This window comes from Macaca mulatta, chromosome X (assembly GCF_049350105.2).
Source record: "Macaca mulatta isolate MMU2019108-1 chromosome X, T2T-MMU8v2.0, whole genome shotgun sequence".
NCBI classification, from domain to species: Eukaryota; Metazoa; Chordata; class Mammalia; order Primates; family Cercopithecidae; genus Macaca; species Macaca mulatta.
This window is the reverse complement of record NC_133426.1, coordinates 114,259,994-114,404,172: the sequence shown is the minus strand read 5'-3', so window position 1 is coordinate 114,404,172 and position 144,179 is coordinate 114,259,994. Positions and strand designations below refer to the sequence as shown.

General features: G+C 45.4%; 2 protein-coding genes across 4 annotated transcripts in view; both read right to left on the bottom strand.

Moving 5' to 3' along the window:
* Window positions 1–6,281, bottom strand: part of PRPS1 (phosphoribosyl pyrophosphate synthetase 1) — a 22,799-nt gene extending 16,518 nt beyond the window's left edge. The window contains exon 1 of one of the 3 annotated variants that reach the window (XM_028841751.2): window positions 6,021–6,281. Coding sequence is in view for 1 of the 3 variants with exons in the window: in NM_001260582.1 (NP_001247511.1) it covers window positions 6,021–6,142 (122 nt within the window). In the remaining 2 variants the exon portion in view is untranslated. 3 annotated transcript variants of the gene reach the window in all.
* A 21,487-nt stretch (window positions 6,282–27,768) lies between these two features.
* FRMPD3 (FERM and PDZ domain containing 3) lies at window positions 27,769–107,693 on the bottom strand. The gene is made up of 14 exons (XM_015127964.3): window positions 107,512–107,693; window positions 103,667–103,769; window positions 100,331–100,376; window positions 88,076–88,180; window positions 83,770–83,877; window positions 81,010–81,141; window positions 79,433–79,552; window positions 73,272–73,408; window positions 72,812–72,938; window positions 70,150–70,239; window positions 68,286–68,465; window positions 56,778–56,922; window positions 34,610–35,431; window positions 27,769–32,390 (listed from the first exon to the last, which is right to left on the bottom strand). Exons 1-14 carry the CDS (start codon window positions 107,657–107,659, stop codon window positions 29,302–29,304), a joined length of 5,352 nt encoding a protein of 1,783 aa, XP_014983450.2. The 5' UTR covers window positions 107,660–107,693; the 3' UTR covers window positions 27,769–29,301.
* Window positions 107,694–144,179: the final 36,486 nt, after the last annotated feature.

The following is a 144,179-nucleotide window of genomic DNA, read 5'->3' as shown; positions in this document are numbered from 1 at the left end:
ACATTCTTAGACCACAGCGGCTTATCTCCCTTTACAAATGCCTCAACTATCAGTCAATATAAAAAATACCCACAAAATTGCTATATTGTGCATGATGTTACTCGATATCACTATTTAGAGGTCTCACCCATAAAATTCTTAGGATTTTGTGCCTGGAAATTTCTAAATAACTTTATGAAAATAAAAACCACATAATCCATTGCATATGCCTTTAACCCTCTGGCTGTCAGGAAGCCAAGGGATACAATTTAAAAAAAGTAACACTAGGAGGGGCAGGGTAGCTCATGCCTGTAATTCCAGCACTTTGGGAGGCGGAGACGGGCAGATCACCTGAGGTCAGGAGATCGAGACCATCCTGGTTAACACGACCATCCTGGTTAACACGGTGAAACCCCGTCTCTACTTAAAAAAAAAAAAAAAAAAAAAAAAAAATTTGCCGGGCGTGGTGGCGGGCACCTGTAGTCTCAGCTACTTGGGAGGCTGAGGCAGGAGAATGGCGTGAACCCAAGAGGCAGGGCTTGCAGTGAGCCAAGATCGCGCCACTGCACTCCAGCCTGGGAGACGCTCCAGACTCCGTCTCAAATAAATAAATAAATAAATAAAATAAAAAGTAACACTAAACTTTAGTAATTGTTTTATGCCAAATTGCTGCCACAATTACTGTAGTCCATGGTTCTGTAAGGCTTCTGATACCTACCTTAACAAACAGTTTGTACTTGTGATTATCAAACATACTTCAAATCCTTTCTTGAAAGCAGGTGAGATATTATTTAAAAATTAAATTATCACTGCTAATTAAAACATCAAAGGGCATCTAATATATAGCTTTAGTAGAGATTATTATTTTATTTATTTATTGATTTTTTTGAGACGGAATCTCACTCTGTCACCCAGGCTGGAGTGCAATGGTGTGATCTCTGCTCACTGCAACCTCTGCCTCCCGGGTTCAAGCGATTCTCCTGCCTCAGTCTCCCAAGTAGCTGGGACTACAGGTGTGTGCCACCACACCCGGCTAAGTTTTGTATTTTTAGTAGAGACAGGGTTTCGCCACATTGGCCAGGCTGGTCTCAAACTCCTGACCTCAGGTGATCCGCCTGCCTCGGCCTACCAAAGTGCTGGAATTGCAGGTGTGAGCCGCCGCACCCAGACAAGGTGATTATTTTTAAAATATACATATTCTAACATCACATAAGGCTTGAATAATATTTTTTTATAAATCACCTATCAAACAAAAAATATAAAATAAATAAAAATCACTTATCAGCTCACCACCCAACACAATCGCTAGTACCATTTTTGTTATTATATCACTTAATAATCAACCAACAGCTCAGCTATTTCTCAAAGCCAAACTTTTTAAAATTAAAAGCTACCTTCCGCATAGAAGGATACTTGTTATAAGGCATGTATCTAATAACTTGAAAAGGTTATTTAACTGTTTAAAAAATGTGGTGCTTTTGAAAAGATCTTACAAAAACAAAACAAAAATAGAGAAGCTTAGAAAGAAAATACATAAATAAAATAAGGTGGTGCAAGTAAACTACGTGATACTGCCTTGTTTTACTGTGTATAATTCTAATTTCACTTATTAAGACCAATCTTTCCCTATAGTAGCACTATAACATACAGACTTTGTTTGACAAAGTCTTAAAGAGTCCATGAATTGCACTCCGATTATACAGCTTGGTTCAAGAAGTCCTCTAAAAATCTTAACCTTATTCTTATGGTTTCTTGTAAGTTATGGCAGTGATTGAGAAGAACACTTGTGCCTAAAACCTGTTTGGTCCTAACATAATCTATTAAGTGGAAAACCCTAGTTCAGCAATTTAGAGAGTAATACTCCTTGTTCTCTCCCTCTAGTTAATGGAGTGTTCTCCAAATGGCTTTGGGCCAATCATTCTCTCAGCTGTTTTGGTGAGGCCAGAAGACTGGCTATGTCTGTCCAATAAGTGAGAAAACTAGCTTCTCTTTTCCCTTTCCTTTAAGGTCAGGCATAAGTGTATCCAATTGACATGGAATGTCAAGAAACACCCAAAGTGAATCTACAAGGTGGATAGTATTCTTAAGAAAATCTGAAGAATTTAGATTATGGAGATACTGGCAAGTGCAAAATACATGGGATGAACTAACCACAACCAGAAAATACAGCTCTCAGGAAAACCCCAGGCAACCAAAGTTCAAGTCTTCCTCCTCTCAGCTAGTACAGAATAACCAAATAAACCAAAGTTATTTACAAATATTGAAGAAAATAGAGTCAAAATTTTAGAATATCTAAAAGTTTTTTTTAAAGCCAGGTGAGAGATCTTGTCAGCAACAATTTAAAAGAACAATAATACCCAGAGCTGGGCAAGTTACTCTGCATCTTACTGTAGTTCCCTTCTCTGTAAAATAGGGATAGTAAGAGTTATTCCTCATAACAGTTTTAAGGGGATTAAACACAATGTATACTAAATGCTTAGCAGGGAAACTAGCACATGTTAGGCATTCACTATACATTAAATATTATGGCTGGGTGCGGTAGCTCATGCCTATAATCCCAGCACTTTGGGAGGCCGAGGTAGGGGAATCACCTGAGGTCAGGAGTTTGAAACCAGCCTGGCCAACATGGTGAAACCCCGTCTCTACTAAAACTACAAAATATTAGCCGGGTGTGGTGGCGCATGCCTGTAATTCCAGCTATTCAGGAGGCTGAGGCAGAAGAACTGCTTGAACCTGAGTGGCAGAGGTTGCAGTGAGCTGAGATCGCACCACTGCACTCCTGGTCAACAAGAGTGAAACTCATCTCAAAAAATAAATACATAAATATTGTTAATATTGTATTATTGCTGACGAGACACATTGGTTCAACTTTTCTGGGGAGTAATCTGGCAATAGGTATCAAAAGCCTGAAAAATGGTATCTACCCTTTAACCTAATAATTACCTTCCTAGGGATTTATTTTAAGGAAATAATCAGAAATGGTCAAAGATTTATGTTCATGGATTTTCATATAAAAGCATTAGATCAAAAACTAGAAATGTCCAGTAAGAATTTGGTTATATAAGCTGGGTGCGGTGGCTCACGCCTGTAATCCCAGCACTTTGGGAGGCCGAGGCGGGCGGATCACGAGGTCAGGAGTTCAAGACCAGCCTGGCCAATATAGTGAAACCCTGTTTCTACTAAAAATACGAAAAATTAGACGGGCATGGTGGCAGGTGCCTGTAATCCCAGGTACTCGTTGGGGCTGAGGCAGGAGAACTGCTTGAACCTGGGAGGCAGAGGTTGCAGTGACCCCCGAGATCACGCCATTGCACTCCAGCCCGGGTGACAGTGCGAGACTCCGTCTCAAAAAAAAAAAAAAAGAATTTGGTTATATAAAACTATGGCATAATCATAAGGTAAGACTATATAGCTATTTAAAATAACATAAACTAGCCCACCTCAGTGGTACGTGCCTCTATTCTCAACTACTTGAGAGGCAGAGGCAGGCAGATCACTTGAGCCTGGGAGTTTGCGCATGCAGTGTGCTATGATTGTGCCTATGAGTAGCTATTGGACTCCAGCCTGGGCAACATAGTGAGACCTCATCTCTAAAAAATAAATTAAAATATTTAATAATAAAAAAAAGAAAATCATATATACTAAGTATTAAAGGGAGAAACTGTTCAAAATATATTAAGTGAAGAGAGCTATAAATGTATTAAACATTCTTGAAAAAGTGTATCTTACACAAATATCTGGGGAGTCAGAAATGATAATGTGACATTTATGTCAGGTGGTGAAATTAAGAGGCATATCTTCTCCCTTCTGTGTTCTACATTTTCCACATTTTCTGCAATACCATCACCACCCCTTCTTGTCAACATTTATTGTTATACTTATGTTTTGGACAAGATCCTAAGAACTTTACTCCTAGCTCATTCAATCCTCATAATAACTGTATGGGTAGGTACTACTTTACAGATTACTGGGGCAAAGAAAGGTTAAGGATTCAGATCCAAGTTTTCTGATTTCAGCACTTTTAACACCCACCCCCTCTGTGTGTGTGTGTGTGTGTTTCCTAAATAACCGGACAGCCAAGGATGATCCTTATGTTAGAAGAAAAGCTACTCTGCTCAAGAAAGCATCAACTAAGAGTCACCTGGGGGAGCAGTTATAGGAAGCAGTTACCATTTCTTCAGTGTAGGAAAAACAAAGATGGGGGGAACTCCATAAAAAAAAAAATTGTGATTATGTTCAATGAAGATTTCAGAATATCTAGGAACCAAGAAGTTAATGATAAAGCCAAAAACAAGGAAATCTAACCGGTCAGCAATTATCCATGTTGGACTTAATAGAAATCAATCAGTCAAAAACTAAGTTGTCCTCCCCCTCTCCTCTCCCAATATATCTTCAGGTTCTGGGGCACTGCATTATGCAGAGGGCAGAAGGATTAACACAAGGAGAAAATAAAGCTTTCAAGCCTTCACATTTTTCCTAGACACATAGGAAAAGGATTAAATATCCACAGGGGCCAAAGAAAACCTCTAAATGAAAAACATTATTGTCCCCTAACTATATTGCCAATCACAAAGTCTAGTCCTGTTTTGTATTCTTTATTAAGGCCCATGAGCCATAATGGTTTGGAAAAATCTAAAGACAGCAGTTTGTAAGCCTCTGTTGACTAAGGTATTGCCTGGTTACAGATGGCAATGTTTACACTATCATTTGCATCACAATCAGTAGCACAATAATTCGGGAAGAAGCTGTCCATTATCGATGACATTACTTTATCAGCTGGGTCTAAAAGAGATAAGGGGAGTTACACTTGGAAATCAGTACAAAGAAAGCAAAAAAGTCAGCAAAAGCATTTAGGAAAAAAATATTCGAAATATTCTTATCCGATTATTAGGTGAAAACTTTCCCCTTAACAGATCTGTAAGATTGTGGGCAGAGCCCTGATTTAATCGATAGGGTAACAACAAAATACAAATTATACCTATCAGAAACTAAAGATCCCACACTTAGGTGGAGGGGGCACTGAAATAATCAGGTAACCAAGTTATCTCTAAAACAGTCCCATGGTGCCGGTAGAGGGTGTAAGTCAGGGAAGGAAGCAAGTTTTACTGGCAAGGCAATGGAAAAAATGCAAGATGCAATGCACTGTCCAATCCTGGTCTTCCACTACATTAGCTGTCCTCAATTATCTTTAACATTCAGGTATAAAATTGCTTCCTAAATTCCCTACACAGAGCTTAAGAAGTAGCCAAGTTCAGGATGGACTCGGTTACTGAAAAATACGCTTTTGCATTATCTGTACCACTAGCTGCACTGGGGAAGGTCAAAGATTCCAGAATTGAGGTTTCCAAGATTTTCTGGATGGCTCAAGCTGAGATGCTGGCTATCAAGGATGCAGAGTCAACGCATCACTTTAACCAATCAAGTATATTTATGGCTCCGATTACTCAGGTGGATGATTCATAAGATGAGAAAAGCCAACGCTTGCTGATCTAAGGGAAGTCGTAATAATTTTGGCGCCTGCAGTACATAATGTCAGTTTCTCTCAACACCAAGCCGAACAGACCAACACCATTTCGAATTAAAAAGCTGCTTCTTGGACTCTAGGAGAAGAAAGACCAGGAGAGCTCAGTACGCAGGTAGGCTCTCTAAATGCAAGCTAGTCCAAGAGCTGAAGCAACCCTGTCCAGCCTGGGTGGCTCAACAGCAAAGCCAAGCCACGTGTCCCTACCGCCCTGCCTAAGCGTCGATCCCCTCTCGTCGCTCTATGCAGCCACTATCTATTGGGTCCCCCAGCCCTTGCCCTCAAATGCAGAAGCTTCGCCTCACGCTCCATCTTTTGACTCCACCCCACGGCATGGTAAGAATGAACGTGACCCTCGCGCGAGAGGTAAAATAACGGAAACAGCCCGTGGGGTACGCTAGTCACAGAGCTGCACCCTCTCCCTCCTCCCCCAGTCTGAGTTCAAGCGGCGACCCCATCCCTCCTGTCCTCCGCCGCCTGTGCAGGTGAGGTCTAGTAGGGGTCCCAACTTGGTCCTTACCAGGTCTCCTGGTTGCTGAATTTCTTCGTCACCACCTTACCTAGCTCCAGGCCCAGGCGGTCAGCAATTTTCTGAGATAAATCCTGGTGGGAGCTGCCGCTGAAGATTTTGATATTCGGCATCCTGGCCAACTACCCCAAGCACTCCGCTAAGCGATCACGGATGCTGCAGAGACGGGAACCGAAGTCGGCCAGAGACTCAATACTAAACGCTTTGCGTTGCTACTCCGCCATCTTACATTCCCGCCCGGCGCGCGGCTCTAAATTACCCAGAGCGGCGGAGGTGGGGTCAGCAGCGAAGTCCACACCCAGCTGGCAACGATTAGCTAAGAGGGAGCGAAGGGCGGGGTTTGGTCCTCACTGTAGCTCTGCCTCCTTCTGATTCTCTCAGGTATTGGCTGAAGAGCATGAACGGGGACGAGTCTAACCCATAGCCCGGCCCCTTGTAGCTAGGCGGTCGGGCACAGGAGACGTTGGACTAGGGGTGGAGGGATGCTCGTGACGTCTGGGGCCAGATCGTTCCCGCTAGCGGGAAATCAATCATGCCTGCTTCTTTATTTCCCCTCCCTCAGCTCAGGAAAGTAAGTCTGGCTCTGGTTTAGAGTTTCCTTTAAGAAAATCTGTTTATCAGGATGACAGCCACGAGTTTGCATGTTTCTGAACACATTTTTTATCTCTTTATAAGGATAGGGCTGAATTAAAACGTTTTTACATCACAGACGTGCATGCAAAGAGTTTGCTTGCCCATTGTAATTGCAGTGTCGCCTTTGCCTGCAAGACAGTTTCCAAGGGGGAAGTGACTGAAGGCATGCCACCTGAATCATCCAAGAGACACTGCAAGAGAAAGTTGTTTTGTTTCTAGTGCTGGAACCAAGTATGTTGAGACAAGTGAAGGAGGATGGATTTTCCAAACTATCTGGACAATAAAGATCTAACTTTTATAGCCCTTGGAAAGGAAATACAGTGTTCTATGGGACTTCAGATAAAGAGCCCTGAAGGGACTGAAAAAAACCTGGGTTTTAGTCCTGTCTGCCTCATGTAAGCCTCAATGTCATCATCTACATGTTGCTAATGTGGACTTTTACACCATGTTTTATTATTTTTATAGTGATACTTGTTAATTGGACCTAAGTGAGCCTTTATTCTTGCACCACGTTTCCATTAAGCATATTTCAAGCATGGGTTAGGAGAAGATAAAAATCATACAATTCTGGAATCAAAAGTGACCATTGTGCTCAAAACTACCAAATGTAAAAATAGAAGGGACCTCAGAGATCATATAGTCATTTTACATATGATAAAACTGAGATGGAGGTGGGAGAGGGATTTATCTAAGTGGCAAAGGCAGAAAATACTCAAAGCAGCATCCTATCTTTGTCTTACCGCTATTTTCAGCAGTGTCCATGGAGGACTTCTCCTGACCTTTTGTTGCACGTTTACAAGCTCAGAAATTTAATGTAAGCCCATGTATGTAGGAATACTCAGAGAACGAAGTAAACTGCAAGGTAGAATATTAGTAGTCTTCCATCATAGGCCATTCATCAAATATTTACTGAGTGTTCTATTGCATACAAGGCAGTGTGCTAGGCATTGAGGGGACTACAAAGTATTTGCCCCAAGGGATTCGTTCATTCAATAAACATTTAGTGAACATTCTTTATGTGCTAGGCCCTGTTTATTAGCACAAGAATACAGTAGTAAACAATTAAAAATACCCTGCTCTCATGGAGTTTACGTTCTCAAGCAATAAACATGTAAATAAGCAAAATACGTAGTATGTCAAATGGCAGTAAGTGCTGTGGAAAAAAAATCAGGCAAGGAAGGTGCGATAATGTGCCAGAGTGTAGAGGAGAGGAGTACAATTTTAAGTAGGGTGGTCAGAGAAGACCTGTCTGGGAAGGTAACATTCAGGCAAAGACCTGAAGGAGGAAAAAAAAAACAAAGAATGAGCCATGCTGATATCTCGATAAGCAAAGAGAACACCAAAGGCAAATACCCTAAGGCAGATGTATCTCGCTTGTTTGAGGAATACCAATGCGGGACCAGTGTTGTGTGGTGGAGGTGGAATGTGTCTATAAAAGGAGGAAGGTGAGGTCAGTGAGATAAGAGTGACTGGAGGCCAGCACGGCATGGTGGCTCATGCCTGTAATCCCAGCACTTGGGGGCGCTGAGGCGGGCGGATCACTTGAGCTCAGGAGTTCAAGACCGGCCTGGGCAACGTGGCGAAACCTCGTCTCTACAAAAAATACAAAAATTAGCCAGGCATGGTCATGGGCACCTGTAGTCCCACTGAGGCAAGAGAATCACTTGAATTTGGGAGGCGGAGGTTGCTGCAGTGAGTGGAGATCATACCACTGCACTCCAGCCTGGGCGACAAAGTGAGATTCTGTCTAAACAAAACAAAACAGTGACTGGGGGACTCAGGTGGGCACGATGGCTCATGCCTGTAAAACTCAGTACTTTGGGAGGCCGAGGCAGGCAGATCGCTTGAGCTAAGGATTTGCAGACCAGTCTGGGCAACATGGCAAAACCTTGTCTTTACAAAAAATACAAAAATTAGCCGGGCATGGTGGCAAGCACCTGTAGTCCCAGCTTCTGGGGAGTATGAGGTGAGAGGATCACTTGAGCCTGGGAGGCAGAGATTGCAGTAAGCCGAGATTGCGCCACTGCCTTCCAGCCTAGGCAACGGAGAGAGACCCTGTCTCAAAAAAAAAAAAGTGATTGTGGGGAGAGTGCTGATCATGCAGAACCTTATAGGTTATTTTAGGGCTTTTTGCTTTTACTGAATAAGAATTTTTAGCAAAGAGTGACATGATCTAACTTCCCTTTTAAAAAGATCACCCCAGCTACTGAGAACAGAGTGTAGGAGGCAAGATAGGAAGCAGGAAGACCGATTAGGAGTTAACTTCCAAAGAAAGTTGGTAAGACATTTATACAAACAATTACAAAGCACAGACAGTGTAATACACTACCATAGAGAAGCCTGTGCTTGGATAACGTGGAGGCTGCTGTAACAAGGAGACTCTAAAATATAGCGGCTTTAGTAAGACAAATTATTTCTCTCTTGCATAACAGGTTGGCTGGTCTAAGCCAGTGGGATGATTCTGCTCCATGCTAGGTCATGGACACATCCACATTCTAGCTCAGAGAAGAGGTCTAGGCAAGGGATTTCCTTTTAAGCAAGTGAGATGAAATTTGTCCATCCCACTTTGTCACATCCCTTTGGCAAGAGCTCAGTCACAATTCGCACCTAACTGCAAGAAAGACTAGGAAATGTTTTGTTAGGTGGCCCCGTTCCCAGAAAGAAGAGAAAGTGAATTTTGGGTATGCAACTAGAAGTCTCCTATAAGTCCCAAATAAAATGCTGTGCAGGTCCAGAGGTAGAAGATATCACCTCTGCATGGAGTATCCTGGGAAATATTTTTGGAGGTAGAGCACACGAACTAGGCTTTGATTGATGAGTAGGGTTTTGACAGGCAATGATTGGGAGGAGGTGGCTCTTCCAGGCAGGAAGAAAAGATGAGGAAGCAGAGAGAGGTTTTGAAGAAGAGAAAATAGTTTAGTTTTGCTGGAATATCAAGTACCATATTGGGACTTCATTCAGCAAGCAATAGGAAGCCATTGACTGTTCTGGAGTAAGAGCATGACACGATCATAACTGTGCTTTAGGTAAACTTTTCTGTGTAGGGCGAAGAATAGGGAAGAGATTGGAGGCAGGCAAACCAGATTGGGAGAGCAAGTTAGTAATGTCATTAACTATGCCAGTAGCTGTAGGGTTTAAGAAGAGGAATGGTAAAGACATTGTGAATCTCAACCTTTTAGAGATTATGGACCGCTTTGAGAATTTTATGACCACTATAGATCCTCTCTCCAGACACAAGTATTCCTCACTTTATTGCACTTTACTTTATTGTGCTTTGCAGATACTGCATTTTTTACAACTTGAAGGTTTATGGCAACCCTCTATTGAGCAAGTCTATTGATGCCATTTTTCCAAGAGCATGTGCTCATTTTGTGATTCTTTGTCACATTTTGGTAATTTTTGCAATATTTCAAGCTTTATTATTATTATTATTTTATATCTGTTATGGTGATCTATGATCAGTGGTCTTTGATGCTACTATTGTGATTGTTTTGGGATGCCATGAACCATGCCTATGTAAGACAGGGAACTTAATTGATAAATGTTGTGTGTGTTCTATGTTCTGACTGTTCCGCTGACCAGCCATTCCTCCATTTCCCTTTCTCTCCTCATGCCTTCTTATTCTCCGAGGGACAACACTATTGAAAGTAGGCTAATTAATAACCCTGCTGTGCCCTCTAAGTGTTCAAGTAAAAGAAAGTGTTGCACGTCTCTCACTTTAAATCAAAAGCTAAAAATGATTAAGCTGAGTGAGGAAGACATGTCAAAAGCTGAGACAGGCTGAAAGCTAGGTCTCTTGTGCTAGTTAACCAAGTTGTGAATGCAAAGGAAAAGTTCTTGAAGGAAATGAATAGTGCTACTCCAGTGAACACATGAATGATAAAGCAAAACAGCTCTACTGACAATATGGAGAAAGTTTGAGTGGTCTGAATAGATCAACCCAGCCACAAAATTCTCTTAAGGCAAAGCCTAACCCAGAGCAAGGCCCTAACTCCCTTCATTTCTGCGAAGGCTGGGAGACATGAAGAAGCTGCAGAAGAAAAGTATGAAGTTAGCAGAGGTTGGTTTACGAGGTTTAAGGAAAGAAGCCATCTCTGTAACATAAACGTGCAAGGTGAAGCAGCAAGTGCTGATGTAGGAGCTGCAGCAAGTTACCCAGAACATCTAGTTAAGATTATTGATAAAGATGGCTATACTAAACAACAGATTTTCAGTGTAGATGGTAAAAGCCTTCTATTCAAAGAAAATGCCATCTAAGACTTTCACAACTAGAGAGGTCAATACCTGGCTTCAAAGCTCCAAAGGACAGATTGACTCTCTTGTTAGAAGCTAATGCAGCCATTGACTGCATCGGTCAATGCTCATGTATCATTCTGAAAATTCTAAGGCCCTAAATAATTAGGCTACATTCTACTCTGCCTGTGCTCTATAAATGGAACAACAAAACCTGGATGATAGTGCATCTGTTTATAGCATGGTTTACTGAATATTTTAAGCCCGTTGTTGAGACCTACAGCTAAAAAAAGAGAGATTCCTTTCAAAATATACTGTTCATTGTCAATGCACCTGGTCAGCCAAGAGCTCTGATGGAGATGTACAAGGAGATTAAAACTATTTTCATGCTTGCCAACACAACAACCATTCTGAAGCTTATGGATCAAGGAGTCATTTTGACTTTCAAATCTTATTTTTTAAGAAATATGTTTTGTAAGGCTGCCATAGATAGTGATTTCTCTGATGAATCTGGGCTAAGTAAATTGCAAATCTTCTGGAAAGGATTCACCATTTTATTTCATTTTATTTTTTGTGATTGAAAACAACAACTATTGTATTTATTCACAATTCTGCAGTCAGGAATTTGGGCAGGGCTCAGCTGGAATATTCTTATGCTTCATATGGTGTCAGTTGGGATATCTTATAAGGTTGCAGTCAGGGTCAGCTTCACAGGCATGCAACCTATGTAGTTGCGGAGAGCCCCACACTCAGAGGGACCTTGCAGTTAGTTTAATGCTCTGCTGTTGCCATCTTAAAATTCTAAATAACTTTTGAACAATGGATCTTGCATTTCTGTTTTGCACTGGGCTCCACAAATTATGTAGCTGGTGTTGGTTATAATCAGATGGTGACTGGGGCTGGACTATCCAGGATAGCTTCATTCACAAATCTAGGGTCTTAGTAGTGTTGACTGGGAGGCTGGGACCTCTTTGTCTCTCTCTCTACATGACTAGCTTGGGCTTCCCCACATGGCAACTGGATCAAAATATTCATAAGCCTTCCATGTTATCAGTTTTTTTCTTGTTGTCACCTCCTCCTTTTTCCAGGGTACATGCTGCTGCTGGATTAACCCCATAGAAAGTTTCAGTTCATAGAGGGACACCAGATTCACCACTTTAGATACCATTAACATTCATGATTCATGGGAGGAGGCCAAAATATTAACAGGAGTTTGGAGGAAGTTGATTCCAGCTCTCCCAGATGGCTTTAAGGAGTTCAAGACTTTAGTGGAGGAAGTAACTGCAGATGTGGTGGAAATAGCAAGAGAACTAGAATTAGAAGTGGAAACCGAAGATGTGACTAAATTGCTGCAATCCCATGATAAAATTTGAATGGATGAGCAGTCATCTCTCTCTCTTTTTTTTTCCTTTGCTTACGGATGAGCAAACAAAGTGGTTTCTTGAAATGGAATCTATTTCTGGTGAAGATGCTGTGGGCATTGTTGAAATGACAACAAAAGCTTTAGAACATTACATAAACAGTGGCAGGGTTTGAGAGGATTGCATCCAACTTTGAAAGAAGTTCTGCTGTGGCTAAAATGTTATCAAACAGCATTTTATGCTACAGATAAATCTTCTGTGAAAGGAAGTCAATCAGTGTGGCAAATTTCATTGTTGTCTTTTTAAGAAAATTTTTATAGCCAATTCACCCTTTAGCAACAGCCACCCTAATCAGTCAGCAGCCCTCAATGTTGAGGCAAGATCCTCCACCAGCAAAAAAGATTACTACTTGCTAAAGGCTTAGATGATCATTAGCATTTTTTAGCAATGAAGTTTTTTTGTTTGTTTTTGTTTTTGTTTTTGTTTTTTTTTGAGACAGAGCCTCACTCTGTCACCCAGGCTGGAGTGCAGTGGTATGATCTTGGCTCACTGCAACTTCCGCCTCCTGGGTTCAAGCGATTGTCATGCCTCAGCCACTTGAGTAGCTGGGATTACAGGCGTGCACCACCACTATTGGCTAATTTTTGTATTTTTAGTACAGACAGGGTTTTGCCATGTTGACCAGGCTGGTCTCAAATTCCTGGCCTCAAGTGATCTGCCCACCTCGGCTTCCCAAAATGCCAGGATTACAGGCATGAGCCACCGTGCCCAGCCTACCATAAAGTATTTTTTAATTCAGGTAGTGATATGGTTTGGATATATGTTTCCTCAAAATGACAAGTTAAAATGTAATCCCCAGTTGGAAACGGTTCTGGTGAGAGATGTTTGGGTCATGGAGGTGGATCCCTCGTGAATGGCTTAGTGCTGTACTTCAATAGTGATTGAGTTCTGTATTCTGAGTTCATGGGAGATCTGGTTGTTTTAGAGTGTGGCACTTTTCCCTTTTGTTCCCTTGCTTCTGCTCTTGCCATGTGACATGCTGGCTCCCTGTCACCTTCTGCCATGATTGGAAGCTTCCTGAGGTCCTCACCAGGAGCAGATGCCAGCACCACATTTCCTATAAAGCCTACAGAGCTGTGAACCAGTTAAACCTCTTTTTCTTTTCTTTTTTTTTTTTTTTGAGACGGAGTCTTGCTCTGTAGCCCGGGCTGGAGTGCAGTGGCCGGATCTCAGCTCACTGCAAGCTCCGCCTCCCGGGTTTACGCCATTCTCCTGCCTCAGCCTCCGGAGTAGCTGGGACTACAGGCGCCCGCCACCTCGCCCGGCTAGTTTTTTTTTTTTTTTGTATTTTTAGTAGAGACGGGGTTTCACTGTGTTAGACAGGATGGTCTCGATCTCCTGACCTCGTGATCCGCCCGTCTCGGCCTCCCAAAGTGCTGGGATTACAGGCTTGAGCCACCGCGCCCGGCCACCTCTTTTTCTTTATAAATTACCCAGACTCGGGTATTTCTTTATAGTAACACAAAAAAACAGCCTAATATAGGCATGTACTTGTTATTTTAGACATAATGCTATTGCACACTTAACAGACTACAATGTAGTGTAAACGTAATTTCTATATGCACTGGGAAATAAAAAAAATTCATGTGATTTGCTTTATTGCAATGTTTGATTTACTGTGGTGGTCTGAAACTGAGCCCACAATATTTTCAAGGTATGCCTGTAAATTATCATAGAAGCTTGGACTCATTAGTTTAAAACTAAACACAGGCCAGATGCAGTGGCTCACTCCTGTAATGCCAGCACTTTGGGAGGCCAAGGTGGGCGGATCACAAGGTCAGAAGTTCGAGAACAGCCTGGCCAACACGGTGAAACCCTGTCTCTACAAAAAATACACAAATTAGCCGGGCATGGTGGCAGGCACCTGTAATCCTAGCTATTCGGGAGGCTGAGGCAGGAAAATTGCTGAAATCTGGGAGGCAGATGTTCCAGTGAGCTGAGATTGCACCACTGTACTCCAGCCTGGGTGATAGAACAAGACTTCGTCTGAGTGATGGGGCGGGTGGGGAACTAAACATTCCATTAGGGCAAAAACTAAGTGCTGTGATCTGATTGGCTATCTGTGGAATGTAAACGTATGTGGAAAGAATGTTATCTTTGCTCCTTATTTCTCTCTAGAAAGATAAGCACAATCAGGGTATGTGGGCAAGGAATTACTCTTTGAGAGATTATTTATTTACTTATTTTTATTTTTGAGATGGAGTTTGGCTCTTGTCGCCCAGGCTGGAGTGTAGTGGTGCGATCTCAGCTCACTGCAACCTCAGTCCGCCTCCCAGGTTCAAGTGATTCTCCTGCCTCAGTCTCCTGAGTAGCTGAAATTACAGGCACCCATCACCATGCCCAGCTAATTTTTTGTAGTTTTAGTAGAGACGGGGTTTCACCATGTTGATCAGGCTGGTCTTGAACTCCTGACCTCAAGTGATCCACCCGCCTCAGCCTCCCAAAGTGCTGGGATTACAGACGTGAGCCACCTCGCACAGTAAGAGATTTAATTTAAATCTCTTTGAGGAGATTTGAATTAAAATACTTTAGAAAAAAAAATGTCCTCAGCCAGGCGTGGTGGCTCATGCCTGTAATCCCAGCACTTTGGGAGGCTGAGGCAGGTGGATCACCAGAGGTTAGGAGTTCGAGACCAGCCTTGCCAACATGGTGAAACCCCGTCTCTACCAAAAAAATAAATAAATAAATACAAAATTAGCCGGGTGTGGTGGTGCATGCCTGTAATCCCAGCTACTTGGGAGGCTGAGGCAGTAGAATTGCTTGAACCTGGGAGGTGGAGGTTGTAGTGAGCTGAGACTGCACCACTGCACTCCAGCCTGGGCAACAAGAGCTAAACTCCATCTCAAAAAAAGAAAAAGAAGGCCAGGCGTGGTGGCTCACACCTGTAATCCCAGCACTTTGGGAGGCCAGGCGATCTTCTGACAAGGTCAGGAGATCGACACCATCCTGGCTAACATGGTGAAACCCCGTCTCTACTAAAAATACAAAAAAAAAAAAAAAATTAGCCAGGCGTGGTGGTGGGCGCCTGTAGTCCTAGCTACTCGGGAGACTGAGTTATGAGAGTGGCATGAACCTGGGAGGTGGAGCTTGCAGTGAGCCGAGATCACGCCACTGCACTTCAGGCTGGGCCGCAGAGTGAGACTCCGTCTCAAAAAACAAAACAAACAAACAAACAAAAAAAAAAACAAAAAAAAAAAAAGAAAGAAAAAAATCTACTCAAACTTTTAGGGATGGATGAACATGGACAAATTAGACCATCAGAATAGGGACAATGTATGTGTCAGGTAGGCATTAAGTTCATAAGAGATTTTTAAAAACTGGCAGAATTATATGTAAATCATGGCGAGTTCTGTAAATCTGATATACTGTCATTCAAAAGAAATGTGCTGAGTACCTATATACCAGGGCCTCTGGAGGGTGTGCCTACAGAGAATTAACAGTACACTATCCTTTCCCTTGAGTGGAGCAGACAAGACAGATACTTACAGAAATAAGGTTAATAATGGGGGCATGAGAAACATGATCATATTGAAAGAATCTGGGAAGGGTCTTGCAGAAAATGGGTGAGGTAAGACCAAAGATATTAACCTGAGGATACAGAGCAGGGAGAAGAGCTTTAACAAAGGCCATGGGCAGGTGAATATATGTGTGGGGTGAGGCAAGGAAGGGTGTGTTCAGAGCTCAGGCAAGAAAGGCAGCTAGAAGCCTGTGATGGTCAGATTTTTTTTTGTTTTTAAAGACAGGGGCTTGCTATGTTGCCCAGGCTGGTCTCAAACTCCTGGGCTCAAGTGATCCTCCTGCTTCAACCTCCCAAGTAACTGGGACTACAGTCATGTGCTGTTGCACCAGCTGATGGTGAATTTTATGTGTCAACTTGAGTAGACTGTGGTCACAGTTATTGAATCAAACACTGATTTACGTGTTGCTGTAAAGGTATTTTATAAATGTGATTAGCATTCATAATGGGTCGACTTTAAGTACAGAGATTTTCCTAGTTAGTCTGGGTGAGCCTGATCCAATCAATTAAAAAGCCTTAAGAGTGGAGCTGAGGTTTCTGTAAGGAAAAAGAAATTCCATGTGTGGACTGCAGCTTCAGCTACTGTCCCGAATTCCAGCCTGCCCCTCCTGATGGCCTGCCACACGGATTTCAGACTAGCCTAGCCAGCCCCCACCATGATGTAAGCCAAATCCTTACAATAAATTTCTTAATATATGTCTTGTACTGGTTCTCCTTCTCTCTCTCTCTCTTTTTTTTTTTCTTTTTTGAGATGGATTTTCGCTCGCTCTTGTTGCCCAGGCTGGAATGCAATGGCATGGTCTCACCTCACTGCAACCTCTGCCTCCCAGGTTCAAGCAATTCTCCTGCTTCAGCCTCCCAAGTAGCTGGGATTACAGGCATGTGCCACCACGCCTGGCTAATTTTGTATTTTAAGTAGAGACGGGGCTTCACCTTGTTGGTCAGGCTGGTCTCAAACTCCTGACCTCAGGTGATCCACCCACCTCGGCCTCCCAAAGTGCTGGGATTACAGGTGTGAGCCACTGCGCCCAGCCTGGTTGTCTTTCTCTGGTTGACCCTGACTGATATAAAACCAGACTGTGGAGGGCTTTGAATGCCAGTTTGAGAATACTGAATGCAGTCCAGATGAGGGGAGCTCTGAACTCTGACCTAGAAGGAAAGGGAAGGGAAGAGCATTGATAATTCTAGAAAATGCTGAGGGCTGCCCTCTTCCCCATATTTCATATTTCCAACCAACTCCGAAGCTCAGGGCCTCTGGGAAAATTATGTAAACACCCTTCTCAGTGGAAGGGCTCCCACCCTCTCCCCACCTCGTGGGATGTTTTGGTCTGGCTGGCTATACCTCCCTTTGAGATCCCAGGCATTATAGGAGAGTCTAAATTCATCCACTTGTTCCAATCAGTCATTTCTTCTGCAGGCATTTCTTTTTGTTGCTGTGTATTTTTTTGCTGGGACATGATAATTTTTATTTATTTATTTATTTATTTATTTATTTATTTATTTATTTAACAAGGTCTCACTCTGGTGCCCAGGCTAGAGTGCAGGGGCGCCATCTCAGCTCACTGCAACCTGTGCTCAAGCAATCCTCCCACCTCAGCGTCCGAAGTGGCTGGACTACACGTGTGCACCACCACACCCAGGTAAAATTTTTTGTATTTTTTTGTAGAGACGGAGTCTCACCATGTTGCCCAAGGCTGGTCTCAAACTCCTGGCCTCAAGTGATCTGCCCACCTCAGCCTCCCAAAGTGTTAGGATTACAGTTGTGAGCCACCGCACCCAACATTCTGCAGGCATTTCATTCTTTCTTTCTTTCTTTCTTTTTTTTTTGAGACGGAGTCTCGCTCTATCGCCCAGGCTGGAGTGCAGTGGCACGATCTCAGCTCACTGCAAGCTCTGCCTCCCAGGCTCACAGCGTTCTCCTGCCTCAGCCTCCCGAGTAGCTGGGACTATAGGCTCCTGCCACCATGCCCGGCTAATTTTTTTTGTATTTTTAGTAGAGACGGGGTTTCACCATGTTAGCCAGGATGGTCTTGATCTCCTGACCTTGTGATCTGCCCGCCTCAGCCTCTCAAAGTGCTGGGATTACAGGTGTGAGCCACCGTGCCCAGCCTTTTGCAGGCATTTCTTGGGCAGCAACTGTGGACAAAGTACTGTATAGCGCTCAGCTTCCAGATTACAGAAATGAATAAAATATGACCCTTACCTCTAAGAAGCTTTACAAACAGACTTGTCGAGCACTAACTTTAACAGCAGACAGAGAGAAAGAAGCCCCCTCCTCTCCTCCCTGAAGGACCAGATCATCCTTTTCTGAGCCTGCCACTTTGATCCCCAGCACAGTGGGCTTCTTGCAGCCCAGTGGAAGATTTGACTAGCTGGGCTTCCTTTTCATCTTCAAGCAACCTGGCCCACTCCTGGGTATTAGCATTTCTTTCAGGGTATTTTCTCTTTTCTTTCTCCTATGTCGGCTCCAGTTTTTCCCTCTTGAAGCTAGTGTGACCTACTCTCATTGCTCATATTCCCTCCTTGGCCTTGTCAGCCAACCCCCAATTCAATGCCAACTGGTGGCAGGTGGGTGTTTCACTTTTGTAAGCATGCCAGAGAGCTTTCAAAGGCCACCACAAAGTCTATCACAGATGTAGAGACTGCCCATGCTGTAGCCCATCCTGGCCTCACTACCTCTCAGGAGTTGGTCCTTCTATTGGGGCACAGACTCCCAACCTTTTTTTTTTTTTTTTTTTTTTGAGACAGAGTCATGCTCTGTCACCCAGGCTGGAGTGCAATGGCGGGATCTCGGCTCATTGCAACCCCCGCCTCCTGGGTTCAAGTGATTCTCCTGCTTCAGCCTCCCGAGTAGGTGAGACCACAGGCACGTGTCACCACACGCGGCTAATTTTTTGTATTTTTAGTAGAGACAGGGTTTCACCATGTTAGCCAGAATGGTCTCGATCTCCTGACAGACTCCCAACCTTACATTCTCTGAGTCTTCAGCAAGAATGCAGGCTGTCTGAGGGCAGAGGCTATATAACTCTTACAGTCTCTAGCATAGATCAGCCTCAGAGAGAATGCATTTTAAACACTTAAGGATTTGAATTGAAAATCTGGATTGACACTGACAGATATCTCAGGAGGTGACTTTATTTATTTATGTATTTATTTGAGACAGAGTCTGGCTCTGTCGCCCAGGCTGGAGTGCAGTGGCACAATCTCGGCTCACTGCAACCTCTGCCTCCCAGGTTCAAGCGATTCTCATGCATCAACCTCCTGAGTAGCTGGGACTACAGGCGCGTGCCACCACACCTGGCTAATTTTTGTATTTTTGTTTTAGTAGAGATGGGGTTTCACCAGGGGTGACGGGGTTGGCCAGGCTGATCTTGAACTCCTGACCTCAAGTGATCAGCCCGCTTTAGCCTCCCAAAGTGCTGGGATTACAGGCATGAGCAACCATGCCCTGCCAGGAGGTGACTATTAATGGCCTCTCCAAAGACTTCAACATAGGAGTCTTCTGAAAGAGCAGAGGACTTATACATGTAAATCATGGTTTTATTAATATAAGTCGATCTTAAAATGAGTCTTGTTCTGGAAGATTTATCTCATAAAGTGAAGCTGGCTTGTTTTACCTTAGATAGGATTTGGCTGAAACCTTTAGATGTGTCTCACTCTTCTAGGGTCCCCGCGAGTTGGTTTCTTGTGAATATAGATGTTATTGTACAAGGTCAGCATGACGGGGAGCTAGAATCATGTAGGGATTTAAAATATGGGAGGTTTCAGTCCTTCCTGACAGAAGGTGATTAGATAAAAACAGCAGGGCCAAGTGAGCTTTGTAGTTTGTTCCGGTGCTCAAGTTTTATGAACTGGGGAGTTCTCCCAGTTTAATTACTGACTTGGGGAACATTGAGTGATGCTGGAAGTACTTGCCTTTGTTTAAAAATGCTTAAGTGAAAGTATGATGAGAAAAGGTGCTTTTTAAAAGCTAATAGACCCTTTAGTTCAACCCATTCATTTTATATGTAAGAAATTGATAGCCAGAGAGGGGAAGTGAATGCCCAAGGTCACACAGCTAGTTTTTGGAAGAGCTACAAGTCAAATCAAAGTCTTCTGGCTCATGGTGTAGGGCTTTCTTCGCTTGCAACTTTGTTACAGAGCCAAGCTAATATGGGCTCAGGGCAGCAGGAACTGCAAATCAAATCAAAGTCTCTTTCATTGTTCAGCAGGGAAAATCTGTCCAGTTTCTTCTTGGTTCCTTGAGTCTTTTCAGGTCCCTGGAGGCATTGTACATTCCTGCTGTGCCAGGTTAGGAAAGGGGCAGGGATGCTTGTCTTTGCTGCCTTGCTTTACTACCAATTCTGTCCTTGGTGACCAAGGCCATGTAGGCTTTTTTGGCTATAAGTCAAACTAGGACGCAGGAATTGCATTTACTTCCAAGAAACTGCAAATGGCTTGCCCATACTGCAGATTTATTCTCAAATTTATATGAGTGAATCAGGGAGGGGCAGTTGGGATCCTTGGTTTATAAGGGAGCAGGCTGAGGGGTTGAGTGATTAGGGCTCTAGAGAAGGCAGAGAGAACAGATGTTACCTCAGTGGCTTGGGCACTCCCCACTGTTATAATCACATAATTGAGAGAAGGGATTTCTGACGGCCACATTACCTAGGTAACACAGCATGCATATCAATTAAAAAAAATCATGGCCGGGCGTGGTGGCTCATGCCTGTAATCCCATCACTTTGGAAGGCTGAGACGGGCAGATCACCTGAAGTTAGGGGTTCGAGACCAGCCTGGCCAACATGGTGAAATCCCATCTCTACTAAAACTACAAAAGTTAGCTGTGCATGGTGGTGGACTCCTGTAATCCCAGCTACTTGGGAGGCTAAGACAGGAGAGTTGCTTGAACCCAGGAGGCGGAGGTTGCAGTGAGCAGAGATCGTGCCACTGAGAGAAGGAACTGCACTCCAGCCTGGGTGAAAAGAGTGAAACTCCATCTCAAAAAATTTTTTCTTTTAATACAAAAATTAGCTGGGGGTGGTGGTGCACACCTGTAGTCCCAGCTACTTGGAAGACCGAGGCAGGAGAATCACTTGCACCTGGGAGGCGGAGGTTGCAGTGAGCTGAGATAGTGCCCTTGCACTCCAGCCTGCGCGACAGAGCCAGACTCTGCCTCAAAAAAAATCAGATTCATTGCATTCTGCATTGGATATGAGTATATCTGACACTGTAGGAAGCCTTTATGCCCAGCACAAAGTGCTTTATTCAGTTAATCAGATGGCTGAAGTTCATTATATTGCCCTGGCAGAGAAAATAGGGAGATGCAGTTCAAAAGATACAAAGTAGTAAATATGTAGGCTGTAGTATGTAGGATGAAGTCTAGAGATCTGATGTACAACATATAACATGTCTATGATACCAGGTTTTGCTTGGGGAGAGGAAGAGAAAAAGGTGGGTTTTTGTTGTTGTTTTGTTTGTTTTTGTTTTTGAGACAGAATCTCACTTTGTCACCCAGGCTGGAGTGCAGTGGCGCCATCTCGGCTCACTGCAACCTCTGCTGCCCAGGTTCAAGCGATTCTCCTGCCTCAGCCTCCTGAGTAGCTGGGATTGCAGGCATGCACCACCACGCCCAGCTAATTTTTGTCTTTTTAGTAGAGACGGGGTTTTGCCATGTTGTCCAGGCTGCTCTCGAACTCCTGACCTCAGATGATCCATTAGCCTTGGCCTCCCAAAGTGCTGGGATTACAGGTGTGAGCTACTGTGCCTGGCATGTTTATTCTCTTTAAAACAAAAACAAAAACAAAACAAAACAAAAAACAAAACAAAAACCCTTTCCTATTAAGCCTAAATGTTGAGGAAAAATTACAAATTCAAGCTTCCTTTAATTACAGCTGCTTTTAGCAAGGAGGATGAAGATGGAGGAAGAGCAGGAGGATGTCAGAGAAACATGTGAGGGGTATTGGCCAAAGGCCAAGATGAGCTTTGTGTTCACCAGACTGTGTCCACTGAGGACAGGGATTCTCCATTGAGGAAGTGAGCTGGCTTCGCAATTTCGAAAAAAAAGGCCCAGAGGAAAAGAGGTCTTGCATGTCTTTTTTGAGGGAAACTGACTGAATACGGCTTTGCCTGAGAGCAATAGATATTTTGAGAAAACAGTCCCCCAAAGCTCTGTTGGCCAAGTTTCTAGTTCCAGGCCCTTGGTGCAAGCTTAATTAGTTTCTGTGGACCAGCTGCAAATGGGGCAGTTCGATTTGCACTTGTTAAGCTTGTACAGCTAAGACTCAGGATTTTTACAGCTGCGTTTTCAGCATCACCTCATTAATCCTCACAGCCATAGAGGGAGGCTGAAGACTCAGTCATCTTCACTTTAGAGGAGAGGCCCAAAGATGTAAAATGACGTATAGCCCATCATATGGCAAGTCAGTGGCTGGGCTGAAAAATAGAACTGAGCCCTGATTCTAGGGTGAGCTGCTCAGCCTAGCCCACACAGCTTCCCTACTTTGCTTGCTCATTGCAGATGCAGAAATCTCCGGCTGGTTCCCCTCAGTCTGGGCTTGGGGCTGACCTGCTGCTAAAGTGTGTAATAGGCAACAGTTGGGGGGCAGGGGCAGGGAAGGGGAGGGAGCCTTTGATAATGCTGCCCCATCTCCTCTTGGTGTCCCTTTCTGACACCCTGTCACTCCAGGTCTTTCTCCTTTTTTCTTTTAGATACAGGATCTTGCTCTATCACCTAGGCTGGTGCGCAGTGGCAGTGTGACTTCCTGGGCTCGAAGGATCCTCCCACCTGAGTCTCTTGAGTAGCTAGGACAACAGGCATGTACTACCATGTCTGGCTAATTTTCTTTAAAGAGATGGGGTCTTGCTATGTTGCTCAGGTCTCCAACTCCTCAGCTCAAGCGATCCTCCTGTCTTACCTCCCAAAGTGTTGGGAAAACAGGCGTGAGCCACCCTACCTGGCCATTCCAGGTCTCATATCCCTGAACAAGCACTTGACCCCCACCCTGTGCCCAGATCCATGGAAATAGATGGGTCCCAGCTATCCTCCCCTTGAGGCTTATGCAACAGCTGGCTCATCTGATGGGCCCCAAGTGTGTCAATACTTCCATCCAAGCATGTCTATTAGTTGAAGAGAGTGAACTTGGACGCTAGGTAGATGGCTATGGGAATGTCACCGAAAGTATCAGACACAAGACTCAAGTGTCTTTGAAATGATATGTATCTTTAAAAGGCATTCGTGTTTGCATTCCTCACATGATACTTTTAGATAAAAATATTTAATGTGGGCTGGGTGTGGTGGCTCACGCTGGTAATCCCAGCACTTTGGGAGGCCAAGGTGGGCAGATCACCCGAGGTCGGGAGTCTGAGACCAGCCTGACCAACATGGAGAAAGCCTGTCTCTACTGAAAATACAAAATTAGCTGGGCGTGGTGATGCATGCCTGTAATCCCAGCTACTCAGGAGACTGAGGCAGGAGAATTGCTTGAATCTGGGAAGCAGAGGTTGCAGTGAGCCAAGATTCCACCATTGCACTCCAGCCTGGGCAACAAGAGTGAAACTCTGTCTCAAAATAAATAAATAATAATAATGTGTCGTCAGAATGATATTTTCCTCCAAAATCTTGGAGAAAAATTCAAATGTGTCAGGATTATGGGCCACATTGTGACTGTGGCTTTTTGTATCTGCCAGAAAATTGCCACATACTCTGGGGGGCTCAGACCCCAGGTGGAGGAGCACAGGGAGTCCCATAACAATGGGCAGATGGTAGAGGATGAGGGGACCACCTGGGAGCCACATGCATTTTTTGAAGGCTGCTTTTTGGACATAACGCTCAACCCACGAATTTCCATGCACATATACTCTTTCATCCCTGGCTCCCTCAAAGAGGCATGTGACGCAAGGGCAGAGCAGCGAAGATAGGTTAGGGGACAGGTGGACTTGCACTCATACTCCAGTTACAGGCCACCTGTTACACACAGGCTGCCTGGACCCTGAGCAGCAATTACAGGTCATCTTCTGATGAGTGTGGCTGCATCCATGTCTCTGTTTCCGGGAGAAGTGATTGGCAGGTAAGGTTGAATCCGGGCGTGGTGGCTCATGCCTATAATCCCAGCATTTTGGGAGGCTGAGGCGGGCAGATCACTTGAGCCCAGGAGTTTGAGACCAGCCTGGGCAACATGGCAAAACCCTGTCTCTACAAAAAAAATAAATAAAAAAAAATAAAAATCAGCTGGATGTGGTGGTGGGCACCTCTAGTCCCAGCTACTTGGGAGGCTGAGGTGGGAGGATCACCCGAGCTCAGGAGGTCTAGGCTGCAGTGAGCTGTGATTATGCCACTGCACTGCAGCCTGGGTGACAGAGTGAGAACCTGTTTAACAAAAACAACAAAAACCCCACAAAGGTGGGTTCCTCCCTGCACTTCCAGATGCTGCAGAGAATGATCCTGGATCCACAGAAAGGTGGGGTCAGGCTAAGTACTGTAGGGTAGTAGTTGAAAGCATGATGGGCTGGGTTTGAAAACTGATAGGCTTACCACTTACCAGCTGTGTGACCTTGGGCTAGTGACTTGTCTAGGCTTCAATTCCTCTTCTGATAAATGGAAATGATAATAGTACCTCTCTCAAAGGATTATTGTGAAGATTAAATGAGATCATGTGTGTAAAGTACTTAGCAGGGTATCTGGCATATGGCAAGTGTTCATACACAGTTGTTTTCGCCTATTTAAGGGCAAAGTTCAATTTTTCTGTGTTGTGGAAGACTCCCAAAAAGGTACAGATGCATATTCCTTTTAGCCAAAACCTTGAAAATGAGACTGAGGAATCAATACCCAGAGGGAAAGACATCACAGACAGGAGAGCAGGAAAAGCTGAACCTGAGCTCATTCCTAAGTGGTAGGTAACCTACCTCATTCCTAAGTGCAGGTAAACCTGCAGCTGAAAACATCACATGGACACCAGAACATGTTCCTGTTATGCTGGGGTGTGGCATCAACCAATGACTTGGTGCGTGGATGCGTGGGCCTTTGTGGGAGTCACTAGAAACGCTCATGTGAAACAAGCAGTTCTGTACCTGCAAGAAGGCAGTCTTCATCATTTCCACTTTACAGTGGCTTCCAGCCGGTAAGGACATTGAACCCAAGAACCCCGCCTGGTGTCCAGGACATTTCTCCAGGGACCAGGACTGAATCCTCAGAGGTCATTTCCTCCGACTAGGTGGAGGACTTCCTCCTCGCTCCAGATGTACACCCATAGTCTGGCTTCCAGGCTGCAGGATGAGGAATGGGATGTGGCTATTACCCTGGAACTGGATGTGGTTATTACCCTCATCCTACTGGCTGTTTGCAGGAATTTGATCCTGAGACATAAATGTATGCCCCCTCCCAGTGCTGGCAGTTGAGCCTCCCCTGCCTCTTTGGCAGCAAAAATTCTGGCTGAGGCAGGTTCTTTCAATTCATTGCTGATGAAATTACCTATTATCCACAGTGCCTTCACAACAGCTTGAAAAAAAATGTGATTGTGCCAGCACCCACTGGCATTCTGGGCCCATGCCAATAGTATGAACCCATTTTCCTTTAAGTGGCTGAAGTCAGAAAGGCAGGAGTCAGGCTCTGGGACACTTGGATGGGGTGACTGGACAGCATCAGCTTCAGGTTCAGGTTGAGGCCAAAGATGGCAAGGAAGACGCTGGTGGGAATATGGTCTTTCCCTGCACTCCCAGATACTGCAGAGAATGACCCTGGGTCTGAGGTGACTGTCAGTCACCTCAGGAGAGTTTCAGGAGCTTTTGGAAAGTAGTTGGTGAAACTCAGCTGAGTTGGTGGGGCATGGGATGATGGCCCCAACTCCTCATCTTTTGATAGGAGGATGCCAGACTGTCTAGCCATGTCCAACTACACTGCCCCAAATCAACCACTCCCAGAGGAGACAGAGCCCTTTTCACTCGCACACAAGTCTGGGATGGCTCTCATGACAGTCATCTCATTCAACACTCATTCATTCTACAAATATGTGAATACCTACTATGTGCCAGGTACTGTGTGGGTGGGTACCCAGGGTGTAAAACTAAGTAAGAATGTTTTCTGACCTTAAGGAGCTACCAGTGTAGTTAGCGCAGGGCCTTAGGGCTCCCAAGTTTTTGGATTGTCCAGTTGGGTCACTTTGAGTGGCAGTGGGCTTCACTTTATCACGGCATTGACTCGCACTGAATCCCAACCTTAGTGTTGTGGGACAGTATGCCTGGCAGGCAGCACCCGGAAGAGCTCTGCCTCTAGTCCAAGGGCTGCTGCCGGTGGTTCCCTCCCATGTTTAAAGAGGAGCTTTGGCTTGGTGTTGGGGAACATGCAGAGAAGCCCAGCCTGACTGTGCTGCCCCTGGCTCCTCTTCAATGCTTTGCTTCCAAACCTCTTTAGCCATAACCGTTGCAGACATGGAAAAAAGCAGTCTGTAGGCCAAGTGTGGTAGCTCATGCCTGTAATCCCAACAGTTTGGGAGAACGAGGCGGGTGGATCACCTGAGGTCAGTTCGAGACCAGCCTGACCAACATGGTGAAACCCCGTCTTTGAAAAAAAAAAATTAGCTGGGTGCAGTGGCAGGCACCTGTAATCCCAGCTACTTGGGAGGCTGAAGCAGGAGAATCACTTGAACCCAGGAGGTGGAAGTTACAGTGAGCTGAGATGACACCATTGGACTCTAGCCTGGGTAACAGAGCGAGACTCTCTCTCTCAAAAAAAAAAAAGTCTATTATCAATCTTTGGAAGTGACTAAGTAGGATCACTATACACGATTGTGTAGCTTGTATACCTAGCCAATGAAGCAAGTGGGGCTGGACAGGGCTGAAATTACCAAGCCATGTGCCCATCACTCAGAGGGTGTCATGATGGGGGCATGGGCAGCAGGAAGAACCTTTTTCTAATTTGGACAAAGATGCCTCATAGGCTAGTGAAGACCTGTAAGTACCGGAAGAAAATTAGGAAACAGGAGAAACAAAATAATTTCTCACGCTTGGGTAACTCTGAAGAGCCCGAAGGGTTAGCTCTGATTAGGGTCCTAATGCTTCCATACTATGGAAACAATCCCTCCTTCCCACCCCACTACATGGCCAGCGGCTGTTGCAAGGGATTCCATAGCCTAAACTGCGAGGCAGTCAGGCTGCACTCTGAGAGCAAGAAGGCACGGTTCAGAGGGAGAGGCGCCATTTCCCAACCCCAGTCTGAGGAGTGGCCTAAAATCCTAATTTCCAGGCCATCTGATACACTAGGCACAGAGCACACTGTGTTTTTCCACATGCCCCCCCCCCCCCCCGCCACAACCCTTCAGCTCTGAGGTCACAGCCATGGTGGCCAGGTGAGCCAGAAGCCCCATGGTCAAGAGAAAGTGGTAGACAATTTCCAACTCCCATGAGAAACAGGAGGCTTCAAAGAGGAACAAAGGGGATCCCCTGCGTGTTGCGGAGGTGGGAGGAACAGGGTCCTTAGCTGTCATCACCCACCAGTTCCCAGTACATAAGAGCAGGGGTCCAGGAGGAGCACACAAAGGGCCACCACCAACCAACAATTCAAGGACACAAGGACACCCACAAAGAGGCACCGCAAAGACTTATTGGGATAGTAAGATGAATAGATTTAATCATTCTTGTTTGAAAAACAAGACATAAATTAGTATATATATATAATTTATATATTTTATGTAGTATATATACTATATACAGACATTAGAAAATGTTTCCTCTCCATGAGGCTGAGGGAGAGGTGAAGGATGGCAGTGGAATGACACAGGCAGGGGCTGAGTGGCGAAGTTGGGAGAAAAAGAAGACCATGTCAGCACTCCAGCTTGCAGTGGCTGAGGGGAAAAGGATTCCCCGCTGGCTGCATCTCTGGCCCATTCAACAACTTGGTCCTGGGGGAGGAGAAGCAAGGAAGGGAGGGGCTGGATTCTGCAGAAGAAACTCCCCTCCTCCTTGCTGGGAGAACTCACCACTCAGGGAGACTTTATTGTACTAGAGGCTACCAAGGATGGGCAGGGGTTAAGCACAGTGTACATCTTTATAAAACTCACATCAGAATGAAAGATTTCACATGGACCTCTGACACAGTGATGAAACAGAGGCAGACACAGGGCACAAGGGTGTGGGAAATGGGGAGATATGGAGAGGTGAACAAGAAGCAATCTACAGAAGAAACATTGGCTTTCTTTGTTCCCTACAGTGGGACAGTTGGTAGGGACTCCGTGTCTTCACTCCCAGGAAGGTTGCGGGGATGGGGGTGGGGGGCGGGGGGAGGGTTGGCAGCGGTGGTGGCGGTGGTGGTGGCAGCGGCGGCGGCGGTGGCAGCGCTGGTGGCGATAGGAGGTGTGTGTCAAGGTGGATGTTAAACAGTGTGAATTCCCTTCCAGATGGCTCCAGAGAGGGAGAAAGAGGTGCACGACTGCACCAGGTAAGGCGCTCAGCTTCTTTTCTTAGAGAGACAAATCCACAGGGTCAATACACAGCCAAAAGCATATACTCAGGATTAACATATCACGCTAGCTTCCAAAAGTTTAAGATATAGTCATCAACACCCCCCACCCCTACCCCTTTCCCCCCTCCCCCCACCCCCCTCCCCGATCCACAGCTTAGTCAAACTCCTAAGGACAGTCTATCTGGTAGAGAGATGTTGAGAGCGGAGCCTCACGCCTGCAGCAACAGCCCCTGTGCTGGGCTGGGCGGGCTCCTAGGCCTGCACTGGGTCTCCCCAGGCAGACGTTTTCACCAGGTACCTTACCCAAAACGAGTGGGGTGATTCCAGATGCTTGCTCCCTAGTGGACTGAGCTGCCCTGCCCATCAGTGAGAGGCAGGGCACTTTGGGGATGGCTGGTGTGGAGCTACTGGACCTGGAGGTGAGGGCTCCCCAGGCTGGCAGCCTGTTGGACGGCTGCAAACAGCCAAGTGTGGCTGTTTTCTGCAGACATCTCACCGAGGCACAGGCCCTCAGGGTGGCACCTGCCAGGTGAGTGTGAGCCCAAGGTGGTTGGGCACATCTGGACTGAGCGCCCTCTCCCCTCGGCATGGCAATGTGGCCTGCTGCTACTGCCATTGCTCCCAGCAGGGGAGCCAATGCCACGAGGAGCTCAAGGCCTGAGGGTCCGCTTGCTTCAGGCTCTGGCTCCCCCAGCGCCCAACGTGGATTGAGCAGGAAGTGAGCCTGATGTCACTTCTCAGCCCGAGAGAAGAGATAAAATACAGCCCTGCTGTGAGCAGAGTGACGAGGGGCCTTTTTCCTCACAGTGAGGCCCAGAGGCCAGGGAAGGGGTGAGGACACCCAGGGCGGCAGCTAAGTCTGCAGCCCTTAAGAGAGAGCCTTAATCGAGAGAGTTTCCACTCCCTGGAGACTGATGGGCTCTTGGACCCTGACTGGCCCAGCAGATACACACACACTCACCACAAGATGCAAGGACCACAAAGCTCAAACCTGGGGCCATGGTTGGGGAAGGGGGACAGGTGTGGGCAGATGCCCTACTTAATAAGGGTTTTTAAGGAGTGGGTGAATGTGCTCATAACAGTCGCCGAAGTTGGGGAGCCTGGTGGGTGCTCTGTGGCTGCCCCTGCAGCTGCTGCCACCTGCTGCTGCTGCTGCTGCTGCTGCTGCTGTTGCTGTTGCTGTTGTTGTTGTTGTTGTTGTTGTTGTTGTTGTTGTTGCTGCTGCTGCTGCTGCTGCTGGTTAAGGTTACGGGCTGTGGACTCCTCAGCTGCACGCAGCAGGAAGGTGTAGTTCCTCACCACCTCTTCTACCTTGGCCAGCAGCTCTTGACGCTGGGCCTCGGAGCGCACAATGAACACCAGCCGCACGAAGGTCTCAATGAGGCTGCTCAGCACCTGGAAGCTGCCCGTGATGGCTGCCAGCATGTGAGTTGGGCTCTTGTCCACATTGGCCACACGGCGGCAGGAGGCCCGGAGCTCCTTGAACTTGAGAGCTAGCTCGAGCTTATACTCGGAGATCTGAGAGACATAGGGCTTGGGGGCACGGGCCTCGGGGCTGGCCACACACTGCCGCAGGACTGTCAGCAGCTCGTTGGTGTCCAGCCGGGCAGCCAGGAAGCCATCAGGGAGGCCATAGGCATGAGCCCGCAGGGCATTGATCTTGGCCAGGCTCCCCTCGAAGGTGGACACACGGAGGTCAATCTCCTGAGTGCGGGAGGCCTCAGGGCTGCTGCTGCTGCAGGTAGCAGCATCTAGCACCTGCAGGGTCCTGCTCACCACAGGCACCACCTGCTCATCCAGCTTCATGCCAGGCAGAATCTTCATGGGGATAGAGTAAGAGAGCTCATCCTTGCCATCACTGGCATCATCTGCCATGTCACACTTGCGGTAGTAGAAGCAGTAGCGGATGGAGCAGCACTTGCTGCTCTCACTGTCCTCGTCTAGCTCGGCAGGCTTCCGGTACACCTCCGCGGGCAGTGAGAACACGGCCATCTGTCTGGGGCCTTTGGTCTCTGGGGCAACCTGGACGTAGGAGGGGTCTCCCAGCGTCGGTGACTCCAGAGACCTGCTTTTGGGACCCAAGGCTATGGGCAGGCTTGCCTCTAACTCCTTGGCCTCCCTGGGCAGCATGCCCAGGGGCGGATGTGGGTAGACATCCGAGGTCAGCGAGGCCCTGTCACCCTGGTCCAGTTCACTGATACTGTAGCGGCGCATCAGTTTCCTGTAGTTGGGAGCTCCCAGACACTCGCCCCCTGAGGCACACGTGGTCAGGCACGAAACACCACTCTCAGGGTCCGATCGGCACTCTCGGGATTCCAGGCTGGTAGAACGAATGCGCCGGACATTGATGGGGCTGCTGAGGCTCACGCCTGGGCCAGCCTCTGGCTGCCTCTGGCTAGGGAGGACCCTGTCCCTTTCCCTCCCCCGGAGGCTGGGCACTGGTGTCTGGGTGGCTTGCGGCCGGCCCCCCCGGCAGATGCGCTTGCAGTCGCAGCTGCGCCTCTGCTCGCGGGACATTCCCGGCCCCTGCTGCACGGGGCTGCTGCGGAGCTGGCAGCTGCAGCGGCCAGGTGCTGGAGGTTGCAGGTACTCGGTGCCTGGCAGCTCCCCCTGGCTTGGTGGCTTTAGAAGTTCCTCAAGGAACTCCAGCTCATACTGCTTTACCTTCTGCAGTTGGGCCTGCCGCTCATCTGTCTCCTTCTTCTGGCGGGTTGGGAAGGTGGCAGAGAATAAATTGCGTAGCCGGAAAGGACCTCGGGATGACTTGGGTTTTGCAGGGCCTTCAGAGGTCGAGTGGGCTCCATTGAGAGTTGTTTCAAGCTTCCTAGAGGGCATGGTGCTCACCTGCCGGCTGGCAGCCTGAGACCTCAGTGGGCTCTGGCCTCGAGGTTGGCAACTGGGGCTCTGGCCTCGAGACTGACTGCTGGGGCTGTGGCCATGGGGCTGGCAGCTGGGGCTGTGGCTTCTTGACTGGCAGCTGGGGCTCTGCAGAGCCATGGAGTAGGTAGCTCGGGGAACCAGGCTGGTCTCTTCGAGCTTGCTTCTTTTGGGTGTGCTCTCCAGCTGCGCCTTCTCTCCTTGGCTGGAGATGGTGCCCTGCTTCTGCAGGGTGGGCTTACCACCCTCTGGCCCACCTTTGCCTGCCATGTCCCCTGTAGCTTGCTTGCCCACTGACTCTCGGCTTGTTCGCAGAAGATAGCTTTTGGGAGGGAAATTTTGAACAGGCAGCCTGTCCTCCCGCTGGGAGAGGTGCAGGCTCTCAGCCCAGCTGCCTGTGGGTGCTCTGGGGCTGGAAGAGACCTCTGCACCCAGCTGATGCTGAGAATTCCGTGAGGTTTCTGGAGCACTAGGGCTAATTTTGAACTTCAGATTCTTATTTGCACTGCTACTCATCATGCTAACCTCTGGCCTCCCCATGCTGGCCTCCAGCCTTCTCTCACCCCTGCTGGGGGGGTTCCCCAAAGCCCCACCAGGAGTGACTAGACTCTTACTGTGAACCACTTGCTGTAGGGCAGCCGAGATGATGGCCGGGGTCACACTGCCCTTTGGGTCCAGGATAAGCTTGGGGCTCAACCTGACCTCCTTGGGCAGGTTGTCCCTCAGCTCAGAGACCTGCTCTTCACTGAGGGATGATGTGGCTGCCCTCAGTGACATTTCTAGGCCTGCCCTAGTGTGGCCAGGCCCTTTGTCCTCAGGAACTGGGGACAGCAGGCTCAGATTCTTCTGTTCACTAAGCTGTGGGGACAGTGCTGGGTGCACTGCCAAGGAGTATGTTCGTTCTCCCTGTACCTGGCCCTCTGACTGGGGCAGCTTCCTCCGAGCGCCAGTGGGGCCAGTACTCTGGCCTGTGGCAATGGGTTGGAGAGATGGGTTGGGATCCGGGCGCCCGAGAGAGTAAGGGGCCGTAAGAACGGCCTGGGCTGCACAGCTCTGGATCCGGAAGGGCAGGTCCTTGCGGGCAAGGAGGCTGTCCTTGTTGAGGTGCTGGGCCAGGAAGTAGGTGGTGTTCTGGTGCTGCTTCATGGCCGACATCATCTCTGACATGTCTGTGAGCTCTGAAGAGTTGGTTTCATGACCCGAGTCCAGCGATGATTCAGGAGTGATTGTGGCCAGCACAATCAGACCTGGAGGAACAGGGATAGGGCTTGTTACGCTTACTGAAATCAAGTTCTTTTCCAGCTCTACACGGTTGTCCCTCAGTATTCATGGGCGATTGGCTCTAGGACTCCTGAAGATTCCAAAACTTGCAGATACTCAAGTCCCTGATATGAAATGGCATAGTATTTGCATGTAACCTGTGTACATCTTTCCATGTATTTTAAAGCCTCTCTAGATTACTTATAATACCTAACACAATGTAAATGCTATGTAAGTAGTTGTTATACTGTGCTGTTTAGGGAATAATGACAAGAAAAATCTGTACATGTTCAGTATAGACATATTTCTTTTTGTCAAATATTTTTGATCTGCGGTTGGTTGAATCAGTGGATGCAGAACCCTCAGATACAGAGGGCTGACTGTATAGGAGGTGCATAGAAGCCAAGGTTAGCCGGCAGTATTTCCAGCTGGAGAAAAACAATCAGGCCTGGTGAGAATGTAGGGCTGAGGGTGGGAAGAGTGGAGGGGAGGGGACAAAGAGGGGCAAGCTATAAGAAGGGGATGAAAGGCTGGAATCCAAAACAGAAACAAAAGAGGTGGAGCGAGGATCTGGGCAGTTTGATGGCAAATTACCATGCAAATCACATGCAAAACAGCATGCTAATCACAACTATTTTTAGATTCAACAGCTAGGAAATTTTTGTTAATTGTCCTAAAGAGGGGCTGGCAAAGAGAGGTCTCTCTCTATCCCTCCTCATCTGGCCAGGCCTGCCTACAGTCATTGCAGCTGAGGCCATTTAGCTGAGCTTGTCCTCTCTCCAGCAGCCACATGGGACTTGAGCCTGGGAGCAGCTAGCACTCTCTCCAGACTCTAAGCAAAGAGAAATGCCAGCCCTGGGGGCCAAATACATGGGGGCTGCCCAATGTCAAGGGTATCCTCACATACGGAAAAGGCAGGCTTTCTCTGACCCCAATACTTTCACCCTCCCTTTCTACACTTTTCCCTGCCTCACATGCTTTCTCGTGGTCCCTATTCCTCCCTATTCCTTTTCTGTTGCTGTGTCATTTACCTCTTCTCTCTCTCTCTCTCTCTCTCTCTCTCTCTCTCTCTTTTTTTAAAAGAGTCTTACTCTGTTGCCCAGGCTGGAGTGCAATGGTGCAATCTCAGCTCACTACAACCTCCACCTCTCAGGTTCAAGCGATTCTCCTGCCTCAGCCTCCTGAGTAGCTGAGACTACAGGTGTGCACCAGCCTACCCAGTTAATTTTTGTATCTTTAGTAGAGACGGGGTTTCACCATGTTGGCCAGGCTGATCTTGAACTCCTGACCTCAAGTGATCTGCCCACCTCGGCCTCCAAAAGTGCTGGGATTACAGACGTGAGCCACCACGCCCGGCTCTCTTCTCTTTTTTTAAGGTGTATGTGTATGGAGGGACATATGTGTGACTATGGGTACATGTGTGACGTGTGTTTGTCTACAAGATGGACATACGTGTGTCTATAACAGGGAACAGCATGCATGTTGTACAGTTCTCCTATGAACTAATACTTAGTAACAATAGCTACCACTTACTGAGGCCTTACTGTGTGCTAGGCAGTGCTTACATGCTTTGCATGAATGATCTCATTCAATCCTTATAACAACCCCATGTGATAGAACTACTTTTATAAAACCCATTTAAGGTTACAGAATGAGGGTCAGAGAGAGTAAGTGCCTTGCCAAAGGTTACACTGACAATGACTGAAGAAACCAGGATTTGGGTGCATCTGATTCGGAGCCCATGTTCTTAGGCAGGATAAAGACCTCAGCCATGAGCAGTGATGGCCTTTGGCTCCCCTGGTCCCAGGTCACTAGGTAGTGAGTTGGTCGTTTTGCTTTTCTTTCAATCATGTGCATGCTGGATGTTCTGTTCTTCGCCTGTCTTCTACATCTCTCACAGTTTTTCTCTGATCCTCCATTCTGGCCTGCATCCATAGCTGTCATGACCTCAATCCCTGGGATCTATCTGTAAGGTATTTCCAAAGAGATGCAATGACGAGAGCCAGAACTCTAGCTAGAGCTGAGCAGCTGCTCCCTGCTGCAGCATCATTGCTCCTCTGACACTATCTAAACAACCTTTGGTCCTTCCACTGCCCTGACATACCTCAGTGACTCTGACATCTATTTGGGAAGACACAATGTTACTCACTGGCCCTTCCTGGACAGGAGAAGTGGGAGGAAGGAGGGAGAAGGAATCGGTCATTACCTGCAGTCTGTGGGGGTGGTGGGTGTGGTCCATCCTCGGATGCAGCCAGGGCTTCCAGGGCCTGCAGAGTGGACACCAGGGCATCATCTAGCTCCTGGGCATGATCTCGAACTGTCCGGGTCTGCACACTGTCAATCAATGTCACTGGAATCTCATCGTACAGAAGCCCACGCAGGTGGCGTCCTTGTTCCTGGCTCTGGACAGCCCGGCGCTTGGGGTCATCCTCGTCAGAGCTGTTGTCTCGGAAACCAGGGGGTGGGGCAGCAATGGCTGGCAACAGGGAAGTTGTCTCATCTTCCTCCTCCTCCTCCTCCTCACTCCCAGGTGGTGGGAGGGACATCAAATCTACTATATTGTCACGAGACGAGCCAGGCTTCCCACCTTTGCGAGGGCCCAGCTGCTCCTGGAGCTTGGCTTTGCAAGAGTCACAGTAGAAATTCAGGGCGTCAGCCCCAAGGGAATTGTCCAAGGTGTAGGACCGGGCCCTGCTGGCACAAGGCTCATGGTCTAGGCTAGCTGCATCAAAGTCATCAGGGACTACCTCATAACCTTGGCCGGAACTTTTGGATGTGGGGTCAGACTTGGTTCGGGGCCTGGTCTCCTCAAAGAAGATTAGGTTCTCGTTGACATCTGTCCGACTTTCCTGCTCCTTTCTTTGTTCCCGCATATGGAGGTAGCAGAAGCTGACAAGCTCAGAGTCGGCAGGTGGGGGCGTGCAGCGGCTCGATTTCCTGGGGCTGGTGCCCACGCTGCCCACATAACTACTCTCCTTTTTCCCCAGGTGGCCCCCAGTGACAGGGCGGTGGGCGCTGTGCATGTAATCTAAACCCAGAAAGAGAATCAACAGATGAACCCTGGTGCCGAGGATTGTGACTGAGCTCCCTTGTCGTCTCTGGCCCATGTCTCTGCAGCACGACCGAGTGGCAGGTCCCAAGACAAAGCATTGCCTGGCTGCCAAAGATTAGGGGTAGGGAAGTTGATGAGCTATGTTACTGCTGACCCTGAAAGCAGAGTGAGTTGAGTCTAATAACCTGAGCTGCTAATAGCCCCATCACCTCTGAAATGGGAAAATGCATGGGGTATGGTAGGGGTGGGAGTGAACACCTTGGTTTAGAGCCTGGTATCTGGGCACAGCTGGACTCTTACATGGATACCCTCTGTTTGAAAGTCAGCTGTAGACATATGTCCCACTTGGAACTGTTCCTGCCCCTGCCCCCACCTCTTTTCAGAGCTTTTCCAACCACCAGTGCTCTGTTGTTCTTGTTATCTTGAATCTCTTCTAGCAGAAGGAAATAAATCTGACAAGTTACTAATGCTTCAGTCAGAACCCGTTAAACAGGCTACATATAATGCCCAAGAGTTTGCATTTCAGAGACGCCTGTTGATGGAGGGATCCTAAAAGAATAATGCTCTATATTAGAATTCTAGGGTCTGAATGTGTAAAGTATATGGGAGATATGCTGGGATGTGCATATGTGGGAGGAGGGTAAGGAAAGCATTCTTACAATTCTTCAAATTTTATTCTTTTCTGCATTCATACAGGGCCAGCCCTACCTATTACACATACATGTGGCAAATACTCTCGTCAATCGCTCTTAATGATGGTAGGTGTGTGCATCTGAGAATTATCTATTGCAAATGCTTTATCTGTGAATACCTTCTCTCACTGTTTTTGGAGCTCTTCCCTATTTTATCTGTGAGAATACACTCAGACAGCAGACAGACAGATGACAAACAAGCACTAACTTAGGCTAAGGTCCTAATATATGTGATCCTACTTAATCTTCATAACAACCCAATGAGGTAGTTATTATCATTATCTACATTTTACAGCTAAAGAAACTGACTCGCCTAAGGTTACATAGACCAAGTGGTAGACTGGATTTGAGCCTAGGTCTGAAGGACTTCAAAACCCATGTTTTTAGTCATTGCCCTTATAGCTCATCATGGTGATCAAGATGCTGGAAAACAAGACTTCGAAATGCCACTCAAACTCCAGTTTGACAGAGTCAATATGCCAGTGCTGCCTTTCACTAGAGATTACATGTATGACAAAAGTACAGCACTGGCACCTAACAACAAAACCCCCAAATACAGGAAGAAAAAACTGACAGAATTGAAGGGAAAAATATACAATTCAACAACAGTAGTAGGAGACTTCAATACTCCATTTTCTTTCTTTTCTTTTCTTTCTTTCTTTTTTTGAGATGGAGCCTCACTCTGTTGCCCAGGCTAGAGTGCAGTGGTACGACCTCGGCTTACTGCAACTCCGCCTCCTGGGTTCAAGTGATTCTCCTATCTCAGTCTCCCGAGTAGCCGGGATTACAGGTGCCTGCCACCACGCCTGGCTAATTTTTTGTGTCTTTGGTAGAGACGGGGTTTCACCATGTTGGCCAGGCTGGTCTCGAACTCCTGACCTCAAGTGATCCACCTGCCCTGGCCTCCCAAAATGCAGGGATTACAGGTATGACCCACCGCACCCGGCCAATACTCCACTTTCAATAATGGATGAAACAACTAAGCAGAATATCAACAAGGACAGAGGACCTGAGCAATACTATAAATCAAACTAGATCTAACTGAAATCTACAGAACCATCTATCTAACAACAGCAGAATATGCATTCTTCTTGAGTGCATATGGAACACTGTTGTGAATAAACCATATGTTATGATATAAAATAAGCCTTACTAGATTTAAAAGGAATAAAATAATACAAAATATATTTTCTGAGCACAGCATAATTAAATTAGAAATCAATAACAGAAGGGAGTCTGGGAAAATCACAAGTAGAAATCAAACAAAACCCCCCCTTTTTTTTTGGATACAGGGTCTTGCTCTGTCGCCTAGGCTGGAGTGTAGTGGTTCAATCTTGGCTCACTGCAACCTCCACCTCCCGGGATCAAGTGATCTTCCCGCCTCAGCCTCCCAAGTAGCTGGAATTACAGGCACCTGCCACCATGCCTGACTAATTTTTCTATTTTTGATAGACATGGGGTTTCACCATGTTGGCCAGGCTGGTCTCAATATCCTGGCCTCAAGTGATCTGCCTGCCTTGGCCTCCCAAAGTGCTGGGATTACAGGCATAAGCAACCACGCCCAGCCAAAACACTCTTAAATAACCAGGCGGTCAAGGAAAAAAAATCAGAAGAGAAATTAGCAAATACTTTGAGATGAATAAAAATGAAAATACAATATACCAAAATTTATGAGATCTAGCTAAAGTAGTTCTTTTTAAAAATTTTTTATTAATTTATTTTTTGAGATGGAGTTTCGCTCCTATTGCCCAGGCTAGAGTGCAATGGCACAATCTTGGCTCACTGCAACCTCCGCCTTCTGGGTTCATGTGATTCTCCTGCCTCAGCCTCCCAAGTAGCTGGGATTATAGGCATGTGCCACCATGTCCAGCTAATTTTGTATTTTTAGTAGAGATGGGGTTTCACCATGTTGGTCAGGCTGGTCTCGAAGTTGTGACCTCAAGTGATCTGCCTGCCTCAGCCTCTCAAAGTGCTGGGATTATAGGTGTGAGCCACCACGCCCGGCCTAAAAAGTTCTTAAAGGGGAAATCTGTAGCTGAAAGTGCCTACGTTAAAAAAGAGGAAAGATTGGCCGGGCGCGGTGGCTCAAGCCTGTAATCCCAGCACTTTGGGAGGCCGAGGCGGGTGGATCACGAGGTCAGGAGATCGAGACCATCCTGGCTAACATGGTGAAACCCCATCTCTACTAAAAAAATACAAAAAACTAGCCGGGCGTGGTGGCGGGCGCCTGTAGTCCCAGCTACTCGGAGGCTGAGGCGGGAGAATGGCGAACCCGGGAGGTGGAGCTTGCAGTGAGCCGAGATCGGGCCACTGCACTCTAGCCTGGGCCACACAGCGAGACTCCGTCTCAAAAAAAAAAAAAAAAAAGTAAAAAAAAAAAAAAAGAGGAAATATTTCATATGAATTACCATAAACTTCCACTTCTACCTTAAGAAACCAGAAAAACAAGAGCAAACTAAATAGAAAGAATAAGACCTACTATTTGATAACACAATAGGGTGACTGCAGTCAAAAATAACCTAATTGTACTTTTAAAAATAACTGAAAGAGCCAGAGTAATCAGACAAGAGAAATAAATAAAGGACATCCAAATCGGTAAAGAGGAAGTCAAATTGTCACTGTTCACGGATGATATGATCATATACCTAGAAAACCCTGAAGACTCATCCAAAAAGCTCCTAAATCTGATAGATGAATTCATTAAAGCTTCAGGATACAAAATCAATGTACACAAATCAGTAGCACTGCTATACACCAACAGTGACCATGCTGAGAATCAAATCAAGAACTTAACCCTTCTTACAATAGCTGCAAAAAAATAAAACACTTAGGAATACACCTAGCCAAGGAGGAGAAAGACCTCTACAAGGAAAACTATAAAACACTGCTGAAAGAAGTCACAGATGACACAAACAAATGAAAACACAGTCTATGCTCATGGGTGGGTGCAATCAATATTGTGAAAATGACCATACTGCTAAAAGCGATCTGCAAATTCAATGCAATTCCCATCGAAATACCATCATCATTCTTCACAGAACTATGAAAAAATCCTAAAATTTACATGGAACCAAAAAAGAGCCCACATAGCCAAAGCAATCCTAAGCAAAAGAACAAATCTGGAGGCATCACGTTACCAGATTTCAAACTATACTACAAGGCATGGTACTGGTAAAAATAGGTACATAGGCCAATGGAACAGAATAAAGAACCCAAAAATAACCCCAAATACTTACAACCAACTGATCTTTGACAAAGCAAACAAAAACATAAAGTGGGGAAAGGACACCCCTTTCAACAAATGGTGTTGGGATAATTGGCTAGCCCCATGTAGGAGAATGAAACTGGATCCTCATCTCTCACCTTATACAAAAATCAACTCAAGAGGGATTAAGGACTTAAATCTAAGACTTGAAACCATAAAAATTCTGGAAGATAACATTGGAAAAACCCTTCTAGACATTGGCTTACACAAGGATTTCATGACCAAGAACCAAAAAGCAAATGCAATAAAAATAAAGACAAATAGTTGGGACTTAATTAAACTGAAGAACTTTTGCACAGCAAAAGGTACAGTCAACAGAGTAAACAGACAACTCACAGAGTGGGAGAAAATCTTTGCAAACTATGCATCCAACAAAGGACTAATATCCAGAATCTACAAGAAGCTCAAACAAATCAGCAAGAAAAAAACAAACAATCCCATCAAAAAGTTGGCTAAGGACATAAATAGACAATTCTCAAAAGAAGGTATACAAATGGCCAACGAGCATATGGAAAAATGTGCAACATCATTAATTATCAGGGAAATGCAAATCAAAATTACAGTGCAAAATCACCTTACTCCTACAAGAATGGCCATAATGGCCAGGCGTGGTGGCTCATGCCTGTAATCCCAGCACTTTGGAAGGCCAAGGTGGGCGGATCACAAGGTCAGGAGTTCGAGACCAGCCTGACCAACATGGTGAAACTCCATCTCTACTAAAATACAAAAATTAGCTGGGCATGGTGGTGCATGCCTGTAATCCCAGCTACTCAGGAGGCTGAGCCAGGAGAATGGCTTGAACTCAGGAGGCAGAGGTTGCAGTGAGCCGAGACTGTGCCACTGCACTCCAGCCTGGGCGACAGAGCAAGATTCTGTCAAAAAAAAAAAAAAAAAGGCCATAATTAAAAAAAAAATAGGTGTTGGTGTGGATGTGGTGAAAAGGAACACTTTTACACTGCTGGTGGGAATGTAAACTAGTACAACCACTATGGAAAACAGTATGGAGATTCCTTAAAAAACTGAAAGTAGATCTACCGTTTGATCCAAGAAGTCATTATATGAAAAAGACACTTGCACATGCATATTTGTAGCAGCACAATTCACAACTGCAAAAATATGGAACCAGCCCAGATGCCCATCAGTCAACGAGTAGATAAAGAAAAATGTGGTACAGTCGGGCACAGTGGCTCATGTCTGTAATCCTAGCACTTTTGGAGGTGAGATTGCACCACTTCACTCCAGCCTGGGTGACAGAGCGAGATTCCATCTAAAAAAATTAATAAATGAATATAAAATTTTTTTTAATGTGGTTATGAGATTGGACACATTCAGGGTCGTATGGCTGTAGACTAAAATGTGGTAAATATATATAATGAACTACTACTCAGCCATAAAAAAGAATGAAATAATGGCATTTGCAGCCACCTGGGTGGAGTTGGAGACCATTATTCTAAGTGAGGTAACTCAGGAAAGGAAAACCAAACATTGTATGTTCTCACTTACAAGTGGGAGCTAAGCTATGAGGATGCAAAGGCATAAAAATGATAGGGTGGACCTTGGGGACTTGGAGGGAAGGGTGGGAGGGGGTGAGGGATAAAATATTACACACTGGGTACAGGGTATACTGCTCAGGTGATGGGTACACCAAAATCTAAGAAATCACCACTGAAGAACTTATCTATGTAACCAAACACCACCTGTTCCCTAAAAAATATTGAAATAAAAATTAAATAAAATAACTAAAAGAGTATAATTGGATTGTTTGTAACACAAAGAAAGGATAAATGCTTGAGAGGATGGATACCCCATTCCCCATGATGTGATTATTTCACATTGCATGCCTGTCTCAAAACATCTCATGTACCCCATAAATATATACAACTACTATGTACACATAAAAATTAAAAACAAAACAAAAATAAAGGCAAAAAAAAAGAAGAGCAAACAACCCAAAGCAAGTGGAAGGAAATACATAGAGGATAGAAAAAAATAGAGAAAATCAATGAAACTAAAAGTTGGTGCTTTGAACAGATTAATACAATTGACAAACCTTTAGCTGGAAAGATCAAACAAAAAAAGAGAATACTCAAATTACCAAAATCAGGAATGAAAGAAAGAATATCACTACTGACCATACAGATATGGAATTGATTATAAGGGAATATGAATAAGGGTATATCAACTGGATAACCTAAATGGTATGGACACATTCTTAGAAATATACAACTTAGGCTGGGTGCAGTGGCTCACGCCTGTAAATCCCAGCACTTTGGGAGGCCGAGGTAGGTGGAATGAACTTCTGATCACTTGAGATCAGAAGTTCAAGATCAGAAGTTCAAGATCAGCCCAACCAACATGGTGAAACCTTGTCTCTATTAAATACAAAAAATTAGCTGGGCATGGTGGCACATACTTGTAATCCCAGCTACTTGGGAGGCTGAAGCAGGAGAATACTTTGAACCTAGGAGGTGGAGGTTGCAGTGAGCCAAGATTGCACCACCACACTCCAGCCTGGGCAGGGCAACAACAGCAAAACACCATAAAAAAAAAGAAAGAAAGGAAGGAAGAAAGAAAGAAAGAAAGAAACAATTTGCCAAAACTGATTCAAGAAGATAGAAAATCTGAATAGACAGTAACAGGAAAAGAAACGGAGTTAGGAATTAAAACTCCTCCCTTACCCCCTAAAAAAGTCCAGGCCCAGGTGACTTCACTAGTGGATTCTACCAAATGCTGAAAGAAGCACTAATACCAACCTTTCACAAACCTTCCAAAAATCAAAAGAGGAGAGAACACTTCTTAACTCAGTGTATGAGGCCAGTACTACCTTCATACCAAAACCACACAAAGATATCACAAGAAAACTACAGACCGATGTCTTTCATGAATACAGACACAAAATCCCTCAACAAAATACCAGCAAACTGAATTCAGCAACATCTAAAAAGAATTATACACCACGACCCAGCGGTGTATAAATACTAACAAACTGAATCCAGCAACATATAAAAAGAATTATACAGCATGACCAAGTGGGATTTATTGCAGTAATGCAAGGTTGCTTTAACATCCAAAAATCAATGTAATACACCATGTTAATAGACTAGAGGACAAAAACTACATGATCATCTCAATAGATGCACAAAAACATAAATAAAAACATAAATCTAACACCCTTTCATGATAAAACACTCAATAAACTAGGAATAAAAGGGAACTTCCTCAATATGATAAAGGTTATCTATAAAAAACTCACAGCTAACGTCATACTTGATTCGAATGAAAGGATAAAAGCTTAGATCAGGAAGAAGACCAGAATGTCTGCTCTCACCTTTCCTTTTCTTTTTCTTTTCTTTTCTTTCTTTCTTTCTTTCTTTCTGTCTGTCTGTCTGTCTGTCTTTCTTTCTTCTCTCTCTCTCTCTCTCTCTCTCTCTCTCTCTCTCTCTCCCCCCTCTCTCTCTCTCTCTCTTTCTGTCTTTCTAAGTCTGGGGTCTGTCCAGATGTTCTCACCACTTCTATCCAACACTGTACTGACTGAAAGTTCTAGCTGGGACAATTATGAATTAAGATGAAATATAAGACATTCAGATTGGAAAGGAAAAAGTAAAACTATCTCTTGCAGGATACAAGCTCAATGTACAGAAAATCAATTTTTTTTTTTTTTTTGAGATGGAGTCTTGCTGTGTTGCCAGGCTGAAGTGCAGTGGCGTGATCTCGGCTCACTGCAACTTCCCCCTCCTGGGTTCAACAGAGTCCCCTGCCTCAGCCTCCTGAGTAGCTGGGACTACAGGCATGCACCACCACACCCAGCTAATTTTTTGTATTTTTAGTAGAGACAGGGTTTCACCATATTGGCCAGGCAAGTCTTGAACTCCTGACCTCAAGTGATCCGCCTGCCTTGGCCTCCCAAAGTGCTGGAATTACAGGCGTGAGCCACCGTGCCCAGCTAGCAATGAACAACCTGAAAATAAAATCAGGAAGCCCTTCTATTTACAATAACATAAAAAAGAACAAATAGTTATGAATATACTTATTTTTTATTATTTAAACCTTATTTTACTTAATAATTTGTCTTTTTAAAATTTGACTTTGTCTTTTATTATTTAACTAGTTATAAATTTAAAAAGGAGGACAGGGCGGGGTCAAGATGGCTGACTAGAAACAGCGGCGATCAAGTTTCCCATAGAAAAGAACCATAATAAGCATATGAATCCTTTACTGGCAACCAACATATTCAGGTTCTCTCATCAGAACTGACTAGGACGTTGGCATGATCCATGGAGAGGAAGGAAGAACAATGTGGTGAGGTGGCTTACCTGAGAGCCACACAAGGCAAGGGAGCCCCCATCCCCCAGCCGAGGGAGGTGCCTTGTTGAGCGACATCTCCAGGAGCAGGAGTGAACCGGATGAATAGGGCCTGACGTGAACCCCTAGCAAATAGCAGCAGCCCTACAGAAGAGGGACCTGACCATTGAAAGAAAAACAAACAGAAAGCAACAACAGCATCATCAACAACAAAAGCTCCCACAAAAACCCCATCCAAGGGTCTTTGAGGTTTCAAAGATTGAAACTACACAAACTCATGAAAAGAAGAAAAAATCAATGAAAAAAACGCTGAAAACTCAAAAGGCCAGGGTGCCTCTTCTCCAAATAATCGCAACGTCTCTCCAGCAAAGGCACAGAACTGGATGGAGGATGATAAGAACGAATTGACAGAAGTAGGCTTTGGAAGATAGGTAGTACAAAACTATGCTGAGCTAAAGAAGGATGTTCTAACCCAATGCAAAGAAGCTAAGAACCTTGATAAAAGGTTAGAGGAGCTGCTAACTAGAATCAGTTTAAAGAGGAACATAAATGACCTGAGGGAGCTGAAAAGCACAGCACAAGAACTTCATGAAGCATACACAAGTATCAATAGCTGAATCAACCAAGCGGAAGAGAGGGTATTAGAGTTTGAAGACCACCTTGCTGAAATAAGGTATGGAGACAAGACTGGAGAAAAAAGAATGAAAAGGAATGAACAAAGCCTCCAAGAAATATGGGACTCTGTAAAAAGACCAAACCTACGATTGATTGGAGTACTGGAAGGAGACAGGGAGAATGGAAACAAGCTGAAAAACACACTTTCGGATATTATCCAGGAGAACTTCCCCAACATAGCAAAACAGACCAACATGTAAATTCAGGAAATACAGAGAACACCACTAAGATACTCCACGAGAAGATCAACTTCAAGGCTGGGTGCAGTGGCTCATGCCTGTAATCCCAGCACTTTAGGAGGCTGAGGCAGGCAGATCACCTATGGTCAGGAGTTTGAGACCTACTGAACCAACACGGAGAAACTCCGTCTCTACTAAAGATACAAAATTAGCCTGGTGTAGTGGTGGATGCTTGTAATCTCAGCTACTCAGGAGGCTGAGGCAGGAGAAACGCTTGAACCTGGGAGGCGGAGGTTGTGGTGAGCTGACATTGCACCATTGCACTCCAGCCTGGGCAACAAGAGCGAAACTCCATCTCAAAAAGAGAAAAAAAAAAAAAAAAAAAAAAAAAAGAAGAAGAAGAAGATCAACCACAAGACACATAACCATCAGATTCACCGATTCTCCAAAGTCGAAATGAAGGAAAAAATATTAAGGGCAGCCAGAAAGGCAGGCCAGGTCACTTACAAAGGAAAGCCAATCAGACTAACAGCAGACCTCTTAGCAGAAACTCTAAAAGCCAGAAAAGACTGGGGGCCAGCCTGGGCGAGGTGGCTCATGCCTGTAATCCCAGCACTTTGGGAGGCCAAGTGGGTGGATCACTTGAGGCCAGGGGTTCAAGACCAGCCTGGCCAACACGGTGAAACCCTCTCTCTACTGAAAATACAAAAACTAGCTGAGTGTGGTGGCATGTGCCTGTACTCCCAACTACTCTGGAGGTTGTGGCAGGAGAATCGCTTGAACCCTGGAGGCAGAGGTAGCAGTGAGCCAAGACTGAGCCACTGCACTTCAGCCTGGGCGATGGAATGAGACCATGTCTAAAAAAAATATTGAGGGCCAATATTCAACATTTTTAAAGAAAAGAATTTTCAGCCCAGAATTTCATAACCAGACAAACTAAGCTTCATAAGTGAAGGTGAAATAAAATACTTTCCAGACAAGCAAACGCTGAGGGATTTTGTCACCAACAGGCCTGCCTTACAAGAGCTCCTGAAAGAAGCACTAAATATGGAAAGGAAAAACTGGTACCAGCCACTGTAGAAACACACCAAAATATAAAGACCAATGACATTATGAAGAAACTGCATCACCTAGTGTCCAACATAACCAGATAGCATCATGATGACATTAAAATTAAAAGAGCTAAAGAGGCAAGAGCAAACTAATCCAAAGGCTAGAAGAAGACAAGAAATAACTAAGATCAGAGCAGAATTGAAGGATATAGAAACACGAAAAACACTCCAAAAAAAAAAAATCAATGAATCCAGGATGTGGTTGTTTGAAAAAATTAACAAAATATACCGCTAGCGAGACTAATAAAGAAGAAAACAGAGAAGAATCAAAAGGACGCAATAACAAATGACACAGTGGATATCACTACTGACCCCACAGAAATACAGACTACCATCGGAGAATACTATAAACACCTCTCTGCAAATAAATTAGAAAATCTAGAAGAAATAGATAAATTCCTGGACACATACACCCTCCCAAGACTAAACCAGGAAGAAGCTGAATCCCTGAATAGACCAATAACAAGTTATGAAATTGAGGCAGTAATTAATAGCCTACCAACCAAAAAAAAAAAAAAAGCCCAGGACCACATGGATTCACAGCCAAATTCTACCAGAGGTACAAAGAGGAGCTGGTACCATTCCTTCTGAAACTATTCCAAAAAATTGAAAAGGAAGGACTCCTCCCTAACTCATTTTATGAAACCAGCATCATCCTGATACTCAACTCAGGAAGAGACACAACAAAAAAACAAAACTTCAGGCCAATATCCCAGATGAACTTCAATGAAAAAATCCTCAATAAAATACTGGCAAACCGAATCCAGCAGCACATCGAAAAAGTAATCCACCACAATCAAGTTGGCTTCATCTCTGGGATGCAAGGCTGGTTCAACACATGCAAATCAATAAATGTAATCCATCACATAAACAGAACCAAAGAAAAAAAAAAACACATGATTATCTTAACTGATGCAGAAAAGGCCTTCGATAAAATTCAACATCCCTTCATGTTAAAAAATCTCAACAAACTAGTTATTGATGGAACATATCTGAAAATAATAAGAGCTATTTATTACAAACTCACAGCCAATATCATATTGAATGGGCAAAAGGTGGAAGCATTCCCTTTGAAAACCAGTACAAGACAAGGATGCCCTCTCTCACCACTCCTATTCAACATAGTATTGGAAGTTCTGGCCAGGGCAATCAGGCAAGAGAAAGAAATAAAGGTATTCAAATAGGAAGAGAGGAAGTCAAATTGTCCCTGTTTGCAGATGACATAATTTTATATTTAGAAAACCCCATCATCTCAGCCCCAAAACTCCTTAAACTGATAAACAACTTCAGCAAAGTCTCAGGATACAAAATCAATGTGCAAAAATCACAAGCATTACTTTACACCAACAATAGACAAGCAGAGAGCCAAATCGTGAATGAACTCCCATTCACAATCACTACTAATAGAATAAAATACCTAGGAATACAGCTAACAAGGAATGTGAAGGGCCCTGTCAAGGAGAACTACAAACCACTGCTCAAGGGAATAAGAGAGGATACAAGCAAATGCAAAAACATTCCATCCTCATGGACAGGAAGAATCAATATTGTGAAAATGGCCATACTGCTCAAACTAATTTATAGATTCAATGCTATTCCCATCAAACTACCATTGACGTTCTTCACCGAATTAGAAAAAGCTACTTTAAATTTCATATGGAATCATCAAAGACCCTCTATAACCAAGACAATCCTAAGCAAAAAGAACAAAGCTGGAGGCATCATGCTACCTGACCTCAAACTATACTACAAGTAACCAAAACAGCATGGTACTGGTACCAAAACAGACATATAGACCAGTGGAACAGAACAGAGACTTCAGAAATAACACCACACATCTACAACCATCTTATCTTCATTGAACCTGATAAAAACAAGCAATGGGGAAAGGATCTCCTATTCAATACATGGTGCTGGGAAAACTGGCTAGCTATATGCAGAAAACTGAAACTGGACCCCTTCCTTACACCTTATACAAAAATTAACTCAAGATGGATTAAATACTTAAATGTAAAACCCCAAATTATAAAAACTGTAGAAGAAAACCTAGGCAATACCATTCAGGACACAGGCAAGGGCAAAGACTTCATGACAAAAATGCCAAAAGCAATTATGACAAAAGCCACAATCGACAAATGGGATGTAATTAAATAAAGAGCCTCTGCACAGCAAAAGAAACTATCATCAGAGTGAACAGGCAACCTACAGAATGAGAGAAAATTTTTGCAATCTATCCATCTGATAAAGGTCTAATATCCAGAATTTACAAGGAACTTAAAGAAATTTACAAGAAAAAAAAACAATCCCATAAAAAAGTGGGCAAAAAATATGAACAAACACTTCTCAAAATAAGACATTTACGCAGCCAACAAATGAAAAAAATGCTCAACAATCAAAAAAACAAAAAACAAAAAACAAAAAACAGGGCCAGCCATGGTGGCTCATATCTGTAATCCCAGCACTTTGGGAGGCCAAAGCAGGTGGATCACCTGAGGTCAGGAGTTCGAGACCAGCCTGGCCAACATGGTGAAACCCCATCTCTACTAAAAATACAAAACTTAGCCAGGCATGGTGGCAGGCGCCTGTAGTTCCAGCTACTCGGGAGGCTGAGGCAGGAGAATTGCTTGAACTCAGGAGGTGGAGGTTGCAGTGAGCCGAGATCATACCACTGTGCTCCAGCCTGGGCAGCAGAGTGAGACTCTGTCTCAAAAAAAAAAAAAAAGAAAAAAAAGAAAGAAAAGAAAAAGAATGCTCAGCATCATTGATCATTAGAAAAATGCAAATCAAAGCCACAATAAGATACCATCTCATGCCAGTCAGAATGGTGATTATCAAAAAGTCAGGAAACAATAGATGCTAGTGAGGCTGTGAAGAAATAGGAACATTTTTACATTGTTGGTGGAAATGTAAATTAGTTCAAACATTGTGGAAGGCAGTACGGTGATTCCTCAAGGATCTAGAACCAGAAATACTATTTGACTCAGCAATCCCGTTACTGGGCATATACCCAAAGGAATATAAATCATTCTACTATACAGTCACATGCACACGTATGTTTATTGCAGCACTATTTACAATAGCAAAGTCATAGAACCAACCCAAATGCCCATCAATGATAAACTGGATAATGAAAATGTGGTACATATACACCATGGAATACTATGCATCCATAAAAAGAAATGAGATCATGTCCTTTGCAGGGACATGGATGAAGCTGGAAGCCATCATCTTTAGCAAACTAACAGAGGAACAGAAAACCAAACATCACATGTTCTTACTCATAAACAGGAGTTGAACAATAAGAACATAGGACACAGGGAGGGTAACAACACACACCAGGGCCTGTTGGGGGTGGGGGATGAGGGGAGGGAACTTAGAGGACGGGTGAATAGGAGCAGCAAACCACCATAGCACATGTATACCTATGTAGCAAACCTGCACGTTCTGCATATGTATCCCAGAACTTAAAGTAAAAAGAAAAAAAAGAAAAAGAAAAAGAAAAAAAAAGAGAAAAATAAAAAAAACAAGAGGTGTAAAATTTGTACACTGAAAACTATACAACATTGATGAAGGAAATTAAAAGAGATTTAAATAATTGGAATATATTCTCTGCTCATGGATTGGAAGACTCAATCAATATTGTCATAATGATAGTACTTTCCAAATTGATCTATAGATTCAACATAGTCTCTACTAAAATCCCAGCTGACTTTATCAAAATTGACAGCTAATTCATGAATTAATATAGAGTCACAAGAGACCCAGAATAACCAAAACAGTCTTGAAAAAGAAGTACAAAGTAGGATGACTCACACTTTCTGATTTTGAAATTCACTACAAAGCCATAGTAATCAAGACCGTAAAGTGGTGGCGTAAGGATAGATGTATAGATCAAGGCAGTAGAATTGAGAGTTCGCAAATAACCCCTCACATTTATGGTGAAATAGTTCAATTTAAAAATGGACAGATGATTTGATTAGATATTTCACCAAAGAAGATATACAAGTGGCCAATAAGCCCATGAAAAGATGTTCAACATCATTAGCCATCAGGAAACTGTAAATCATAAGCATAATGAGCTACCACTTCACACACAATATGACAGACATATTAATAAATAAAAAGATGGCCAGATGCGGTGGCTCATGCCTATAATCCCAGCACTTTGGGAGATCAAGGCGGGTGGGTCACTTGAGGTCAGCAGTTCAAAGCCAGCCTGGCCAACATGGCAAAACTCCATCTCTACTAAAAATACAAAATATTAGCCAGCTGTGGTGGCACATGCCTGTAGTCCCAGCTACTCAGAAGGCTGAGGAAGGAGAATTGCTTGAACCCAGGAGGCAGAGGTCATAGTGAGCTGAGATGGTGCACATTCACTCCATTCTGGGTGATGGAGTGAGATTCTGTCTCCGAAAAAAACAAAAAAAAAAGATGGACAATAACAAGTGTTGACGAATATATGGTTAAAATTTAACCCTCCAATATTGCTGATGGGAGTGTAAAATGGTATAGTCACTTTAAAAAACAATTGGGCAGTTCCTCTAAAAGTTAAACATGGAGTTACCATTTGACCAGTAATTCCACTCCTAGGTATAGACTGGAGAGAAAGGAAAACATATGTCCCTATAAAAACGGTCCCCATATAAACACGAATGTTTATAACAATATTATTCATAATAGTCAAAAGGTGGGAAAAAAAACAAATGTCTATCAACTGATGAATGGATAAAGAAATGTGGTATATCCATACAATAGAATGTAATTCATCAATAAAGAGGAATGAAGTACTGGTGCATGCTGAACATGAATGACCCACGAAAACATGCTAGGTAAAAAAAGCAAGTGGCAAAAGACCATATATTTTATTATTCCATTTACACAAAATGTCCAGCATAGGCAAACCTATAGACGGCAAGTAGACCAATGGTTGCTTAGGGCTAGGTGGTGATTAGGAGGGAAATAGGGAGCGACCGCTAATAGGTACAGATTTTGTTTTGGGAGGGGCAAAAAATGTTCTAAAATTAGATTGTGATAATGGCTGTATAACCCTGTGAATATATTAAGTATATTAAAAAAAATTGTATTGTGCGCTTCAAATGGGTGAATTTTATGGCTTTAAAATTATATCTAAACAAAGCTGTTAATTTTTTTAAAGCACAGCTCTGGGCACATGATGAACTCTCAATCTTTAAAAAAAAAGAGCAAAAGGCTGGGGGTGGCGGCTCACGCCTGTAATCCCAGCACTTTGGGAGGCCGAGGCGGTGGATCACCTGAGGTCAGGAGTTTGAGACCAGCCTGGTCAACATGGTGAAACCCCGTCTCTACTAAAAATATCAAAAAATTAGCTGGGTGTGGTGGCGGCCGCCTGTAATCCCAGCTATTCAGGAGGCTGAGGCAGGAGAATAGCTTGAACCCAGGAGGCGGAGGTTGCAAGGAGCCAAGATCATGCCACTGCACTCCAGCCTGGGCAACAAGAGCAAGACTCTGTCTCAACAAACAAACAGACAAACGAACAAACAAAGCAAAAAAGGGTACTCTGTATTGTGAAGGGACTTTATGTGGTTTATCGCACACAATCCTGTCAAATTCCTCATGAAGCAGGTAATAGTATTATCCTCATTTTACATATGAGGAAACTGAGACGAAGTTTCTGGCATTTAGTTATGATCACATAGCTAAGATATGGCAAAACAGGGACTGGAACCCAAGTCTCTGTGACTTCAGATCTCAAGCTCTTGCAATTTTCCATAGACCATGTTGCTGCTTTAAACATAGAAATTGTCAATGAGTGGGGTTGGTTCAGGCCTTATTGGGCTTTACTGTATCTCAGGAACTCTGGGTCAGTTGGGGGAATATTGTGTAATTACCCTTCATCCAGGCCTCTGAGACTTAGGGAATAAGTGCTCCAGAGGAGCAATCAGCCAGGAGTATGAACTATAAATTCATGATGTCTCTCTACATCAAGACTTTGTCCACAGGTCCTGGGGATATACCAGGTGCTAACTACCTATGAGACAGCTGAGCAATCAGGATAGCCAGCCTGGCAATAAGCTGCCATCAAAGGTGGCTCCAAGTGGCATGCCCAATAAGCGGATAGTGACCCCTCTCAAGCAGAGGCTGGATTCTTTTTTTTTTTTTTTTAATTTATTTAGTATTATTATACTTTAAGTTGTAGGGTACATGTGCATAACGTGCAGGTTTGTTACATATGTATACTTGTGCCATGTTGGTGTGCTGCACCCATCAACTCGTCAGCACCCATCAACTCGTCATTTACATCAGGTATAACTCCCAATGCAATCCCTCCCCCCTCCCCCCTCCCCATGATAGGCCCCAGTGTGTGATGGTCCCCTTCCTGAGTCCAAGTGATCTCATTGCTCAGTTCCCACCTATGAGTGAGAACATGCGGTGTTTGGTTTTATAAATTATGTTGCTATAAAGACACATGCACACGTATGTTTACTGCAGCACTATTCACAATAGCAAAGACTTGGAATCAACCCAAAGGTCCATCAGTGACAGATTGGATTAAGAAAATGTGGCACATATACACCATGGAATACTATGCAGCCATAAAAAAGGATGAGTTTGTGTCCTTTGTAGGGACATGGATGCAGCTGGAAACCATCATCTTAGCAAACTATCACAAGAGCAGAGGCTGGATTCTAAGGGTGGCGGATAGTGACCCCTCTCAAACAGAGGCTGGATTCTAAGGGTGGCTTCCCTCCCTGAAAGATGGAAACATCTGTAAGCATAGACTGTCAAGGCCAGGTAATGCCCTGTCCACCACTTGGTACTATGACTTCCAGATCAGAAGACAAAATGCGCCTGGAGAATCCCAAATCTCCTCCTGGCAGAAGATTAGAAGTGCCAGTAATGCCAGGTGCAGCTGGCTGATGGTTCAGGACAGTATGCCTCCCAGACTGCAAATATGGTGTAAATTGCTCATCAGCTTTCCCCAAGGGGATTGCCCTAGTCTATCCCTCTGTACTCAGTCACTCAGAAGACTCACTAGAAAAAAAATGCTTGCAAAGAACAGGACGGTGATTCAACTGGAGTTGTGTTTGAAAATATATGCAGCTTGGAATACTATGCAGCCATAAAAAAGGATGAGTTCATGTCCTTTGTAGGGACATGGATGCAGCTGGAAACCATCAGTCTCAGCCAACTATCACAAGAACAGAAAACCAAACACCACATGTTCTCACTCATAGGTGGGAATTGAACAATGAGAACACTTGGGTACAGGAAGGGGAGCATCACACACTGGGGCCTGTCATGGGATGGGGGGAGGGGGGAGGGATAGCATTAGGAGATATAACTAATGTAAATGACGAGTTAATGGGTACAGCACACCAACATGGCACATGTACGCATATGTAACAAACCTGCACATTGTGCACGTGTACCCTAGAACTTCAAGTATAATAAAAAAAGAAAATATATGCAGATATATATATATATATAAACATACGGTCTGTGTGACATTGACTCACCTAGCATTCTAGTACTTGGCCCTGCTCTATTCTATAGTCCAATAATCACTGGTCATAATGACGACCTAGAGGCCTTGCAAGAACCTCATGCTCTTTCTGAATCATCCAAAAAAAGTCTACTATGTTCAGTCTTACTTTAGTACTCTGTACATGTTGCTGGGTTTTAACTACATGAAAATTGGTAAGCCACTCGAGGGATATATAGTAACCATTAACCAAAATGTTCAATTCACCCGACCAAACTGTTTTCTAACCATGGTAGAAAATGTAGAGTGAGTTCCTCCAACTGAGGCCCTAACAGGGGCCCTCAAAGCCTTTTTCTCCTGGATTCCCCCAGGATACAGAGAGCTCAGGGCTGCAGAAAGATGGTAGCTGCCTTTGGATTGCCCACCACCTCATTAGAGATAGAAAACTGGCATTTTTCTAGACCTTTCTCTAAGCTCAGAGCCTTTCTGGGCCCTCAAACCCAGGCACTGCTCTGTTGTATCTGTTGAATCTCTCATATATAAAAGCAAAGGTACTTATGTTATTGACCTTATCCTTTTAATCATCTATCAGTATTTCCCCTCTATTAGATTGCAAGCTATGTGAGGGCAAGGACCATAAGGACCATGTCTGTTATTCATGGCTGCATCTTCTGCACCTGGCACATGATGAGTGCTTGATTTGTTAAGTGAATAAGTATAGTACCTTTGGTGAAGCTACTGATAAAGCCCAAGAGGGAGTCCCTTCCCTACCATGTCCCCATTCTCCTTTTTTTCTGAGACTTGAAGGAAGATGATGTTTTCACTTTCCCAGTGGCTGGTCTAACTTCATCCTTTAGGCCCAATAGGTTGGGCCCTGAGTTGGACTTGGCTGACAGCCAGCAGCTGATGTGGGACAAGAATAGAGCTGGCCAGACCTCTTCCTCCCTTTCCTGAAAAACCGGGACCTAAGTGGGCTGTGGCTTTGGACCCTGGGGGAAAAGTCCAGATAAGGTTGGGAGGATACCTATTCCCTATTGGCCTTTGTTAAGGAACAACAGTTGGCATTGGGGCTTCTGTTCTGGGATGAAAGTAAGGCCTGGTGTAGGAAACTGATTTCAATTTTGGACCTTGGTCCTAAAAGTCTACAATATCAGGAACTGATAATCCTTCACTGTAACCTGAGCTGAGGTCTCCTCAGTTGTGCCCTTCCCTTCTTAGAGGTAGTAAGACAAAATGTGCACACCAAGTCCTAGAACTTTGCTGGGGCAGTGGCAGCTCAGCGAACTCAAGTAGAGCCGTGAGGATCACTCCGCCCCACTCCACCCACCAAGAGCACCTAACAGTTCAAAAAACTAAGAAACGGGGTCCAAGATTTAAACCATGTACCTAGTGATATGATGCCTAGTTCAAGTTCTCATGTTTCTGGCCAGAAGAGATGGGGAAGGAAGAGCAGAACTTTTTGTAGGTCTCTGCCCCTGAGCTGATTATTTCTACCCAAAAGGGAGAAGTACTGCAAAAACAGACACATCACAGTGCTCCATCTGGCTCCTGCATGGACACAGAGGCCCTGTGCTGGAGGCAACCTGAGCCCCCATCATTCTACAGGCCCAAGGCGGTTCTCAGAAGTCAGGAAAGTGGTTGGGGGTGGGGCGTTTTAAAGCCATGCCTAGCCCATAGAGAATGTAAGAAAACAGATTTGCCTTTGGAAAAGCAACATGGAATGTTGGAATGTGTTCAGTGAGGCTGCGGGAACATACGAAGCACATATCCCTCTACTTGGTGCCACTATCCCCACAGCGAGAGGAATACTTGGGGTCAGCATTGGCTAGGGTACTGATGGGATGACAAAAAACTGTTAGGTAGGGTGGGACTACAGAGCCATCTCCAGTGCCTTCTGAAAGTGCATTCCTTCCGAATAATCTTCACTGTCACATTTGGTCTTTGGCTGGGTTCCAGGTTCTTCACTTTATCTTCCCTTTTCCTTTTCTCCCTCTCTAGCCTACTCAGTAGGAGGTATAGTTTACTTGGATGTGATTAGAGAGAGGAAGACCAGAAGTGACAGTGATAATGCTAATGCTGGCTTTCCATCATTCGGCCATCTGTAGGTTTGCTAGTGTGGCCGCCTCTTCAGTGTTGTTCACCTGGAGACTTGCAGCAACTCAGCCCCCTGGTTTCTTACTATCCTAAGTCAGCTCCTTTGCTTTTCTATGTGGAATCTCCTTCATATGTCTTAGGGCCACCTATCCTTTCCCAAATCTGTGTTTGATGGATTGCCATTTAGTTCCTGTGGACAAGGTCATGAGGCATGTCATGATGATTGTGATGAAGAGACAAGAGGTGAGAAGATGTGTATGGGTGAGGGGTGTCCACAGCCTTCTAGGTCTGGGCCATCCATCAGGAGTGTGTTTCTGCTCTCAAACACCTCGATGGAGATCTGATCTGACTACTGCTTGTTTGTTTGTTAGTTTTTGAGGGGGAGTTTTGCTCTGTCGCCCAGGCTGAAGTACAATGGCGGGATCTCGGCTCACTGCAACCTCTGCCTCCTGGGTTCAAGCGATTCTCCTGTCTCAGCCTCCCGAGTAGCTGGGATTACAGGGACCCACCACCACACCTGGCTTTTTTTCTTTTTCTTTTTTTTTTTTTTGAGACAGTCTCACTCTGTCACCCAGATTGGAGTGCAGTGGCATGATCTCGGCTCACTACAACCTCTGCCTCCTGGATTCAAGCGATTCTCCTGCCTCAGCCTCCCAAACAGCTGGGACTATAGGTCCACACCACCATACCCAGCTAATTTTTGTATTTTTAGTAGAGATGGGGTTTCACCATGTTGGCCAGATTGGTCTCAAACTCCTGACCTCAGGTGATTCGCCCACCTCAGCCTCCCAAAGTGCTGGGATTACTGGTGTGAGCCACCATGCCTGGCCTATTTTTTTTTTTTTTTTTAGTAGAGACAGGGTTTCACCTTGTTAGCCAAGCTGGTCTCAAACTCCTGACCTCAAGTGATCTGCCCGTCTTGGCTTCCCAAAGTGTGATCTGACTACTCAGAAAACCACAGCCTTGAAGAAAGAAATAGTCAAGCAGCAAGGGCAAGTGGGTTGAGAGTATTCAGCATGTGAGAAGGGCAAAGTCTCAGCTTCACTCATTATTTCTGGGTGCTGGGGTGGAGAAGCACTTACTGCATCTACATGAGCCTTAGGTCTAATATGTGAAGTATCTGTTCTTTGAGCCACCTCCTTTTCATCAGACCTTTATATTCATTTTCACCTCCACTTCAACTGAGCCAGCACACCTGTAAATTTCCTCTAGATCTCCACACCGCTAAAGCTTTGCCTTAGATCCAATGCAACCATTTAATTGGCTCTATTTATCATGTTTGGTATTTTAATAATACATTCATTGGTTGACTCAATCACAATGTTGTCACAGGTATCCTTTGTGGAACAGGTACATGTGAAGGCCAGCTGTCTTTCCCATTGGGCTGTGCCAGCTAGGATACAGTGCTACAGTTTTGGCTCCTGGCAAATCAGGCACTGTTGGCACGGGGTGAGCACTAAGGCAGAGAAGCTCTTCCCTCCATGTCTCCAGGGTCCAAAGGGCCTCTGGCACAGCAAAAACCAACCGAGGTTGAGCCCTACCTGCCTTGATCATTGGAGGTGGAAGTGGCTGGCTGGCAGGCCTGGAGAAGACCATCTTCCTGGAATCCAGCAAGAGGCGGCAGTAACCCGCGATCAGGCAGGCAAAGTTGGTGGCTTCAGGCCACTCCATCAACAGCACCAGAGGCTGCAGAAGAGAAGGGAAGAAACATGAAGACACGGGAAGGAGGGAGGCAGATGCATTTCCAGAGGCATGGTAGCTAGGAAAAGATGACTTGCATAATTAAAGGAACTATACTTTCTGAACCAAAAATTGAGGCACAGGGCTTGACAAATAGTTTCTTCTGATTTGAGAATTTCTTTGTAATAACCTCTTACCCAAGTATCAAAATTAAATCAACCTTTATACATTTAATGAACTACCTTTACTGAAAAGGACTAAAATTATATAACCTCATGTGACTGCTATGTAGCTGTATTTGTGTTTGCCAGGGCTCAGCAGATGTACAGGCCAGCTGGGAGAGCGGGGGTAAAGTTGGGAATCTAGGTTAGACTTCAGAATGGCCTAGATCCCCCCTCGATTCTAAGTCCCTTGGGTGCAAGAGTTATGTCTTGCTCATCTTCACATGCCCCCTGTAACACCCAGAACACCTCCCTGGACATAAAGGAATCTCTGTGGAATCAAGTCGTAACTCTGCCTTTAGGGCCAAAGTCTTTCCGGCCTGCTGTTCTGCTCAGAGCATCATGCTCGGCCGGGTGCGGTGTCTCATGCCTGTAATCCCAGCACTTTGGGATGCTGAGGCGGGAGGATCATCTGAGGTCAGGGGTTCGAGACCAGCCTGGCCAACGTGGTGAAACCCCATCTCTACTAAAAATACAAAAATTAGCCCGTGCCTGTAATCCCGGCTACTCCAGAGGCTGCGGCAGGAGAACCGTTTGAATCAGGGAGGTGGAGGTTGCAGTGAGCCAAGATGGTGCCACTGCACTCCAACCTGGGTGACAGAGTGAGACTTTGTCTAAAAAAAAAAAAAGCATCATGCTCTATCCCTCTTCCTTTATTTCCCTGTGTCTTTGAGATGTTGTTAATTGGTGCTTATTAAAAGAACTCCTTGGTCAAATATGTTTGTGACATTGGGTTAAAAAACACTATGCAGATAGTTTTACTATGAGAATTCATAAGACCCTTTAATATATCGTTGTGCACTGGGAAACCTCAAAAGAAAAGCTTTAATATTCTAAGTTTTCTGAATTTATTAGACCACAATGATCTATTTTTATAGAACATCTCATGGTAACAAGGTTGTTGTTGTTGTTAACCCACCTTGGGAAATACTAGCATACATTGTTGACTTCTGTTCCTAACTCTAAATCAGTCAGATTAGTCCTGGGGTTAACTGGTTAACTGCTTCAGAGACCAGGCAATGCTATTCAGGAAAATCAGCACTATTTCAAGAAAACCTCCTAGTATCTGTACTATAATTTTAACTGTGGCTTGATCAAGTTTGAGCCAGACTGAAGTCAGCCTTGGGAACATTCTCCTTGGAACAGGGCAGTAGTTTCTGGATAAAGATCACTGAAGACTGGCTAAAGAGGGAGCCATGGGGCTGTGGGTCACCCAGACCAGGCATTAAGAAATATGAGAATTAGGCAGAAGAAATGAGGCCCCTCTCTGACCAATGAGGAGGCTACTGCAACAGAGGTCAGGGCCTCCACTAGAGTGGTGGCTGGTCCAGTGAAAAGGAAGGGACATTATGAAGACCTGATAGAACTTGATCACCAACTAGATTAGCCTTCCTTGGCTAAATCACCATTACCTGGGGCACAATTCTGATTCCAAACCAGCTCAGCTGTTAGCTAAAGTTGCAGTGGTTTTCTTTTTCCCAGGATTCCAACACAGAGCCTGAGCTGAATATTTTGTAGTTCATATAGGTCAGGGGTCAACACACATTTTCTACAAAGGGCTAGAGAGTAAATATTTTAGGCACTGTGGGCCATGCGGGCTCTGTCACAACAACTCAGCCATTGTACATAGTGTGGAAATAGCCACAGATAATCTGTAAATTAAATAAATAGGCATGACTGTGTTCTAATAGAACTTTATTTACAGAAACAGGCAATGAGTCAGATTTGGCTCATGGGCCGTAGTTAGCCACCTGATCTAGAAGTGAAACTTCTTTCTTGCCTTTTTTTTTTTTTTTTTTTTTTTTTTTTTAAATAGAGACAGGGTGTCACTATGTTGCCCAGGTTGGTCTTGAACTCCTGGGCTCAAGTGATCCTCCTTGGCCTCCCAAAATTCTGGGATTTACAGGCATGAGCCACAGCGCCCACTGAAGTAAAACGTCTTTTTTTTTTTTTTTTTTGAGACGGAGTCTTGCTCTGTCACCCAGGCTGGAGTGCAGTGGCCGGATCTCAGCTCACTGCAAGCTCCGCCTCCCGGGTTCACGCCATTCTCCTGCCTCAGCCTCCCAAGTAGCTGGGACTACAGGCGCCCGCCACCTCGCCCGTCTAGTTTTTTGTATTTTTTAGTAGAGACTGTGTTTCACCGTGTTAGCCAGGATGGTCTCGATCTCCTGACCTCGTGATCCGCCGGTCTCGGCCTCCCAAAGTGCTGGGATTACAGGCTTGAGCCACCGCGCCCGGCCGAAGTAAAACTTCTTTACAGCTAGAAACAATTGTATTCATTCATCACACATCTCAAGTTATTACATTTGCTAACAGCAATCACCTTCTTTGGAAATTCTTCTCTTGGCTTCTGTTTCTGTGAGCTGTGTTCTGGTTCTGTAATCTGACCATTTTCATCTCTCTCTTCGGCTGGCTCTTCATGTGCAACCTCCTCGCCCTAGCTATATCCTAGGCTCAGTGTACAACCCTCAATTCTTCTCCATCAGGGTGTCTGCTTTAACCTCTATGCTGGCGATTCAAAAATCAACATGCCCAGTCTACTCCCTTGAATTCTTTTCCTATCGCAGAAATCATATAGCCCTATGTCTATACTACACAGTCTTGTGTTGGATCAAATACTAACTTGAATTCTTTCATAGTTGTTGTACATTCAATTACAATGCATGCCACAATAAGGCATTTGGACTCTGCCCCAACTTTAAGGCAACAAGTTAGTGATGCTCCTATGGAGTTCATGCAATACCATTGGGAGGAAAAAGGAACAGTTTGTACCCTGAGGAGCAACAGCTTTTTTTTTTTCCAGTGAGAAAGGGGCCAGAGATAGGTATTACTTTTTAGTCATTATTAGGAAGGGGTAGAGGGGACATTCATACCTCCAGTTAATGAATGCTTCTCAGTCACAACAGAATAGCCAAACTTGCATACAACAAAATAAAGACAAAAAAGTATGGAAAGGAAATGAACTTGGGGGGCAGGGAGTCAGATACCCCTTCTTGCTGTCTTGCTGCCACTGCAACCCTGCCACTGATGGCAGAAGGATATACAGATACTGAGATTTGAGTGTAAACGGTGGCTACCACCATTACCACGAGGGCCCAAGACTCACTAGGCTTGCCTCAGGGGTATGCACATCACAGCCATCCCTACTGCCACTGCTTCATTTCAGGACCTTATCATCTTCCTGCCAGATCAAAACCCCTCAAGGTATGTGTGAGTGGGTGGCCCGTGTGCTGAGATACTGAGCCTCTCGGCTTCTCAGCCCTATTGCCTCTGGCCACAAGCTGCCTCATCTGGTATATATGTATGCCTCATTTGTTTGTATGTTTTGTCATATGAATTGTGACATTTCTCATGATATGGAAAAGGTTGGGACACACTAACCCAAGAACCTCCAATAACTTCCTGACTGGCCTTCCTCCCTCTAGTTTCTACCCACTTGAATCCACTTCACCTCCAAATTGCTGCCTGAAGATTCTTTTCTACTTTATTATTATTAGTAGTAGTAGTAGTAGTAGAAGAAGAAACGTGGTCTTACTATGTTTACCAGGCTGGTCTCAAACTCCTGGCCTCAAGTGATCCTCCCACCTCAGCCTCCCAAAGTGCTGAGATTACAGGCATGAGACACCATGTTTGGCCCTGAATGACCCTGAAGACTCTTTCTTTTTGTTTTTGTTTTTGAGACGGAGTCTCACTCTGATGCCCACACTAGAGTGCAATGGCAGAATCTTGGCTCACTGCAGCCTCTGCCTCCTGGGCTCAAGCAATTCTCCTGTCTCAGCCTCCCAAGTAGCTGGGATTACAGGTGTGTGCCATCACACCTGACTAATTTTTGTATTTTTAGCAGAGACGGGGTTTCACCATGTTGGCCAGGCTAGTCTCGAACTCTTGACTTTCAGTGATCCACCCGCCTCAGCCTCCCAAAGTCTGAAGGCTCTTTCTAAAGCACAAGTCTCATTGTCATTTAAAATCTTCAATAGCTCATTACCTGTAGAAAATCCAACTGCCTTACAATGGCATACAAAGCCCTTCAGGACCTGCACCCAACCTCCATCTCCAACCATATCTGCATTAACTCCACTGGCGCTCCCCTCCCATCACTGTCGCTCACCTTATACTCCAGCAATTACAAAGTATTTACAGTTCCTCATGTTCCTTCACATCTTCATGCCTTAACCTATGCTGTTCCCTCTGGCTGAAATGCTCCTGTACCCTGCTTTGTCCACCCAACAAGCTGCCATAAACTGGCTCGATGCCTCCTGGAGAACATGACAAAGTGAAAGATGCATCCATGCATTCCAGAACCAAGCCAACCTAGTTCCTGCCCTCATGGAGCTTACAATCGAGCAGGAAATAAGACATAACCCAAATCAAATAACCATGCAAATAAATATGATTGCGAGGTGTGATAAGCACTTTGAGGAAAACGTATAGAGAGCTACCCAAACGTAGAATGTCCTGGAGTGTTACGTGGGTGGGTAAGTGTGAATGTGTGTGTGTGTGACTAATTTGGTTTCAGAAACTGGAGACAGCTTTGAGAAAATAGCATTGGCTGACAAATATAATGTGAGACCATTTGACCAAAGTAGAGGCTGAATGGCTGGCTGACTAATGAGCTGGCCGGCTGCAGGGCAGTCTGACTCACTCATGCCCTGGTTGACAAGCCAGCTCAGGACAGACAAAATGCCTAACAGCCTCACATTCTTACTGCTGAGCTACCTGGCTGGCTTGTTGGCTGGTTAATGGACAGAATTACTGACTGGAGGCTGGGAGAATGGCTGATTGACTTCATTGACCACTTCGGTTTCCCCTCTTACCCCCAATATAGCCCAGTGCCAGTAATAAAACAGCACGAAAGAAAAATCCTGTGCACAGAGAGGGCCAAGCACATCCCCAGCTGGCTCAGCACAGCACAGCTCATCAGGAGCCTCTCCTTGGCATCCCCAGACAGCCAACTTGGCCCCAGCATGGGCCAAATGCAGCTCGCAGTAAAAGGAACACAGACACACTTTTTGCCAACAGAAAAATGAAATTTTTGCCAACAGGTAAAAATGAAATCAAAAGCAGGCAAACAAAAAGGTTGGACAGATTCCTTAGAAACCTTCAAAAACAATTTTTTATTTTAGATGGGATTTTAATGATCATGACGTGTAATGTAATGCTTGTCCCTACAGACAGCAATAGAGAAATAAAGCTCAAACATGAGAATAGGAGACATGCTGGGCCACAAGATATCCCTTGGGACATTCCTTTGATGATTTCTTTTTCCACCTTATGTGCTTCTGTGGTAATGGGGTATGGTAATGGCCCAGGTATGCCTCAGTCCCGGGCTGCCATCTCTTGAAGAAAGATATTTGAATACTACCTCATGTTTGCTCCACTAAGAGCAAGTAAGCTGAGTGAAAACTAATTAATATGCCCAGGACATCTTCAAATGTAGCATGAGGAAAGGAGAATGGAGTTGGAGGCATGAGCCAGCCAGGAGAAGGTACAGCAGGGATTCATTTGACATGCTCCAGCCACATCTCCTTCCCAGGGTGCCCTGGGAGCTATCAGGCACTTAGCACTCTGAGATGCCAACTAGGAAAAGGATTTTCCCTGGGGTAGCCTTCACTCACTCTAGCATCCCTGAAAACAGGAAAAGGATGGAATCCAGGGGCCTGGAGGGGAAGGGTAAAAGATGATGGTCTAGAGACCCAAGGGATCAGTATATTTGGTTCTTGCCTCCACAGCCCTAGGAAAGGCTAAATGGGCACAGCCAGCCAATTTGGCAGCAAGGCAGAATATCACTTAAGGTAGTGGTTCTCAGGCCAGATACAAATTAGAATCACCTGGAAGTGGTAAAGACCTGTATACCCCTGGGCCCCAACCCCCCAGAGTTCTGATTTTAAATGGTCTGGGAGGAAGAGTCTGGGCATCCAGTGGTTTTTAAATCTCTACATATGATTCTAATGTGCAGTCAGGGCTGAGAACTACTTTGAATGGATCATCTTAATTTCACCAGACCCTTACAGAATATTACTAGACCAGAGTGGCCTATCTAGGGGGAAATGGGCCAAGTCTGATTTCTAACTTCCATGTCCCCTGTTAAGGATGTTCAGACAGTCCTTCTTCAGTGTATCCTATGCAGTTGTGTGCTGGTAAACATTTCACAACCAGTTCTTTCTTTCCTTTCCTTTCTTTCCTTTTCTTCCCTCCCTCCCTCCCTCCCTCCTTCCTTCCTTCCTTCCCTTCCTTTCTCTCTCTTTCTTCCTTTCCTTTCCTCTCCCTCTTCCTTCCTTCCTTCCTTCCTTCCTTCCTTCCTTCCTTCCTTCCTTCCTTCCTTCCCTCCCCTCCCCTCCCCTCCCCTCCCCTCCCCTCCCCTCCCCTCCCCTCTCCTTTCCTTTCCTTTCCTTTCCTTTCCTTTTTTTTGACTGGATCTTGCTCTGTCACCCAAGCTGGAGTACACTGGCATGATCACGGCTCACTGCAACCTCTGCCTCCCAGGCTCAAGCCATCCTCCCACCTCAACCTCCTGAGTAGCTGGGATTACAGGCGCAAGCCACCATGCCCACCTTATTTTGTATTTTTAGTAGAGACGGGGTTTCGCCATGTTTGCCAAGATGGTCTGGAACTACTGGCCTCAAACAATCCACCCCTCTCAGCCTCCCAAAGTGCTGGATTACAGGCATGAGCCACTGCGCCCAGCCCACAGCCAGTTCTTTCAAGTAGTAATTTGTAGCATTGGCCAATTTCCCTGATGTACATACACCCACCATGGCTGCTTTCAAACTATCAACATGATGGCACTGAACAAAGAGATGGAGAGAGATGTGCCCAGCTGGCTCTGATGCACTGTGTGAGCCAGCTCCAGCACACCACTGGCTCAGTGGGTAGATTCTTACTGAGCCCAGGGAAGCCATTCTCTAGTAAGAAGCTTCCCAATTCCTTCCCAGAGCCACCTCTCACTAAACACAAATATTGCTGATATATAGCACCTCTAATAAGCTTTCCTTAATGCCCCCAGCCAGAATTTTGTCCTCCCCTGTACTCCCCTAACATGCTCTTGGTAGCTCTCCTATGGCACTTCCTTCTGTGTGTCATGTATTTGTGCATTTTTTTTTTTTTTTTGAGATGGAGTCACACTCTGTCGCCCAGGCTGTAGTGCAGTGGCACAATCTCGGCTCACTCCAACCTCCACCTCCTGGGTTCAAGCGATTCTCCTGCCTCAGCCTCCAGAGTAGCTGGGATTACAGGTGTGTGCCATGACACATGGCTAATTTTTGTATTTTTAGTAGAGATAGAGTTTTGCCATGTTGGCCAGGCTGGTCTCAAACTCCTGACCTCAGGTGATCCACCCACCTCAGCCTCCCAAAGTGCTGGGATTACAGGCATTAGCCACCGTGCCTGGCCATATTTGTGCATGTCTATCCTACAAGCTAGGTAAGCTTCTTGAAGGCAAGGAGCCATGGTGTTCTCTCTTTCTTTCTTTTTCATTTTTGTGGAGAATGGGATCTCGCTATATTGCCCAGGCAGGTCTTGAACTCCTGGGCTCAAGTTATTCTCCCACTTCTGCCTTCCTAAGTTCTGGGACTACAGGCATGAGCCACTGCACCCAGCAAGCCATGTATTTTTCTCTTTTAATTTTTTTTTAAATTTTTTTGAGACGGAGTCTCACTCTGTCCCCCAGGCTGGGATGCAGTGGCATGATCTTGGCTCACTGCAATCTCTGCCTCCCAGGTTCAAGCAATTCTCCTGCCTCAGCCTCCCAAGTAGCTGGGATTACAGGTGTGTGCCACCAAGCCCAGCTGATATATATATATATATATATATATATATTTTTTTTTTTTTTTTTTTTTTTTTCATTTTTAGTGGAGATTTAGTGGAGACAGGGTTTCACCATGTTGGCAAGGTTGGTTTCGAACTCCTGACCTCAAGTAATCTGCCTCCCTTGGCCTCCCAAAGTGCTGGGATTACAGGCATAAGCGACCGTGCCCAGCCTCTTTATTAAAAAAAAGAAAAAAAGAAAAAAAAAATTCTGTGTTTAGCATGCTTCCCAACAACAGCAAGTTCATACTAAATGACAGTCAAATCTAAACCTTGATCTTTTTTTCTCCCTCAATCTTCCCTTTCTCCTTTCACCACAATACCATCCATTTTGCTTCTGCTGGGCACATAGTACCATTCTTCAGAGTATTTGCGACCCATGAAGTAGGCAGAAGGGCTAGGAATAATAAGACATGTGCATTGTCTGTGCAAGAGTGGTATGCAGGGGAGAATATGCACCCACATCTTACTGATTTCGCATGTTTCACATCTCCTCTTTTTTTTCTCATTACCACTGCTGTCCCTCCAGCACAGGCCCTTGTTCCTTCACTCCTGGACTAGTGCCATGATCCCCTCCTCACTGCCCTAGCTCCACATTAGCTTTGCTCTCACCCATCTTACACCCTGGTCCAAATCAACTTTCATTTAATCACCCCTCTGCTCAAAGACCTACTGTGGATTCTCACTGTTCTACCACATTGAATCTAAATTCCACAGACTGGCCTTTGAGGCTTTTAACCAACTTGTTCTGCTCACCCCCAATCTCTGCAATCTCTTTTCTCGTTATTCTCCTCTCCAGCCAAGCAACTATGCTTATCGACCTGCACATATGGCTTGCTTATTTCTGTGCTTGCTCCTTGCCTTTGAACACATCCCACTTCTCTCTGCTAATTCATGCCTATCACTTCAAGATCCAGCTTAAAACACCCTCTTGTGGGAAGTCAGATCTGGTTAACTCCTTCCTGTTCTTTTGTTCCATATTCCAGATCACACTTGTCTGCAACATTTACTTCATATTACTTTTTCTTTACTGATGTTTTGCTTTTGAAAAAATAACAGGTCTCATTCATTGAGTACTTACTGTGTGCCAGGCAGTGTGCTAAGACATTTTATGTACATTTTTGCATTTAATACAATGGGCCAGGTGCAGTGGCTCATGCCTGTAATCCCAGCACTTTGGGAGGCCGACTTGGGAGGACTGCTTGAGCCCACGGGTTCAAGACCAGCCTGGGCAACATAGCAAGACCCCCATGTCTAAAATTAAAAATAACAATAATAATCCTGACAAAAACATTTTGAGATAGGCATTCCATTTTGCAGTTGAGGGAATCAGGATTCAGAGAGGTTAAGACACTTTCTGAAGGTCACACAGCTAGGAAGTAGTAGAGCTGGGATTTGAGCCTTGTCTGATTCCAGAGCTCTATACATGTTCTGATGTTGTGCTTTTAAGGCAGGTCGTGTGTCTTTGTGAATCTAGTCTCTCCCCATGACAATGTAGCCTCTCTAGGGCAGCATTCATTCCCACAACTGTAGCTGGATCACTCCTAGAAATAAGCATAGTGCTCCTCACTCAGGCAACACCCACTGATCCCCTGTTCAGCCTGTTTCCTCCCAGAGCTCTGGTAATATAGGTCTCAAGCCTGTGCATTCTCAAAGTGGTTGCATTACACAATCACCTAGGAAACTGAAAAAAATAAATATCCTGATGCCTGGGCTTCACCCATGACCAATGAAATCATAATTTCTGAGAGTAGGACCCAGGCATCTGGTTTTTTCTCAAAGCACTTAAGGAAATTCTATTGTGTAGTCAATGTTGAGAATCACTCAAAACATAGAAGACTCAGTTGGAAAGCTGTGTCTCTATTTTAAACCTCTTTTATTTCTCAGGAAGCCACATCTCCCCTGCATGCCTTGTCTTCCCTGCCCCCTTCTCTGCCAGTCCATTTGGCTTTTTACCCAACAACATCTGAGGAGGGCAGCAACCATTGGTTGAGGAGGTAGCCACAAGCCAATTAAACATCGGCTCCAAGCCAGTTCCTAAACCAATGGGAATCCTGTGAATCACAGGTGGAAAAATTAACATATTAAAGCTTTCTGGGTTTCACAAAGACAAAAATGAAGCAAATAATTTTCTGTTTTAGAAACAGCAAACACTCCACCTCTTAATCTGCTACCAATATCTCCCCCTGGGAAATCATTTAAGAAAGGAAAGTTGCAACTCCTCTAGAGCTTCCGCCAGCTGGCAGGCAGGCCTGCCCCCCACCCACAGTGGTCACTGGTATTCAAACAGGAGTGCTGTGGAGGGGGTGGCTGACCAAGACTGCCAGACTTTGCACAGGCGACAGCTGCTTGCCAGTCCGAAGGAGCGGATCTATGGGAATAAATCTAAGGTTCTGGAAGGGCTGGACTCTGGGGGTGAAATAAGGACAAGACTCTGCATGTTCCCCTTCTTCCCAGGCCCCCTCTGTTCTGTTCACATGCTTAGACAACCGCTCTTCAATGACTCAAGGTGCATGTGCCTATGGCAGGGACCCCTAACTGGTGTGCACATGGAATGGGTAAAGATGGGCCAAGATATTCATTCCTATAGTTTCTGGGGCAGCCAGGCAGAACCTGGGGTGGACAGAGTCTCTGGGGCTGCTCCATTTACTCCAGTGTTCCACATGAATATAATTTTCTTTTCTTTTCTTTCTTTCTTTTTTTTTTTTTTTTTTTTTTTTTTTTGAGACAAGATCTCACTCTGTTGCCCAGGCTGGAGTGCAGTGGTGCAATCACGGCTCACTGCAGCCTTGACCTCTCTGGCCCAGGCAATCCTCCCACTTCAGTCCCCTGAGTAGCTGGGACCACAGGTGTGTGCTACCATGCCCAGCTAAGATTTGTATTTTTTTGTAGAGACAGAGTTTCACTATGTTGCCCAGGCTGGTCTCAAACTCCTTAGACTCAAGTTATCTGCCCACCTTGGTTGGCCTCCCAAAGCTTGGGATTATAGGCATGAGCCACCATGCCGGCCTGTGAATATAATTTTCTATGTGTGCTATGATATGAGAAAAATGAGAAGCAGTGGCCTGGGGGTAGCTCCAGGTTCTCCAGTTTCCCTGCCCTGTGCTGAAGAACTGTCTCCCTAGCATTCCTTAGTGCTGGCTGACCTTATTATTTGGTCAAAATGGCATGTCCCTGAGGGCTGAGAAGAGACAGAAAGATTAGCCCAAAGAGTCCCAGAGTTGAACCACTTCAGAATTACTGAACCTCACCTGACAGACTCAAATTCTCTTTCTCAAGTTTACTTCTTCCTCTACTCCCAAGGCCTGTTCCTGAACAGAAGGAGACCCTCAAAGCAGGGCTTACCTTGGCATCCATGATGCTGGTCTCCACCCGGGCCACACCCTGGTTCTCCCGGAACAGCTGGATCTTGCTGATCTTGCTGAACTCGGACAGCACAGTGGTGAGGTTGGTTTTGAGGTCAATAACATGGCTGATGCCATGACGGGGTCCCACCAGGAGAGTGGTGGCCGACTGCTTCTCATCCTGGTGCCCAAGAATGACAGGCAACGTTCACAGAAAGAAGGGTAGAGGAGGTGGGGAGAGGAGGCAGAAGGAGGAAATAGAAAACATGCATTGGACGCTGCTGGTAGGATCTGAAAATATCTGGGGTTTAGTGCCACAGTAGGACAACCTGGAGGGGAAAATGGTCTGGGACAGAAAATGGTTCCTGGGATAGAGCCCCAGATTATGGGTCCAAATGAACACCTTAGCCTCAGCAGCAGGTTGAGTAAAGTGCACAGGCAGAAGGGCTGGCTCTAGCAAAATCGTGAAGTAGGTGAGGTTTGTTTGGGGGCCTTTGGAGCACCCTCCCCTACCAAGCCCCAGGGACTTTCCATTTGTTGCTGCAGGCCATTTGAGGCCCGCACTCAGTGCTCTGCCTGAGAAGGCGGCATCCTGTGTCTGGTCTTTACCCTCCCCCCACCAACAGCCACTCAGACTTGCACTTCTCACCCAGGCCAAAAACTAAACTGGCACAGTAACTCTGCCTAAGGTGTTCAGGGTTGATTGGATACTTCATGGCAGCCTCCCTCCTTAAGCAGAGTGCCTTTTAATAGGCACTCCAGCAGGTATGGCCAATAGAAATTTTAGCAGTGGTAGGTGGGTGGAAGAAAGATTTGACAGTGTATGAAGGAGGTGGGAGGGGACAGTGGGCTTTCAGTGTTCTTCAAATCCCAGTATGTAAATGGCTACCTCTCGGCCTGAAGGACTGGATTCCCTTAAGAGGTCTTGACAGACTCCTTGGAGCAATCAAGCCTGGGTCCTCTGGTGGCCCATTCCCTGGTATTGGCATCACCCTGAGGAACCTCTTGTGTCTGTCTATAGGCACTTTGATAAGTGACTTTCCACCGATGTACCGCACTAGCTGATAGTGTGCTCCTGGGAGCAAGACAAGCACCTGGATCCAATCAGCAAGGTGATTTGAATTTCCTTTCACCAGGGTAAACTAGCCTGGGGCACAGTCTTAGGGTGGGACTAGCTGTGCCCTGCCCCAGAGTCTTGTTCCTGCAGCAAAGGTGCTGAGCAAGCAGGGGGAGAAGTAGAAGGACTCAGGAAACCTAGGATAGGGGACTGCAGGAGTATATGGAACAAAAATGAAATAGAGCAGGGGTTGCCTAACCATGGCCCATGGGCCAAATCCCACCCACCACCTATTTTTTATGGCCCAGGAGCTAACAATGGTTTTTAGGCTTTTTTAATGGTTGGGAAAAATAGCAGAAGAGGCCTGTTTTGTGACATGTGAAAAGTACATGAAATTCAAATTTTCGTGTCCATAAATAGTTACTGGCACATAGCCACACCCATTTGTTTATGCATTGTCTGTGGCTGCTTTCATAATCTGACAGCAGGGCTGAGTAGCTGCCACAGTTGCCAGTGCGGCCCGCCTGTAAAGCCTAAAATATTTACTATCTGGCCCTTTATGGAAAAAGTATGCTGAGCCCCCAAATCAAGGAAGAGGAACAAAAAAAGGTCATGGAGGGATACTCAAAACAAATATCTCTTCCCACTGTATCATTTTAGCAGAGGCAGGGCCAGGGAGGGGAGAGGCAGAAGGAGGAGGAAGAGGAAGGAAGGCCTTTAGAAATATTTGCCCCTCCTGCCCCCACACCCAAGGACAAGAGCCAGCAAAGGGCTCCCTCCCCACATCCCCCCATGCTGCCCCACTGACCAGGCCCACAGTGTTGAACAAAACGCCCGTGAAGGTAGGAAGTTCATTCAGAATTCGTAGATACTGGAGCTTTGCCTGAATTGCAGAACCCTGTGGAAAAACCCATCCAGAAATATGAGAAGCCTGAGGAGCACAGGAAAAGCAAACTCATGTTCTCAATGAGGAGTCTCAACATCCTAGGACAGGCACCAGTCAGCAAGTGACACTGTGGAGATGTGAAGACACCCTTCATAAAACAGCAGCAAGGTTCTAGTTTGGAGAGCTCTTCCCTCTAGTATCTCATCTCCCTTTCTAAAGTCTTGTCCTACCTCCTGATCTTCATTCCTAAAGTATGCAGCTTACTCATTTTCTTTTTTTTTTTTTTTTGAGACGGAGTCTTGCTCTGTTGCCCAGGCTGGAGTGCAGTGGCCGGATCTCAGCTCACTGCAAGCTCCGCCTCCCGGGTTCACGCCATTCTCCTGCCTCAGCCTCCCGAGTAGCTGGGACTATAGGCGCCGCCACCGCGCCCGGCTAGTTTTTTGTATTTTTTTAGTAGAGACGGGGTTTCACCGTGTTAGCCAGGATGGTCTCGATCTCCCGACCTCGTGATCCGCCCGTCTCGGCCTCCCAAAGTGCTGGGATTACAGGCTTGAGCCACCGCGCCCGGCCCTCATTTTCTTTTTGGTTTAATTACAACTAACTGATGCTCCACCTAATCCATACCTCTCTCCTGAGATCTTTCAGACCCCTAGAGTCACATAGATGCTGGTCATTCCCCAGCTGGGGGTCCCACTCAATACCTTTCATACTAAGCACTCCTAAGTCCCAAGCGTGCACTTCAGGCATTCCTGGTCTCTATCAGCATCCCATGGGCAATCGAGCCAGAAACCTGTGAGTCACACTGGACTCCTTAATCGTCTCATGTGAGGGCCACCAGTTACCAGATCATCTGGATACTTACCCCCTAGCTCCTTTTCCAATCTATCCATCCCTCTTCTCTAGCCAGTCATTGCCTTGACATTCCTACCTGTGTCAGGGTGACAGCCAGGTTACCTTCAGGACTAACATTCGTTTCCCTCTTTCCCTCAAGTGCCTCCACACACTGTTAGAGGGAGCATCCTAAAACTTAAGTTTAATCACATCAGCTTCCTGCTTTAAACCCTTCAATGGCTCCCAGCTGCCTTGAGAACGAAGTACAACCTCTTTCCTTGGCACACAAGGCCCTCCATGAACTGGCTCCTGCCAACCTCTCTGGCCTCTTCTCTTCACCCTACCTTCACCCCTTGCACACAGCTTGCATTCTCTGTACTTCCTTAGGCTGAATGATTTGCATTTCTGTCCTTGCACCATGGTTTCTCATATCTCTGGGCCTTTGTACAGATGGATCTCCCTGCCTGGGAAACACTTCCTCCCATGACCCATGCCCACGGATTCATCTAGACAAACTTATCTGTCTTTCAAGACCCAGCTCTGGCCTTTTCCACCTCCCTCAGACTAGGCTTAGTATTCTTCCTCTGTGCTTCTAGGGCACCTGTGCCTAATGCACTGTGTTGGGACTGACTAATGTGTTTTCCCATTAGACTGTGCGTGACTCAGGGGCCAAGACCAGGCCCTCTTCATCTTCATATTTCCAACCCAAGCACTGGGGTTCCTCGGAAAAAAATGTTACCTGAGGAAATGGTGGTGAGCACTGATACTCTCAGTTGAGAAGAAAACAATTTGATTAAGTATTCACAGCAAGGTGGGAATGGCTTAACTCTCTGGGGAAATTTGCATCTTAAAAGAGAAGCTAGTTGGTAATGCAAGAAATCTGGAATGGGAGGAATGTATGGGGGCGATTGCGTCCCGTGTGTACATCTGCATGCTGATTCTAGTGCGTATCACCACTCTTCTGCTTCTTGGGCAGGAAGCACAGGCAGATTGAATCTTACAAAGCTGAGAAGCTGCTGCAGGGCTTGGGAAAGTACACAATGGGAGTCTCTCAGAGCACCAGAAAGTGAAGGCAGTAACCTGATCCCTCGCCATTCTACCCAGTGACCCATTCTCCAGGACAGGTCTTGTGCCCCCTACTCTCCCCCTTCCCCTTGGGCTGGGGTTTTGTCTCCCAGAATTCCACATCCTAAGACTGATGAATTAGAGGTACAAAGGTACATTTCTTTTTTTTTACTTTTATTGTTATTATTATTATTATTTTTAAAGTAAAGACGCTGTCTCACTATGTTGCCCAGACTGGTCTCAAACTCCTGGGCTCAAGCGATCCTCCTGCTTTGGCCTCCCAAAGCACTGGGATTACAGGCATGAGCCACCACACCAGCCTAGTCATTTCCATGGAAAACATGTGCCTCCCTAGGGTCCAATGCTTTCCACACGATACATGCTCAATCAGCACTGACTAATTGGTGAAAGGGCCTGAGAATTAGCTCCTGCATCTTGGCCCCTTTGCTTTGAGGACCCTGAGCTCTCTCAGTGATGTGTCACTCAGCTGTCTCTTTGGGATGCTCAGGCTTGGGGAAGACTCCTCTCCACAACTGCCCCCACACCTGGCCAAGCCGTATGTGCACCTGAGTCAAAAGCAGTGGTCTAGAGGATCCCTAGAGGACCAGACTCTGCTGGGAAACCACCCAGGATCTCCCTGTGGCCAGTAGTGCCTGGAGCACCATGTCCAGTGGCCTACTCTGGATACCTTGGTGCCGCAGGAAGGATGTGTTTGGTGAGCCTTCAGTTGCTGAGACAGAGATTTCCGGAGGTTCTTCTCTTTGATGCCCTGCAGGAGGGAGGGGGGAAGAAAGGGTTCCAGGCCCCACTCCTTCCTAAAAGCAGAAGAAAAGTAAGAGATTAGTGAGAGAGGCAAAGTGGGACAGAGAGAAGATGGTAAGACAGAAACTGACTGAATCTGAGAGGTAGAGATGGAGGAATAGAGACTAGGAGAAAGAAAAAGGGACAGGGATGGGAAAATAACATTAGCCATAGATCCCTAGTAGAAGCTGTAGCTCTAGGGCTTCATAGTCTAGATGTGAGGGACTCCAATTCTCACTCGCATCCCATGCCCTACATTTCTGAAAAGCATAGCATAGCTCAACCAGTGTACCTTTTCCCTACGCAACTATTCGCCCCTCATTCCAAAGGGCCCCAGCACAACTCACTCCACATTCTTGAGCGAGATCTTCTGACTAGGTCGAGTGGTCGAGACAGTGATATAGATGTGGAGCGCAGCAAGGCCCAAAAGCATCTCTGGCTTGGGATCCATTCCAAAGCGTTCTCGAATAACGTCATTCCGACTCTGTGAGAGAGAGCAGTCCAAATCTATCGGTTGAAGGAGACATTCCTTCCCCATCCCCTGATCTACTCACTTACATCCCAGACAATACTCATAGTATCAGTAAGGCATGCTAGATCAAGGGACAGAGGAAGGAGCTCCCCTTGGAGAAGAGAAAACAGAGAAGCCTCAGGTCTCAGAGACACTGTTCACTTCATTCAGCAGATACTAGATAGCCTTCTTCTCAGTGACAGGGGCACACAATGGCAAGGTACAAGCAGACAGTCCAGTTCACTGCAGAAGTGAGACATGGCACCACTCCCTTTCTTTCCTCCTTTTATAAGAGACTTTCCCACTTTTTTTTTTGTGGGGGTTATACTCACCCTCAAGCCATACAAGGCTCCTTTACTAGCTCGGATGGAAACAAGGGGAGAAAGATATTGGGAGGGACTCTCTACAGGGCCCTGGCCCAGAAGCCCCTGGTGAGAGCTGAATTGCAGGGATGGGGGAGCATTCTGCTTCTTGGTGTCTGAAGGACAAACATGGTGATGAGTCAGTCTTCCCTTTGCTATCCTAGAGGAGGTCTCCAGGAACTACTGGCCAAGGGTATGACAACCCCCAAACCCTGAGGGTCACAGCCCCAGCTATCAATGAGTCAGCCTTGGTTAGACCAGTCGCCCATTTTGTTAAAGTGGAGCCAGTATGGACTAAGGGACTAGGGAGCCACAGTGATATCACTATAATATAGGAGAGAGTGGAAAAGGAATACATCATCAATGATCATCTATGTAGAAAATTCAGTGGAATCTACTACAAAAAACTACTACAACTACCGTTTTCCCTTGGTATCCATGGAGGATTTCTTCCAGGACCCCCATGGATACTGAAATTTGTGGATGCTCAAGTCCTTTATATAAAATGCTGTAGTATTTGCATGTATCCTATGCAAATCCTCCTGTATACCTCTATCACCTCTAGATTACTTATAATGCCTAATATAATTAAAATGTTATATAAGGCCAGGTGCAATGGCTCATGCCTGTAATCATAGCACTTTGGGAGGCGCAGACTGGTGGATCACCTGAGATGAGGAGTTCAAGACCAGCCTGGACAACATGGTGAAACCCCGTCTCTACTAAAAATACAAAAATTAGCTGGGCATGGAGGTGGGCACCTGTAATCCCAGCTACTTGAGAGGCTGAGGCAGGAGAATCACTTGAACTCAGGAGGTGGAGGTTCCACTGAGCCGAGAGTGAAACTCTATCTCCAAAAAAAAAAAAAAAAAAGTGCTATAGTGCTATGTAGGCCAGATGCTGTGGCTCGCGCCTGAAATCTCAGCACTTTGGGAGGCTGAGGCAGGTGAATCAGTTGAGGTCAGGAGTTTGAGACCAGCCTGGCCAACATGGTGAAACCCTGTCTCTATTTAAAAATACAAAAATTAGCTGGGCGTGGGGTGCATGTCTATAGTCCCAGCTACTTGGGAAGCTGAGGCAGGAGAATTGTTTGAACCTGGGAAGTGGAGGTTGCAGTGAGCCGAGATCATGGCACTGCACTCCAGCCTGGGTGACAGAGCGAGACTCTGTCTCAAAATAAACTAAACTAAAACAAAAATGCTATGTAAATAGTTATTATGTTGTATTTTTACATTTTGTATTTTTTATTACTGTACTGTTATTTTTATTGTTTTTTGAATATTTTCAAAACCCACAAATATGGAAACTATAGATATGAAGGGCCAAATGTAGTGAGTTTACCAAGGTTTCAGGATATAAAATCAATACACAAAAATCAATTGTATTTCTATTCTCTTTAAAATAAATCTTTTTGTATAGAGATGGGATCTCACTATGTTGCCCAGACTGGTCTTGAATTCCTGAGCTCAAGTGATCTTCCTGTTTCAGCCTCCCAATTACAGGCGTGAGCCAACATGCCCAACCCCAATTGTATTTGTGTATGCTAGCAAGAAATGATTGAAAATTGGAATTAAAAAAAAACAACGAAATAATTACGAACAAATATAACAAAACATGTGAAAGACCTATATACTGAAAACTACAAAATACTGCTGAGAAAAATTATAGAAGATATAATTAAATGTAGAAATATTGTGTTCAGGGATGGGAAGGCTCAATATTGTTAGGATGGCAATTGTCCCCAAATTGATCTATAGTTTCAACACAATCCCAATTCAAATCACAGCAGGTTTTGATAGAAATTATCAAGGTGATTCTAAAATTCACATGAAAATGCAAAGGACCTATAATAGCCAAACCGACTTTGAAAAAGAACAAAGTTGGAGAACAACTACTTCCTGATTTCAAGAATTATTATAAAGCTCCAATAATCAAGAGTATGATGTTGACATAAGGACAGACAAGTTGATCAACAGATCAGAATAGAGAGTACAGGAATAGATCTATATATACAGACAACAGATTTTTGACAAAAGTACAAAGGCAATTCAGTGGAGGAAGGATAGCCTTTTCAACAAAAGGTGCTAGAACAATTGGATATCCATATGCAAAAAATAAAAAAATAAAACCATGAAACTCTGATGGATACCTTGCACCACATACAAAAGTTAATTCAAATGGATCATAGGCCTAAATATAAAACTGTAAATGATAAAACATCTAGAAAAAAATAGGGGAAAATTCTTGTAACCTTGGGTTAGACAAATATTTTTTTAGATATGACACCAAAAGCACTGTCCATAAAAGAACAAATTAGCAAATCGGACTTCATCAAAATTCACACATTTGCTCTGTGAAAGACATTGTTTTGTTTTTTTTTTTTTTTTTTTTTTTTTTTTTTTGAGACGGAGTCTGGCTCTGTCGCCCAGGCTGGAGTACAGTGGCCGGATCTCAGCTCACTGCAAGCTCCGCCTCCCGGGTTCACGCCATTCTCCTGCCTCAGCCTCCTGTGTAGCTGGGACTACAGGCGCCCGCCACCTCGCCCGGCTAATTTTTTTTTGTATTTTTTAGTAGAGACAGGGTTTCACTGGGTTATCCAGGATGGTCTCGATCTCCTGACCTCATGATCCGCCCGTCTCGGCCTCCCAAAGTGCTGGGATTACAGGCTTGAGCCACCGCGCCCGGCCGAAAGACATTGTTTAGAGACTGAAAAGGCAAGCTACACACTGGAAGAAAATAATTGCAAATAATGTATCTAACAAACAGCTTGTATCCAGAATATATAAAGAACTCTCAAAACTCAATAAGAAAACAAACAACCCAATAAAAAAGCGGGCAAGGATCTAAACAGACACTTCACCCAAGAAGATGCATGACATCAAATAAACACATGAAAAGATGCTCAACATCATTAGTTGTTAGGAAAATGCAAATGAAAATCACAATGGGATGCCACTATGCACTACTGCAATGACTAAAGTAAAAAAAGAATACTGAAAATACCAAGTGCTGATAAGGATGTAAGAAACTGAAATTCTCATACATGGCTGGTGGGAATGAAAGATGGTACAACTACATTTGAAAACAGTATTGCAGTTTCTTCACAAAATTAAAGAAAGATAGATCTACCATATGCTCAGACCATTCCACTCCTAAGTGTTTACCCCAAAGAAAAGAAGGCATATGTCCATACAAAGACTGGCACATGAATGTTCATAGAAGCTTTATTGTAATAACTAAAACCTGGAAACAACCCAAATGTTCATCAACAGGTGAATCAATAAACACATTCTGGAACATCCATACTATGAAATACTACTTGACAATAAAAATGAATGAAATATTGATACATGCAACAACATAGATGGATCTCAAAATCAGTATGCTGAGCCAAATAAGTCAGATCAAAATAAGTGTACATACCATATGATCTCATTTCTATATAACTCTAAAAACTGCAAACTAATCTATAGTGACAGAAAGCAGGTCAGTGGTAGCCTAGAACTGGGAGGGGTGAATTACAAAGTGGCTTGAATAAACTTTTGGGGGTGTTGGATATGTTCAGTATTTTGATTGTGGTAATGGTTTCATGGGTATAAACACAGGTCAAAACGTATGGTATTGTGTACTTTAAACACGTACGGTTTATCATTTGTCAATTAGACCTCAATAAAGCTGTTACATGTAAACAAGAAAGAATACAACTGAAATCCATATCATCATGAAACAGAAGGATAGGATGGACATGATCTTGTCACTAAATTCTAAAATATTGAAACCAAAGTAATCCTTGGAAGCTTGAATTAAGAAATTCAGGGCAAAAAAAAAAAAAAAAAAGAGAACTAAACTTATAAAATTCACAGAGCAACCACAACTCATTGCCTCCTGGAAGGTTGGTAAATGAACCTGAGGCTGTTTGGGAAATGTTCCTAACATTTTAGGTTGTCAGAACAGTCAAAAAGGACAACGACAATGTCTCATAGCACCTCCCTGGGTATCACCATCAGAGACAGATGAAGCTTTGAGTTTTTTTTTCTCTCAGTAAGTGCTGTTGTATGTCCTATGGGCACCTAAAACTCAACATTTCCCAAAATGAACTCATCTTTTCCCTAAACCCATTCCATTGCCTGTATTCTCTAACTTGGGGAATGATACCACCTCTACAAGACACTCGTTAAGTTAAAGCCTATCCATTCTACCCTTTAAATCTCTCTTGAAACCCATCCCCCCTCCTTCATCATGGCCCTGGTTCCAGCCCTCGTCATTTCTTCTGGATAACTGCCACTGCTCCCTAGCTGGTGTACTTCCTTAGCACTGTGTGGTCTTTTGAAATTGCTCATCTGACCAGGCTATTCTCTTTTAATCATTTCTGCTCTCCTACCCTCCTGCAGAATTTCTTTACTTTGGCTGCACATTAGGATCACTTGAGGAATTTAAAAAAACACCAGTGTTTGGACCCCACTCCCATAGATTTTGATTCAACTATTCTTGGATGGGGCACAGCATTTTTCCCAAAGCCTCCCAGATAATTTTAATGTGCATCTAAGGTTAAAACCACCATCATAAATCAGAGGTTCTCAAAGTCTTCTGGGCATCAGAATCCCCTGGAAGGCTTGTCAAAACACAGAGTACTGAATTCTGCCTCCAGAGTTTCTGACTCAGTAGGACTGGGCTGGGGCCTAAGAATTTGCATTTCTAACAAGTTCCCAGTTGATGTTGATGCTACAACTCCAGGAAGCATGAAATTGCAAAGAACCTATAATAGCCACACTGTAAGAACCGCTGCCCAGCCTCAATCATAAAGTCTATACTTGCCTTGGCCTACCAAAAGCCTTTGACCACTGCTTCCTGTCTCTCCAATTTTATTCCCTACTCCCCCTACCTCACATCCTGTACTCTAGCCATAAAAAAATCACTCATGGTTCTCTCATGATCCCATGCTGTTTCATGCCACCATGGCTTTGTAAATGCAAGGCCCTTTGCTTAGATATGCCCCCTCCATTCCATCTCTCTACACAGCAAACTCTCACTCATTCTTTAAGGCTAAGAGCATGCATATATCACTTCCTCCATGAAGCCTGCACCATCTCTCTTGTGTAGAGTTGGAAAAATGCTTCCCGAGTGCCCTCATCTTCGTTGCACCCTACTGCTGTCATATTTATTCACGCACATATAAGCTCTAGTGAGCCAGGACAGTTCTTCATTCACTTCTGATTGCTAGTACCTAGCATAGGGCTTAACCCAGAGTAAGTATCTAGTAAATGTTTCTGGATAAACTGAATTGGGAATCATCTCATACTGGAGCTAGGTATTGGGGGTTGGGACTCGTTGAAATCCAAATGGGTTTGTTAAACTGGATCCTGTGAGGATGCCAGAGTTACTGGGGTTGCTTGTTTCTGAAAACTGATGAGATCTGAGTGGACAAATAGACAGGACTTTGAGCCACAGCCAGCTCAGGTAACCAGGCCAGTCAACTTGGCCATGGCCTACAGTGGTAGCAGAAAAGGAAGGAAAGGGCCTTCAGGGCTACCTGGAGGTTGGAAAAACTTATATAGCTACTTCACTGTGATGGCAGAACAGCCTGCCTGCTTCTTTGTCCACTGGTCTGTCTGTGTATCCCCAAGCCAGACTCTACCTGGATGTACAGGTACTCAAAAGCAGCAGGATCCCGACGCAGCAGCTCCACAGGGTCTTTGGGAAAGAAGCTTATTCGGAAGAGGCATTTCATTCCGTGATAGTGTGTCCGCTGTACCACCTGAATTCCAGGGATGAAAGGCGAGAAGAAAAGAGATCTGGAATCAATGGCTGGGGTGTTGGGCAGGCAGCTCAGTGGCTCCTTAAGGTGAGGCTTGAGGCAGAGCTAAGCTGTTGTTTCCTATTCTGTCTCCCACCTGGCTGATTCCAATATTACCCTTAGAGGAAAGTAGTGAGGAGTCAGGTCTTTTCCACACTTCTGACCCAAAATAACAGGAATTTTCAAATCACTTATCTAGGACATGACCTTTATCAACCAATGGGTCTAAAGCCCAAGACACTAGACAGGAAAGGAGGGCTCCTGGCAATGGCTCAGGCTCTTTTCTTGCTGTGGGATTCATGCCTTTACCTTGCAGAGGGGCTCAGCCTCAAGCAGAGTAAATTGCTGATTAGAGTAAATCAAAGGTTTAAAATATTATTTCAAGGTACAGATGAAACATCTTGGCACTATATTGATAATTGTTGAACCTGGGAATGGGTAATAGGGTTAATGATACTATATTCTTCCTACTTGTGTGTATGTTTGAAAGTTTTCATAATAAAAAAGTTTAAAATCCCACTTGCAACAACAGACCAACTGAATTCAAAGGGTTGCTTGGGGTTAAGGGAGGTGCTTAGGCCTCCCTCCAGGCAGGATGCCCACAACCTTTCCTTCCCACCAGTGAGTCTCTGTATTGCATTTGGCTGAGAGCTAAACTTGAATCTCTCTTTCCAAAAATCCTTTCATCTTTTTGTGTCTGATTTGGGGTTTTGTTTGGCTTTCATGTAGGCTCTGAAAAGGTATTTCCTCCACTGTTCCTCTCCAACTCTGTCCCACCCTACTTGATAGTACTGATTGGCTTTGATTGTATCTCTGATACTTCTTGGTGCTTCACTGTTGATGAAATGCTATCCAGCAATCCTGGATTTCCCCAGCCCTTTTCCATATGGTGAGGGCTAGAAAGACCGGATACTTTTTCCTACTCTACCTTGTAAATTGATGTGGGTGACATGCTGCCTATTTTTGGCCCTACTCAGCCAATTCCCAACTCCCACTTGTCCTAGGATAAGTGGGAGTTGGGAATTGGCTGAGTAGGGCCCACTCCCTGACCCTTCCATAACAGCCTTCATGCAAAAGGCCAAGTTTTCTCTCAGGAAGCAGAAAAATCTATCATGTGGGGTTTCCAGGAGACAGGAGACTTGCAACTGCTTCTTATCTCAGCATTCTGGGTGCCATGCGGTGAATCACCCCATACTCTTCCCCCTAGAGACCAAGACTAATGATCTTCATGCTCTTCTCAGCTCACAAAGGCCACTGCCAAAAGCCCTCTGGAGGTGGATAATATCAGCTTTGGGTGAGAACTGTGACTTCTGGGAACCGACTGAGCATAGCATCATGAATTTTCCAGACAGTGAGTGCCTTGGGTCTTCTCTATTAGAGGCCACATGCAAAGCTATCTGGAAAAAAGAGTTACTTACATAAGCCAGGGGTTGCTTGTCCTGAAGAAGCAGAAACTTGTGATTCTGTTCTGGTCCGGCATACTCAAGGACAAGAGCAAAGTGCTCAATGTACCTCAGGGAAAGGCGGTCCTGTAATGTTACCATCACATCCTGTGGGACAGAAAAGAGCCTTGAGAGGGAGATTGGTTCTGGCCCTAAGCTATTCTAAGCACCAACATGGGAGGGGGGATTAAACACCAAGAAAAGAAATATAGTCCTGGGTAGAAGTCTGCAACACTGGCCTTTATGGTAGCCCAGGGTCTGTGATCCACAATGAGTAAAGTGATCCATGAGTGCTGCTCAGAGGCCTGGGCCCTGGGGAGAGGTGCAGGGGGTTAGAGGTAGGTGTTTCTGAATTTCACCTGGCCAGGCATATGGCAAAAGAAGGTCATGTCTCTCCCTCCCTACCTCTTTCCTTCCACTCAACACATTATCTTTTAAATGCTTACTAAGTGCCAGGCACTGTGTTGGTTCTCCCTTCACCTTCTCTTATAAGTCAGAAGATCCACTTGGGATTGTCTGTCAACTCTTAGGAATGAATAAAAGCAAAAGTGACTTTTATATGATTAAAAAGTATACTATTTCTGGATTCATAATCTAAATCAAGTGACTTGAGTTACTGGCAAAATGTTCACTTTTGACCATAACTGGATTTTATAGATGATCAATTTAGCAACTTGAAAAATGTATCCACGCAGAGGAACTATGTCATGTGTTTTGTGTACAGTCATAAATCTGACTACTTCTGGGTTCTGTCTGCTCTGCTGCCCTACTTTTAATATTAGGGTGTCTGGAAACATATCAGTAGGGGCTGCACAAATATCAGTTTTGAGACTTCTGCCACTGATTTGCTGTGACTTTGGCTTATACACTGGGCTCCAATGTGTGTGTTCATGGAGTCAGCATCTCTCAGCCCCGAAAGGCTGGAAAGAATCAAGCTTGGGAATATGAAACATCCTTACAACCACAGTTGCCAAACAAGCTCCTTAATGAACACTGAAAGACGTTCAGTTATTCAAATGTTAGGCTGGAAATTGGTGGGTACTTGAGAGCATCTCTTTGTGTTGTCCAAGTAGTCACAGAGGCGCCAGTGTTGCTGGAGCTCTGTCAGGGACAGATGAGGTTTTCTTTGCAGTTTGGCTGCACTGGGATTGTGGACAGCCAATCCGGTGATTGCCAACTGGTGTTACAAGTGTAACAGCCCCTGTGCCAGGCTGTCAATTCACCCAGGTACCTCTCTGGGACAAGTGGCTTGGCAGCCTGTCAAAGCTCCAATAAGTCGCCAGCACACCCTTCCTGGAGTTAGATTGAGATCACAAGCGAGGGGAACACTGCTGTCTTGGAAGGCTAGGGCTACCTGGAAGCCACAATGGCACTGATGATGTGAGGTGGGAGAACTTCAGAGAAGCCTCCAAGGGGAAAGAGAGGGCACTAAACCCTCCAGTATGGAGACAGAGTCCACAATGGACATACCAAGCCACGAATAAACCACCAAGGAGAATTCTGACACAAAGCGATATTCACATCTGGAGAAGGCACATTTGGGCACCTTCTGGGTGGTCTAGTTCTGTTTCAATGCCCCCTCCCATGCCCCTTTCAATAGCCAAAAGAACATTCTATGGCACCCTAAGTAGTATGTTTTGGTCCTAGGTCCCCTGGGGGACCCACCTAGGCCTAAGCCTTTCAAAAAACTTCTCCATTCAGGGACTGTCCCCCTCCCTGCAGAGCACTTAGCATCTCTGACCCTAAAACACAAAATGCCAGTAGCACACCAAATCATTGGGATGACCTAAAACACCTTTAGACATTTCCAAAAGCTCTCTAAGAGTGGGAAGCACCAATCCTGGTTGAAAATCACTGGCAAGACCCATTTTGAGTACCTGATAACTCCTCTTAGCAAACGTTTGCTGGCCCAAGAATTTCTTTACTTATAGGATTGCCTTGGTCCCAGTATGGGAACCTCAGGGTACCTGTGGACCAAGTTAGGTTTTCTGGGCAGGCGCTGTAGCTGCCCAGCAGTTTGGGCAGCATTAGTTGCATTAAAATACTCATTCTGGGGATGGCATTCTTTTTCTGGAGAGAGTCCAGAAGATGCAGGAATGGATATTTCTGTCCCAGAGCAGAGTTGAATCTGGGGGTGAATCATATCATCACTTCTATTCCTAAGGATTAGAGAAAAGTCACTAGGACTTTCTGACACCTGGCTGAGCTGTTAAGAATCACAGTTCAGTAATTGCTCTTCCTGTGAAAAGAATAGCCAAAGGGGCTGTGGCTGGACATTTCAATTCTTGGTTCAGTGCTTGAGATCAGGCTGTTATTTAAAAGGCAAGGCATAGCTAAGCTAATCTCCCAAGAGACTGTGTTGATTTCTATGCATAAACTTATGTAGGTGTCATTGTATCAATATAAATCACTATTGCTTTATAAATGGCTTAATGATTTCATATTCCTTAGTTCTTAAGAGTCCTGAAGGACCCCATGTAACACAAACACAAAGCAGTTCACAAGTGTAAGTGCACACACACGGTTTAACAACTACCAGCACACAGTTGGGCATGCAAACTTCTACCACCACTCTCATCTGCATTTTTGCAGCCTTGTGCTAACAAGCATCCAGAACTTAAAGGCCACCTTACTCCAGTGGCAAGCAGCTATGTGCAGACTCAGAGGAACACAGGACACACAACCGCGTGTACTCTGGAGAGGGCAATGCTGGCCAGGGGAGGAGACTGTATGTACCTTAACAGTGGTCCGACCATCAAATGTGAATGACTTGATCTGCCCATTTTCTAAGAAAACCTTCAGGACGTTGGGGATGAGGAGGAGAGCTTCTTTCTTCATCATTTTCTGTGAACAAGCAGGGAAAGGACAAGGAGAGGGGCTCATTTAAAAGGAGGTAGGAAGCCAGAGGAAGGGTGTGAAAAAGGAGAAAAGGTGATGGAGACAGAGAGCCAAAGGTGTAGGAAGACAGAGACAGAGGAAAGAGCAGATCGATAATACATGGGGACCAGAACCAAATTCCCCAACAAGACACTGAGCCATATCAAAAGCTCGCCTCCATTTGACATCATGGAGCACCCATATTCTACTGTAGTTCAAACCTCCACAGATCAGAGCATAGGGATCACTACATATCCCCTGAAGGGCTGACGAGAGGCCTCCTTTGGAGTCTATCTCACCCACCTGATCTCATCTCTGACATTTTTTAAACACCTGCTACAAAGCTTCCAGACTGATCTTATCTCCTGATACCTCCCTTTCCCTGAGGCTCTTCACAAGCCAAGATCATGTCCTGTCAAGACCTTTGCTCTGCCTTTTCCCTGCCCTAGGCCCTTTCTGACCTGGCCCCTGCCTATTCCTAGTACCCACGCCTCTTTCACACCTCCACACCTCCGATGATTCTTCATTATTCAGGGACCGTCCCACTCCCTGCACAACCCACCCTGAGACATGAAGTGCCAGTAGCACACCAAAGCATTGGGATGACCTGAAACACCCTCAGACATTTTCTTTCTTTTTCTTTCTTTCTTTCTTTTTTTTTTTTTTTTTAACTTTCCTTTTTCTTTTTTTGAGACGGAGTCTCACTTTGTCGCCCAGGCTGGAGTGCAGTGGTGTGATCTCGGCTCACTGCAACATCTGCCTCCTGAGTTCAAGCGATCATCCTGCCTCAGCCTCTCTAGTACCAGCTGGGATTACAGGTGACAGTCACCATGCCTGGCCCTCAGACATTTTCAAAAGTTCTCTAGGAGTGGGCGGTACTGACTCCGATTAAGACATTCTTAATAAAAATTCACTAAATAAAGGCTGTTCTCTTTCTCTGAGGACTCTAAAAGAAAGAAAGAAAGAAAAGCTGTTCCCCCTGCCTTTCTCTTTTCCTCTTTGGCAAACTCCTATTTATCCTTCAAAACCCAGCTCAAATATGTATTCTGTAAAGCCTTGGTCTAATATCATCAAATACTTGGACCTGATCCTTCCATGCATTCCTATAGCAATTTATGCACACTTCTCGCAATGCTCTTACCGTATTTTGTTTTGTTTTGTTTTGTTGAGACAGGGTCTCGCTCTATCGCCTAGGCTGGAGTGCAGTAGTGCAATCACAGCTCACTGCAGCCTCAAACCCCTGGGCTCAAGTGATCCTCCCACCTCAGCCTCCCAAATAACTAGGACTACGGGCATGTGCCACTACACCTAGCTAATTTTTTTACTTTTTGTAGAGACAGGGTCTCGCTATGTTGCCGAAACTCACCTTTATCATATTTTTGAAGGATATTTGTCTTTCACAATCAAATGGTGAAATGAGAACACAAAGACCATGTCCTATTTATCTTTGTAGTCCCAACACTAAACAAAGTTCCTGGCACACATTTGGTGCACAATAAATCGCTGCTGAATGAATGGGCAGTAGGTGCTTGATGTGCACTTATTGAATGATCACTCTCATCCCAACCGTTTCCCTGGGCCAACATCATCATCAGTTCTACAGGAATGGAAAAGCTGCAGAGATAACCAGATTCCTTAATTCACTGGGCATTCACTGAACCTCTACTGTATGCCCAGCACTATGCTAAGTCTCTATGAGAGCTACAGGAGATTTAAGTCCAGTCTTAAATTCTTGTTGTAGTGACTTGGCACACACACATATTATCAAACCAACAGGTATAACATGGCTAAAGTTTCCTACTTAAAGCAAATTGGATTTTGATTTTGAAGGAGACAGTGGGTGTGGATGATTTGAGAAGCCAGATGAGAACAGTCCAGACCTAGAGACTGTCATGGATCATGGACAAAGCATGGGAAGAGGAACAAGCAAATCCTCCTGGGTTGGGGTATGGTTGATGGTGGTGAGGAGCCAAGAGATAAGCTTGGCTGTGGTCAAGCCAAGGTGGGAAATGATGGTATATAAAATTGGAAGAGTGTGACTCCCTGCTTCCCTCCCTGATCTTGAGATGCCTTGCTCCTGCCAGGCCTAGAGGCCCCAGATCCCAGCGGTGGCAGGTTTTATTTAGCACACTGGGTCGGACTCAGATAATTACTTAATTGAATTTGCTTAAAAATAGAGTTGGCAAGGAATGCCCACAGGATTTATTTTTGCTCTGGCTGCTTAATAAAGCCTTGGGACACAAAAGGAAAGGGTTGATAGGAGAGCCTGGAGTCACCTGGGCCTGGACTCCCCCAGGTCCCTACCTGTGATGAGGCTGCTATGGTCCATACTGGCGGCAGCATGGAGGAGGGTGCTGTTGTAACATCAGGTAATTTCACGAGTGCAGCAAGAGTTGGAAGATTGATGTCTATCTCTCACCCAGACAAGAGCCTCACACTATGCCTGGTGGCCTGACTGAGAAAGAAGTAACTCTAGGTGGGTCCTAGCTACTCTGTGGCATTTGCATTCAGATTAGACTGGAGTGGGGGCATCCTTATGCTTATAACCTAGCTGTGCCTGTAGCCTAGCTGTGAGGTATGGAGAGGGGAATCATGGTGGAGGAAGGAGAAAGTGGAGAAGGGGAAGTAGAAGGGAGAGGAAGAGACAAGAGGGGAGGGGAGTGGGGAGGAAGGGAAGGAGTTCTTCACTGGGTGGCCTGCCGTTGATGGATTACTCTGCAATGTTGAGATGGGATAGGATGCACCTGTTCATACTTCCCAAATCCAAGTCATACGTCCTCTGCGTTTTCAAGCACTCAGGACACAAATATCCTCCTGGTTACTTGGACCTTGGGGTCTATTTCACCCTGATTTGCAGGGGCTCCATATTACTCCTTTTCCCCTCTGCTCACCAATTATCACTTCTCTTAAACCTTTTCTTCTAGGATTGACACAGATCCCAACCATCAATTATTCAGACAGCTTGCCCAGTGGGGTCTTGTAGTCCCCTGGGTTTGCCAGCCTTCCTCATGCAGAGATGGAGGAGGGCATAGGCTGAGTTTGGGAATGAGAGTCAGGGAAATGGAGATGGAAGACACCTGTGTCCTCCATCTCTTCTTCTCACTAACTCTACCTCAAATAATATAGAAGTGCCTGGCACCCTGCTGATTTCCCTGCTCTGTCTGGGCCTGCTATCTTCTCCCGACAACTGTGGCTGTGCCTCAGCACATAAATGCCAAGGGCCTCCAGATAGATCTGCCCATCACAGCTATCAAAAGCACACAAGTGCCTGTTAGCTCTAGCTATCCCCTCCATCCCCACTGGGATATTACTAACTTCTGCAGATTCCTGAGGAACTCAGCCAGAATGCATGACTGCTTAACACACTTCTTTTCTGCTCTTCACCTGCCTCTTCTCATTTGCACATCTGGAGCCGACAGTTCATTGCATGTAAACCTCCCGAAGCAATGAGAAACACTGTGGCTGGCCAAGACTCCCCAAATTGGCAGCTGCATGGCATGGGCTGTCAAATATTACCTGTCCTTTGAAACAATACCACCCAGTAGCAGATTTTGTATTGTCTTAATCTGAACCACTTGTCCCCCTCAACATCACTGAGAGGTATCTGGTAGCAGGCAACAGGTATTTATTTTGCCTCCCCTCTAGTGCTAAGAACATAGCAGGTGCCTAATAAAAACTTGGTGACTTAATGAGAGTCTGTATCATTTCCCTTAGGTAACTTCACTCATCACTGCATGGCCTTTTCCAGTCAAGATGTGGAGTTGCAAGATCACTTAAATGTGAAGAGAGCTCAATTTCACCAGCCACTCATTCCCTGGGTCTTCAAGAAGCCACTACTTCCTTCTTGTTTCTATCAAGTAGCAAAAGATGTTTATGGAGCACTTGCTCTGAGTGTAAGCTACTGTGTTAGGGATGGAAATTTCTCTAAGCATCAGAAGGATCTTGAGCGAATCAATATATATATTCCTTCTCCCCACAATACCTGGGGCCTCTCTGGATGTCACATATCCCTCTTCACTTACCACTTTCCCCCCTCCAGCACCTGGACGCTCCCACTCTAATCCACTGGGAAAGCTGTCCACTATAAGTAGCCCCAGAGCAAGAGCTTGACAGCCAGGCAGATTATGGCCAGGGGCTGAGGAGATGGAGCCAAAGCTATACTTACTGCATCTGTTTCTCCAACTGCCACCTGTTCAGAAAATCGAACCTTCACAGGATTGGACCTCAGCTTGGCCTTCTTCGCAGCACTGATGAAAGCAGATTTGGGGGACTGGAAAAAGAACAGAGAGATGGTGAGTTCTCCATATCTAGGGAAAGCCTAACCTTTGTCACGTCAGAGTTAAGATGTCCCAGTACAGGTACACTTTGCATTACTGATCAAGGAGTCAATAAATAAATATTGATTCCCTACGAGGTGCAAGGCAATGTGCTAAATGCTTCCCTGTATAATTGGTGTGTTCTGAAACAGCTGGGCATGAATTGAATTTGGGTAGATTGAACCCCACTATTAATATTCTAGGCCTAGGTGAGTTTGCAAAAGTTCTTTAGTAATAACATACATTGAGTTTTTATATATTTGGTTTTCTTAATGTGAGATAGACCTAAAAGATGTCTTTTTTTAAATTACATCTGAATATAAGCATCCCAAAGAATTTACAGAAATGATCTTATTCATCTCACAGACATGCCCTGCCCCTAGGAAGGAGTTGCATAATAAATACTGTTTTAGATGTGGGAGAAAGGAGACCTAGCACTCCAAAAGGATTTTTCCACAGTTACTACACTATTGGGGAATAGAGATGTGAGAGATTTAACCCAAGTCTCCTGGCTTTCTAGTTTTGGGCTCGGCACCACTTTGTTTATCCAATTCTGTAAGAAATGCCCCCAAAATCAGCCAGGCTTGTATTTTTTTTTAAATTTTTTTTTTGAGACAGAGTTTCACTCTTGTCACCCAGGCTGGATGGTGACAAGATGGCGCAATCTCGGCTCACCGCAACCTCCACTTCCTGGGTTCAAGTGATTCTCCAGCCTTGCCTCCTGAGTAGCTGGGATTACAGTGATGTGCCACCACACCCAGCTAATTTTGTATTTTTAGTAGAGATGGGGTCTCACCATGTTGGCCAGGCTGGTCTTGAACTCCTGACCTTAGGTGATCCACCTGCCTCAGCCTCCCAAAGTGCTGGGCTTACAGGCCACCATGCCTGACTGGCTTTTAGTTCTTGAAAACTCTCCCACAATTTTAGTGGAAGCATGATTAGCAAACACTGGAAACTAAGCCTTTCCTGGGTGCCCCTTGGATTCTAGCTCCCTGCTTAGCTCCATATGGCCCAGCAATCAGGAATACAGGGGTCGTGCTGAGGGGCATCCTCATTGTCTTTGGTGGGGGTGGGGGGCATTTATTCAATCATTTGACAAATTTAGCAAGGGCCTACTACATGCCACACACTGTTCTAGGTGATGAGGGATAGAGCAGTGAGTAAGACAGACAAAACTCCCTGGCCTCATGGAGTGTCCATTCCAGCAGGGATAGACAGACGATAAATATCTTTTAGGTAGTAAAGAAGGACTATGAGGAAAAATAAGGCAGGGTAAAGGACTACGCAAGAGAATGAGTGAGTTAGAGTGGGAGTAGTGAGGGTATTATATTAGCAATTTTGAAATACATAATACATTATTATTAACTATAGTCACCATACTGTGCAATAGATCTCAAAAACTTATTCCTCCTGTCTAAGTGAGCCTTTGTATCCTTTGAACAGCATCTCCCCATTCCCTCCCAACCTTAGCCTCTAGTAATCACCATTCTATGCTCCACTTCTATGATTTTGACGTTTTTAGATTCCGCATATAAGTGAGATCATGCGGTATTTGTCTTTCTGTGTCTGGCTTATCATAATAATAATTATTATTTCACTTAGGATAATGTCCTCCAAGTTCATCCATGTTGTAGCAAATGACAGGATTTACTTCTTCTTAAAGGCTGAATAGTATTCCATTGTGTATTTATACCACATTTTCTTCATCCATTCATCTACTAATGGTGGACACTTAGGTTGTTTCCATATCTTGGCTATGGTGAATAGTGCTCCCATGAACACGGGAATGCCGATGGCTCTTCGGCATACTAATTTCAATTCCCTTGGATATATATCCACAAGTAGGATTGTGCGGGTTATATTTTTAATTTTTTTTTTTTTCTGAGATGGAGTCTCGCTCTGTCACCCAGGCTAGAGTGCAGTGGTGTGATCTCGGCTCACTGCAACTTCCGCCTCCCCAGTTCAAGTGATTCCCCTGCCTCAGTCTCCCGAGTAGCTGGGACTACAGGCAGGCATCACCATGCCCAGCTAATTTTTGTATTTTTGGTAAAGATGGGGTTTCACCATGTTGGCCAGGCTGGTCTTGAACTCCTGACCTCAAGTGATCCACCCACTTCGGCCTCCCAAAATACTGGGATACAGGTATGAGCCACGGCGCCCGGCCACTGTGGGAGGTTATTTTAGACAGGATGGTCAGGGAAGACCTAAGGATGAGACATTAAGCAGAAACTTAAGGAAGTGAGGGAGAGAGAGCCACCAGGCTATCCGGAGAAAGGCTTCTGGGCAGAAACTACAGTAAAGGCCCTGAGGTGAATTGAGGTGTATGAAGAACAGCAAGGAAGGCCAAGGTGGCTGGTGTGGTGTGATGGAGCAGGAGCAAGACGGGAGATGCTCAGAGAGGCAGCTGGGGGCTGGGTCATGGAGGATCTTGTAAACCACGGTGAGAACTTTGGATTTCACTCTACTAGAGGGATTCGATTGAACAGAGTCTGATGTGCATTTTAAAAGGAAGCCTCTGGTTGCTGTGTGGAAAACAGAGTGTAGGAGGACAATGGCAAGAGCATGGAGACCAGTTGGGGGTAAGTACAGTATTTGTAACTGCAATAATATGGTTAAAACATGATGGAGGCTTGGGCTAGGATGGTAGTGATGGAGTCGAAAAGTGAGTGAATTCTGGATATATTTTGAATACTGAGTTAGGATGCTATGTTGACTGATTGGATATAAGAGTGAGGAAAACAGAGACTTCAACTGAAAGAATGGACTCGCTATTCACTGAGATGAAGAGGACTAGGGAGTGAATCAGGTCTGGGGCTACTTCAAACCACCACCCCTATGGGCCTTGCCATGGAGCCCAAGTCTTACAATCAGGAATTTCTTTGTGTTAAGGCCCTGAAGGTCCCTGCCAGCTGGGAATACATTAAGCTATTATCTACCATTTACACTGCAGTTGAGATTCATTTACCAGATCAGCCACAGGAGGGCAGGGCCCTAAGATACACATCAGAAACAAACATCCTCATTGTGTCTTGGGCCCTGGTCCCAGCTGTGTTCTCCGTCAGAGCCAGCAATCTCATTCCCACAGAGGGGAGACTGCAAAAAACCACTTGTTTCACCTGAGTCCAGCGGGAACTCAGGCAGTGAGTGTCAGTCTTGGCTGCATAGTAGAAATGCTGGGAGGAGCTTTTAAAAATCCTGAAGCCCAGGGCCCACCACAGACCAGTTACATCAGAATTCCTGGGGTGAGGTCTGAGCATCAGTATTTTTTTTCAAGCTTCTGATGATTTCCAAATGTAGCCAAGATTAAGAACCATTGAGCTAAAGGAACCTTAGACTTCTCATCCTGAGCCAAAGGGGCAATTTGTTGGCAGCAGACAATATAGCACAATGAAATCCAGAGCTGGAGATCGTTGCAGAAAGTGATTACAGTATTGATTATACATGGAGTTGATAAATGCCTCTGTGTGTTGCACAGCCTGGTGCTCCAATCCTGAGCAGGGACTGCAGGCTGAGGCAGAAGCAAGAGAAAGGGGCAAGATAGATAGAAAGATCTGTAGCTATGCTCAGGCAGCTGTGTTTGATTCCATCTCCACAGTCATCCAAAGTTCCACCAAGGTGCCACAAACATGAGGCAAGGGGAATCTTTCTACCTGATAGTCACCTCTCTTCTCTGCCATCATCTGCCCTCAGATGACTGCATGGCACAGTGTGTAGAACGAGGCATCTCTAGAGACCTGAATGGGTCATGCAGCTCAACCTTCATTTTCACATGTGAAATGGAGGCCTGGGAAGAGGATATACTTTACCCAAAGTATTGAAATAATTGCGTAGCAGAGCCGAAACCAGAACCCACGTTTCCTGAGCCTTTGCTTAGTGATTGTTCCCCCACAGCAGGCTAAAGCTGGGAGTCCTTTCCTGATCTTTCATCCACTGGTTCTGGTTCTACCTTGGTGTTACGTAATGGACTCAAAAAATGAAGAACCCCAACTGGTATCCTTTTATGTATTCACCACAGTGAAGAGGATGGCATCCTTGCTATCCCTACCAAAGATGCAAGATTAGATCCTGTCCTAGTGAGTTTCTGTTTGTACCACTGAAAAACCAAAGATTCAGTTAATTATAGGCACAAACCACAAAGGAGGAAATGAAATTGCCAATATTTTCAGGGATTATAATCATTTCCAGGTGTCTGTTTCAGAGTTATTTTCAGCTTGTTTATACTTCATTCCTCATTGACCCTTGTCCTGTCGGTCTCTAAGATTCCATCCTATTCTCAGTCTTTAGCCTTAATGCTGGTGACTCATTCATTGCCAGCTGGTCTCTGCTAGATGTCATGGAGTCACATCTAGCCTTATGCTCAGACACAGGTGAGGCCTGCTTTGCAGTGTGATATGAGGGGTCTCTCAGAGGCCTCCCTGTCCCAAAGCATCTTCAAAGCTCAGCTGTGGGGCTTGAAGTTTGTAATATTAGGGGCACTCCTTTGTATTACAATGTTGAGAATTGGAAAGGCCCTGGTCAAAATGTGAATGAGGTAGTAGGAAGGCATAATACACTTCAGGGGCCAGCATATTACAGGCCTGCATAGGCCAAATCTTGCTCACCACCTGTTTTTGTAAATAAAGCTTTACTGGAACACAGCCGTGATCTTCATTTATGTATTGCCTATGGCTGCTTTCGTGCTACCACATATGGCTTGCAAAGCCTAAAATACTAATTATATGGCCCTTCAGAGAAACAGTTTGCCAACCTCTGCACTAATTCATAACCATGCACTAACCAGCTGTTTTTAAAACTTGCCTGATGATAAGAATCACTGAGGAGTGCTTGTTAAAGCACAGATGCCTAGGCTCATACCAGATTTTAAAAGTTAGAATCTCTGGAAGAGTGGGGCCCAGAAATCAACATTGTTGAAGATATCCCAATCCATTAGGCATACATTAATTGAGCACCTTAAGGCTGGAATGTTTGAGCTCTTCACTGACCCTATTTTTTTCTCCAAGCAGCTGGGAATCTCATTTTGCAGCAGGCACCCTTTCTGGCTAAAATGAATTTTGGCCTGAAACATGGGACTAGAATTGCTAAGTACCTCTGGGGCCACTGCAAGCCCCTTGAAGCAACTGTGAAACCAGCAGCTTGGTGGAATAAGGAACAGAAGAGAGTCTGCCTTTCCCTCAGTGCAGAATTCAGCAGCTGGTTATTTTTTGACAATTTTTAAAATTTGGTGTCTGTATTAGTACAGATGTCAGGGTTGTGATCACTCAGATCTTGACCAAAGTCAGGTATAGGGCCAAATATTTTAGAGCAAGATAGGGCCCCACTTCGGTAACTGAAAAAAATGAAACTCAGGTTCTTGAAGCTTTGACTGATTCGCCCTTCTGGCTCACTGCCTTTGACACCTGAGCCTACTTATAATCAATTACTATAGCAACCACTGTGGGAGCCTAGGACAATGGAGGGTCATCCTGGCTTCACCAGATCACTACTAAGGGAACCAGGGGGCCTTCCTTCCCACACTCAAGACTGCCTGGACATGAACATATCCTCTGCCTGACTTCCAAAGCCCGCCACAAACTACACCTGACTCTCTAACCACCTCTCCAAGATCACCTTTTGCTGCACTTGGTGGTTCTATCCACAGCTCCCTGCACACACTGGGCTTGCTATCACTCCTGGACCCACCTCACGCTGTTTCCTCCCTGTCCCCATCCTTCAGGGTCTACAGTGTCCTTTTGACCAGCTAAATGCCATCACTTTACAGTTTAGTTCAAACTCTACCTTTATCCTGAATCCTTCCCCAACTCCTCAATTCCCCTTCTTGGATTTCCTATAGTACTCCTGTTAATCCACACTGCCATCACTCATATCCCCAACCAGGCTGTATAAGCAGAGATGCCATTTTATGTTAATATGTCTCCCCCTAGCACCAAGCACATAGTAGATATGGCATAAAATCTATTAGTTGATTGCTCAAATTAATAATGAATTAGTTCATTAATTCAGCATATATGGTTGGAGTATCTACCATCTGACAAACACTATATGTCAGGAAGCTCTGTAGAAAACCAGTTTTTCTGAGGTGGTTCCCGTTATTTTGGCTTTCTTTTTCTAGGCAGGTGGCTCCAAGCAGAGGGGATTCCAGTTCTTTAAGTACAGGCTGTTTTCAGAACCAGAAAACTAGGGTTTCATTTGAAACAGATTGTCTGTGCTTGCTTTATCAGGGTCATTCTTTGTCATAATCCAGTACTTTATCTGTTTAAAAATATTTACTGATTACCTACTGTGTGCCAAGGTCTAAGGGTTTCAAGATTAATAAATATCCAGTCAGTCATGAGGACTAGTTGGTAATTCAAAGATTAAGAAACACCCTTAAATACACAGAAGCTTATTAAGTGGTTATCTATGCAGTATGGTTTGAGGGGACCTGGGAAAGAACTCCTGTGACCCCTCTCCCCAGTTGTCTGCCATGCTATGAGTCACTCTTACAAGGAAAATGTCATCTGAGAGAGACTCCATATCAGAATCATTTGCTGAGCCTTTTCAAACCAATACCAGGGTCTCATCTCCAGAGCCTCTAATTCAATGAGTCAGGGCAAGAGCCCAAGTATCAATATTTTTATGTTTTCTTTTTTTTTCTGTCTCTGCTGCTCGAATGAATCAGAACTGAGTATTAATAGTTTTCAGAGCTTCTCAGATGGTTCTAATGGATAAACAGGGTCAAGAACCATTACCAGGCCAGGTGTGGTGGCTCACGCCTGTAATCCCAGTACTATGGGAGGCCAAGGCGGGAGGATTACTTGAGGTCAGGAGTTCGAGACCAGCCTGGCCAACATGGCAAAATATTGTCTCTACTAAAAATGCAAAAATTAGCCAGTGTAGTGGCACATGCCTGTAATGCCAGCTACTCCAGTGGCTGAGGCAGGAGAATCACTTGAACCCAGGAGATAGAGGTTGCAGTGAGCTGAGATGGCACCACTGCACTCCAGACTGGGCGATAGAGTGAGACTCTATAAAAAAAAAATACCAGCCACAGTATGTAGGAGTAGGTATTAGGCCATTATCCGCCACAGAATGTAGGAGCTATTAATAGAAAGAGACTTGCAGATTGTCTGGTCCAGTGTCTTTTTTTTTTTTTTTTTTTAATACAGATTCCTAGGCCACATCCTGGACCTATTAGGAGGTTGTCTTCTGGAAGTAGTGGTAATCAAACTTTAACATGACAAGAGTTTTATAATAGGTAGCAGTCTCCTCGCACCCATGAGATGCCAAGTGCCTGCTATGAACACAGTATTATTTTCTGTGATGTAGGGGGTATAACATTAAACACATATTGGGAGTCTTCAAGAAGCTTTCAGTATAGCTAAAGAGAGAATATCTGTCAGTGGAGACTTGTTAAGGTAGTTATGTTCTATAACATTTCCATGAACACTGAATTAGTGAATACTGAACTGTTGCTCCAATATTTCACATAAATTATGGTGTTAAATTTTAAAAACAACTCATCCTAGTAGCTTCTATGTTCTTTATTTTACAAAGAGAAAATGAAGCTCAAAAGTGTTAAGTGACTTGCCTGAGGCCACTCCACTCACAGGTGCCAGAGTCAAGACTGAAATGCTGTCCAACTGGCCCCAGAACTGCAGTTTGTTTCTTGCACTACACTGCACTGCCCCCTATCGTCTCCATCCTCTGATTACCTCTGTATGAGAACTGACACAAGAAGGCAGAGCATCACCTTGTCAGACCTCGGCTGGGAACGTGTGCATTGGGTAAATCAAAATTTTCACACTCTGCACATGTCTGCAAATGACCAGGAAAGTGCCATGAGTGTTGATTTTGGGGGTTATAAATAAATTTTTGGGAGTAGGCAAGTTGGCAAATAGGGAATCTGCAAATAATGAGAATCGACTGCACATGTATGTAAGCCTGACATTCAATTGGGATGCACTAGGATGGTCATACTAGTTGTAAAATACGGAGAGATTCTTTCACGCTGATTGGTAAGTAGGCACTGCCCTAAGCTTCCTGGATGCCACCTGACCTCTCCCCCTGGACCTCCTTACAAACGTAGATCAACTACAGGGTTAACATCTGGCCTAATTAAGAGGACTTCAAGACTCTGCTCCAGTGCTATTACTGACTCATATTTTGACTGGATTGACTCCTACTGTACAGGTCATTAAATGTTTTGACAATTAGCCCTGTGTGTGTATACTCATCCACTTCTATGCTCCCAGGGTTTAGAGAGCACAAGGCTGACAACTAGAATGTAAGCTCTGTGAGGGCAGGGACCATGTTTGTCTGGTGCACTGCTATATTCCCAGCCTAGAAGAATGTCCAGAATAGTAGGTGTTTAATAAATGCTTGATGAGTGAATGAACAGATTAGGGAAATGCTCACTGAGGTTAGTCAGGCAAAGCTGTTTGGAGAACATGAGTATCGAACAAGGTCTTAAAAGAAACAGACATATATTAGAAGAGATGTGGAATAGTACAAGGACAAAAGTCCACAGGGCAGTAAGACCTAAGAAGGAAATGTACCTAAGAAGGAGAAGGAAATCAGCCTGGCCTCAGCAAAGGGGCCATGGGTTGGGACCTGCAGAGTGAGCAGAACAGGGGGTAAGAAAATGTTGGAGGCACTGGGATGGGAAAGTTGAGATAGAGATTGGGGTGAGTGTTATGCCCTTTATTCTGCACCTAAGTTTGGACACTTGAGTTTTGTTTAGGTTGCTTTGATGGTTGGAAACTGGGTTTCCTTCATTCCTTCAATCAATATTTATTAGCACCTACTCTGTGCCAGGTGCTGGGGATACAGCAGTAACAAAACACAGTCTCTACCCTCATGGAGCTGACATTCTAATGAGGGACAGAGATGATAAACATGTAAATATAATATCTCACGGGAATGTAAAATGGCACAGCCACTTTGAAAAACAGTCTGGTAGTTTTTTAATAGACTATATATACACTTACTATTTGACCCAGCAATCGTACTCTTGGGCATTTATCTCACAGAAATGAAAACTTATGCCCACAAAAATCCTGTACATAAATATTATAGCAGCTTTATTTGTAGTAGCCCCAAGCTGGAAACAACCCAGATGCCCTTCAATGGGTACATGATTAAACAAACTGGTACATCCACACCATGGAATACCGTGGGGGTACTACTCAGCAATAAAACGGAACAAAATATTGATACATGCAACAAGCTGGATGAATCTCGAGGACATTTTGCTAAGTGAAGAAAGCCAATCCCCAAAGGTTACATATTATATAATTATATTTGTATATTATTTTTGTTTGTTTTTTAGAGAAGTGGTCTCGCTCTATTGCCCAGGCTGGAGTACAGTGGTGCTATCATAGCTCAAAGCAGTCTCCAACACCTGGGCTCAAGCAATCCTCCTGCCTCAGTCTTTCAAGTAGCTGGGACTACAGGTGTGCACTACCACATCTGGCTAAATTAAAAAGAAAATTTTTAGAGACAAGGTCTCATTCTATGTTGTTCAGGCTGATCTCAAATTCCTTAGTTCAAGTGATCCTCCCACCTCAGCCTCCTAAGTAGCTGGAATTCCAGACAGGAGCCACAATGCTTTGCTTCCATTTATATAATATTTTTGAAATGATAAAATTAGGGAAATGTAAAGTCGTTGACAGGGATTGGGTGTAGGGGGTGAAGTGAGTATGATTATAAAAGGACAACATGAGGAATCCTTTTGGTGACAGACTTGTCCAGTTACTTTTTTAAGTTTTAAATTTTTGTGAGTACATAGTAGGTATATATATTTCTAGGGTACATAAGATACTTTGTCACAGGCATGCAACGTATAATAACAATATTATGGTAAATGGGGTATCTTGACTGTGTTGGTGGATACATAAACCCACATGTGATAAATTCATATTGAACCATATACATATGTTGTATCATTGTTGATTTCCTGGTTTTGCTATTGCACATAGTTTTTTTTGTTTGTTTGTTTTTTGTTTTTAAGATGGAGTCTCGCTCTGTCATCCAGGCTGGAGTGCAGTGGTGCAATCTCAGCTCACTGCAACCTCTGCCTCCCGGGTTCAAACGATTCTCATGCCTCAGCCTCCTGAGTAGCTGAGACTACAGGTGCGCTCCACCATGCCAGGCTAATTTTTTTGTGTTTTGTGTAGGGATGGGATTTCACCATGTTGGCCAGGCTAGTCTCGAACTCCTGGCCTCAAGTGATCAACCTGCCTCGGCCTCCCAAAGTGCTGGGATTACAGGTGTGAACCGCTGCACCCAGCCTATTGCACATAGTTATGTAAGATATAACCACTGGGAGAAACAGGGTAAAACAGGGTAACAGGTACATGGTATACCTCTACTATCATTGCAACTTCTTGTGATCTATAATTATTTCAAAAGAAAAGTTAAAAAATATAATATTTCAGCTCTGAAGAAAAAGTAAGCAGTATCAGAAGATAGTGACAGGTAGATGCTATTTTAGAAAGGATACTCGGAGAAGGCTTCTGCAAGAAGGTGAAATTTGAGAAGACCTGACTAACAAAGTAAACCCAATCTTATACTCTGATCAGAGTAGTAAATTCTAACCACACATCAAGCACGTTTTAGTGAGAGAACTGGTGGTCATTTTCAAGACAGGAGATTGGGAGGTTGGGACTGACTGCCTACTGCCCACGAGGCAACTGCACACGTGCAGCAAAGTGGTGGGGAGGGGACTATTGGTAACAACAATGGAGTGATGGGGCTTGCCTGCCCAGAGACAAGAGAACTGGAACTAAGAAAGGCCTATCTGCCTGGGAGCATTGTGTGTACATATGTGAGAGAGCACATGAGTGTGTGTATATGTGAGTAGTGTATGTATGTATATGTATGGGTATGAGCGGGTGAGTGTATGTGTGTGAGTGTACGTGTGAGGATACATGTGAGTCTATTAGGTATGAGGTTGTGAATGAATGTGTGAGTGTATTGTGTGTATCTGTCAGTGTGTATATGTGTGTGAGTGTATGAGTGTGTTAGTGAAGTTCACACTGATGCAGAAGAGGTCTGGGAGCTGGGGGCCATGGGGAAAGGCAGTTAGTTTGAACCAAGATTGATTTCAATCCTGCTCTTGCCTGGTGAGCCCATGCTGTGCACCTGTGTTCCATCCCTCGCTGTGTCATCTCTCTATGGAAAATCTTGCCCTATCCCTCAAGGTCCAGCTCAGGTGCAGCCTCTTCCTTGAAGCCTTCCCTAATTTCACGTCCCCCACCCCCAACAGATGTGACCTCTCCTGTGGCTATACATTGAGGGTACAGCATCCATGCTGGGGTGCAGAGGACTGCTGGGGACATGAATAAGGGGACAGGTGGGCTGGAGGTAGAGTGAGGGCCCTGAATTTTGCACATGGAAGTTGTGTACCTGGGTTTGTGCATTTAAGCTAAGATTGCTATAAGGATATAACCAATAATGGACACTGAACTTTCTAAATCCAACGCTTGAGGAGAGGGGACTAGAAATTTTTACTTTTAATAAGTAGTCCTGGCAACTATTATGATCAGGTATGTTTAGGCAACACTGTTCTACTTTAAATCTCTCAATGTACAGATGATGAAACAGGTCCAGAATGGGGAACTGACTCATCCAAGGTCACAAAGCCAGTTAAGTGATTGTACTAGGACAAAGATGAATCTGTTTGTCCAAGTGTATCCCCCAGCAACTTTATATTAAATTATATCACATATGGTGCTGTGTCTCATACATTGTAGGTAACTTATATGAATAAGATTGGCACCTATCATCATCCAGGACTTTATGAGAGTTCACATTGGACAGATACATTTTAATGGAGTACAGCCAAAAAGAAGTGGAAACTGTATTCGGAATTGAAGCAGTGGGCAGCTTAAGTGGGTAAAGCAGAAGGCACAGGACAGAACACAGCACAGCCCTTCAAAATCCTCAGCTTTGGACATGAGCAGAGACATGCTATTCAGAAGGTATTTAAGTTCACTCCTAAATCCTTGGCTCATATGTTGGTTGTAGTCTCTGAACCCCCAACCCCATCAGTGTTGCTTTCCAATATGGAAATGTCACCTCTTCTCAGTCAGGAGGAAGGGCAGATGGCAAAGAGGCTCACTCACCTGATGAGTGTGCAGAACTGTAAGAACGATGAATTCCTTAGCGCTCCTACAGAGAAAAGAGGAACAGGAGAGTAGTGTATCATGTACTAGGTATTCATCTAGTATAAGAAGCAACACCAGAATTTTCCCCTGGCTGCATTCAGGTATATGGATTAGGATAGAGGGCAATCTGAGTGTCTGCATGGACACTTTGCCTCCAGTCATTTGTGGAGGCCAACACAAACCATCCATATTAATTCACACAGGCATCCGAAGATGGTATAACCATTACCTCTGGGGTTGTCATTTTTTAGGTCTTCTTTTCATATTCCTTCTCACATACTCTCTGTAGAAATCTCCAAACCTTAGTAGCAATTTTATGTGCAGACTAGAAAATTCTCAAGGAAAACTGAAAGTCTGCATTACGGAATTCAAAGTCAGAGAGTCCTGGGAACCATGTACAATGATTATTGGTAATTTGGTATTTAAGTGAGAGGAGACATTCAAAGTAAAAACCCAAAGGAGGTCATTTGGTCACCATGACTCATACTCAGCAGATTTGTTTTAATTGAGGGACCAAAAAAGAGAGCCAGGGAGCAACAGATGGAAACCCAAACTCTCCAGATAGCAAATATTCAAAAGAATGAAGAATATGAAACTCTTCCGGCAAGAATTATGCCAATGATCAAACAGGCTGTGAGGTATGAAAATTCTCTCCCAGGAATACATAATCTTTTAAAAGAACTAAAAGAAATGGAAATAGTTTGCCTTGAAGGAGCTTCCCCTCTCCTTGTTGGCCCTTTTCAAATGTTTACGTGAACAAAGTCATTTAAGAAGTAGAGTCAAGCTGCCCTTGATTCTGGATATTTGAGAAATGCCAAGGCCCGCAGCTCTAGAACTCTGAACATCTACCACATTTGGTGAGGCAAACTACAGGGATTAATCAGCCCCAGGATTTGGGAAGTTCCCAGAAGTAAAGAGTTGTGTTCCAGGAAAAATACTAAAGAAAATACTTTATCTTGAACAGGGGAGGGGCATAATATAAGTTGCATTATGTGACTCGTCTCCTCCAGCCCCTTGCCATGTCTCCCCATTTCATTTAGAACAAAGCCACAGTCCCTATGGTGGCTTCAAAGGTTCTCCATTATCTGGACTTATTTTCTACAACTCTCCTCTTTCCTTACCAACTCCAGTCCTACTGGCTTCTCCCCTGTTCCACAATCGTGCCAAACACACTCTTGGCCTTAGGGCCTCTGCACTGGCTGTTCTCTCTCCAACACCTTCTCCTCCCTCAAGTCTTTCTTCAAATGTCACCTTCTCAATGAGGTCAACATTGGCCCTACTGTTTAGTTACATTTTGCACCCCTGTGCCCAGCACTCCTGATCCTCTTTACCTAGATCTACTTTCTATTCTTAATAACGTTTATCAGCTTCTAATATGTTGTAGAACTCCTTTGTTTTTTTTTTTTTTTGAGACGGAGTCTCGCTCTGTCGCCCAGGCTGGAGTGCAGTTGCCGGATCTCAGCTCACTGCAAGCTCCGCCTCCCGGGGTTACGCCCTTCTCCTGCCTCAGCCTCCTGAGTAGCTGGGACTACAGGTGCCCGCCACCTCGCCTGGCTAGTTTTTTGTGTTTTTTTAGTAGAGACGGGGTTTCACTGTGTTAGCCAGGATGGTCTCGATCTCCTGACCTCGTGATCCGCCTGTCTCGGCCTCCCAAAGTGCTGGGATTACAGGCTTGAGCCACCGCGCCCGGCCTGTAGAACTACTTATAATCTTTTCTGCTTATGATGTATCTCCTTTCACTAAAATGTAAACTCCAGTGAGCCGGGGATCTTTGTCTGTCTTATTCATTGCTGTATCTTCAGTGTGTGGAACAGCGCCTGGTGCATCAAGGACAATAATAAATACTGGTTGGTTGATTGATTGAATGAATGAATAACCCACTGGCTCCCAAAGTTATTAAGAGTGTGCTCTGCTTTAACGCTGAAAGAGCTCTGGAACCCCTCACGAAATCAGCCTAACTTGTTTTGGAGTGCAAAGATATCTACTGAAAGCAAAGCAGTGACTTCTGAGGGACCAGGCTGAAAAAACTCCAACATGCCCTAATAGGATAGAAAGAACTCACCTCATATTGGTGTGGTAGCAGAGGGTGGAGAGTGGAGGGTGGGGAAATGCAATATACAACTGAACTTGGAGAAGAGTCAAAGAAAAGGTCATTAGGGATCAGACACATTTCATGGTATTGAGCTGGAGGGAGCATGCCAAGGAAGCCAAGAAGTGCTCTGGACTTCAGGAGGGAACATTCCAAAGCCCTTCAGAGCTAGTTAGAGGGTGCTGTTCCATACACAGATTGCTATGTCTGCCTTTGAAGGCAAGGGAAGAGCTCTGGGACCAGGTGGGCTTTTGGGAGCCTGGAAAGATGAGTGGGATGAAAACACTCTGAACCAAGAGGAGTTGAAGGAGATGGAGGCAGAGATGAAGTCAGACTATGCAAGGGGGAGAGAGAGAGGAGGAGAGAGAGAGAAAGAGAGAGGGAGAGAGAAAAGGAGAGACAGAGAAAGAGCGAGCATGTACATGGTTCCATTTGGAGTGAGATAGCCAAGCTCCCCCAAAATGAGGTTAGTCCATGCAATTTGGAGCCTTTACCTCTTATTCTCTAATTCTTTTTCAACAAATGTATGCCAGGGTGTGTGCATGTGGTGTGGATGTGGGGTAGGAGAGTGTGTATGGTGTGTGTGTGTGTGTGTGTGTGTAATATGTGTAGGAGTAAGGGATAGGTAAAGACAATGTGATTACTCTCCATTTATAAACAGTGGTGATCCCACAACGTTCCTTTTGTCATCAGCTTCCATCTGGGGAGGGCATTTAGGGGCCACAAACACTATGGACAGTATCCACATTGGGAGGTTCTCTTCCTCAACCCACTGGCCACGAATTCTGATTTTTTTTTCTGGAGTGGGGGAGTTGGTCAATGTCTTGCTTGCACTGTGCACATATCTAGGATGTTCTTTTAATGGCTTGATTCTCATCTGTCACTTGGTCTGTCCCACTGGACAAAAAAAAAGGGGGCTGGGGTGAAGAGATTCGTCGGGTGGAGGGAGGTAGGGGTGAGACTCCAGCAGGGAGTTCTTTGTATCTGTTCACATCATTGGAGATGCTAAGCCAGTGTGTGTGAAGGCTCCTGCTGACCCTGAATAGCTGGTCCCTGAAGTTCTGGGTTAGCCAGGAGCCCTGTATAGGGCTTCTCTGCCTGGAAGGATTCTGCTCTCAGAGTGAGGGGGGATAGTGGCAGCCCCATGTCACCGGTGAGTCAGGGGTGGGGATACTGATCAGCTCCTGCCAAGAGGCCCCTGTTACCTGATAAGTTCTATGAGCCTCTCCCTCGGGGCTTCACTCACGTCTTCCTCATTAATAGCCACAATCTGGTCACCAGCCAGGAGCTTGTTCTCAGAGGGGCCTCCTGCAAAGGAGAGGAGAGAGATGTGAGGGCTTAGGGTTACTGCTGGTAAAGTCCAGGTCTGGGCAAGTCCCCTGTGCCTGTAGGAGCTGAAGCAGGTGCTGAGGCCTGGAGATGGTGCAGGCTGAGCTGTGGTGATGTAGGGGTTGCTATTCGAGCTCTCTGCTGCTGTTGCTGCTGCTGCTGCTGCTGCTGCTGCCTATAAGCAGATAGAGGGCAGAGGAATGAAGACAGAGAATGGAGTCGGCCTCCTTTAGTTCCATGCCAAGAAAGACATGCTCTGGACTTCAGGAGCAAGCACTCCAAAGCCCTCCAGAGCTAGTGAGAAGGTGCTGTTCCAAACACAGAACGCTAAGTCTGCTTTTGAAGGCAAGGGAGGTGCTCTAGAACCAGGTGGGCTTTTCGGAGCCCCGGAAAGACAAGTGGGATGAAAACACTTTAGCTGGGCATGGTTTAGTAGCAAAAGGTCCCAGACTTAGATGAGGTCAATAAACATTTTACTGGCTTGCTTCTTAACGAGGAACACAGACTTCCATTTCATAGGCGGGACTTGCTTAGGTACAAGGAATGACTTCCAGACTACTGGAGGTGGTCAGGCGACAGGAGGAGGAAGGATCTTCTTACTTGAATATTATTCATACTTACTGGTCTGTAAGGACTTAAGCATTCACTTATCTGAAGACAGAGGAAAAATGCCTAAAGGGTTATTTTTTTTTCAACACTGAGAAATGCCACTGTCCAATAAATGAGGGGAACAAAGTACATACCCTTGTGCAGTTGGATATTTGTTTCCTCTCCCTCCCATTTCTTTTCTTTCTTTATTTTTTATTTTATTTTTATTTTTTTGAGGTGGAGTCTTATTCTGTTGCCCAGGCTGGAGTACAGTGGCATGATCTCGGCTCACTGCAACCTGCACCTCCCAGGTTCAACAGATTCTCCCACCTCAGCCTCCTGAGTAGCTGGGATGACAAGTACACTCCACCACACCCAGTTCATGTTTGTATTTTTAGTAGAGATGGAACATCTCCATGTTGCCCAGAGTGGTCTTGAACTCCTGACCTGAGGTGATCCACCTACCTCAGCCTCCGAAAGGGCTGGGATTACAGATGTGAGCTACTGTGCCTGGCTCTCCTTCGCATTTCTACTGCAAGGTTAAGAAAGCAGACCTATCTGAGGGCTGTACCTTCTTGGTTGGGGCAAAGGGTGAGGGTAGACGGGTACCACAAGGCTACGCTGCCTCTGATGTTTAGCAAAGATCTTCTTGGAGAAAAGCTTCTCAGAGACTTGGGGAGAATGAGAAGTCAGATCCAGCCTGACTCAAATTTGAAAGAATTGTTCAGTGACATGACCCACTATCAAACCAGCCTTGACTCTTGTTTGAGTCCACCTTGAAGGGCCAGATCCCAACTTCTCCCTCTCTCTCCAAAGAAGAGGGCTGCCCAAATTCCAAAAACACGAACATATACAACAAATACATCACTTGAGCACAGCTCAATGGCTCTGGAGTGTAGAGCCTATGTGCTGAGGATGGCTGCGCCAGCACAGGCAGCAGGATTCATTGCTCGAGCAGCAATTGCCCTAAACACACTAAGCCAAGTCTCCTGACAGTGCACTGGCTTCAGGAGCAGAGTGTGGTGGTGAAGAGAACACTCTTTACAGCCAGACAGACCTGGACTCTAATTCCAAATCTGCAGTTCACTGGTTGTGTGACCTTGGGTAAGACATTTAATCTCTCTGAGTCTCTCTTACCTCATCTATAAAATGGGAAAATAACAGTACATATGCATCACAGAAATGTTGGGAGGATGAATGAAATGATAAATATACAGCACTTAAAACAGCTGATTGATGTTGCTAAGAATTGGATAAATGGTAGTTATTATACCATCCAAGGGACAATTCCTTTAACCCATTTCATTCCTTCTATCTACTTCTGCCAAAAATGCCAGTCTCTTAGGTGGAGGCCACTCTATCTATCTTCTTCTTCCTTTCCCTCCCCTCCCTTTCTTCTATCTAACAGAAGAGGTCCTCAAGGAACTCAACCTCCTTTATGGGCCTTGACCCTTTGATGGCACTGGTAACATCAGTCTGCTACTGCTTTCACAAATGGTTTGTTGGCTTGATCAACCATAATTGCTCTTCTGTAGAATACTTTTTTTTTTTTTTGTCTTTATTATGGCCTCAAATGAAGAACCAAACAAGTCCTGTGCATTCAGGAGCCACCTGGACCAGAAGCAGCACTATGGATCAGTCTTTTATGGGGCTTTTATAGGGCTATGCATGCCAGCCCCATGGCTTTTTGTGGTTCGTGCCTGGGGCTTTTCTTCTCTTCACCCCTCCAACTCCTTCTTCATTGTTATACCTTTGGCAGCTGAACCCCTCTAGGCCTGGGGGCTTCCTTCAGCTGTGCAAATTCTGTCTCATTTGAAGTTAAAGTAGGGGCTCCTGGTGGTCTATTACTGAGTGTTAGCTGGTCCCTCTTTCCTAGGATAAATTTGATTTCTGATCAGAGATTCAAAACCTTTTTGCCAAACTGCATGACTGACTCCAGAGCCTTAGGTCAGCCACGGACTCCTGTACTAAATTGTTGTTGTCGTGTGTGTGTGTGTGTGTGTGTGTGTGTGTGTGTGTGTGTGTATGTGTGTTTTCCCCCCTCTGTGCCCTCTAGTTGAAGACAGAGCTTACAAAAATCTTTTTCTTTCCCTTGGAGGATTGCAAAATTCGTCAAATTTCTGCAAGGCCAGTTTGTACTCTGGCTGCTCCTCTTGACTGAGCGAGAAACTGTTGTAAACATCTAAAGCCTCAGGCCCAGCAAGTCAGGAATAAAGCCCCATTCCGTCTGTCTTTTTTGTCAATGCCTAGCACATTCAAAACAAAACAGTACTTCAGTCTTTTCCCATTTCATTCATGATAGCAGGGCTTCATAGCTTAGGTGGGGCTTTGCTTGTTCCATCCCACATGGCCCCTTACAGGACCTACTTCCCCTGCATGGCATCAAACAGGCCCAGGTGCAAACCCTGGCTCTGCTGCTTACAGCTGAGTGACACTGGACAAGTCATTTCTCTTTCATTATGCCTCAGTTTCCTCATTTACAAAATGGGAATGATATTACTTATTTACCTTGCAGGGGTGGCTGTGAGAATTAAACAAGATGATGTAAAGCACACAGTAGATGCTTAATCAATGGTAGATGTTTGTTACTGCCACTCAAGCATTCAGAGATTTCATTATCCTCTCCTCTCCTATCCCACCTGTGGTCTGTATCTTCATTCTGGTCTTCAATGGCTGACCTATTTCATGAGTATGTACATGTCTCCACAATCTGATGGTTAGGTTCTTGAGAACAGGAACTGTGTCTTGTACTTCCCTACAACATTGCTGGGCTTAGAGTAGGCAATCTATAAATACTTGTTGAATTAAATAGAATAGGCACATCTTTTTTTTGCAAGACATTATGGCTCTTTTATGAATGTTCTATGCAAAGGGAATCTTTATTAAGACCCAGACGCTGTTAAACAATCAACTGCAGCCTTTTTCTAGGGCCCCAAACAACCTCAATGGTTGTGTCTATCAGTCTTAAAAGGCCAGCTCCCTCACACAGTTATTGGTTGGCAAGTCTTCAACCATTCTTCATGAATTCTTCAGCAACACAGTTAGAATGCTTGGAAGCTCTGCTTTTTGGGAAGACATGTGGGTGTTGGGAGACAGGAGTCAGGGCTAGGGGGACACTCTGAGGGACACCTACCTGGCCTCACAGATCGAACCACCACAGGCCTCTCACTGCCAGCCACGAAGCCAAAGCCATATATAGGGTCTCGATGAACGGTCACTTGTCGCAGTATCTCTGCTGGCAGCTGCTCACATTCCATATCATTTGCGCTCTCTTCCTGCATCACATGACTGGGGAAAAGGGAAGATGGGAGCAAAACAAGATGCACAGGGAACTAAGCCTCAGAACCAGCAGGGAGAGAGGCCGGTTAGGGTTCTGGCCCTGGCACCCAGAAGTTTACAGCTTAGCTTCCTACATCCTCTGGAGCCAACAGAAATGATGACTGCCTCATATTTCAGATTGGAGAAAGAGAAACCTAGAAAGTAGAAGCTACTGTCTTCAGGGCTAGAGCCAATAGAAGAAACTGATGTCTTGAGCCTGAAATTAGAGTCAGACCCTTCCTCTCAGATATTGGAACTCCAGAAGGAATCCAATACAAATATTCTGCAGAAGTTAACTGTCATCTTCCACTGACTTAGCTATTAACTCCTTAAAGGAGACTAAAACCTTGCAGGAAGAGACCACAAGACAAGTAAGTGGCAGAAGAAATGTAAAGTTGTTCCAGAAGATGGAGCATCTTCATGAAGCCCTGATGCAATTAAAAAAATTTTTTTTTTAATTTTTTTTTTTTTGAGACAAAGTCTCACTCTGTCACCCAGGTTGGAGTGCAGTGACACAATCTTGGCTCACCACAACCTCTGCCTCCTGTGTTCAAGAGTTTCTCCTGCCTCAGCCTCCCAAGTAGCTGGGACTACAGGCATGTGCCACCAAGCCTGGCTAATTTTTGTATTTTTAGTAGAGGTGGGGTTTTGCCGTATTGGCCAGGTTGGTCTCGAACTCCTGGCCTCAAGTGATCCTTTCACCTCAGCCTCCCAAAGTGCTGGGATTACAGGCGTGAGCCACCACGCCCGGCTCATCTTGATGCAATTTTAAACTTGAATATATCTTATGTTGTATACAAAAATAAATGATTTAGGTAGCATATATAAATAAATGTGCTAATGTCTGGGACCACAATTGTCCATAATGCCAACTTCTTTCAGTTCCACAGGAACTCTGGAAAAGAGTTCCTGTGGGCCAGGAGGGGAGCTGCATCCTGGGGCTGCCAGCAGGCCTGAAAGCCCAGAGAAGCTGGGAGAAGAGAAATCACTGTCCTAACACTGGGGAGAGATTACACATTGTTCTCCCGATGCCCACAACTTAAGTGACTAAAGCTTAGGAATTCCACAAGAGCTTCATAAATGTTCTCCATCAAGGGCCAGGGGAGGCATACTGCAGGAAAGAAGGGGTCTGAGTGTAGTATTCAAACGAAAAGCACTGAAGAGTGAGGGTGTAGAGACACTGAGGTCTGTGATGACACTGGTGCCAAGGCCAGGGAAGGAGGTAAAAGGAGGAATGGATGGTCAAGGAGAATGGTAGGGCAGGTGGAGATGGAGGAGAGAGGGCCAGGGCCAGGGCCAAGTGACCCAGAGCCTTGGCTCGCTCATCTGGCACCACTACAGCCCCAGACTTTTAGGCCTTCTAGATAGATGGGTTTAAGTTTTCTAGCCTCAGTATGTGTATTTGCTAAAATTACGGTTCCAGGCAGAGCCCTTTGGAACAAGATACAGAGGGCCAGTAGCTAATTAATGAAACTAGTATAGGTTTGTAAAAGAAGTAGGAGGTTTTGACACTCTGAGAGCAACGCAATTCTTTTTTTTTTTTTTTTTTTTTTTTTTTGAGATGGAGTCTTCCTCTGTTGCCCCAGCTGGAGTGCAGTGGCACGATCTCGGCTCACTGCAACCTCCACCTCCCAGGTTCAAGCGATTCTCCTGCCTCAGCCTCCAGGAGAGTAGCTGGGATTACAGGCACGTGCCACCACAGCTAGCTAATTTTTGTATTTTTAGTAGTGACATGGTATCACCATGTTGGCCAGGCTGGTCTTAAACTCCTGACCTCAGGCGGTCCACCCGCCTTGGCCTCCCAAAGTGCTGGGATTACAGGCGTGAGCCACTGCACCCAGTCGAGAGAAATGCAATTCTTTATTAGCTAAGAATATCAAATTCATCAGTAGCAAATGGTTTGAAGCATTTAGGTTATTTATCAGGACACAGTTTCAGTAATTAGAGAGAAGCTTTAGGACTATTTATAGGGGAAGGAGAAAAGATTTAGAATAATTGTATCAAAGAGAAATTCATAGTCCAGCAAAGAACTCTGAAGTTGTCTCTATCATATGAGATCTCTCTGGCTACACCTCACGCTGGCTTGGAGTCTATCTGTCACCCCTTCAGGAGGTGGAAGGGGATGCTAGGATGAGGTCAAGTCCCTGGAAGGCAAATTCAGAAACTTGCTCCTTCCCTCTCACACCGCTAAGATAAATGGTCACTTTTCAATAGAAAGTCACTCCAAAGCTGGAACGTGGCTGATTAGTGTCCTGGACAGGCACCCTCATGGGACAGGGACCCTCTGAGGGTGGCCACAGGCTGGCGCCTCTTTCATTTTGGCTCCTGGTGGCAGGCAGGAGCTCGTCCTTGAAGGGAGCCAGAGAACATCTTCCTGCAGCTGCCATCTTGCCTAACCCCTAGGGCTATTTGGGAAATGAGCCCTTTGCTTCCTGCCACCCGAACTTGTTGGCACTAAAAGGACTTCTTGGGATGGCACCAGCTCATTTCCGACATGGGCATCAGCCAGGGAAGGCTGTGCAGACTGTGGCGTGGGGAGCAGGAACTCCCGCAAGGAAGACAGACACAGGTGTGCTGTGGAAGTGCTTGGGATACTGTCCTATGCTCAGCGCTCCCCCTTGATCCCTGCCACTGCAGCCTCCCCTTTGCCCCTTTTTCCTTTTTTGAAGCAGAGGACACTTCAATTTCCATTGGACCTTGAGGTACTACCACTTCTGAAGAAAGTGGGCACTCCTGGAGCCAGAGGAATCAATAAGCAAACAGTCTTTTGTGACACAAGTGCTTTGCTTTACTCTTTTGACACATATTAATTAATCAACAAGTATTTATCGAGTGCCTAATCAGACAGTCCAGCACTCTGGGGTACACAGGAGAAGTGACAGGTCTCTGCCCTCAAAAAGCTTTCAGTCTAGCTGCGGGAGAAAAGACAAGTGTGTGTGCTGAACAAGAGAATTACAGTGCTAACTGAAACTGGTAGATGAGATCTATAACTAAGTTCCAACTTGGGTGTTCAGAGGAGGGGGTAGAGAAGCTGGAGAAGACTCCGTGGAGGAAGTGGGGATTGTACTCGCTGGCCAAGAAAGGGCAGAGTTGGGGAGACAGGCAAGAACCAAGCTGTGTGCATAGGTGCATTCCATCTTCCTGCAGGTGGCCCAGCTATGTGGCTTATAGCCGCAGGCGTGTATCCAGGTGTGGCTGGAGCACATTCATCCCTGGGTTGTCCCTAACTGAGCCAGACTAACCACCCTTAACTGCCTTCAATTCTGCAAGCAGCCCTTTTCTCACACCACTCCCAGGTATCTTGAGACAGGAGAGAAACACCTCCATTAACAGACCAGAAGGCCATTTTACAATTCAAATGGAAGTTGTTCCTTCCCTCCTGGGGTTTGCCTTTTTCAGTGTCTGCAGCTCAGTCCCTCTGAAATTTGCTAAGTGCCTGGAGACTTGGGAGTGACACTGAAGGCAAGCAGTGATGGATGACAGGAGCTCAGCTGTCCATGGGTCACATGACTATCCTCCTGGGGGAAACAGGCAATTTGACTTTGAAAGATGTTTGGCTTCTGGTCCCTTCAAATAGGGCATCCCTGAACAAAATTGTGAAGCATCCAATGCTTATCTCCCCCCACCCCCCACCCCACGAGGTTTGTTTCTGAGGCCTGCTATTTGCTTCTGTTGTTTGCCCCAAAGTATGCAATGCCTTCCTTCTCTCCCCTTCTTACCAAAGTCCCCAAAGGTATTCCCTCACCTTGTGCCAGGCTTGCCCTCTCTATTTAGCGACCCGGGTAAAGGCCTAGCCTTTCTCTTCTGCCTAATGATAACAACATTTTATATTTGTGCAGTTCTTTCCATTTTTACCCTCATTACTTAATTTGAGAAAAGACGCTTTCACATCCATTATCACCTCTGTCCTGCCAGACAGGCTAGGTGACTGTTCCTCCTCCATCCCAGCCTTCTAGGTAGGAGATGAAGAGGCACAGACCTACAGTGGCTAAGCACACTGGTGGCCCAGCTGGGGCCACATCTTTATGCTAGGACCCACAATCGCAGCACCCCCTTCCTGCTCCCTCCCACTCAGGGTCCTGGACCCTCTGGCTATCCAGAGTCTCCATTGCAAGCTGCCCCAACCCTACAGTCAGCAGCACTCTACGTCCTAGCCCAGCCTGTATGCTCAGCCCACAACATAATTAACCTGTTTCTGAGCCTGTTCACTCTGCGTTGTTGGGAGAATGAAATGAGATCATGACTACAGAAGCACTTAGGAAGGTTAAGCATATCACACAAATGTAGAGGTGGCGATGTTATTGGTAGCATTATTCGGGGTGGCTGGAGGAGCAGAGAAAGGGAGCCAAATATAAACTTCACCCACTTCACACAGCCGAAGCCCTTCCCCCAACTCCTTGCCTCTAAGAGATAGCCCCGCAACACACTCTGTCCGCTCATTCTCCCGGCAGCTCTTTCCCTGACCCAACTACCAGACAACCTGACTCCCTCTGGATGCCCTGATTCCTCCATGGGCTAAACTGATCCCTCCATCACTGTCCAAAGAGGGACTGGTAGCTCGAGCTCATGCTAACAACTGTTGCTAGGCAGATGTGGCTAAAGGACAAATGAACCGAGAATAATACAGAATGATTCTAAGCTGATGCTCTCCTGAGTTGTGCTTTCATACAGGAAGATGGAAATGTAACAGCTAAATTTCCAGGCATCCACTTTTAGTTCTCCAGCCCTCTTTGCCTTTGGCTCCTTTTTCTTTACATTTGGTTGGCTCCTTGGGGAGTCTTGTCACTCCCCTCAAGACTGGCAGGATTTGGAACCATGTGGGGCCAATTAGCCCTCTGATTCTGGTAACAGAAGCCTGACTCTACTGGAAGCTCTAGAGATCCAGCATGGCAGGCTAGCAGCTGGGACCCCATGAGATGCAACATTCCCCTGGCAGCAGAGATGGCAGCCCCCCCAGAGCTGTGAAGTAGCTGCTCTGGGTGCCCTTTTGTAGGGAGCTTGGGCACAAACCTTTCTTCCTGTAAAGAAGCCCTTGCTTGTTATTTTAGCTAGCTGCTCCTTATTCTAGTAGTGCTGCTCAAACTTTAAAGTACATACAAATCACTTGGGAGTATTGCTAAAATGATTCTGATGCAGTAGGTCTGGAGCAAGGTCTGAGACTCTAACAAATTCCAGGGTCGTGCCCATGCTGCTGGTCCACAGACCACACTTTGAAAAGCCAGGACTGAAAAGAGTGCTATTTTTAGACAACGGAAGAGCTACAGTCAGGTGGGAAAACTGAGGTGCTTTTATTCCACTGGGTTATGGCATTGAAGGCCTGGGTTAAAGCATAAATGTTATGTTTTGTGGACACATAAATTCATGCAAAAAAAAAAAAAAAAAGAACTTGCTGGTTGAATCAGATTTATCCCAGGAGAGAACAGGGAGGGCTCTAAACTGACATGAAATAAGACAGATACGGCTGCACTGAGGAAAAGTAGACAGAAGATCTGAAAGAGGGGGCACTGTTTAAGTCCAACTGAAGAGTTTGGTCAGCGAAAGGAAAGCCTGAGAACAGTGGCGTCTGGGAGGAAGGTGAGGAAAATGCTGGAAAAGGGGACAGTGCAGAAAACAATAATATCAGCTGCCATTTATTGAGGACTTACTATGCTCCAGGTGCTGTCCACAAATTATGTCACCCCATTTTCACAATAACCTCATGAGCTAGGTGGTATTATGTCCATTTTACAGATAAGGAAACCGAGATTTTGGAAGAGAGATTAAGTAATTTGCTGAAGGGTATACAACTATATATATTGTGTGGCACAGGGGCAATCATCTTCCACAATCTATGCCAAGAACCTGTGGATAAAGTAGGGGTTTTGTTGTTGTTATTGTTGTTTTGTTTTTGAGACAGTGTCTCACTCTTGTTGCCCAGTGGAGCCATCACAGTTCATGGCAGTGTCGACTTCCTGGGCTCAGATGATCCTCCCACCTCAGCCTCCCCAGGAGCTGGGACTACAGGTGCATGCCACCATGCCTGGCTAATTTTTTTTGTTGTCATTGTTGTTTTGTATTTTTAGTAGAGACAGGGTTTTGCCCTATTGGTTAGGCTGGTCTCGAACTCCTGGGGTCAAGTGATCCGCCCACCTCAGCTTCCAAAAGTGCTGGAATTTCAGGCATGAGCCACCACACCCAGCCTAAAGTAGTTTTCTAGAAGGCAATGAGATAGGCTTGGTAGGAGGATTCGGCAGACTGCTCTTCCCTAAGTGAACTGAGGGCCACTTCAATGCTGTCTGTAAGAGCAGCCTCCCTTGAAGTCCCCCTAACCAGCAGCTCACCTATCAGAGACTCCAGCCCCAGAACTGGCTTTTTACATGCCTCTAAGCCTACTCTCCCATATGTGAGACTCATCCAACAAGGCCTCGCCTTTCTGTTCACTTCAGTCACCACCAGAAAGAAGTCTACTTGCCTCTGGTCCTTAGAACCCTGACTCTCGTCCCCATAGCAGTCTGTTTACACTCTTATCCCATTTTTCTCCTCCCTTTCAAATCCTTCCAGTGTGTCCACTGGAACTCTCAGTCAACAACAAACTCTCCTATAGCCTCCGTTTATTCTCTGAAAGTGTCCTTCACCTTCTTTCCCAGTTGAGACCTGTGTATTTCTTGAGGGCACCACTTCCCCACCAGCCCTCTCAAATGGAAACTGGGGTTTTAGGTTTTGCTTTGTTTTGTTTTTCTCTTGCAAAATTCAAGTCCTCCAGGACCTGCAGGTGAGATAGGTGTCCTCCTTGTTGCCAATGCTGCCTCCAGGCCATTACTCCTCCTTCTTTCTGCAAAATATCCTGCACCTTTGAGGAACCTGCCTGCCGCCTACCTCTACCACTCTCTTTCTCCTCATTGGTATCTACAGATTTCCTGAGTCAGTCCCACATTCACTGAGGTCTTTAGTTCCCAGTCACATGTGATCTTTCCCTCCACTCCTTAAAAGAAATCATGGTAAAATATCCATAACATAAAAGTTACCATTTTAACCATTTTTATTATTGATTGATTGACTGAGACAGGGTCTCACTCTGTCACCCAGGCTGGAGTGCAGTGGCAGAATCATAGCTCACTGCACTCTTGACCTCCCAGGCTCAAGCAATCCCACCTCAGACACACAAGTAGCTGGGACCACAGGCATGTGCCACCATGCCTGACTATTTTATATATATATATATATATACACACACACACACACACACATATATATATACATACATATATAATTTTTTGAGATGGAGTCTCGCTCTGTCGCCCAGGCTGGAGTGCAGTGGTGTGATCTCTGCTCACTGCAAGCTCTGCCTCCCCGGTTCACACCATTCTCCTGCCTCAGCCTTCCCAGTAGCTGGGACTACAGGTGCCCGCCACCACGCCTGGCTAATTTTTTGTATTTTTTAGTAGAGACGGCGTTTCACCATTTTAGCCAGGATGGTCTCCATCTCCTGACCTCGTGATCCGCCTGCCTCGGCCTTCCAAAGTACTGGGATTACAGGCATGAGCCACCGCGCCTGGCTTATATTTTATATTTTTTTGTAGAGATGCGGTTTTGCCATATTGCCCAGGCTGGTCTTGAACTGTTGGGCTCAAGCAATTCACCCACCTCAGCCTCCCAAAATGTCGGGATTACAGGTGTGAACCACCGTGCCCAGCCTTACCATTTTTAGAAGTACAGTTTTACAGCATTAAGTACACTCACATTATTATGCAACCATCACCACCATCCATCTCCACAACTTTTTCATCTTCCCAAACTGAAACTCTGTACCCATTAAATAGTAATCCCTCATTCCTCCTCCCTTCCCAACCCATGGAAGCCACAATTCTACTTTCTATCTCTATGAACTTGATTTCTGTAGGGATCTCATATAAGAGGAATCATACAATATCTGTCCTTTTGTGACTAGCATACTTTGCTTAGCATAATGTCTTCAAGGTTCATCCATATTGCTGCATGTGTCAGAATTTCCTTCCTTTTGAGACTAATAGTCCATTGTATGTATGTATCACATTTTATTAACCTGTTGATGCATATTTGGGTTGTTTCTACCTTTTGGTTGTTGTGAATAATGTAGCTATGAACATGGGTGTACAAATATCTGCTGCAGCCCCTGTATTCTTTTGGGTACATACCCAGAAGTGGAACTGCTGAATCGTAAGGTAATTCTATGTTTTACTTTTTGAGGAATCATCATACTGTTTTCCACAGCAGCTGTACCATTTATGTTCCCACCAGCAATACACAAAGGTTCCAATTTCTCCACAATTTGGCCAACATTACAACACTTATTATTTTCTGTGTTTTTCATTTGTTTTTATAATAGCCTTCCTAATGGGTATGTCCACTCCAACTCTTGATATCATTGTTGGTGAATTCAACATCCACACGGTGACGAGGAGACGTCTAACAATTGCTTCTTCCACTTCACTCACTCCATCATCACCTACCTAGACTTTGTGTTATCAGATATTGCACTACCCCCAAATCTCAATGCCCAATATCCCACTCTCTACGACACCATCTGTCCTTCCAGTTTACCTCCACAAGGGCTCCCACTGCAGGAAGAATCTGAACGCGTCATGATCACCTATTCACTTCCCACTTGATATTCCCTTTTCCTGGAAATCTCTTCCCTCGTTTTTCACAAAGCTGGTTCTTCATCCTTTAGGTCTCAGCTTAAATGTCACCTTTTCAGAGATGCCCATCTTCCAGCACTTTCTCCTACTTATTACTGTTCTTACTCTCCTTCAAGTTCCTTTTTATTTTCACTTCTCTTCATGTCCAGCTTAGAGTTCCTGGTCTATCATTATGATCATTCCCTTCCAAACACCTTCAACTTCCTTACTTCCTCTCCCCCTGCTATATACCTCATCCTTTGATGAACTCAATTCTCCTTGACTGCATCCAAGTAGCTGAAAGGTGCTGGAGAAAAGTCACACAACCGAGTAGCTGGACTTCACTTTAAAATCCATGGGTATACGCTCTCAATGCTGTCTGGCCATTTATCTCCTCCCTCCCTCCTTCCCTCCCTCCCTCCCTTCCTTCCTTTCCTTCTTTTCTTTTCTCTTTCTCTTCTTTCTCTCTTCTCTCTCTCTCTCTCTCTGTTTTTTTCTGAAGTTTTGCTGTTGATGCCCAGGCTGGAGTGCAATGGCACCATCTCGGCTCACTGCAACCTCCGCCTCCCAGGTTCAAGCAATTCTCCTGCCTCAGCCTCCTGTGTAGCTGGGATTACAGGCGCCTGCCACCACACCTGGCTATTTTTTGTATTTTTTAGTAGAGACAGGGTTTTGTCATGTTGGCCAGGCTGCTCTCAAACTCCTGACCTCAGGTGATCCACCTGCCTCGGCCTCCCAAAGTACTGGGATTACAAGCGTGAACCACCACATCCAGCCGTGGTCAACACTTTTTCTGTCTCTAAAATGACTATTTCATTGCTCGCCCTCTCTCCTCCATCTTCCTCACTTTCCCATTTTCCCCAAGAAATCTCAGCTGATGACCTCATCCCATAGATTACTGAAAAAAATAGAAGATGAAAAAAATTAGATGAGAGCTCCTTCATCTTACCGCCACCAAATCTATACACTACCCTGTCTACATCTGTACCAATGTTTTATTTTTCCCTATTAAAATGGAGGATGTTTCTTTTTTTCTATTATGGCGAATCTCCTTGCTTATGTTCTGGTATCATCCCCTCTCATCTTCTCAAGGATTTTACTCCTTTGGGCATTCATTCTCTTCCCTAAATTACCAATCTCTCCACCGCTCCAGAATCATGCTAGCATGCTGATGGAAATAATCCATCCTTAAGAAAACAAACAAAATACACCTCCCTCTACTCCACAATTGCCTTGCAGTGTCTGCCCCATTTTCCTGGTCCCCTTGGGAACAAAATTCCTCAAAAACGTTTTCTACACTATGTCTCTACTTCATCTCATTTTTTTCTTCTTTTTCTTTTTACTGGCCTCTACATAAGGACACAACACTTCTTCATCTCTTATTTACTTCCCGGTCCACTATCCTCTGGCTTCCACATCTATCACTCTGCAGAGTTGCTCTTGTTAAGGTCCCCAGTGGCCTCCAATACTCACCTACTCAACTTCTCAACAGGTGTAGACACAGTCAGCCACTGAATCCTTGCTGAAACATTCTCCTCTCTTGGCTTCTAGGACTACCTCCAAACTGCCCTCCAACCTCTCTGGCCACTTTTTCTTAGTCTCCTTTGTGGGCTTCTCCTCCCCTACTTAATCACTAGATATTGGGGTTCCTTGGAACTCAGTTCCAGGACTTCTAGTCTCTCTCTACTCTCTTTCCTAAGGTGATCTCATCCAGTTCCAGTCCCCTGGTTTTAAATACAATCTATATTCAGACAACTCCCAAATTTGCATTCTAACCACACCTCCTCTGTGAGTTCTAAACCTCATGTACTCTGACATGTTTACTTTTATGCCTCACAGGAATCTCAAACTTATCATGTCCGAAACTGAACTCTTGATTTATTTTCCCTCTCAAGCCCAGGCTTCCCTCAGCCTTCCTCATCTCAGCATATGGCACCATCATCTCTTCAATTACTTAAGCCAGAAACCTGAGAGTCATTCTCGAGGCCTGTCTCTCCCTTTCCCTTACCTCCTCACTTAGTCCCTCAGTATTGTGTAAGTATTGTTGGCTGTCACTTAAAAACCCATCCAAGACCGGGCACAGTGGCTCACACCTGTAATCCCAGCACTTTGGGAGGCCGAGGAGGGCAGATCACCTGAGGTCAGAAGTTCGAGACCAGCCTGGCCAACATGGTGAAACCCTGTCTCTACTAAAAATACAAAAATTAGCTGGGCGTGGTGGCACGCACCTGTAATCCCAGCTACTCAGGAGGCTGAAGCAGGAGAATCGCTTGAACTCCGGAGGCAGAGGTTGCAGTGAGCTGAGATCGCACCACTGTACTCCAGCCTGGGTGACAGAGCAAGACTCTGTCCAAAAAAAAAAAAAAAAAGGGAAAAGAAAAAAAGAAAGCTCATCCAGGATCTGACCAGCTCTCTCGCTCTCCACGGCTGTCACACAGTTCAAGCCACCGTCATCATCTCTCCTGTGGGCTGCTGCAGCAGCCTCCTTACTGCTCTCCTTGTATCCACTGCTGCCCCCTTCCAAGTCTGGCCTCTACAGATACTGCAAAAAGTCTCTATCAGATCCTGTCACTCCCCTGCTTAAAACCTTTCAGACATTTCCTACTGCAAGCGAATAATATTCAAACTCCTTTTGTGTGGCCCACAAGGCCCTGCATGATCTCTTTCTGCCGTACCTGCCAACTCCCCCACACCCCCATGTTACTCTTCCTCTTGCCTACTACAATCTTGCCCTCCTGGCCTCCTTTTAGTTTCTCAACACACTAAGGTCTTTGCCACCTTAAGGCATTCCCACTTGGTATTCCTTTTTCCTGGAAACCTCTTTTCCCATTCTTCATATGGTTGAATTTATCCTTTAGGTCTCCATTTAAATATCACTTCCTCACAGAGGCCTTCCCTGGAAACTTTACCTTGGTTTTTCTCTACTATTGCAACCTGTTCATTTCATTCTTGAGACTCATCACAATTTGTAGTTATATATTCATTTATGTGATTATTTGGCTTTAAACCCCATAAGAGTAGGAACTCTGTCTTTTTTGTACAACAGTGTATCTCCTCCACTTGATATGATACCTGGCACACAATTAAGTGCTTAGTATTTTCTAAATCAACCAATGCAGGAATAGAAGTGAATTTGAGGCATACAGATTAGAATCCTCTGGCCATTCCATGCAATTTATTATCAAATACCTACTGCTTGTGTCTCAGCCTGTGAAAGGCAGGTTTCTGAATGGGAAGTCTGGCCCATGGGAGAAACCCCTCAACATCTCTGTCCAAAGACAAAGTCAGAGAGAGAATGCAGTCAAAGAAAGAGTATAGGGAGGGCTACAAGCTAAGAAGGAATGGAAGCGGCATGGCTCCAGCCTTTTTAGGGGAGTGACAGTAGGAAATCCAACAGCTATTCCTTCTCAGAGAAGGAACTTTTTAAGGGTAGACAACTATCCTTTCAGAATGGCAAGAGGCAGGAGGATGGGCAGGGTGACTTTGAATAGTCCTTCCCATTCTGAAAGTCTGGGTAGATGATTTGGTTACTTTCCTAGCTTCCTCTCTATTTTCCTTGCAGGTCTTCATGGCTCTGCAACTTCCTCTTCAGCTGAGCTTGGAGAGGCATCTTCTGGAAAACATGGTGGTATCTGGATTCTTTTTCTGGTTGTCCAAACAGTTGCTTTTCCCCAGTGGGCTGGAATGGAGACACCTATCACCCATCCTAGCAGGTCAGGAGGGAGCAGGGGGAGAGACCAAGGTCATCTTTCCTTTCACAAAAACCTGGAAGACTGGAGTCACCTTGCAAAAGTCCAACCCCATAATGTTTCAGAGAAGGAACTGCAGAGGACCCTCCATACAGCTGTCCCCTCCCCTGTCCCCTCCTCCCTCCAGGAGCTATAGTCAATAGATTCAGACATGTTGTCTAATAGGTCCAGACATGCTCCTAAACCCTCCCTGCTGGGGCTGCCAGCCCAGTGACAGATGTGAGGGCTGTGCCAGATGTGAGGCTGATGCCATATGGCACTGTGTGTCACAAGGTCTGAAGCTGCTGCCACTGAGCTGTGGCAGAATTAGTGGGGAGATCCTGTTTTAGCCTCCACTCACCTGTCACCGGCAGAGGCAGCGAGGGGGAACTGGAGCAATGAAACATTCATAAGAGCTTGAAGGAGTTGTCATGTCACACCAAAGAGCCCTGGGCACCCACCCTCCATGTACCACACCAACTAATTCTGAAAGAGGCAGAGACCTATAGGGATTGACTGAGCCAGAAGGCAAAAGATAAGGAATGAAGGAAAAGACACAGTCAAGAGGGGAAGACAGCTGAGCAGGAAAGGGGACCAGGCAGAGCAGAGGGGAGAGGAAAAGAGAGGCCATGAAAACAAGACAAAGAGGAGAAATGAGACAAGAGGAGGGCCTTGCAGACGGTGAAGAGGAAAGTTCAGGCTTGGGGAAGGCAAGCACTGCAGAAGCTGTGCAGCCACCTCTTGTTGTCTTGGCTTTTTGGAGGTGCTCTCCAGTTCCTCACCTGCTCTTTTTAAAATGCTCTTGAGCTGCCCCCCACCAGCCCTGCCCTCAGGGCTCCTACCACTGCTAAAGGGTCACATGGTAATGACAGTCTTCTGGTAGAGTACCTTGGGTGATGAAGCTATGGGGGAGGGGGTTGGTATTTTGCCATACTGAGAGCCTAACTGCACCCTCCCCATCTCACAGATGGGGATGCAGCAGGCAAGGGACAAATCAGAAATGGCATGAAGAAGAGACCCAGGACACCTTCCTGACTTCAGCCAATTTCCCACTCACCAGAGGCTGTAGTGTGTGTGTGTGTGTGTGTGTGTGTGTGTGTGTGTGTGTGTGAGAGAGAGAAAGAGGAGATAAAAAAAAAAAAGAAAATATAGGAAGTGGAGAGAATTCCAGAAGGTAGGAGGGAATGGTCATGATGGGAAAAGTGGAGTTGGCAGGGAAAACAGCAGCAGGCCTGAATTCTTCCCCTCAGTGAACACATCTCTCCAAGGCCAGGCTGGGCTGCAGAGCCCTTGGCTACAGAATGCTAAGCCAGAAGAGGGTCCCCGGCCACCCAGATCTCTCTCTCCTCTTAGATCTCAGACTTCAGCCTGCCAAGGGCTGAACTGTAAACAAACCTTGGAGGGCAGACAGGGGTAGCAGGTGTGGGCAGGAACTTCTGGGAACTTCCCAACAAGTAGCTGCCTCCAGCAGCCAAAGACCCAGGGCTCAAATAGCACCCCTCTGGGGGCTGTTTGGCAGGTGCCTGCTGCATAGAGCTCTGGGCAAAGCCTTCTGATGTGGGCCTACTCAGCTGGCTGGCTGTGCCATCTTCTTTCTTCCTGTGAGGCTGCTAGGCATCAATGGCCTGGGCCACCAGCTTTCCATGCCCCCAACCGCTGATGCTCATCAAACTCCTGGAGAATCTCAGAGTTGGCAGGGAGCTTGGAGGTTACTGACTTCCCCCTTGCCCACCCTCTGCTAATTTCCAGAAGCAGCAGGGGGAAGCTTTCTAGAAGATGACTGCAGTTGGGTATGGTGGGAAGGGCCAGATTTGAGCAACTGGAGAGGGAGGGCACTGAGAACAGGCCCAGAGACAGAAGGGAACAGGCATATGTGGCACGAGGCATGAACACAATAGCCTGAGTAGATGACGGAGTTGCTGGGGAAAGATTAGTTGGGAAGCAAGAAGCATAACTGACCCAGCATAGACAGTGAGTAGGCCTTTCTCTCACTCCCTCTCTCATGTCTGGCTCTGTTGGGACTCTGAGTTCTACCTTCCACCCTCAACTCCCATGCCCCTTTGGGGAACTTGTGAAGAGAGGGGCAGGCCAGTCTAGCCAGAGCTGGACAGAGAAAGGCACATCTATCTCAACGCTTTGCCTAGATGTCTATGTGCTCCCTGCGCTTGCCCAAGATGATGCAGGTTGTATCTGAAGCCAAGGATTTATGCCCAGCAGTTGCCAAGCTGACTTCCTGTGAGGGAGCAACCCCTGACTCCTTCCAGTGCACCATCTCTGAATTGTCCAATCAGGAGCACAGTCCAGGGACAGGGCAAAAATTAGGCCAAAAAGCCAGTAATCAAAGGAAGATACATGAACAGAGGCCTGGTAAACTCATGTCACCTTGTCTGGAGGCATCCAGAAACGCCAACAGTAGCCTCAGGACAATGAGACACCTTTTATTCTGTCTAATTGCATCTTCCTGCTGAGAGGGAGAAAAGAATTATAAGGTCTTTCTTAAACAGTGGTCAGAAAAGGGGAGTGAAGTTGGTGAACCCTCCACCTAAGAATAAAAACCAAGGGCAAGAGCACGTGCTGCGCTGAACCACTAGCACAGAGGGCATGAGTTAGCACCAAAGCACTCTGTACCTCCCCCACGTTGGTAGCTGGGAAACCCCTGTCTGTTTTCTGAAGGTGAGTGACAGAGAAATTACAAACCTCAGAGCACCTGTGGGTTTATCTTTGGGTGCATCAAGGACAGGCAGGGAGTGGGTGGGGAAGAAGATTGCATCCTACTATACAACCAGACTTGGGGGAAACAGAATCCTAGGGAATCCTGAGAACCCACAAGCTCTCTATCTGGCAACACTGATTTGATGATGGACCCCAGACTTGACTCACTAAGGTAGAAAAGCAGACCCAGGCATTTTAGGAAGAATCAAAAAGAGTAAGGAAAAATGATTTTTTTTTTTTTTGGCCCAAACTTCAGTCACTCAGAAACAATCTATTAACCAGAAAATCCATTCCCTAAGCATTCAGGTTTGGGGATTACAATTTTTGTTTTGTTTTGTTTTTTGTTTTTTTTCTTTCAGTAATTAAAATCCACAGAGCTGGGGCTCTCTGTTACAGAAGAATGCAAGCTCTGCTCTGATGTCTCCCTTCTTATAAGGGTAATAATAGCAGAGTCCCTTACTGTGAATCAGGGCTTCCTCCACCAGCATTTAGATAGCATTCATTCATTCATTCATTCATTCATATATATAATAAAAGTTTATTGAGCACCTACTATGTGCCTGGCATAGTGCTGAGATATGGAGATAACTAAGGCACAGTCTATCCCCTTAGGGAGATTGCAGTCTAAGGTGGAGGCAGGTATGTAAATAGACTAATATAAAACCATGTGTTACCTGGTACCACAGAGGGCAGCAGAGGATGCTACGTAAGCACAGAAGAGACTATGTATGCCCCAACCGTGCTGTGACTCCCAGGGGAAGACCAACACTCCCTCCTCTCACCAAAGGTGAGAAGGACATTCCAGGAAAGGAATGTCAAACCTGACAGCAAATGAAAAATTAAGAAGATTCAGTAACAAGGGAAACCTCTAGGTATTTAAGTCACTACAATCATAAAAAGAAATCATAGAATAAATTCAGGCAAAACTGAAGGGAATGTTTAATTCGAGGACCAATGCTACCCACTGACTCCCTTCATGTCACCTTATGAAATGATACAGTTCACTCTGAAGAGGCCACAGAGACAACCAGGGACACAGCCCAGCACTGGACTTGCCAGCCACATGTCTAACGCACCACCCCAAAGCTACACATGGAAGGTTCCCCTCTCATGAGAGAAGGCAGGAAGGGTGGACCACCACCAGATGCACTGAGATCCAGCCAGAGTAATAGAGACCAAAGCTATAAAGCTCACATACCCCATTATGCCCACATTGAAGAGGGTCTGTGCGGAGCCAACTCTATGAATGGGCCAGGACCAACAGTGAGGAGCTATAAATAGCCCAACTGCAGGACCAGGTGTGACACAGGAACTCGGCAAGGGACCTGGCCACATTCAGGTTTCAGGTTTCAGCTCACAGAGGCCAAGCTGGGGTGAGGGGGACAAATATCAATGAGCACAGCAATACTATTACTCATACCCTAGAAACAAGGCCCCCCTCCCTCCTCAGGAGGTAGGAAGATGGTTTTGTCCAGCATTGCAAGTAAGGCTCTAAAAACTTTTCTGAAAATAATTCCTAATAAAGGTACTCAGATAGAGCCATAATATCGTATTAACAACTCCAAGCCAGCAGGCCAGACACTTGTCTAATTAATAAAACTTATAAAGCAGAACAACTTATTGATGTTACAGGCACGACACTTAGTACAATAACAAAACCCAAATCCATGCAGAACACTCCATCTTCTCTAGGAATCCCTCTCTCAGCCAACCTGTACAATCACTTTCTTAGTGCAAAGAGGGGCTGGGGAATGGAGAGCAAAGTGTAGAGCTCTGGGCAACTGGCTTGGGGGAGGAGGGGACTGTAGGAAAGACAAACCTCTGTCTCACGCACAAATCTTCTAAAGGGTAGCTCCAACTTGAGCTTTGGAGTTAGTGATCTGGGCTGGAATCCCAAATCTGTGGCAAACTGCTTAACCTCTTGAGCCTCAGTTCCTTCATCTACAAAATGGGGTTCATGGGGTGCCTACTTCAAAGCACCTACGTGAAGATTAAATATACATGAAGTACTGGTGCAAAGTAAGTGCTCAATCAATAACTGCTATTAGCAATTATTCTTATCATTATTACTAGGCACCTACTAATACATTCTGCTGTCTTGTTACAGCGCACTCGGTTTGCCTTTCTCCACAGGACGTAATGGGGTTGATTTGAAAATTGATTCAAAACTCTTTGCACCTGGGTCATGACTTCAGAACTACAGAATAAATACACTTTGCTGTAGGGACATCAAACTCAATTTTACTACTTCATTAAAGCCAAATTCTCATCATATTTATAGTAGTTAACAGTGAGGGGGCTGAAGTAAAACTGTTTTGAGATCCAAGGTCTGCATCTCACTGACTGTGGGACCTTGGGCTTGTGGACCTCTCTGTGCTTCAATTTCCTCATCCGTAAAATGGGGATAGTATTCACCCCATAAGGATGTTGTGAAGATTAAACAAGGCAACGCATAATAAGCGCTTAGAACTGTGACTGGCACACAGAAAGCACTGAGTGAACGCCAGCTACTGTTCTTACTCTACATAGACTAGGTAAAGAGCTTAGCACAATGTCGGGCACATAGTTATAATAGTAGCTACTAGGATCATCAGTGCTCTAAGTAAAATGAGTGACTGGGGATGGAGAAACAGAAGGAAGATCTGGGTGTTCTCTGAGAAGGGACTGAGTTAGGATAAACTCACCTTTAGGATCTCAGGCCCCTCTCCCCCGAGTTTTACAGAGCTTAAGAAAGGAAAGTGACAGGTATGCTCCTGCATATTCCGGATTGCTAACATTTCTATGATTGGTGCACCACCTCGAAGGGTAGTCTTGCTTCTCCACCCCGCGGAGCTTCGTGAACGCTAAGGCTTCAACCCGCCCCACCACAGAGCAGGCCAGCCAGAGTATCCCGGCCCCATGGAAGCAGAGGCGCTGAGGGGCAGCGGTGGGAGAGGCAGCTAGAAGCCCCCGACACTTCCGAAGCATAACGGCGGGGAGAGCAGGGTCCGAGCACTCAGAGGGGCTGCCTCCGCCCCCGCTCCACTCAGGTGGTTTCCCTTCTAGCTTCTGGCTTCCCTCGCCCCTTCTCTCCCGGATCCCCCCCGCACCCCGCAGCGGAAAACTTCCCGCTCGCGCCGCCACTTTTCCAACAGCGTCCAAAACCTCATCCCCGCATATCTTGCCTTCCAATTTCCTCTTTCGTGGCCTCGAAGGGACCCGCGGGCTGCCAGGCGACCCAAACGAATCCTTGGGATCTCGGGTAGAGGGACGGAGATGGATGTCTGCTCCCGACGCGCCAACTCAGTCCGAAGACCAGGTGGAGGGGGGCCCATGCCAGCGCCGCCCTCAAGTCACTTTGAGGGGCCGGTGAGGACCCTAGCGCTCGACTGCCGATCCCCTAACTTCACAGACCCCTGCCTCAATGGCCAGATGCCCCCCATCTCGGCTGCTCAGAGCACAGTACTTACTGTCGGGCCCCCCTCCGGGCCGGGGCTGGGCTGCTGCCCTGCCCGGGAACCCTCTCGTCGTCGCCTCCCTCTCGCGCTGCCCCTGGCTGTGCCCAGCGCCGAAGGTAGCGGCAGCGGCGTCTGTAGGAAGAGAAAGATCACGCCTGCCTTAGAAACCCAGCCCCTGCTGTGACCAGAATCTTAAAGAAGTAGGCGACTGGCTCAGCCCCAGAGCCGTGGCTGAGGTGGCGACTAGCGAGAGAGCTATAAACACGGCGTCTGCTGCCTCTCACCCACCTGCAATCCGGCCGCCGCTGGGACAGTCGGCGCCCACAGGAGGACCCCTCCCCTCGCCACTGGGGACGAGCCCACTCGGGGGAGCTGGGAAGGACATAGATGTGCAAACAATCCAGCTGCCACTTGCTTACTTACTAAGTGCCAGGCACTGTGCTTTACATCCATTTTCTCATTCCAGCATCCTCTCCATTGTACGGAAAATAAAATTGAGGCTCAGAGGAGCAAAGCAAAGAGCCCCCAGTACAAGCGCTAATAATATGTGGTGGGACTGATTTAAACGCCAAGGGATCTCAAATTCCGGGCTGCCTGCCTCAAAAGCTACCTTGTGCTATTGCAAAACAGCATTTGAATACCTGTGTCCCTACCTCCAGTTTCCCCATTTTTTTTTCCGACAGGATTGGGAACGAACGGCAACTCCAAGTCAGTTTGCCTGTGGAGATCGGGTCCTGGCAAGCAGGACCTGACTGCAGTGCCTAGAGCCAGGGAGTGGCCATCCCTCTTTACCTCAGACAACTCATTCATCCCACATTTATTATGTACCTAGTATGTGCCAGACGCTGTGGGAGACAGAAAAAAAGTAAAGGAAGAAGTCTCAGTCCAGGTGGCATTCCAGGAGACAGTCATTGAGTCTTTGAGGTCTGGGTTATGCTAGAAGTGTCAAGGGGATGACGGTGCAGCAATCCTAAAGGAGCAGGCAACCAGTGTTCTCAGACACCCCTTCCATGGCAGAACTTCTGGAGCCACTGTTAGGGGACATGGGGAGAGACAGGGCTTGCAGAGACAACGTGGAGAGAATCTTCGTCCCATGGGGCTGATTCTGACTCCTTCCTGCTACTGGAGTAAGGACCCACACCATCCATTCCTCTTTAAAGGATGAGTGGAAGGCAGCTTTGTTGGGACATTAAGCTCCATGGCTTCCTTATGGGGGTTACCCCAATCTTCATGCCTTGGCAATGGCATCTGTGAAATGAGAAAGATATCTTACGCCTTCCTTCCTGGTCAAAATGATGAAATAACACATTTCCTGCCCCTTCTTAGTTTGATCATTTTAAAAAGAGCACTTTTAGAACTTGTATTTCTTCCAGCTTTGCCCCAGCTTATCCATGCAGTCATTCATTTAGCAAATATTTATTTATGTATTTATTTATTTTGAGACAAGGTCTGTCTCTATTATCCAGGCTAGAGTGTAGTGGCACGATATCAGCTCACTGCAACCTCTGCCTCCTGGTCATTTAGCAAATATTTACTAGCATCTACTTTGTGCCTGGCACTGTGCTAGAAGCAGGGCACCTCTGTGGTTCTGTGAAGGGGAGTCTGCATGGAGGTGGAAAAATTACAGGGCTGGAAGTTAGGAAACACTTTTGAATCACTAGTTCGTTGACTACATAGCTGTGTGACCCTGGATGAGTCATGTATCCTTTGGGGACTTCAGTTTTCTTGTTGGTCAAATAGAGATAATAACACCTTATCCTACTTCACGGGAGTATTTGTGTGGCTCGATGGAGATAATAGATGTGAAGGAGCTTTGAAAAGTATAAAGCCACTAGACAAATGTCAGAGATTAGTCTGTCTCCAAGGTGGGAGGGGGCTGCTGGAAAGTAAACCTTAAAAGAAATCCTGGCTGACTCTCCCAAATTGATTGCACTAAATTCCATCTTCCTTGAATCACTGAGCCTGCACCTGGGTGGGAGTCTCTGCTCTGTGAAATACCATTCTCCCTCAGCAGTGCCCATGACACACAAGTTAGTGATGACTTGGCCTTAAGCCTTGGAGATTGTTTTGGGGACTTGAATGGAACCAGCAGGACAGTCTTGGCTCTAGTTTTCTAATTATTGGCAATGGCAATCTCCTCTTCCCACTCAAGCCCACCCAACTCAAGGACTACGGGTGTCTGGGTAGAAACCACTTGACGCCTCCAAAGACACCCATTTCAGAAAGCACAGGGCTCATAGCAGACAGCAGAGGTTGGCCATGGGGGTGGATGCTTTATTTTGTTGGCAGCTGGGGGTTCTGTATTCTGCCCAGATAGCTGAGATCTACAACAGAACTAGTGGGGACTTTGGGAAGGTCTTTAGCTTGCTGTTCTCACCCGCTATAAGCCACTCCAAGTATACCTACAATCTAAATTACAGTACTATGCTTGCTATGCAAACATAGCTTCAAGACAATTTCCCACATTTCCAGAAGCACTCTTTTCTACCCTCTCCTACCACAAGTAAATGCACACTGTAAGGAAATATAGGGTCTTGCCAGACAAAACCAGTTTCCAGACAAATCCACTAGCCTCTTCCCTTCCCCTCTCCTTCCCACTAGTTTGTAACCCTGAAGCCCCTTGGATATAAAAACGCTAGAACTGACGGCAGAGCAGAAAAGGAACCTGGGAACCATAGGCAAGCCTGGAGTTGCACTGCACAGCTCTGGAGCAGAACCAGAATGGAAGTCAGAGGGAGCAACAGAAAGCACCTGGCCTTGAGCCAAGGCACCTGCAGCCAGCAAGTCCCTGGGGGAAGTGCAGAACAGACAGACTCCACACCCAGCCTCCCTTGGCAGTCTCAGAGCCCATTCCTCTTGTGGCTGAGGCTCCTCTCAATGTCTTCATAGATTCCCTTGTCACATCCATCTCACCCAGGCTGCTTCTCTTAATAAAGTGCCACCGCGGACACTCCAGACAGGCTGATGTTATCCTTTACTCTCCCGCCCTTCTTGCCAGCATGGGCCACACAGCAGTGATTCAGGCCTCCCAGGTCACTGTGCAGTCTCCTGGGGAAATGCTTTCTGAGTGCTCAAGCTAAGGTCTGACGGAAGCTTTGGGTGTGGGCATTATCAAATACTCCTTCCTTGCCCATCAGGGTGGCCTGAACCCTGGATTCAGTCTTGCCCTGAGTTCCCATGCCTACCCCAGCTTGCAGTTTCTTCACTGGACCAGCTGCCACTGCTCTCCCCAACTGTGCAACCTGTGTCTAATTTGTGAAACCTTTCTCCCAGTGGTTGTCACGGGGTCTGTGCGCCCATGAAAGACCAGAAAGCTTCAAGATCCAAATGAATGAATCACTGATGGTGAAATTTCAGGCACATTGACAGGCAATTGAGGAGACATATTTGATCACATCATGTTTACCTACGCGTAAGGCTGGCCCTAAGGATATTCTGGTATTTTCCCTCAAATATAATGAAGACTTGGGATAGATAATAGCAAAGAAGGCGATAGAAAATACACCAGGCTGGGAACAGGGACATCTTGCTGCTCATCCCAGCTCTTACACTAATTAGAGGTATGACCCCACATCTTCCCTTCCTAGGCCTCAGTTTCCCCCATATATCAAGAGATCACTGACTTAGCTAATTTCCAGGCTTCCTTGTTTTAATAAGCTCAGATTCTAAGCTGTCTGGCATGGAAATAGAGTGACGTTCCTCCAAGAGTGGGCCCTGATTCCAGAACTCTGGCCATGTCACTGTATATGCATGGGGGTTAAACAGAGAGGAAGGGCTGGCACTATGGACATGGGCTTGGTGCTGCTATTCAACAGTGCAGCCAGTGTCTGACCCACCCTTTGCTATGAGAGCAAAGGGAGAATTTGTTCATTGCCTCCACTCCTTCTTGTACCCCTCAGGCTTCCAGTGGTAGCTATGTGCCTGTGAAACCCCCTCATCCCCTCCAGAACTAGTTCTATCTGCCCTAAGATGAGGGCTGACATTCCCTCCATGAACACCTATACCACCATCCCACTTGTTCAAATCTTACATTCCTTACTTAGTGATGGGTAAACAACTGCTGCTTCAAACCCCTCTGAGTGTCCCTGATTGTCCTGGCACTCCCCCACAACACTGCTTCAGATCCAGCAACTTAGGGGTTAATGCCTGGCCCCATAGAGGCCTTCCAGAACACTGCTTTGTCAATGCACCTGCCATATAGGCAATATACGATTTTAAATATCACCCTAGTCCAGGATTCCATTCTAGTTCAATGCCCCTCTCCATTCCCAGGCCATTTCTCTATGAAGATTTGTCAAGGGCTGCTTTTTTTTTGGTGGGGATTTTTTCGTTGTTGTTGTCGTTTTTTTTTTTTTTTTTTCCAAGGGTTTTTTTGAATTGGTGCCTGACTTCCTGCCTCTGAGTCAGGTGGACCCTGGTTGTTTCACAGAATGAAGGAAAAGAAGGCAGCAGAGGTGGAGGATCGGGAGGGGACTGGCTCCGTAGTTAGTGCAGCTGCCCTGGTGACCCTCTGCCCTGTGTCCTGGATCCAGTTGCCAGGGTATGAGGCCAAATATGTTGAAGTTGCAGGGATATTCCTTCTTGCTATTACCCCCACCACCACTGATTTCCTCATCCAAGGGCTGTCAGGTGTTCCTGACTGACCCCCAGGCCCACCTGCTATTCTTTTTCCCTCCTTCATAGCTAACCTCTTCCTTTCTGCTCGTAGCTGGAGCAAGCCTCCCTAGCACTGAAAACCCCCCTCACTTGGCCCCTCTCTTTCCTCCCTCTGCTATTCCACATCCTTCTCCCTGCCAAGGCCTAGCTGCTCCAATGGGTGCTTTGCCCCTGCGGTGCGAATGTTCTGTTCTTGCTGGGCCCAGTATTAATTTGCTCTCATTTGTGAGCTGCTTTGTTAACATGCGTGGCCTTTTCTCAATGTGTAGTGCTGTTCCCTGCTGCCTCTGTTGCCTCCCCACCCACACCCTCCTTAACCTTGTAATAATGTGCCCTTGCCTGTGGAGAGGGGGGCTGGGTTTTTGAAAGCACTTTTTATACGTGATGTAATAAGTTCACCACATCCTCAAAATCACCAGAGGATATGAGGCAGGAGTGACTCCTAATCCCTGTGGAATGAGTGAGGAAACTGAGGCTGCAGAGGTGAGAAGGCTTTTATTGTGTGGATAGCTACTGTGTAATGTCCAAGCTTGCCTAGAAGTACAGCTTATTCCCATGGCACCCCACATGCTTATGTCATTCATCTTCTGCACTGCCCCTTTGAGGCCCCAACTGAGTCCCCGGAAAAGTGTACATATGCGCACACATATAAATTTTGCTTACTATTGTGTAAGCAGTCATAAAACCTCTGAGGGTCAGGCCCCTATGTCAGTACTTTTTATAAGCTGTCCAGGTGATTCTAAGGTGCAGCCAAGGGTGAGCACCACTGCCTGAAAAGAAGATATAAAAATAGGAGACAAGAGAATTGGCTTTAGTGGCCAAGAGTTTTCTTTAAAAACCTTGGGCCTCCCCAATAGGAACTGAAGGTAGAGTGGATGTGAACTACGGCCCTAGCTTCCATGCCTCAGTTTCCTTCATTCTGCAGGCCTTTGCTGTCCTTCCCCCATGCCGTGGACTGGCATAATAAATTAGACATCACTGAGGTTGCTGTGGGAAGGTGTATAAAGAAAGAAACACATCTCTCTCCCCATATGCATATGCTTGCCAATTGCTGTGTAAGTGTATCTTTAATATTTTCTGCCTGCAAGGGTGGAGCTAAATTGCCCTAATTAAGGAAGCCATGGGGTCTAACTAGAGATGAAGGATACATACTTCGCTGTCAATCAACTAGAAAGAGGTGCTCCTCAGGTAAGAGATAAACTTTTAGGAATAATAATCATCCTAATAGCTATCATGTATTAATCACTTACTATGTGACAGGCATTTCAGTTATAGTACCTCATTTTTTCCTCATAATTAGTCTCTGAAGTAGGCATTGCTTTTTTTTTTTTTTTTTTTTTTTTGACAGAGTCTTACTCTGTCGCCCAGGCTGGAGTGCAATGGCACAGTCTTGGCTCACTGCAACCTTTGCCTCCCGGGTTCAAGTGATTCTTTTCAGCAATTCTCCTACCTCAGCCTCCTGAGTAGCTGAGATTACAGGTGCCCGCCACCACACCCAGCTAATTTTTGTATTTTTTAGTAGAGATGGGATTTCACCATGTTGGCCAGGCTGGTCTTGAACTCCTGACCTCAGGTGAGTCGCCCGCCTTGGCCTCCCAAAATGCTGGGATTACAGGCATGAGCCACGGCGCCCAGCCTGAAGTAGGCATTGCTATTATACCTATTTTACATATTAGGAAACCTAGGCTCAAGAGGTTAAGTTACTTGCCCAAAGGCCACCCAGCTAGGAAGCAAGGGTGTTTTGTTTGGCCTACACAGTGTTTTCAAAGCACTTTAATTTATTGTTAACACTTTAAAATCCTCAGATTTTATATAAGACTCTGGATTTTTGTCTTCTCTTGAAAAATCCTACCTGGCAACCCTGGACCTGAAGGGCCCACCCAATAATAAATAGCTGATGCTAAGTAGCAGTAGCCCTTATGGATGAGGGATGGGCCCTCCAGGTCACCCCAGTCCTCACCACTCTTTCTGCACCCTCATTATGGGGCCAAGTGTCAGCTGGCATTTAATATTTTATTTGTACTGTTGTGTTGCCGTTTTTATTAAAAGAATAATAAAGAGGAAAATGGGACATTTCTTCGGCATATATTTGATCTTCCACTAGTGAATACATAATCCCTCCTCTCTGTTCCCTTCCACTGCCTCTTTAACATGGTGAGAGGAAAAGCTGGGCACCCCACTCTTGGCCTGCCCCTCCCAGAGTATTGGTGTTTTGGAGGGCAGTTATAGGTGGCTGAGGTTACAGACAGTCTTTGGCTTGTGGAGGCAGGCCCAGAGTTGGGAGGGAGGAATGGGTTCCCAGAGGACCTCAGCAGCAGAAGATAACTGAACTACACTTTCTAAGACCAGTTGTCTAGTCTGGCTTCCTGGTCCTCATCTGTAAAACAGGCATAGTAACAATAACAGCACTATGCCTACTTTATGGTTATTATGAGGGTTAAATGAGTATATATACAGATACATGTATATTTAGAATCATGCCTTGCTCAGAGGAAGTGCTTAACAAATGTTAGCTATTTTTATTATTATTAAATGCCACGTTGATTTCCCTTTTGTGATCCCTTAGCCTCTAACATATGGTTTTGTCTGAAAGTTTCAGCCAGATCTAAATGATACTGTGGATTATTAATGGACTCCCATGATGAGTCACTATTATGGGTAAACAGGAATATTATGGATGCTTTTTCCCACTGAAACAGACTCCTTCTAGAGCCAATCATGGAGGTTCTGGATGACATTTTATTAGGAGGATGGCATTTCCTACTCTAGAGAGAAGGTAGTCCTGCCTTTCTCATGGGGACCACACCAGGCTTTCATACTTCCATACTTTCACACTTGTTGTTTCTTTACCCAGAATGCCCTCTGCCACCTTGTTTACCTGGCAACCTCCTACTTATCCCTCTGGACTTAGCTCAAGAGTCACCTTATCTGGGAAACTCTCTCTGAACCTCATCTGCCTCCTTATGCAGAGTTAATTTTAAAGGCTACCTTCCACTAGAATGTGAGGGCAGGGTGGGACATATGGCTTTTTGTTTTGTTTTGTTTTGTTTTGTTTTTTGTGGGACATATCTCTTGTTCACTGTATCCCTGGCACAGGAATAGGTACTCAGTAAGTGCTCTTTGAATGAACTGGGGGGAGGGATGTGTGGGGAAGAAAAGGGTTCATGATGACACCCTAGCAGCCACATTTTGGTGGGGGGCTCTCTGGCTCCCAGCAAACCTCCTAATTCTGCTTCTGTCTGGCACCCCAAGTTCTTCAAACTAATGTCATAGATTCTCTGCACTCCTCCTGCATCTATTCTAAATTTCTCCTGTAGAATAGGTGGACGTGAAAACATTTGCAGAGCTTTTTCCCACTTTAGCATGCCCCTTCTCCTTTGGACAGCCTCTCACTGTGATGGATCCATGTGGTCCTCCTTCCCCAGGCTTTGCAGGGTGTCCCCAAAGCATTGAGAATTTCCTGGGGATCCTCCTGAGCATCAAAATGATGTTTTATGTCCCCATTCCCTTGAGCCCTACTCTCTCACTAGATCTTCCTTCCCAACATATCTGGATTTCCAATGCCCCTATCTGAAGGGGATTTCCAGCATTGGGATGCTAGTTGGGGAGCTATTTCTAGGTGAGTGAGGTTCCAGTGCTCCTCCAGTCACACCCCACAGTCTGCCCCATAAATTAGGAGAGGATTTTCTTCAAGTCATTGTAAGTACTACTCTTGTGTGGAAGACCAGGCTAAAACAGCTGGGTGAGATTTGTATCAGCAATCCTGCCACCTCTGTTAACAACAACAGAGGTAGCCATGGAAGCTCCTCAGCCCTGCTTAGCAGTCTTTCTCCTTCCACTGCTACCTAATGTGGTCCTGGTCACCATCTCCTATGTCATGGCACCTTCCCTGTCATGTTTCCTTTAGGCAATCTGAGTTCCTTTGCCAGGAGCAGTCTGCCTGCGTGCAAAAACAACCTGAGAGCCATTAACGGGAAAGTGCATCTTTTTGAAAAGCCGGATGATTCTAAGGCATTAGTGGACACTTTTGCAGTCTTATTTCAGAAAGAGCTAATGTCTCTTAAACTGGCTGGCACTGAGCCGAGAAGTGTTCTGATAGCAGCCTCCAAGTATGAGAATGCGACCAAGGACCCAGGGTATGCCAGAGGAGCCAGGTAAGATCAGGGAGCAGTGAGAAAACCCAGAACATGAGTTCCCACAGAGTGCCAATCCCAATGCCACATGCACGTGCATGCACACACACACACACACACACACACACACACACATCCAGAAACACAGGCAGGGCCACACGTTAGCACGAAAACACCACCCACACTCTTGCTACAAGACCCACATGTGATTTGCCAACAAATTGCAAATTAACCTCCTAGTGAACAGATTACTGGTATTCATGGTAATTTACACTCTAAGTTTCATAGCAACAGACTGATCATTCTGGTTGTGGAAGAATTCAAGGATTTTTAAGTTCTTGGAGACATTGTAGTAATTAACCTGATAAGCCTATGCAAACTAGCCCCAATTTGACACTGTCATTTTTGAATCCAATATCCAGGATATTTGCCCAGAAGGCTGCCCATCGCCACTCCAGATCATTGGCTTGAGGTGCTAAGCTGACAGATGCCAGTCTGCATTTGTCTATACAAATGAGGCCCCTGAGCAGAACTCCCCATCAGGCCTGGAAAGGTACTGGACAGTTACAAATGGTCTGCTGCAGGGCAATGAGAATGGAGTCAAGTCTTCCAGGAGAAATGGGGAGGGGGCCCCAGCCAATTTGCACAGGTCTGACACCTATTTCTTTAAGGTCCATGGTTTGAGCATGAAAACTCCTTACTTGGACAAGAATTTGGGTTTTCCACCTGAAGGTCAGGAAGAAGCAGCCTCTTTGTGGCGTATTGCCAAGTGCCACTAGAATTTTTTATTTTTCCAGAAAGATCAGCTTCCTAAAATAAAACCAAAAGCTGGGGTTCCCAGTTTCTTCCCTGGGAAGGTGAAGTTTAATTGGCTCTGTTGCCCATTTTGAGCAAAAATCACAGAACGTACTCAACTCCCTCATCAAATCAATCAGCCTATGGGCACAGCTTGTGTGCTCTCTCTGCGGGTGGACTGGTTCCTGTCTAATAATGTGTAGCCTCAGGGGGTGGCCACTCCTCCTCCCACTCCCACACTGAGCTCCATCCTTGACCTCATTCTTGTTTGATCTCTCAAACCACCAGGGCTCGCTGAACTCCCTGGTAAATCCACCCTGTGTTTCCTGCCCTGCAGGGCACAGCAATGAAGTGCCAGAGAGGAGATCATTCTTGCCCACTGGCGACCCACTGCTGCTGCCCAGCTCAGCTCTCCCCAGGACCTCAGGTGGCTGTGGCTCTTTCAGCTGCAGCCCCACAGAACAGCTTTGTTGAGTCTTCACTGAGGGTAGGGGAGAGCTGCGGAGCTCTCTGTGCATGGAAATACTGCAGAGAAGCTGTTCAAGTCACCCAGACCCAAATCCCCCACTAATAGGTTACCACCTAGAACTCAGAACGCTTTCTGGGATGCACGGTCAGACACAGTGGTGATCACAGTGGCTTTACCATGCTTAAAAAGCTAACACTCAGAGGTGATAAAACACTTGAAACTTTAAAGCCATTAGGTAATAACTATCTTTATCTGTCTCCCTGACTAACCTTTAGCTAAATCGGGATTTCAAAAGTGTTAGAAGGCCTCCCATGCAGCTGCTGGCTTCCTCTCTGAATATGTACATGGAGACATCATTCCAAGATGCTGCCTATGGCCACTCTCAACTCTTGTCTACCTTCCCATTCTCACTATGCCCAGGCCCCTATTCACCCAGGCTCCAACCCATCTTCTTTGACTCCCAGCAACACTTAATGTCTGTGGCACCAGCTCCCAGAAGTATAGGCACAGGACCCCAGGGACTCTTGCAGAGTACACAGTACTGCAAGAGGGATGCAAATCCATACACCTGGAAGCATTGTCTGTGGTCTCAAATAATAACCCACGATAATGATGATGATGATGATAACAGCTTCCATTTGGGGAGCATTTACAGGTCAGCCACTTTACATGAGCTCTGCATGAAGTATCTCACTGAATATTCACAACAACTCTGTCAGCTTGGTACTATCATTAGCCCCCTTTTGCAGACAAGGACACTGAGGCAAAGGTTTAAGAAACTTGCTAAAGATCACACATGGAAGAGGCAACACTGGAAATCAAACTCCTAGCTGACAGATGCCAGAGACGGGCATTTAAGTGCTATCCTGAAACATTTCACACATGTATGTATCACTATTTATCAAACTTTAGGCAGATGTCATAATGTTTAAAAAATGCATTTCTATTTTAAAATATTACTGCATTCATATTAGTTTGTAGTCATTACATGTTTACTAAGAGTAAAGTTGCTGTGAAGAGCAATCCAGATTATGGGTCCGTGGCTTTGGCTGGATTGAGAACCAGGAACATTTTGTTGCATACAGTAAGCCCACCTTATGTCTTCCTACCCATGAAGTCACACATTCCTCTTATCTGCTCATCTTCTATGTTATCTCAAAGGCTCCATGTGTCTCTATAGATATGGCAGGAGTAGGAAGCTATATCTACAACTATCTGCATATTCAGTCACTTGTCATGAAAATATTTACCGGGATCCTATGATGTGCCAAACAGTTCTATACACTAGGGATACTCAGTAAACAAAATAGATTTTAAAAAACATTCCCGTTCTAATGGAGCTTGCATTCTAGTGAGAAGACACAGACAGTAAACAAATAAATGGGCAAAATTATGAGACAGTTCAGAGAATAAGTGCTTTGGAAAAGATACACCAAGAAAAGAGGGTACAGGTTTGGAGATAATTGGCTGCAATATTTAAAAAGTTGGTCAGGAAAGGCCCCATTGAAAAAGTGATGACTGAGCAAAGAGCTGAAGAAGAGAGGGAGCCAGCCATGTTGACCTCTGGGGCAAGAGCCTGTCAGGCACAAGGAGTAGCACGTGCAAAGGTCTAGAGGTGGAATGTGCCTGGGGAGACCAAGGACTGTGAAGAAGGCCAGTGTTGCTGAAAGAGTTGGTCTGTGACAATGTATGCAAATGGTTGTGCGTGTAGCGATTCAGCAGTAGGCTGTGTCATTAGATTTCCAAGTGGGCTATGAGGCCCACCTTAACGACACTTGCTTGCTGGGCTAGTCCTAGGTGAAATTATGAGGCAAATGTGCACGCCTTTTGATCCTCAACCCCCTAGTCCTTCCTTTTTGTCTCTGTAGGAGCCAATTTGCCCCCTCAGAATTCAGGGCCTCTGCAGTGCTCTCTGCCATCACAGCCAGTCCCCAGCCTAAGGAATAAAGAGTACAATTGGGAGTTCCACAGATCTGGGTTTGCTTCCAGTTTCCACTACCTATTAGCTCTGTGACTTTCTTTGGGTAGGCACATCATCGACTTTTCTGAGCCTCAATTTCCTTATCTGTAAAATGGAAATAATAAAGTATTGTGAGGATTGAGATAATGTATGTAAAGTGCTAAGCCCAGTACCCAGCACTTAATAACTGCTCAAGAAATTATAGCTATTACTCATCTACACCCAAGCATGAATTATAGACAACAATCTGTGCACCTTCAGTCCCCTGAAAAGCCTGTGGATTTTGTATAAGGAAAATTCTTGAACACACCAATTGTGGACTGTCAGTAGACAGGAAAAAAATCAAGTAGAATCATTATTGTGGGAAGTATCCCAAATGTTTAACATTACAAATGGGTTTTGATACTTAGAAAGGTTAGAAACCAATGGCATCAACGGTTGCCTCTTCTAGGCGGGTTTGCATTTAGCTTCAAGTTGATTGGGACTCTGAATGGTATCATTTCCAGCATCATTGAACAGGTAGGAAATTAAGGTGAAGACTTGGCTCACCATATCCAGCTGGAGGAAAGTATTTACATAGTCTCTTCTCCCTATACTTTGTTGCTTCTGCTCCGATGGGAATGTAGGAGAGGTAAGAATCACTGTTCCAAATGCATAAATGCATAGCAGGCAACCTCTGGGACTGGTAGACCTTCCAGCCCTAGGGGCCTAATGGTGTAGTCTTTCTCACTTTCACATATCTCTAGGTACCCTCCTGCTGGCTCATCTTTCTCTTCTGCCTGCACTCTGAACAGATGATCCTGGACATCCACAGAGAGTGGCCACTGAGAAGGTGCGTGGTGACAATCTCCAAGAAACCTTGCTGAGAGCTTTCTTGAGCTTGTGCATGGCAGAGCTTGGTCACAGGAGCACCTTACCGTATAGAATGGACGCATCCTCGACAGGTTTCTTGCAAATCAAATTTTCACATATCAAAGCCTATTTTCCATTTAACTTTTAACATGTAATTGGAGATGTGTTTCTCTGAGGGCAAAAAAAAAAAAATAGGGCCCTGAGACTTAATAAAAATCATATTTATGAATTCAATGCAGCAATACACTTGAAAATCATAAATGTGAATGGAAAAAATGAGAATTTTCTTATAAAATATTAACAATGCCCCCAAATGAGTCGCAAGACCTGAATACAAAATAGCTAACGTTATTTTGATGTTTGGCATAATAGCTTAAAGGCCTAAAAGAAAAACAATTGCAGCTTAACTGAACAGAACACACCGGACTGAAAAGTTGCCCAGTTTCTATAAAACTGCCTTTCTAATGTTCTACAGCAGGAGATCATGCAATATTCTTTGGCTGCTCAAATCTTGATCTTTAGCACTCTGGAGAAGCTTCTGGGTTTAAGAAACAAACAGGTTAATCCAGACCAGAGAACAGACCAAGAAGCACAGACGTGATCCTGCTTTAAAATGCCCTAGGAAATGAGTTAATTGGGAGCAAGTGGGTATGGGAAGACTTTCTGGTAATACAAGATTCAGAAGACTTGAAACTTCTGTAAAATGAGTCTCTGGGTAACATATAATGAATCAGTCCCCCAATTTCTAAATGTTGCTTCAGCTAATGTCTTTTTTTTTTTCTTTTTTCTTTTGACAGGGTCTCGCTTTGTCACCCAGGCTGGAGTGCACTGATGCAATCACGGCTCTCTGTAGCCTTGACCTTCCTGGCTCAAGCAATCCTCCTGCCTCAGCCTTTCCAGCAGCTGGGACTAAACAAGCATGCACCACTACACCAGGCTAATTTTTCGTTATTGTTGTAGAGATGGGAGTCTCATTATGTTTCCCAGGCTGGTCTCAAACTCCTGGGTTCAAGCCATCCTCCTGCCTTGGTCTCCCAAAGTGCTGGGATTACAGGAGTAAGCCATCATGCCCAGCTGCTAGTGTCTTTCTATAGTCTCCAAACAATGAAAACTCCTGTGAAAGGGTTTCGAGCTGTGGCACTTCCCCAAAGTATGTTCCAGGGAACACTAGTCCCATAGGAGGCTTCATAAGAGGGATCCATGGGCAAAAACATTTGAGAAATGTGATGTACTCTAAATCAGTGCTTCTTGGTATTTAATGTGTATACAAATCACCTAAGGATGTTGTTACCATGCCAATTTTGACTTGGAACCTCTGAGGTAGAGGCCTGAGATTCTGCATTTTTAGCAAGCTCCCAGGTGATGCCTATGTTGCCATCCTCAGACCACACTTCGGCAAGGCTCGAAATGTCCTCTTGGATATTCATGATCCCCATTATAATATTAAAGGCTCTGCAGTAAAGTTTAGCTTATCTAACCCAGCATTCATCAAACTCATTGGTACCCAGAAACCTCTTTTCCCCCATGGTACCTATTAATCTCTCACACTCAGGGTATCATGAAAGCCAATTTGGGAAATGCTAATCAAGCTAATACTACTCTACCTGGAGTGACTTTGTATCACCTGAGAAATGCACATTTTGGGTCATGGCCACAGACCTCATCTACAGCTAGTTAATAGCTCTGCAGAGACACAGGTATGCCAGAGCTGTGAATTGCCATTGGTTTTCAAAGACTCCAAGCTCAATGACAGCAAAATATCATAAAACTCTATTTACTATCTTGAAAACATTCACAACTTTCCAAAGTGCTTTACAACCTTAATGTGGTTTGAACTGAAATGAAAGCAGGAAAAAAAGGAAGAGATTTGGAGCAGAGAGGAGCCTGGCATTTTTGAAAGAGGTATGAAACAAGACAATGAGCAAATGATACTGAAATTAGACAAGAGGTAAGGGAGTCAGGTTAGCTGGGGTGAGGAGAAAGAAGGAGGCATCAGCAAGGGATGTCAGTGGGCAGGGTGTCTCGGGGGTGTAATGAGGAGAGAATAATTACTCTGTAAAGTCCTACTTTATCAAATGAGGAGGAAAAAAACATGAAGGGAAGAGTCATCTTGTTTACCTGGTCTCCACCTTTACAGGTCTCAGCTACTGTATTTGTTTTGCTATACAGATTGCTTGGCCGGGAGGCCGTCTCTGGGCAGATTTCTTATTCTCATTGCATTGGCTGCCAGATGGAAAGGGTCTGGGTTGTCAGTTCATCAGGAGGGCATCTGCTCATGCCCATGGTGGCTGGCCACGCCAGCCCCTATCCCAGTTAGCAGATGGGTCTGAGAGAGTTCTCCGATTATCAGAAGCCAGTGGCAGACAGTGCTCCCAAAAGTGTAAAAAGGGAGAGACAGAAACCTCTTTGTAGGCAGAGCCCCTAATACGAGACGTAGTATAACACAGAAGGTTCTGGTGTCAGACAGAGGTCATATCCCAGCTCTACTACTCACTAGCTGTGAGGTCATGGGGTAAATTAGCCATTCTAAACCTCAGTTTTCTCTTCTCTAAAATAGGGCTAAGAATAGTATCTATCTCATAGCAATATGGTGAGGAATGATTAATGTAATCCTTGGAAGAGGTTTAGGACCATACCTGACACATAATGAGAACTCAGTAATTACTAATGGCTATTAATGCTATTTATTATTATTAAAAGCATTTTAGTACAGTGCTTAGCACAAAGTGCTTCTCAAATGACAGCTGATATGATGACGTTATGACAACAAGCACGATGACAGTGATGATGTTGCTGTTATTGATGATAAGGGAGCTTGCTTTCCCTCAGCTCTGCTTTGGAGGTTGGCATCAGGAGATGATGTAATTTGAAAGGTGCTCGGGTCAGATAGTCATGGGTTTCAATTCTGACTCTACTAACCAATAGTAGGGTGGTCAGTTTTCACAGTTGTAAAATGCAGATGATAACACCATCTACCTCACCGCTGCGAGGATGAAATGAGATGATGCATGTGAGGTAGCAAAGCTCAGTGCCTGGTGCACTGTAAAAACCAAAAGCTATCAACCAGCTAGCTAGTCATCCAGCATCTGAGAACTTGAGAGAGCTCCAGGAAGGAAAGTTTCAGGGGTAAAAGTGCCCTCACAGTCCAATTTGAAAATCACGGACAGGCCCATGAAAGGCTTATGTACATACCACATACCTTTCCACACATTACCATTTCACACACACAGGGAAATAACGTATTCAGGCCCACATAAAGAAACCCACCTGTTTGCAGAAGAGAATTTCCAGGGTGCAGAAGTTCTTGATTCAGGACTTATTAAAGTGTTTTTTTCCCCGTCAGAGAGTGCTTTTTAGTTCAAGAAGAGGAGTTTAAAAAGGACAGTAATAAAACCCACTGGACTGAAAGTGCCGGGTCGCAATCAAATCCGAAACACCTAGCCCAGTGGCTGGCATATGATGATGCACAGTAAATATCCACTGAAGAAAATGTCACATCTTCACTTCAAAATACTTTTGTGGTAACGGTGTCTCTATATTTTTTTAGGCCATGAATCAGGGATGTTTTTCTCTGCACTTGGGAAAGTCCTGTCAGTCTGCAAACGGGCCAAATTTGAATATTAGCCATAAGGGCTAAACACCCACAAGTACACAAAGACTCCCTCAAGTGGATACACAGACAGTCACTTTCCAAATGCTTTGCCAACTTTGGGCCTCCCCTGCAAGATCTGGGCCCTGGTTCTTTGGACGGAAATAGCAGAGCATGCGGCTGTGATGGTTATCAGAGCCAGTGGAGATATAATGATGAGGCCATTCAGGGTCCTTGTCAAAACCATGTGGATCTAGGGTGAAATTTCAATCATCTCACCAGCTGGCACCAGAATCCTTCTTAGGGAGGGAACTGGGACTGTCTTTAGGAAAGGGTTTTGATAAGCTGCTTGTCTTGACAGCATGGGTAGGCAGGAGCCAAGGCAACGGAGGAAAGAGCTTAATGCTGTGTGGTAACATTAAACAGGACTTAGAGATTGCAGAGAGAGCAGAGAGGAGAGGAGGAGATGGAAGAGAAAAGGGAAATGAGGCACTGGGTGTAAGCCTAGAGCCTGACTGAGAAAATGACCAAGGGACTTCTTCAGCCCAGGATTGCTAACTTTAAATGTTCAGTTGTTTGTGCTGCTACAAGGAGAATCCTTTTGTCACTCCTAAGCCTTCTATACACATTTCCTTGGGTGAATGGTTATTCGGGTGAGATTAAGGAAGAAGAGCGAAGCTCCACATTTTGGGTGACATGAAAAGATACAAGCAAATGGACAACCGGCACTTCTTAACTCTGGCTACACATTAGAATCACCTCAGGAAGCATTTAAAACCTGGGGATGCCCCCAGGGAGTCCCCACAGAGATTCTGGTGTAATTGGTGTGGGATGGGGCCTGGCATCAATACTCAAAAAGCTCCCCAAGTGGAAGTTTAGAAATTCTGGTCTCCATGGAACTCTTTCTTTTCAGAGAACCAGAAAAGAGCCTGTGGTGGGGTGGGGGGTAAGGAGAATGGAAGCCCTCCCTGGGAATGCAGAGATCTAGGAGAGCATGGGTTTTGAAGGAAACTTATCTTGATCTGAAGGGCAGGGGAGACCAGAATATCCAGAATATCCAGACTACAGGCATAACTGATGCCATTCGTCTCTGACTTCCCTCTTGGCTGTCCATAATGCCTCCCAACCCAAGCGATTATGACTTCCAACAACCCATTATTCCTCACCGTGTTGCACTGCAAACGTCTCTTATCTTTCATTCCTATCAAGCATTATTTTCCCTGGATCCCATTTCTTTTTGTTAATTATTTTTTCATTTTTTTTTTTTTTATTTTTTTGAGACGGAGTCTTGCTCTGTCGCCCAGGCTGGAGTGCAGCAGTGCGATCTCAGCTCACTGTAACCTCCACCTCCAGGGTTCAAGCAATTCTCCTGCCTCAGCCTCCCAAGCAGCTGGGATTACAGGCGCCCACCACCACACGCAGCTATTTTTTTTCTTTGTATTTTTAGTAGAGATGGGGTTTCACTATGTTGGCTAGGCTGGTCTCAAACTCCTGACCTCAGGTGATCCGCCCACCT

Bases quoted from the DNA above. Each gene is read 5' to 3' on its own strand.
- FRMPD3 (XM_015127964.3), bottom strand. From the start codon at position 107,659: ATGCAGGAAGAGAGCGCAAATGATATGGAATGTGAGCAGCTGCCAGCA. The intron at 79,553-81,009 runs GTAAGTAACTCT...CCTGGAATTCAG, and splicing joins ACAAGCAACCCCTGGCTTAT to GTGGTACAGCGGACACACTA. The intron at 72,939-73,271 runs GTGAGTTGTGCT...TTCTGCTTTTAG, and splicing joins ATCTCGCTCAAGAATGTGGA to GAAGGAGTGGGGCCTGGAAC.